This window comes from Leptosomus discolor, chromosome 4 (assembly GCF_034619465.1).
Source record: "Leptosomus discolor isolate bLepDis1 chromosome 4, bLepDis1.hap2, whole genome shotgun sequence".
In the NCBI taxonomy this organism is placed as follows: Eukaryota; Metazoa; Chordata; class Aves; order Leptosomiformes; family Leptosomidae; genus Leptosomus; species Leptosomus discolor.
In genome coordinates, this window is record NC_141394.1 from 36,366,864 (window position 1) to 36,511,042 (window position 144,179).

The 144,179-nt window shown below is 39.0% G+C and overlaps 3 protein-coding genes across 9 annotated transcripts; 1 reads left to right on the forward strand and 2 right to left on the reverse strand.

The window, feature by feature from the left end:
• Positions 1-1,548: 1,548 nt before the first annotated feature.
• On the reverse strand, positions 1,549-8,619 carry SPCS3 (signal peptidase complex subunit 3). The gene is made up of 5 exons (XM_086464362.1): positions 8,456-8,619; positions 5,944-6,017; positions 3,161-3,237; positions 2,161-2,276; positions 1,549-1,695 (listed from the first exon to the last, which is right to left on the reverse strand). Exons 1-5 carry the CDS (start codon positions 8,596-8,598, stop codon positions 1,563-1,565), a joined length of 543 nt encoding a protein of 180 aa, XP_086320488.1. The 5' UTR covers positions 8,599-8,619; the 3' UTR covers positions 1,549-1,562.
• A 12,605-nt stretch (positions 8,620-21,224) lies between these two features.
• On the forward strand, positions 21,225-49,292 carry ASB5 (ankyrin repeat and SOCS box containing 5). Of its 2 annotated transcripts, none has more exons than XM_086464236.1 (7): positions 21,225-21,420; positions 42,456-42,535; positions 43,636-43,743; positions 45,158-45,308; positions 45,444-45,578; positions 47,615-47,806; positions 49,137-49,292. In XM_086464236.1, the coding sequence occupies exons 1-7, from the start codon at positions 21,225-21,227 to the stop codon at positions 49,262-49,264; spliced, it is 990 nt and encodes a 329-aa protein (XP_086320362.1). In that variant the 3' UTR covers positions 49,265-49,292. The 2 variants fall into 2 exon arrangements, with proteins under 2 accessions (XP_086320362.1, XP_086320363.1); XM_086464237.1 differs by lacking the exon at positions 21,225-21,420 and adding an exon at positions 39,365-39,422.
• A 12,062-nt stretch (positions 49,293-61,354) lies between these two features.
• On the reverse strand, positions 61,355-108,783 carry WDR17 (WD repeat domain 17). Of its 6 annotated transcripts, none has more exons than XM_086463906.1 (30): positions 108,673-108,783; positions 98,868-98,996; positions 97,595-97,778; positions 95,610-95,840; positions 94,061-94,312; positions 93,223-93,345; positions 92,704-92,891; positions 91,261-91,429; positions 89,143-89,234; positions 87,903-87,985; positions 86,895-86,981; positions 86,017-86,181; positions 81,631-81,833; positions 81,346-81,495; positions 81,117-81,247; positions 79,178-79,303; positions 76,468-76,623; positions 76,130-76,194; positions 75,601-75,733; positions 73,994-74,082; positions 72,984-73,083; positions 71,709-71,848; positions 69,272-69,292; positions 68,369-68,480; positions 67,515-67,656; positions 67,324-67,426; positions 66,455-66,556; positions 63,514-63,609; positions 63,149-63,332; positions 61,355-61,474 (listed from the first exon to the last, which is right to left on the reverse strand). In XM_086463906.1, the coding sequence occupies exons 1-30, from the start codon at positions 108,781-108,783 to the stop codon at positions 61,355-61,357; spliced, it is 3,987 nt and encodes a 1,328-aa protein (XP_086320032.1). The 6 variants fall into 6 exon arrangements, with proteins under 6 accessions (XP_086320032.1, XP_086320033.1, XP_086320038.1 ...); XM_086463907.1 differs by having other exon boundaries at positions 68,369-68,501; positions 108,673-108,738; XM_086463912.1 differs by lacking the exon at positions 108,673-108,783 and adding an exon at positions 104,728-104,796.
• Positions 108,784-144,179: the final 35,396 nt, after the last annotated feature.

Consider the following 144,179-nt stretch of genomic DNA (forward strand, 5'->3'; position numbering starts at 1 on the left):
CAGTCACAGATAATTCAAATATTAAAAGATCCCTTTTCAAAAGCAAGCTGGCTTCCTCAAAAATCCACCAGCTCTCAGGTAAACTCACAACAGAGGAGGCTCTGCTCCAATCTTTTGTATCTCTTCTTTTGAAAGGTTTGACATCCTGCAATTCTCATCAGTTTTCCTATTATTTTTTCTCATTTGCAGTACTAAACCTCTCAGTTTTAATTTCAGACTACGTTTGCTCTTTTTGAAAGTCCCCAGCACATTCAGAACATTTGACAACTGGCAATAAATTAAATTCTACCAGAGTTTGAATATCTATGTGTACACTAAGAACTATGTCCAGAAGGTCACGGTAGCAAGTGTTTCTCCTTCTGGATACAGGATGAGCAAGAAACACTAGTTCGCCAGTATAAACCTTCATTACCACCAAGAGGCAATCCTGATACCCAGTTTCTTCTTTCTGCCTTCCCAAGTATGATGAGCATTTGCGGCTGCAGCTGAGTGAAGGGGGACACAAAAAGCAGGACGTGCAGGTGCAGAGAGGCCACTGCTTCGGCAGAGGTGCTGGCTGGAACTGCTACACGCGGCTGCTTACCTTTCCAGGTTGATGCAAACCAGGAAGACTTGCAGGTAGACTCACTTACAAGCTGGCAAAGCTGTGCAAATTCCTCCACATTCCCATGGGAAACCCTCTATTTCTTAAATGTTTTCCCAGAATGTTTTGGAGACCATCTGTCCTGTTCCTTGCTATGGAAAGGCCCCTCTAATATTAGTTGTCCCAGACCCTCCAGAACAACTGTGTTCACTCTTCCTGCTGAGCAGATCCAAATAAAAATCAAGTGGTTGCTCTGTAGACAGACTTTACCTAAAGCTTTTACTTTTCTTACTGACTTAACGCTTAATGCACTGAAAAGATTTCTTTTTATTCTTCTAGTTAGCTGCATTATAAGCAGTTATCAAAATGTTTTATTATACATAATTGCATGTGGGCTACATCAGTGGCACTCAAAATCAGATCTACAGGCTGACTGACAGGTAATGAACTATCAGATTTCAAAGTGGCTGCCGGCAGTCCTAGAAAGGCCCAAGCTTACCTTGCTGTAACACGCTAAGCATACACTTTGCAAAGTGCCATAAACCAGAACAGCCATTTCCTTCAGGAACTCACAGAATTGACTCCAGAAGTTGTAGTTGAGCTCTACACAGATTAAACAACTATCACAGTACCTCAAAAACCACAGTAAGACTATCTTCTGGTTTAAAAATGTTTATTTAAAAGAAAAGGAGATCTATACCCAGATGGCCAGGAGAAAAAGAAAAAAAAAAAAAAATGTTCCTCAGTTTCCCCCCCCCAAACCATTACTTTGCAATTTACCTTTCCATTAAGTTTCAGCTTCAACGTTGTACTTAAAAAAAAGCCCTGAACTTCCATTTCTTTTTCCTATGCTGTTAGACCTGAGGAATTTAAGTACCTTTCACTGAAGGGTTGCATGGGATGTGAGAAGAAACCGCAATAAAATTTATTCACAATATAGAAGTACAAAAATATCTTGCTTAGGATTCAGTATTATAATTTAATAACTTTTTGTTGTTTCATAGGTATCTGGGAAAGGTACAGACACATGTCCTGATCCTGTTACAAGAGGTAGAATGCCAGCATTTGGTACAACATTCCAGGAGAGAGTCAAAGTGACATTCCTGTTTCCCCTGCAAAAGCAACAAAGACTATCAGCACAAACACTCAAGTTAACCAATTTAATTAGTAATTATTAATAGCAAATAAATTAAGATAAAAACTTTTCCTGATCTAGAAACAATGGGCTTTATAATTTTATGTAGTTACTTCATGAAGTACTTTTTTCCACTTCATTTTTTACTTTACCTAACAGTTGAGTGCATCACAGTACCAATTCTACACAGACAAGAATACTGGAAACAGAAACCCAGAAGCCAATTGCTCATATTAGCAGCTCATCCTGTAGTCTAGAGAAGAAACAGGGTATCTTGTATCCAAGCTCATCTTCTAACAATCAAACTACAAAGATGCAATAGACTGGCAGAATATTGCTGTGGTACCTTAGCACAGCAATAAACACATATAAAAAATGTAAAGTATGCAAATAAATCAAGACACCATGAACAATAATAATAATTTAAAAAGGATTTACTTACTTAAGACCATTTCCATCATCAAAGAAAAAGTACTTTGACTTCATGTCTTTTAAGAACAGCCTTGGGTTATCACCTCTCAACATGATCTTGTCCCAAAGGACCACTTGGTTTAGAGCCTAAAAAGACAATTGCAATTATGTCAGCAAGGTACTTTACAAGATCAAATTCAGTCACCGGAATTTCATAGCATTATTCATCTAAAAACCCTGAAGTACATGCTTGCAATCCATAACTAATTTAACAAAGTAATGCTTTGCAGGGAGGAAAACTAGTACTTCTACACACTGAAATGTGGCACAGAATAAATGCAAACAACAAAGAACAACTCAATAAAACGCAAGAAAGCCATTTTAAAGAGTCATAAGCTTTCAAAGACTTACAAAGTATGATGGGTTTTCCTTTTGATTGGCAAAGGTAAGTCACTTTTAAAGTAGTATTCAGACCTTCACTTCAAAGAACGGACTTCAATTGAGCTATCATCACACTGCCTAGGTATTTAACGTTTTCCCAACTCGAATGGAAAAAAAATCTCTACTTGAATTTCAAGTGTAACCTGTGGTACCACCGATTTCTATTTTAAGCTACTGTGGTCATATTGCAAGGACATGGTGAAGGCCTGGGGTTTTTTTCTTAACTTGCAACACAAGCCTATCACCCTACCTCCCCCCTCCCCCTTGAAGTGTCGTAGTTATTGTTATTTAACTGCAGAATGTTAGCGAACGGTAAGATAGACAGAGCAAATAAGTGAAAAAAACTTGCTTAGTCCACTACAGTAAGTGAACAACAAAGCATGTGTTACTTTTCTCACACTCTGCTGGGCACATATCAAGTGAACTTCCCACCCTGCAGCTAAACTGTCAATAACAATGAAGGCCAGTAAAAACAGCCTAAGCTAGTAGGAAATGCTGGTGCCTTAACTCTTCCCAGCAGAACTTCAGAACGTTAAAAATAGCTGCAGTACAAAATGGGTAATTGCTTCAACTTTCTTTTTGATACTTACATTGTTTTTTGTTGAATATTCTGCAGACAAATATAGAAACAATTGTTTAACATTCCAGTCAAATATACTCTGCAGATGTATGCGAGTTAAGAAAAATACCACATTGTATTTACATAACCTTGTTTTATTTTTACTAGATCTAAATAGACTATAATTAGTGAGTTCTTACCTTTCAACACACCTCATCTTATCTCTAAATCAGAGCACCTCCAGAAGCTCCAACATGTATTTTAATCATATTAAAGCAACAGGTTTTTGCCTTTTTTATTTTACTATTTATGAAATATAGCAGTTATTTCCTCCAATGATTTAAGAGTTCAATATTTGACACTGCATGCTAGTAGCCATCATCTGCTGCTAGACAATCTATTATAAAACCTTAAACATAAGGCAAGGCAGAATTCTTCAGTAAATATCTTCAAAGTGATTATTTACACTACCAAAGAACCCTAGTATCCAACTGTGGATTGAAGTACAATAGCATTAAACAATAAAGAAATACAAAATTTGCGGAGTGTAGAGAGTTCAAAGAGCCTGCGATAACCATGTTAGAGAATTTAACTGATAGGAAGTACTTCATATCAGAGAGGACACAAGGAATTAGGAAATTCAGTTACCTACTTACTATAAAGTCAGTTTATTAGACTGGAATAAAACTCTACTCTGATTTCTGATCAATAATAAAGAACTGAAGACTGACATATGAGACTGTCAGTATAATAAAGCTGATATTCTGAATACTTGTCTGTTTATTTAGCAACAAAATGCACCGTGTGTGACTGCTAAGGAAAAGACCTTTTAACTAACAATAAAGACTGGCTGTAATCTTTTATTTCCCAATCCTCTTTTTATTCCATTTGCCACTACCTCAAAGAATAAATTAAACAGATTCCTCCAACAGCTTCAAAATCTGTTCTACCTTTTTCCAGTCATCCCAAGACTGAATCATGTTTTCAAGCCGCTAATTCAAAAGGCAAGTAAGGAATGAATTAAATAATTAACTGCTGCTGCTGCAAAAATAGCTGGAGCAATTTTACTTGAACATTTTTCATCATCTAACTCAGAAGATCTTCGTAGGATTTCTTAACACTTGCTAGTTAGCCACGAATTAAGTAAGCTAAAAAGAGTTTGTGAGAACTGTTCTCCTCCTCTTTCCTCTCCCTAGTTTCTTTTTCTGTCATTTTATTTAATTCTTCCTAGGACTAACAACTTGTTTCCGTTAGTTAAGAGAGCCCATGTATCAACATCTCTTTACAAATTTTGTCCAAAAAAACCTACCAGAAGATTGTACTTTACAACTCTACGCACTGCAAGGTTTATTTATGCCAGGCATGTAAGATTAAGTCAGATTTTTTATTAAAAAAAATTAAAACTACTGCTACTATTATAAGTCATTAAAACATGGAATCTTTATATCCACATGCTGCAGACTAATCCTTGTATGAGAACATTTCTTTTAGAGGTCCTGATAGGCCTTGCTCTACTCCCTTCCCCCCCCCCCCCCCCCCCATATACTGCATACAGTTCAGTTCCACTTTAGAACTTGAGTCTCTGGTTTTAATATGTATAAGCGTTTCAAAGGTAAAAGTCAGAAGTTCATCTCTCCTGCTTCCAGCTGATAAAAAAAAAAAATCCCTCTTATTCCTGTAGAGCACACACCTGCAAAAATCGGATTAACCTGTTGATCCAGTGTTCACACGCGTTCAAGATTTGCATTTTGTTTGGTTTGCTTACACAATGTAGCCTTCTCCAAACCAAAACACAGAGGTAATCAACCTCTTGCCTAACACCGTGACAAAAACCAGCAGATAGGGAAAAATCCCAGGAATCTCAGCCCAGCTGCAAAGCAATGCTTAATGTAATCACCTGAGGTAAATCATGCTGCCTCATATTTGGTACTGACTTCTGCAGAAAAACACACCTCTTTGTTTGTTTGGTTTTTATATCAAGACCCTAAATTTTAAGAATCATTCCCTTCTACTGTCAAAAAACCTACTCAAAACAAAACCAACCAAAACCACCTCCTGTACAACCTTCTTTCCCCAGTAAAAAAAAACAGACTAACAGGGAAGCAGAGAAATACAAAAGAAGTTGCAAAAATGTAACAGCGATGAGAAAGAGGCCAAAAAGTAATGTGATAAATTCTGTAGTACATTTGCTTCCCAATGAATTTCGTACTATTCAATGTCAAAGATTTGATAGTGTAACATCTAAGCAAGTAAAGGATTACAATGCCTTTTTATTTGTAAAGGAAGACAGTACTTGTACGCAACTATTACATGGCCAGAGCTTTGAAAGCCTCACAGCAAAACGAGTTTGAAAGGTACATCGGAGTTTCCAGACCCACTATGAAGTCAAAACAGTGTCTTATCGAAACCCTATAATTAATTCACACCTCAAACCACCAACACAAACTTCACTTAACAGTGATATCGTTAATAACGGTAAATACTGGCAATAATGTTAAACTGCACTTCCCATTATCAGATACAGTCCACTTCACTACAGAGCCTGATTTTAAAAACAGGCATTTAAAAAAAAAAAAAAAAGAGAAAACAATTTGCCCTGTGTCATCTACTAGAGACAGAACAGCTATTCCAAGTTCTATTTTACTGACCTAGCTATACAAAATACTACTTTTCACTGCTTTAAATTTATATTTTAAGACAAATTGCTAGTTTTCCTCAAGTCCTGAATATCTGAAGATTATAAGGTAACAAAAATAGATGTCAAGATGTTCTTATTTCAAAATGTTCGCAAACTGTTTTCTCCATTAAGGATATCTGCAGTGATGTCAAATGTGACGAATCCCAGATCGCTTCTTTCTCTAGGTCCAGTGAAGTCTTCCACATTTCTTCTAAGACCAAACAAAACATGAGATTAGCCTTTCTCATTATTTCTCTTTCATACATTATGTAAATTATTATTCTTATTACATATTTCCCTCATCCATTTTCTGTACTTTCTTTTAAATACTTTTGGCTAAAACATAATCAATATTACAAAACAAAATCTGTCTCCCAGAAATTACGGAGCCCCAGTTTTGAATGACAGGCCTTGCCACCACAGTAGTCTAAGTTATACAAACAGCCTATATATATTTTCCAGTTAACAAAAATCTGTACTTATCTGCACCTATACTGAACTACATTTCATTTTAGTAAAATAAGTGTTAGCCATCCCCAAATACATGAAGCTGCTTGGAGCACTGGCAGCACAGCTGTCTGCTGGCAACCATTTTCAATATTATTTCTCGCCTTTCCATTAAAAAAAGCCTGTAGTGCTCAGTCTCATACCAGACACTCCAACCATTCTGATAAAACAGAGTTTATGTTTGCAGTTCACTCAACTTACAAGACTGCTCACTGGAGGGTATTTAAGTAGCAGTATAAAGAAAATTCTTGTTTTCTATGTTATGGAAAACCCCATCATTTTGGAATACTTTATTACAAATTCACATTTGGAGTAATATCTGACATTGCCAACCTACTCCTCTTTGTGGAAGCTAAGTTTGGTAAATTAGTAAGTTTGTGAATACATATATGGAAGTACCTGCTGTGTCTCTGTTTTCCAGTTTCTTTTTCTAATGTGGTTTAGTGTGGCCATTAGCTATTAACCTTAATTCCTCATGTAACAAAAATTTTATGAATTATGAATTTCTTAGTTATAATTATTCTAGTTTGAAAATCGGTCCATTAAAATATCAGTTCATTAAAACTAAACTTAGCAATCTGAAAGACAAAAAAATGTTTACCAGCAGAAAAAACACTTTTGGAGACAGCATTTAAGAAAAACACCACCAAAACTTCCCAATTTAAGCCTTGCTATGAACTTCCATCCCTTTCCAAAAACCACCATCTTTTTAAGCAGCAACCCTTGTCAAGAACTTGACTTCATTTCTGAATCACCATCAATCTGGTGGAGTAATATGCCTTAAGCCTGAGGTGTGCAGAAATTCTCAGAAGTTCAAGAAAAGCAGCTAAGGTATACAGCCTCTCATTAATACCAGATCTGCGCATCACAGTAGGGACTGGAACGGCACTATAAATTCCATCCGAAGTAGGCATTAGTGTGGTACCTCATACACGTCAAGCTCACTGGAACATTCAAAAATATGCTTTTATGCTCATTTTACGCTGCTCACGATCCTCAATCTAGCACAAATATGGGCTTTATTTTCCAGAGATATTAAACCAATACAAAAGGCAATGCCAGCTCCCAGTCTTTATTTGCATTCACCTCCCCTTGCAAGCCCTGCTGCTAGCCATCCACATACCTTTGGGGGCTGGGGGGGAAGCGTCCAAAGCTCCACGAGCTGCTTTAGCTCACTAACTTGGCCAAAACCAAACCAAACAAACTCGCTAGTTGAGCTAAAACTGCTCAGCATCCTGTGAGCCCTGTTCGCCTGAACAGCTCTGGTAAAGGACCATGTGGCTAGAAGCAGCAGGAATACCTCCACTTTTTGGTGGCAGTAGCAGCTGCTCAACTGCTCATGAAACTACAGCCCTCCACATCATACACACTTGATAGAAGCTTCCTGTGACACAGCTTCCTTTTTTTAAAAAAAACACTGTAAAAAAAGGTTCCCGCGGCTCAAGTTTGCATCGGCATATTGTGTCGTGTGGGCAACGTGCTTTGATATGGCATTATGTGTTCTACACCTGGTGCCTTTCACAGAAAGATAAGCCATCCCGGCCGCTCCACTGTCACGGAGCTCGCAAAAAAAAAAGAAAGAAAAACAGGTTACCAGTGCAAAAAGCTAAGCAAACCACTAATCAAAAAAAAAAAGGTACTAGGGAGATAAACCCTGTGTTCATTCGGGTCCTTGCATCCCCACAACTGACAAAAGCAGTCCGCTCGACTCCCTCGTAAGTCACCAGCCGCCCCCTCACAGGGAACGCGAGCGCTGCTTGCCGGTCAGCCTGCCTAACGCCACGGCCCTCGGCCACCGGCCCCGCCGGGGACGGCCAACACCAAAACGCCCAAGGCGGGCGGCACCGCCCCAGCTGCCGCCCGGCCGGGCCGTGAGGCGGCGGAGCGCCGTCGTGGGGCTCCCTCATTGGCCCAGGCGGGGAGCGAGGGAGCGGGGAAGAGGCGGAGCCCTCGGCCGCCCCGGCCGCTGAAGGGCTCCGTGTCGGCGGGCCTCCGCGCCGTCCCCTCGCCCGCCCCGCAGGCGCTCCTCGGCGGGCAGCCGGGGAGGAGCCGCAGCACACGCACAAACCCTGCCCCTCCCCAGCGGGCAGCCGCCGCCGCCGCCGCTACTGCCACTCCCTTCCCTCTCCCGCCCGCACTCACAGCGTGACCCGGGACACGGCGATGCTGACGGGCACGCTCCGCTCCTTGAAGGCGGTGGTGATGAAGCAGCCGAAGGTGAGCGCCGCCATCACGCTCAAAGAGAAGGCGAAGAGCGAGTTGGCCCGGGACAGCACCGTGTTCATCTCCTCGCTCGGCCCGGCCGCCGCGCCGCACAGGCTCCCAGGCTCCGGCCGCTGCTGGGCGGGTAGGGGGCGGCTCCGGCGGGCCCGGCGGCGCGGCAGGAAGCGGGCGGCAGCGGCGGCTTCGCTGGGGCCGCGGTGGAAGGGGCGCGCGCGCGCGGCCGGTGGGGAGGGGCGCGGCCTCGCCGAGAGCCCGCCCAGCGAGGGCGGGGCCAGGCACCTCCCGCACCGCGCCTGCGCCCGCGGCGGGGACGGCCCCCTCCCGCTTCCGCCAGTCGTTGGGCGGCTGTGAGGCGTCGCTGGCGGCCGTGACGCGGCGGCGGTCATTGACAGCCCGGCGCCTGCCCGGCCGTTGCTCCGCCGCCCCCCGCGTCTGCTCCCACCGACTGGCCGTTGGGTCTGCCCCGCAGACTTCATTTCGGAGAGGGAAATGCGTTGTGCCCTGGGGGCTGCCGCGTATCGAGGGTGACCGGCTTTCATCAGAGAGCCTGCGCAGCGTAGCTGCGTCGCTGCGGTTTAAAGAAGGAAAAAACACCCGGAGACGAGCCGTGCCCACCCGGCCGTCCCTGTTCAGCTGCGGGCGGCTTGTTTCCCGTGTGCGCGCTGGCGGCCCCTGTATGTGTCCCGCGTACGGGGGTGTCCCCGGGGCTCGCCCGCAGCCGTGGCCCCTCAGGCAGCGCGGGGCGGGCGGCGCAGCCGTGGCGCCCGGGGGCGGCCCCCTCGGAGGGCTTCCTTGGGGCTGTGTGTTCTTGTCCTGCTTCCTTCGTAACTTTGGGGGGAAAAGAAGATTGTTAGTGTTGGGAGCGTTTTTTGTGAATGAATTGTTCACCACCTGCTATGTTTCGAAGACGTTTGTTTTTCAGAGGGAAGTTGTAGCTCACTTGGATTTTTGCGTTTGTATAATAAAAAGTAAACAACACTTGAGGTGAAGACTGGTTTCTTCGCTTGATGTCGCTGGTATTGTGCCTTGCCATCCACTCCCTTGTTTCCTATAGGATGTTCCTGCTTATTTCCATTTCCGCTTTGTTGCGTATGTACTCAGTATGTAAATAATCTTGTCTAGAAGCCTCCTTTAGTAGCTGGGCACGTCGTTGGAATTCCTGTTCGTTACCAGATGGCTCTGTGGTTCCTCACTGTTCACAAGATGAGGCAGTCTTTTACCTTACTTCTCCTGGTTGGGTGACATTTCACTTCAAATTGGTGTTAGCAAAGCTTAGCTTAGGTGGTGAGGTGGTTTGTGGCTCCTCTTCCTCGGCCACTACTTGGTGCTCATTCCTGCTCCCTGGACCTGCAATACTATGGGTCTGAGAACTGAGGGGAGAGAGGGAGCCTGCACAACGGGGGGTTTCCCCATGTTTCACTGTATTAACTACACCAGGCCTGATTAACACCGATTTCTCGGAGCGGACAACAGGTGTCAGCAGTGGCTCACTTATGTATAACTTTCTCTTCCCAGCCCTAAGATTTGAGTGCTGTAAGGGGAGTAGGAACAGGAGCTCAGATACAGGGGTCTAAAAAGGTGGAAGGCTTCATGGTGACTGAAGGAAGAGGGAGAAGGTGTGGGCTGTCAGGCCCTTCTGAAATACGTGTGTTCTGCAATAGCGGTGCTGTTTCTTTTCCTCCCTGTAACTGAGAGTCGGGTCTATGTTTCAAGGAAGAAAAAACCTTTGCAGGTAAAGGTAGGGAATAGAAGAGGAAAAAGATCGTATTAATGCTTTGTGTTTCCACCCAGCTTGAGTGTCTGTAGCACACCTCTGTTTAGCACTATTATTAAGTATAGAATGTGGAGGTACCTGTGGGGACATTCATTGCAGTTGGGAACCTCTGTTCCACTATGCTGTTGGTTTCTGAGTGTCTATGCGTTTACCATAATGAAATCAGTCACAGGCCCAAAGAGGATAGGCTCTTTAGGAATGTTCTGATGATAAACTTTTTGCCAGTTTGCATTTGTTAATTCTCAACCTTCCTGATATTCCAGAAAACTTCCAGAAACATAGAGTTTTCTTTTCTAAAGGGTTTTGTTGGGTTTTTATTGTTGTGTGTTTTGATTTGTTATTCAAAACATTAATTGTTGTGAGGTAGAGGTTTTTGATTTATGGTCTGGAATGTAGTGTTACTGAAACCTTAGATAACTGCTACTGAAAAGCAAGTACTTTTCCCCAAAATATTTGAAGACTTAGAAGCAGCAAGGAAGCTTTTACTGCAAACTGGGGAACCTAAACATTGTAGAAGTTGTGAAATCTTTGCTATAATCAAAAAGATAGTTCCAAATATGAACTCTATTATTTTCTTCGGTCTTCAAACAAAAGGCTCAATTTTCCTTTGCTCTTGCTTTTAGTTCTTTTAATTTAGAGTTTTTCATTAAACAGCTCTACTGTTGGGGAAAACAAGTCACTAAGTCAGAACTTGTAGGGGTGAAGTAATGAAATTTCCCAAAGCAGCAGTCAAGTATCTGAAGAAAACCAAAAGGTTTAACCAAATTCATGTTAGCATGTGTTTTTAAGACAAATTAATAAGTATGTCTGTTGCTCGTGTAGTTTTGGATTTATTTTAGTAGAACCCTTAAATAAATGTCAGCATGCCTGAGCAGTGGACTCGGGCTCAGATCAGTGGAGCACGTGAGGCATGGTAGTGCTCAGACTGGTTCTTACTTCAAGAAATTCCGTAATTTATCATTGCAAACTAGTTGAATGAAATGCAGAGATGGGATTTGGAGCAGGTCTGAAACGCAGAATTCTCCCTTCTCCCGTCCTTCCCCAGAATTAGCCTATCCGACTTTGGAATTGTGTTCTTACGCACTCTTTGATTTATTGATCATGTGTTCATTTTTTATACTGTTGGCACTTCAACAGGATTCATCCCAGCCAGCAGCTGATGATCATAGTAGTCTTCTGGGAAGGAGTAGCCTTCTTTGGTTGGTAGTTTCTGCTCTGATGTTGAAGTTAGTGAGCGATTCCTTTAATCATCTATAAACAAAATGGCAAGTGTTGACATTGACCGCCAACAGAGATTGCTATGAGTTCCTTGTTTTTCTGCTGAAGTCGGACTGGTTCTAATAGATTGGAGCTTTGACAGTGGCTGACAGTTTGGGGTGTATGGTTTGTGGATTCCAGGTGAAAGGGAGGTGCCAACTTGAGCCCAGGTGGTAGCACCTTCGGCCTTCTTGGGGCTTAAGTTTCTAGCTATTTTACAAGTAAAAGTTTAGATGCCACAGGCATCTGTGGCACCTAGCTGATTAGATGAGAACTGAGTAGATAACTTTTTTTGGCCTAGGGCCATGAATATACTTCCTAAATTTTACCATAAATATCTAAATCCTTCATTGAATTTGTCTTTTATTCATTATAGAAATGTTAACTCTTTAAGAGACAATAGCAACACACAGCCTCTTAGGCAGCCTGGGGTATGCAGATGAAGATTAAAATAGATGTGGCCATGTGCAGCTTGGGAAATTTATGTCTCTATTGCATTAGCCGCCCTTCAGTTAGCAGCTCTTCTGGGTGGGCTGTCCTTACAACTGGCGTGGAAAGGCTGTGGCTAAAAGAAGTAGTCTTTCTAGACTGCATTGAAGGGTTTTTGTTTCTAACCTTATTCTCACCTCCATTTTTCGGTTTTGGATCTAGAAAGTACGGGGAAGATAAGCGAAGAGAAGTTTTCACTTTCCTTGGTATTCTTATTGCTAGTCCTCCAGCAAGAAAATCTCAGGGAACTGTAAATTTCTGATATCTGAGTGAACTTGATATTTTATAACACTGTCTCATTTAGCAGCATAAGAATGCTGCATTGGAGATGGAACCAAATATTCTTGGCTCCCAAACCAACTCTAAGTATGTTTTGGAGCCCAACACAGTCCATTTTTGGCTCCTGGCCCCGTTCCAGGGTGTGTGAAGCCGAGTTAGGTAAAGTCCTTTCATACATCACTGATTCAGCTGAAGCTTTCACACTTCATTGTGCTTTGCATTCTGTGGCAAGAAGCCTGTGTGCTGCTGATCCACCTCCCTCTGATTTTACCTCATTCCCTAAGTCAGTCACAAGTTCTTCACCAGAGTATTTTTATGTCTCTTGTAAAAGCACCAAGCAGAGACTGTCATGCCTCGGCTTGAGGAAAAGAATGTTTTGCTAGCTCTGTCATGATGATATCACTTATCTGATACCAATTTTAGGGGATGGAAAAAACCTTTCTGCTATTAACACTGGCCATGGGAGTCAGCGTATAGTGACATACCCTTGGAGAACAGTCTTTTAACACTCATTCCTACCAAGTCATGAAATTGGCTTTGTAATTTTATTAATATCATTCATAGGCACCAAAATATACATTTCACAGGTGACAAATGAAGCCACTTTTACTTAGTCTAGAAGAAAACCTGGCAAAAGTTTGAGGAAAGGAGGTGTAAAGTTAAATGAAACAGACAATTTAATTTTTTTTTAGAAACAGGTTGTAATGAAAAAAAAAGTTAAATTATAAAAGAAAAATTAACTATGATGTAGAATAAAATTAAGAATTTTGAAAGGAATTCAGATTGGTGACAGCAGACATTTAGAACTCATATTTTGAGCAAAATTTTCCCTTCAGAATAATTGACAATTGTCTCATCTTGATGACATAATTTAAAGGTCTTACACATAAGTAAGTAAGAAATTACTATCCATCCAAAATAGTTTCTTAAGTCCAGGTAGTCTTAATTCAAACAGGTGAAGAGGTCCGTTGAAGTTTCAAAGTGGCAGAGAGGCCTTAGTTACAGGTGAAAATGTGGTCTTTTGAAAACTGAGTTGAAACAAAATTTCTGTGAAGTTCGTTTCTCGTGTACTAACTGTGTATGGGACGAAAACCAAATCTACACATCACAGCTCTTCTGGGATTTGTATGTTACCAATTTATTTATTTATCTGCTTATTTATTTAGAGACAGCTATTTAATACGAACGTGTGACATTTTTGCAGTTCATTAAATAAAAGATTAACTGTAAAAACTGCAAAAACACCAGGTTCAGTTACATGAATTTAGATTAGCAGGGTGGTTGCACTGCCTACTAAAGAAATGAGAAACAGCAAAGCTAGTTCTGTCAAGCTAGATCAAATATCAAAAGCAGAGTAGCGGTAGTACCACATGCCTAAGGAAGAGGGTGAGTTAGTCGCTGAATGAGGAAGCTATGAAATTCTATAGGCATGTGATCAGCGATGAGGACATTTGTTTGGACCCAAGAAAGGAACTATACAAAGGGAAAGAGGTGCAAAATGAGGAGACTCTTCAAAGTTTCACTAATACAGGTGTACCAGTACATTGAGCCATCAAAAATTATAGCTAAATAGCCTTACTAAGAGGCAGCTCATGTGCATTTTGACATTACTTTCCCCTCATGGTTTGCTACTAGTTTTTAACAGGAGGTTACTATCTCTGTAGCAGAGTGGGTGCTGGGGGGGTGAGGGGTTTTTTCAGTGTAAAGTCCAGCAGGTTAGTTTAAACTCATGAACAGTTTAAATTGCCAGATTTTGATCTGAAGTGTCTGAGTATCAATACATATTCCTTCATGTTGACTTCCCAGAAGGGAGAAAGAGGGGCAGGAGCCTTTAGCTGAGGAATGGAATGGGCAGCTGGAGGTGGTTAACTTTTTAAACTCCTGGGGGGCAAGATCTGCTAGAGTTTGTCTGTCAGCAGGCTGTGTGTGCCTGCTGTCTGACACGTTTCTGGTTTTAGTAATGTCTCCAAGAACACACGTGACTTATTTTGGAATCTTCTTCTATAATACTCTTAATAATTGGGTTGTGTTAGGTATTCAAAGAGGATCGCAACAAGTACTGTAGGACAAACTTATTATGTTTCTTAGGAGAACTCAGGTTGAATTTACTTGTAAGCAGGTCAGTTACACCTGCTTCCTTTCTGTATGGAACTTTACTGTCAGTGATTAGATGGGCTTGTTAAGCAGATCAAGCATGTTCGTGTGGTAATGTTGCAGATAGCAGGGATTGTTTGATATTAAGCTTGTAGCTGAAGTGTGATCTATCACCATGGTGAGAAGCAGCTGTCCAGTGGGTGTATAACAAAGTGATACAGCTTTAAAATTTCTGTGTATTCTTTCAAAGAACTGAGAAAGTTAAAAACCTGGATTTTCATAATCACTTAAATATCAGAGTTACTTTTTATGTTTTTAAATACATGTGATAGAGAGAATGTCCGTTATGTCTAGAGATGCTGATTGATATTTAAATCCTAGACCAGTAATTGTGTTCTCTGGAAATCCAGATATGCAAGTCTGTATGTTAGAAATATTTTCTAAGATAAGTGTAGTATTTTCAACAGACAGGAAAGATGAAACAGCTGAATAAAACCAATTGAAATTTGTTAAAAGTTAGCAGTAGAATAAGCAAACTTTCCATGATGTTACAAATGAAAGGTTACATCATTCATGGACCAGAAGAACTTGGTTTGTATAGAACCTAAACTGTATCAGAGCACTGATTTTAGTACAGTGGAGGAAAAAAAAAAAAGTTCAACTGTATCCACCCCAAGGTATGAATTTGGACTTTCTGGAGCAGTTTGAGAACTGATGGAAATAAAGTGCTACACCAAAATACTGAGAGAAACTATATATGTAACAAAACTTCTGTAAGATAAATTTTTGTGCATTAAAGCTTTTTGAACGAACTGGTATGTTTTCATAGTCTTATGAGAGAAGAGGAGTGGTGTCTAAATACATAGCTGTTCAGTAAAATGAGTGTCAAAAGTCAGAGCATGACTACTAAGAGGAGCAGAGACATGTTTTATGACACTGATTCTCTGTTATGTTGTGTTTTGAAAGAGACTTTTGGTTAAAGTCTTTAGTTTAAGGGTGATCAGGAGACTAGCATGAATTATGAGAACAGCAGAAATCTGAATGAAACGTAACTTTGGGTATCAGTTATAACATCACGCTGCATTGTTTGTGTAGATTCTGGATAGACATGGCATTAAGGTACTTCAGGAAGAAAGGAGATGTAGGCCTTTCATTTGTTTGTTTTACGATGTTGTGTTTGCTCCAGTTGGCAACACAACTCAGGTTTTTGTGCTGAGAATATGGCTTTGTCATGTGGTTAAGTGTCTAAAATTTTTAAGGACAGCAACAGGGTGCAGTGAAAAAGCAGTTCAGATCTGAACTGAGCTTGGTCTTTTCTGGGCCAAACTTTGTGTTTGCTCTTTTCTTTTCATTCCATCAGAACAGTAGCACAAAGTCTGTGCTTTGGCCATGTCTCCTCTTCAGATTTTGCAAAGGACGAGTAGCGTTTGGGTTGTGCTATTGGGCTTGAGTTCCTGTTTGGAAGAGGACTCAGCAGCTGTTTGATGTCTTCCAGTCATGCCAATTTCTGGATTTCTTGTAGCTATCAGATAAATATGATTCATTTGTTTTTCTGTGCATAAACATAGATGCATAATATCCTTAACTTATGAAGGCTATTACTGAAAAGGACATTTAATTTTTTTTTTTAAGATTGTTTTATGGTATGTCTGGGTTTTTTGTCTTACCTTCAATGTTAACTTATGTTAACATTTTGCATAACAACATATATGAGCAAATGAATTTGAAAATAATTTCTCTGTGTTTAGATTTATTCAGTTAAAATGCTTTGAATAGGAAATAATAGAAAAAATGAAAGAAACGACATAACATTAAATAACTTTAGATGAGTCAGATAAAAGTTTAAGTATTGAGGATTCGCCTCCCATACACCTATTAAAATACAAGTCAGCAGGTCACTAAGCAGGTAGTTTTTAATGCTGAATTAGACATTGCCTTTTTAGCAGCTCCGGCTTCTCAGCATTTTTGAATCCTTCATTAAGCATTGTATGCTTACATCAGAAACTGACACTAGAAATAGTGGCTTCTTGGTTGTGTTTTAAACTCTTTCTGTTTTGAGGTCATTGTTTTAGAAGTTGTTCCTGGTGGGTTGTCTATAATGTATAAAATATATCCTTCGAAGCACCTAAAGGTTTCCATTCCTCTGCCTCGCGCCCTATTTCATTAAATTATCTTCTGTTATATTTGTTATTAGCCAAGAGTTTCAAAACCAGGACGACTATCTTAACTTCTTATGTATTTTTAGCCAAATCTCTTATATGTGGAGAAAGACATGTGGGTGAAGTGTCATACAAATAATTCCTCATACTGTATTGCTTATCTCATCTTTAAAAAAACATTTTCACTTTCAGCCATTTAGATGCATCTCCAAAATACCAAAGAAAACTCTTAAGACTAACTATAACAGAATTTGCGCCATGAGTATAATTACTCTTCTACAGCCTGTATTAATTTAAGTGTTACTTTAAAAGATTTAATTAGAAGTAAATATATTTTCCAGAACTAAAGACACAGTATATGCTATAAAGATACAGTATTTCTAAAGGTTTTACAGTCTTTAGTATTAAAAAATGCCTTCAAAGACTAAAGATTCTATCAGTTGTGCCATTTTTCTTGTGTATCTTGCGTGCTGAAAATTAAGCACACCAGTCTTCTAATGCGTTGAGGAAAAATTGCCAGAGTAAAATTGAGTTTATTAATGTGGTTATGTAATTAATCATAGAAGAGAGGGGGGCATATTTTCTCTAAACGTTTCTCGCTTAGGTTTTGGGTAAATTGCACTAGATTTCAGAAATAGTTTGAATTAGCATAAACAGGTGCTGCTGCTGAATACTTTCTGCACTTGGGCACTACACAGTAAGTCATTAAAGGGCAGGCTACTTTGTCTGAGCACTGGAGTTTGACATTAACCACTGTTATAGTCATTATAAATAGTAATATTGCTATCTTGAATGTACTGGTTATGCTCTTTAGAAATGATAACTGGCTGAACTACATTGAAAGGGATTTTAAGACGATAAATTCCAGCATTTGAAGTTTTTTAAATGGTTTTAAAATTAAGATAGTTAATTGCCAGAAATGAGGAAAGCATACTGGAGAAAGGATTACATTGTTCTTGTTTTATTTGCTGGGAATGTGCTAGTGTGTCAAGCTAGGTAGGTCTCTTTCTCTCACAGTATTACTATGTTCTTAAAACAAAACAAAAATCCTAATATTGTCTATTTGCAGTGTAGTCTGGTGCCGTTTTCCTATGTGTTATTATAAAACCTTAAATGTTACAATAATTTTAAATACTATCCCTTTTGTAGCTGTTAAGTGAATGAACATTCAATATTTCATTTTATTTATGTTTGTTATCCAAGAATATCTGAGTGTTTTGTTAACAGCAGTGAAGTCATCTTCATAATGCTGCTCTTGAGTGGTCTTTTTAAACCTATTTTACAAGTGAGGAAATGAGGCAGAGAAATTTCATTCCCAAAAGTCAGAACTATACAGGAGATGTGAATGTCCAGATTAAGCCACTGTTCAAGTGTTTTGATATTTTTATAAGGTTGTGTATTTGTTACATATTGCTGATGTGTTTCTCTTTGGAAGCTCTCAGTATTCTGCACTGCTGCAAGACCAGACTCCCAATTGCTTCACGTTGCTGTGTAATAGAAAATTTGGAACACTTTATACCAGTGTTTTTACATTCTTTCATGGCATCACATTGACTGTCAAGTCCTTTTTTTATTTACTCACCCTTCTACTTTCTGATTTCTGTTACAGCATCCGGAGCTTTCTGTTCCTGGTTCCTCCAGTCTGCATGGGCTTGCTCTCAGCTATTTTGTGTTCAGGTCTCAGTATTCACATTGTTGATTCTTCCAGAATGCCGTGTGAGTGTTAACATCTGAACAGTTGTTCCGTTTTCATGACTGGGTGCCTGGTAGCATGGGCTTGCCAACAAGCTGTAATGGCAATTTCTGCAGAGCTTTAGTAGCCTTAGATTAGGATAAACTTTGTTGTTCTGTGCAGTTGGGAGAGGTTCCAGTTAAGCTGGCACATATGAGTTACAGAGCGTTAAAAAAGAAGAAATACTATTAGGAGAGTAATTTTGCCAGCTTCTTATGGGGATGTGTGAACTGAAATTCTCAAAGCCCATACTTTTTTTTTTTTTCATTTTTATGCAGTTTTTAGCTAAGTAGGGAAATTTTTGAGAGGACAGAAGACAAGCTTTGATACAGGAATAACCCTCCTGCTCAATTTTCATGTTGTTTCTACAAGCAGAAGTTTTACAGAGGGATTTCAGTGAGGATTTTTGAAAGATCACTTATGGCGTATTACATGCATCCACAGCCTTATTTTTGAAAAGGTTTCTGTTATTTTTGTTGACCTTTTACAGAAAAATTCAACATGAAGGAGACAACCTGGCAACTGAGAAATTTCTTTTCAGTGATTTATCTACTGCAGTTATAAGAAGCAGGAAACAGTATTGTAAGGGGAAGATTAACTCTGAGTGCTGCTGTTGACTCCAGCTGTTATTTATAGTAATAGCTATTTGGTATTTGTCTCTACAAAGAAAAACTATTTTGTTAATTAACAAAACGTGGGAGAAGTCCAGATGAGAAAGCACAGATACTGGATGGCACAATGTGGAGTCAGGAAAAAAAGGGGTCAGGTAAAACACTGTGAAGAAGAAAAAATGTTTTTCATGAGATAATTAAGATTCTTCCTTATTCAGCATGGTAAATTTGCAAAACAGGTACTTAAGATGGCTGGGGGATTCTGTGGACTAATCGAGTTAAACTTAATAATACTAGTAGAAATATGGAAGAAGTAAGAAATTCCAGTATTGGATGTGTTAGTGAGGAAAATACCATTTCTATTAATGATTGAAACAGAAATTGGCAGTGGTGGCTCAGAACATAATGCCTATTTATCCTTATGGAAAACATGACACCTCAATTCAGTGTCAGATAACAATGTGCCAAATATAAAAAGGGATTTTCATTTGGCATTTTAAGTACTCACTTCTGCTTCTAACTATGGTATGAGGAGAGCAGTTCCTATTCTGGCTGGATGAGAAAATGTCTATAAATGAAATTTAGGAGAAAATGTATATATTTTTTCACAGACTAATATAGTTTACAGTGTAAACTACTTTTTAATTGCCTTTTCTAGTTACTGCTTTGACTGTCATGTGGATTAAATTTTTTTCAAAGGAGAAGATTGAATGTCTGTTTCTCTCAAGATAATCACGATTCAGTTCCTGTCTATTAAAAATTTTGATATTTATTTCTAAGCACATTTCCTTTTGTGGTTGTCTTTTCTTCATTTATATAGGTTTATTTGAATGTTGTTTCCAGAAAACATTGTAGTTTCTTACCCCTGGAGCCACATGATAAGAGGTTCTTTATTTTTCCTCTTTCCTTTCAGAAATATGATTTTGTATCATGTCCTTAATGTCTGCTATGCTGTTCATTGAAGTCAGGGGGATCTGTGGATGCAGTAACATTTGGATCATACCCTCCATTCCTGATGGACAGCTGCCAACATTCTAAAATTTTTTTTTTTTTTTTTCTGACCATGGAACAAGAGAATCCAGGGTTGAATAGAAAGGGTGTTTCAGTTTAAGATTACTATGGGTAAAGTATTTTAAACTATAATTAAAGACACTATTTATTTTATTTAAAAGGAAATATAAAAGTTTAGAACAGGACCCTTTCCTATGCTGCTATGATTCTTTATTTTAGAGTTATAGCTTACTTAGGAATCTAGTTCTGTCCTGCAGCTCTTCAGTTTGTATCATGCTGTGACACCATTATTTACTCAGCAGTTACTCACACTAGTGGAACAATTTGTGTGTAAGTGCTGATGACTGTGACTAATAACTTTATGGTATATAAGCAAATTCATTCTTAAAAAATCTGAGGAATTTAGATTCCCCTTTCTAAAACTGGCCAAGAATTAAAGCCTGTCATGTCATAGGTTTAAAAGAATATGATGCAGCACAATGAAATGTGTGTCATAAGCATTAGAAATTTTCCATGTTGTGTATTTACTGTTGCATTTATTTAATTTTAATTACATTTTAATTAATTTAGTTTTAAATGCTCCCAGAACTTATTTATAAAAATATCTAGGAGTTTGATTCTTATAGTCTGTTCTGAATACTGTTTTTTGTAGAATGCTATAAGCCATGAATACTAGATATTTTTATTCAGCCTGAACAAAATAAGAAGAGACTGTCAAAGCTGGTATATATTAAATCTCTGTTTCTTTATTAATGTGTATTTCAGGTATATACTGATATGGTTCTAGTTTTGTAAAAAAAATAGCAATCTAACGTAAAATGGAGTAGCACGAAAGAGCAATTGTACTTGAGGAGGAGAGCTTATTTTAGCAAAAACTGATTACGTGATTTACCGGTTTTAGTACACGAAATTGTAGTTCTTAATGATAATACTTTTGACAGTGTATTTTTAAACATGTATTAAAAGGGTAAATAAAAGAATTAGAAATGTAGAATTTAGAACGAAACAGACCTTTTAAGTACAAGTACAATCCAGGGTCTTGGAGCCTGTGTCTGTTATATTCCGTCCCACTTGAATATCACCCAGCTAGCAGGAGTGGTAGTGAACTCAATACTATGTACAGTATAAATAATCATCATATTTTGAGCAGCAAGCATCATGACCAGCTGATATTTCTTTCCTCAGGACCAGTTGTTCCCGAGAGTGCGTGGCTGGAGCCATATGATCTTATCAACACATTTGAGAGCCCTACCCAAATTCTGAGAGAGATTTTGCTGCAGCAATGACTGTCATAGAAGAAAGTCGCCCTTTTGCCCAGCAGCTATCCAATGTCTACTTTACTATACTTTCCCTTTTTTGTTTTAAACTTTTTGTGAAGATCAGCCTTGCTATACTTAGTCATTTCTACATTGTGAAAGGAAACCGTAAGGAAGCAGCAAGGATAGCTGCTGAATTTTATGGAGTTCCTCAAGGACAAGGTATGTTTGTACTTACTATCTTATCACTACTGTTTGGGGTTTTTGTTGTTACTGTTGTTTCCCAGGTAATTATTTATCTGCTAGTCTCACTGATATTCTGTTAGTCAAATGATATGTGTGAGGTTTTTTTTACTGTAGTTCTTGCAGTGTTTTTTGAACAAAAATTATCTGAAGGAGTGTTGTTAGATTATTTAAGCTTTTTTTTTATTTAAGGTATTAAATTCAGCATAAAACTGAAATATTACATCCAATGTCCCGTTAGGAGAGAGGCTTATATTTAAGATGGATATATTTAAGATTGCCAAATACTTCCCAATCTAAGACGATTTTCCAAATTTCTTCTAAGGTTCCCCAGCTTACCCATTTGTGGTTGAAATTTTCAACTCTTGGCATGTGATTATTTTGCAACACTTTAGTGAAACTAGTCCAAATATTTCTGAGAATTATTTCTTGATAAAGTTAAAATTTTCTTACAAAAATTTATTTGAGAAGATATAGTCCTTCTGTACTTTGAATTAATTAGTGTCTTGGCACATTATCAGGAAGCTTCCTGTTTGTCATGGTGAGCTTTTGGGCATCTTTGTGGAAACCCATCAAATTTTATTGGGTTGAAAGCTCTTGTGAAAATTCCTTTTCCTGTTTGCTCAAGCAGAACTTTGGCAGAGCTGGGCACTACTGTTCCCCCAAGCTCATCTGGGGTGAACCAGTACCGTTTTCATTCAGTTCTTTTTCTGGGTCACAGAACACAGAAGACTCTCTCTTCTCAATTGTGGTATCCTAGTGTGTGACTGAGCCACGTTTTTGCTCAACTTGGGATCCCTGCTGCCTTGCTTGTCTTTGATTGTTGTCCCTTGTATTCTGGGATGACATGAAGTTTGAGTTAGGTGATGGCACAGGAAGACTTGTCTTGCCTCTCATTGCCTTCACCACTCATCCCTAGGTACCGTGAACAAGAAGAAATAGCCCAAGTTAATTGCAAAGGGGAAACTGTAGAAATGAGCCAGAAACAGTTTCAAACGTGAAGATCTTTTCAATCTTTAATGTTGGGACAAAAGTTAGACATTTTGTGTGTATTTAAATTTGCAAACCACGGAGGCTTACATGCTAAAACAGGAATTAGCTTACTTTGCAGAAGATTTACTTGAGGTAGATTTATATTATGTTTTCTCTGCACCATTTAGAGAGAAAGTTCTGAAACCCGGGGGTTTTTTGCCTGAGTGTGTTAATCTTTTTAACTGGTTATGTGACCACCGAGCAGAGGTAAGAGAGGAACTGTGGAAAGAGGAAGACTTTGCCTTGGCCGAGGAGGATTGCGTTATAACAGAGATCATTTAGGCAAACTGGATGCCCACAAATCCATGGACCCTGATGGGATGCACGCACGAGTGCTGAGGGAGCTGGCAGATGTTATTGCTAAGCCACTCTCCATCATCTTTGAAAGGTCATGGCAAAGAGGAGAGGTGCCTGAGGACTGGAGGAAAGCCAATGTCACTCCAGTCTTCAAAAAGGGCAAGAAGGAGGACCCAGGAAACTCCAGGCCAGTCAGCCTCACCTCCCTGGAAAGGTGATGGAGCAGCTCGTTCTGGATGTCATCTCAAAGCACATGGAGGAAAAGAAGGTTATCAGGAGTAGTCAGCATGAATTCACCATGGGGAAATCGTGCTTGACCAATCCGATAGTCTGTGATGTCATGACTGGCTGGGTAGATGAGGGGAGAGCAGTGGATGTTGTCTGCCTTGACTTCAGTAAGGCTTTTGACACTGTCTCCCATCACATACTCTTAGGTAAGCTTAGGAAGTGTGGGATAGATGAGTGGACAGTGAGTTGGATTGAGAACTGTCTGAAGAACAGAGCTCAGAGGGTTGTGATCAGCAGCACTGAGTCCAGTTGGAGGCCTGTATTCCTCAGGGGTCAGTGTCCAGTCTTATTCAATATATTCATCAATGACCTGGATGAAAGGACAGAGCGCACCCTCAGCAAGTTTGCTGATGACACAAAACTGGAAGGAGTGGCTGACACACCAGAAGGCTGCCATTCAGCAAGACCTGGACAGGCTGGAGAGTTGGGCAGAGAGGAACCTAATGAGGTTCAACAAGGGCAAGTGTAGGGTCCTGCACCTGGGGAGGTATAACCCCGTGCATCAGCACAGGTTAAGGATTGACTTGCTGGAGAGCAGCTCTGTGGAGAAGGACCTGGGAGTCCTGGTAGATTGCAAGCTAGCCATGAGCCAGCAATGTGCCCTTGTGGCCAAGAAGGCCAGTGATATCCTGGGGTGCATTAAGAAGAGTGTGGCCAGCAGGTCGAGGGAAGTTCTCCTCCCCCTCTGCTCTGCCCTGGTGAGGCCACGTCTGGAGCCCTGTGTCCAGTTCTGGGCTCCCCAGTTTGAGAGACAGGGAGCTACTGGAGAGAGTCCAGCAGAGGGCTACAAAGATGATGAGGGGTCTGGAGCATCTCTCTCATGAGGAAAGGCTGAGAGACCTGGTGCTCTTTAGCCTGGAGAAGAGAAGACTGAGAGGGGACCTTATCAACGCTTATAAATACCTAAAGGGTGCGTGTCAAGAGGATGGGGCCAGGCTCTTTTCAGTGGTGCCCAGTGACAGGACAAGGGGCAACGGGCACAAACTGGAGCACAGGAGGTTCCACCTGAACATGAGGAAAAACATCTTTACTCTGAAGGTGCCAGAGCACTGGAACAGGCTGCCCAGGGAGGTTGTGGAGTCTCCTTCCCTGGAGATACTCAAAACACACCTGGATGCAGTCCTGTGCAACCTGCTGTAGGTTAACCTGCTTTAGCAGGGGGTTGGACTAGATGACCTCCAGAGGTCCCTTCCAACGCCCACTGTACTGTGATTCAAGCTATGATTTGTGTGTCTGTGTGAGTATGTGTACAGATGTATGTATGTGTGTGGGAGTGTGTGTGTATATATGTGTATTCACTACAGTAGGATGGGAAGGACTGACTGTCTATCCCACTGACATGAAATACTTGCAGTGAATATGGTAGCCCTCACTTGAAATCATGAAGTTTTTGGCAAAAACCTGGCTAGCTCTAAGGCAGTTCATTCTGGGAAGACTGACACAGAATCTGAGCAAGGAATGATAAAAGACTGGGGAAAACTAGAGGGAAAGGAATAACATGCATCAGGTTGGGAAATAGTCTCTACAGTGTTACCTGTCACTGAATCCAGGAAGCTTTAGTTTCATCATTTGTCAAATGTGTGAACTATTATATCTAATTAAACGTACATTCAGTGTTCCAGTAACTGGTACATGCAAAAGATGAAAATCTATCACTCTTTCAGGTTACTGTTTTGTTCAGGTAGCAGAGGTTTATATTGATTTAAAGGCTCAAACATATGGTAGAGTTTCTGGTTTTCTGCTTGGTTCATCAAAAGAAAACAGTTAATGCAACTATTTTGTGCTTTTTATGACTCAGCACTAGTGCGTCTTAATTTTTCACTGCCCAACTCGCAGTGTTTGGGTCTGGATTTGAAACAGTCCTAAGCACGTGCTCAGCTAATGTTACATAATCTGCAAATTCAGCCATTTGTCATGATTAACAGGACCAGTCCTTGCTCTTTGGGATGCAAATAAGGCTTCTCAAAATTACTATTTCATCTTTTCTATACTTTGTTCTATGTTTGTAGAAGGGGGCATGATACTGTCTCAACTCACGCCATGTTGTGGGATTTGGTTTGTTTCTGTTTGTGAAATACAGTACAGAGATACATCAGTAGAGTTTATACAATACCATGTAACAAAATATCCTGTTCGAAGTAATGTCTAGATGTACAATAAGTAATGTAAAGCTACAGCTTGTAATATTAAATGATATAATTAAATACTGAGTATCTTCCTAATTAGAGATCCTGCTCTGTGGTTTTTATTAAGCAATAGAGAAGCCTCAGCAGAAAAGGGTAAACCCTAAACAGAAAATCAGCCTATCGTTGCCTAATTGAAGTTTATAGTGTTTCAAGAAGTACTTCTAATTAGAGAAAATGTTAGTTTTCATCTTCTAGTTTTAACTTGATTACATAATTTAAAATTCTGTTAGTGCTGGTATTTTCATTTTGCTTGTAATACCACAAAATTACTTTTTGCTGTTACAACGGCTTGACTAGGAGAGAGTGCTATAATTCTGAAGAAGAGAAGAGCCTTTGAATAAATAATGTGCTGCTAGGCACAGGCATTATTTCATGTTTACTGATTTGAGCTCTTGAGTTAAATAAGCCTTTCTTTTATGAAGCCTATGTGATTGAGGACCTTTTAGGTACTGAGCAGTGGTACTTGGTGGAACTCCTTTTATCAAACTGAAGGTATATAGGTTTGTACAGGAGTTGAGGCCCAGGGATCACACGTTTTATGTGCTAACTTTGTTTTGTGTCTTGTTCTTTGTTGAATACAAGGAAACGGCTTTACGTATGTCAACTGCCTACTGGGATCTTGTTGCTAGATATTAGTAGTGAAACAGGTCATACTTTGTTCTGTATTATTTCAGGAATGTTTTCTCTCCAGTATGGATAGTCACCAGTCAACTGTGTTAAATCTATCCTTTGGATCTCATACGTATGTGAACAGCTGGATAGGGATAGCATCCCAATAATTAATTAGAAGTTATTACATTGTGTATGTGGCTTTGAAATATAAGAACTAAATCAGTGTTCAGCATCAGCTAAGATCAGAAAAGTGTGTATAAAATCTCTACTAATTATAAGTCATGTTAATTTCTTTTATGAAGTCCAAGTAAAATCTTTTTTGTGTATAGCTGAAAGGCACCTTGAGAGGTAATTCGGATGCTCGAGGATCAAATACACATGGGTTGTCTGGGAAATGTTTGTTTAACCTATTTTTAAAATGCTTAGTGATTTCTGCAGTGTCTTTGTGCAACCAATTACAATTTTGCTATTATCATTACTAAAAGGCTTCCTACTGCCCCCAAGACCTACCTAAATCCTTATTTCTGCAAACTAAATACATAAAATATGATTAAGATGTTTATCAATTTTTCTCCATGTATGAAAAGTAATCAATTTAAAACTGTTACCATACATTTTCCTGCCTGTACTGTTTTTGTCCTTTTTGGACTAAAGAAAAGAGGATTTAACCTAGTCTGTCCCCCTAAGTCTTGTTTTCTAGATCTGGAATTACTGGAATTGCTCTCCTTTGGACTTCTGCCAGTTCATATACAGTTCATAGACATTTTTATTGATATCTAATTCCCCATGTTAAACAGAGCACTCCAGCTGAGACTTTATTCGTGCAACCAGTGGAACTAGTGGAACTATTAGCTGTATAAAAGTGGAACAGTTATGTCATATGTCATGTGCCATATATGTGATACCCTATGTAATACCTGCTGGGATGATGCTTTTTTTGGATGGGGAGGGGTGGTGGGTGGTGTGTGTATGGAGGGGATTTCTTTTTTTTTTTTTTCCTCTTTTTTTCTTTTTCCCCAACAGTAAAGTATTAAGGATACAGTCTGTAGCTTACTATAAACCCCATGTTAAAACTAAGTCCTGTACTATGCATTTGCTTTTTTCCCTCTGATTGTAATACTTTGTACTGGCCTTCAGCTAACATGCACTTGATGTCAGAAAATTTCTCCATTTTACTCAAGTCTGTTTTGCGTTGTTTCCCTCTGAGCAGTCACAGCACTTGCAGTTTAGTATCATCTACTGATTTTATAAAAATAAATAATAATATTTAATTTCAACAATATTAAAAAACTGAACAGCACCAAATGCTGGACAGAAGTCTGCAGTCTTTTGTATTTGTTTAAAGTGGATTAAAGACCCACATCTTAATAAACTATCAGAATTTAATTCTTTTTTCAGTGAAGTCAGTAGTATTACTACCATAAAAAGACTAAATTAAAAAGGGATTCTTTTTGTTATGAAGGTCCCATTTACTGGATTATTTTTAACTTTGACACTGATTTAATAAACACTCATATACGCATACTTGCCCCATTGAACTGAAAGGGACTGATTAGTTGTTTAGAGCTAACTGATTTTCCGTCAGTGACTATAGCTGTGTTGTAAATAGGTTATGGTGCTTAGCTTGTCTTTTTTATTGTTGTGTTGAAGTTAACATGTGTTTATTCATTACGCTAGAAAGTTTGCAAAAGTCGACATTTTATTAATGTTTTTCTTTATGGAAAAAGTCATAGCACACTTATGTTTATACCATGTTAAAATTCTGTGCCCTACAAAGTGACCTACAAAAATGAACTGAACTGCAAATTAACTTTGAGTATAATTAGTTCCTTAGCAGGCTATCTGCAGTGACAGTGATCTACACAGTAAGATTTCTTCTCTCACTGTATTTCCAGACCTGTGAAGAGTTAATAACTCAGCCTTTTGTACAGCTGTTGCTGGATACAAACTGGAGGATCAAAAGCAACATTTAGACTCTTCCTACTATACCAGCTAGCTGGTCTTATCATGAAAGTGCTCTGTATATACAAGCGCTGAGTTGGAGCTTCAGCTGAGTTTTATAGTTCAGTTGCTTTAGGATGAGGTAGTAGCGCTGTGGTATGAAGTGATTTCAAAGTGTGTGTATTAAATCTTAAGAGTTAATTCATTGTCAGGTATTTTGGATCTGTTAGATATAAACTCTACTGATAAATACTGGTAAGAGCTTGGTTTGTGTGGAAGAGTCCATACTTTGATAGTACAGATAACTATAGAAGTAGGTATAGTTCCCGTTCATAAACTTTTTATATGGCAAAAAGAGTCTATTTTATCAAAATTAAACCTGATACTCAGTAACTGTTGAAATGCTTCTAGCTGCAAGCAGAAGGTGATATAGAAGAACTTTCTTATGAAAGAATCATTTTGCAGAAGTTAATGTTGCGTAAACAACAAACAACTGGTCATGTACTTATACAGCTACCTGGTGTCTGATGCACAAGCTAAGTAGTTCTAACAAGATAAAATACTTTTCCTTTAATATCCTATTTTTTAATTCTGTCAACTTGCTTTGCAAAAATTTTCATAGAATATCACTTTATGCAAAACTATACTATTTTAAAGTAATATTTGAAAATTATTTGAGAGCAGAATTTGTGTTTGTAGTATTTGAGTATAGCTTCTCCAAATACATTGTACTGATTTAGCAGAACTGGAGATGTGAACATGCCCTGATTTCTTCTAAGATTTTTTTTAAAAAGTCCACTCTTGAATGAACATAGCAAGTTCTAAGCTACCCATCTTTGCTGTATCTGCCTTGGCCAGGCATAGTAGGAATGCTCAGTACACTAGTTATTCCTAGTTACCCTGAATTAAGCCATCCATGGGATTGTGGTAGTTCAAGATTGGAGTCTCCTTCTTCTTCCAGGATTATGAGTCTTGTAAATAGTATGAAGACTTCTGTTTCCTTCTTTTTCTTGGACATTGAGAACTGCTTGGGTGGACCCAAGAATCTGGCCCATTAATTACAACTCATAAATAAAAAATAATACCGTGTTTCACTGTTAGAGATCCACTGTTTGGAAAGTTTGAACTGTAGTGAGTGATTAGAGCAAAGTTTTCCTATTATTTTATTCTGACAAGTTGCAATTGATAATGTCACTCAGCGACAGTTGTTAGGTAGGGAAGATAGGCATGAGGCATTTTCTCAACTTGCATTCCACAGAGATCACAGTTCTATTAATAAAAGCCATATAAGACCTCTACTAGCTTCCTGGATACAATAGAGATTCATTTAGTAATGATAGGAATATTGTATGGCATACCTATTCACCATAGCACTTGGTGTAAGGCACCACATTTAGCATTTGTTTTTCATATGCACCATGTAAGCTAATGGTGTAAAAATGCTTAAGATAGTGTGAATGTTCTTTTTTGAAAGTTCAGAAAGGAGGGTTTTTTTGATGGAGCTTATCACCTTCTCGTACACGCTAAATAACTTTGCCTAGTATGACAAATAACTGCCAAAGAAGAGTCATACTTCAAAGCAAATCTTAAGAAGACACTTACTTAGAATGAAGCAAAAGACACTATGTATCAGCAAGATAACAGAACCATTCTCCTCTGAAGAACATAATCTACCTTAAAGAGATTTTGGTGAGAGTTATATGATGCAACTAGATTGACATGGCCAGAGCCTTGACCTATTTGCAGCAACAAAACCAAGCACATCTATTGGCAAGCATTGACTCTTCCCTCGTCTTAAAAAAAATCTCAGGCTACAGGAACTTCTGGTGAATATATCTGCTGGAGCCTGTTTGTGCAGTTGCTTCCCTGAAAGGTATGGAGATATCCTATCATGTGGATTCCTTTGTGGGGTTTTTTTGCTCCTATCTGTATTTGTATGTCAGGACCTCCTTGAGAATAACATTGCCACAAGCTGTATTTTATGGTCAGTATCCTTGAAATGTGTCTTTTCTGAAGATGGATCTTGATACTTAACTTGTCACCAGCCTAGGTCCTATTGGCTTGCTTGATGTGCACACTCTTAAATTAAATCACATGGATATCCCCCTCATAAATTGATTTCTTTGTTTTTCTGTATGAAATGAGTAGTAAACTTTTTAATTACCAACAAGTGCAAAATTAAACATTGTGACCTCTGAAGTAGCTTAAAACCTGGATTTTTAAAGGTGCATGGCAGTAAGACTGAAAGATAATCCTGGAGTATTCCGCCTGGAAGGCCTTAAAGACAGCTGTTGTTCAAGAAAAGCTGTCAGGAAACTCCAGTACTGGATTGGGGCAAGCTCAGACGTACCGTCTGCACTGGTCTTTTTTGCAGTGGTGGGACATAAGGCAACAGGGGAGGACCAAAATAGCTTAGCTCCCTGAAGGTGATGTTCCTTCCCTCAACCATAGACTTGTCATGGCCACGGTTCTGCTATTCACACTCCTCTCTTGTAGGGGATGTTCTCAAAGATTTGCAATGCAGGCAAGCAGTGAGTGAACTTCTGCCAGGCTCAGATGATGATGGCTTCGGGGGAATGCATTACGTGCCTAAGTACTGAGCTCTGTTCATGACTGCAGCAATGCTGGCTGGTTGGTCATAAATCCATTATGGCATGCTGCATCTGTTGCACTAGTGGATGTTACTCTTTGCTATGTCTTTCTGGCAGTAGATATGATCTCTGTGGCTGTTCTCTCATGGTAATTGGCTGAAGATGCGCTCTATGGTGCTCTATACCACTCCCATGCGGACTACTGGTCTCGTGCCTGGTGGTGTCTTCTCTGTCAATATCTGAAGCCCAGGCGTGCTTGATAACTGATTTGGCTAGATTAATCAGCGTGACTGCTGTGATTTGTTTTACTTTAGCCCCCATATTAGCAAATATTCTGTGTTACCACTGTGTGAAGAGGTCTGGCAGGTACACATTGCAAATCCACAAGCCAAGAAATGTAGTAAATGTATCATTGTTCCATATTTGACTTTGGGGAGGGGGCTGAGACAGAGCCTTTATCATGTCAGAATTTTAAATCTTTTCTCAACCTTTCATTCTGATTCCAAGGATACAAGGCCTAACAACTATAAAAATCTCAGGAGATGAGGTAGGATAATTACTAGCCATCCATGGTGTTGCTAACTTGATAATAATAATAATAATAATAATAATTTGGATTTCCAGGTAAGAGGAGGTGATGATACTGTATAAAGAGCAGGAGTGTGTATGTTTTTTAGTGCTTACAGTGGTATAGAAAAATGTCATTTTATACTTAAATAACTAGTGACCATTCAAGTATTGTCTGCATATCTGCTGGCATTTGTCAAGATGTGGAGGACAGAGGACTGTTTGGTGACACCTGGGTAATGCCTAAGCTTCTGGTTGATGGCTAGTGACTTATCATTGCATTGGCCATGAGGTGTGGCTTGGTGCAAGAATCTGGATTAAAAAAAAAAAAGTTGTTCCAGTCCTTTCCTTATCCTGGTACAAGAGCTTTATCACTGTACTTCTATGTTTCATTTAAATTCCTTGGCATTCAGCTGGCACTGCAGGATGCAACAGTGGCCACTGTGGCCTTTTAGGATGCTATGTTTTTGTCGGTAGCCACGTTTCTGTAATTATTTCTAAAACTTGCTTCATCTTGGCATCTCCTACAGGGAGGAATGTTCAAGATCTCTGCTGGTTCGTTTCTGGCAATGTCAAATGACAGGCAACTCTTGGGGTACTGGCACTGAGATCCAGGGAGCCTGTCTATCATTTCAGCTTCGTGGTTGTAGTCTGTGGATTGTATCAGCAGGAAGAGGCAGTTTCTAGCCGTGTTCCAGAATTTAGTGTGGCATGTTCTGTGCAGTCACTGTGACCCCATAATAATCCTGGTTGTAGAAGTAGAGTGAGTCTGAAAGTATGGAACAGCTTGGGAAGTGAGGTGGCTCATCAGTTGGCCAGCTTGAGGAGAGCTGTAGACAAAACACTGATCTGTGGCATTTGAAAATAGTGCAGTTTTTGTCCAATTTTTCTGAAGGTAAATTGTTGTTATTGGAATTTGGACTTACTGCATTGAGCTGCATCATGTGTTGAAAGGTGTGGGTTGTTTTTTTTTTTTATGTTGTTTTTAACACATTTTTTTATGTTGCATCTCTGTTGCCTTAAGAACAGTCTTCAAAATGGAATGAGTTCCCCATTGAAAGGGAGGAACAAAAATTTCTTCTCATTTTCATTCCTACCTGTTAAGAACTGCTGCCCCTGTAAACTCAGAGAAATGTTGAAACTGTACTGACATTTCTTTTTAAAAAATCTGAATAAAAAAAGATTGTGAAGAAAATCACTTGAATGTTTCCTTTAATAATTCTTCCCCTGGGTTACAAAAGATGAATAGAACTAATTATTAGTGAAATGCAACGTAGTGGTTTATTTAAAGCTTGTCTGCTAAACTGAGTCAGAATTCCAAACTCATCAGTAAAATCCTCCATTTTCCTTACTCTCAGATTGTGGTGTCTTGTCCCTTCCTCTGGCTGCGTTTTTTGCATGTAGCTGCATTGCTTCTGTGAGTAACTATAATCTAAATACTGTCCCTAATTGCTTGCGTGCCAAGGCAGGCAAAGTAGTGGCCTACTGTATTTTCTACGTAGCTGGGTATCTACTTGGATTTCTGTTACAGGTTTTCTGGTGGGTTTTAGAAGTGCTTGAATATCTTCTATAGGGAAAAATCTGAAGAACAGAATCTGAGTACCAAGCCTAAGTAGCTTCAAATATTTATAGTTTATTACCTAATGAAGTTGAGACATACTGATTTTTATTTTGTAGTTAATGTAACTGAGTGCATGGTTGGCTGGCTTGAGGAAGATCACATAGCAATTCCATGTCAGGAGGTGGAAGTGAAATAGTGAGTTCTTCAGCCTTACTCCACAGTTTTAACTGTATGTTCATCCCCTCTTTATATCAACATCTCAAGTATATTTTTAATAGATTACCAATTGATTTCTGATGTTGGTCTAGCTTTCAATTTGTTTGTTTGTTTGTTTACTTTTATTTATGTACTGTTTTAATAGCACTTTTTAATGGCTTTTGCCTGGAGGATGAATGGTTGTGCCTAGCAGAATTAGTGAAAAGTTGTTTCTAGAGTCCTGAATATGATAAGCTTTGTCTTCTTTAAAGCATACAAAAAAGATAGTACCTGGTTTTATACATTGCATTCTGATATCCTCCAGAGTATTCAAAGTAACGTAATAATAATGGGTGGCAAGTGCCTATGGAATAGAGATGCTTTTCCTAGTACTCTTGCCTTGAAGATGGCGGATTTTGGGGGTAGTCTAACTCCATTGGTAGCTCATTGCTTCCTGTGCAATTCCCTGGATGAGAGTGAGCAAGTGCTGCTGACTGCCTTGGGGGGCGGGGGGGGAGGTGTCTTCCTCTTTGAAGCCATGGTAGCTGTTTGTATATCTGCTGTTTGCCTTGCTCCTGAAGTCACACCTCTGAGAATAGTAAGAGAGAATGGGGGCTGGAATACCTGTGGAAAACAAGTTGTATGAACTGCTTCCAGTTTTGTACCAGTCCGCTAGCAGGACTCCACTTCATTCTCAGCTGACAACCTCACCCACAAAACTCCTACAAAAACATGTAGGTCTTGTCTTCCCAGCCCACTGTCAATCCCTGCCCTGCAGTGCCAGATGCTTTGCTTGATCCCGATCCTCACCACCTTCTCCTGAAAGTCCTGGGATTCCATTCCAAATGGAAAGGTAACGTAAAACTGAGATGAGCCTCAGAGCCGTGGCAAGTACAGAAATTGTCATCGGTTGTTTCTCACCTGGAGAACACAGCTGGTGTCTTCCTGACACAGACACATATATACACATCCTTAGTAAGGTTTCCTGTTAATTCCTCTTCCAGTATTTATTTACTTGAAGGAAACACTACAATTTAACAAGTAATTCTAATATTAAAGTGATATATATATATATAATGAGCCCTTTTGCAAAAGCTCTGTTCAAGGCTTAGTTGCAGAATCTGTTTGCTGAATGTGTAGAAGTGTGTATTCAATCTGTAAGGTATTCTGGTTCATTCAGCAAGATAAAAACTGAGAAGAACAGCTTTCTGAAAGCAGTATAATGTCTGGGAGAGCGTAGTTTTGTTCTGTCTCGTGAGAATAGCAGTAGCCCACTTGCTTCTGTTCTGTAAACAGTGTAGCACCATTCCAGCAGAGCAGTTCTCATGTGCTCTAATTTCAAGGTGAAATTTGCAGCTCCTCCCTCTTCTTCCCCTTACCCTACCTAACTATAATCTTGTCTCTGATTTTCTCTTAAAGAAAAACAAGAGTGATATAAAAAATGTCATTAAATACCTGTTCAGCATCTTGGGGATTGTTTTTTGTCGGGTACCTGAAGGGGGTGTACTAATGAAACCCAGTAATGTTAATTTCCTTCTAAAGAGTTTACAAATGGCTAGAGGATAGTGAGGAAATACGTGAAGGAAGTGGCAGGGAGGTAAAGGTGGCATCTTAACATGTTATTAGTACAGAGAAATCACTGTCCTCTTTTTCCATGCTGGAATTTTATCATGGATTGCTTCTCCCTGCGGATTTCTGTTGTATAGTATTAGCATGATACATAGTAACAACCAAAAAAATTCTACTGCTAGTCGGTCGCCCTTGTTTTTATTGTCATTTTAAAAAAAAGTATTGATCTGTTCTGCTTCTGACAAGACTACAGCCTTACTTTCATAATGGGATCAGACTTTCAAAATAACCAGTGAAATATTTTTATTTTTTTATTTTTTGATATTCAAACCACGATTTTATTTATTCAGGATGTAGTTTGTAGTTGACATCTGTAGGATACCTTATCCCCTATTTAAAAAAAAACACACCACCAACCCCCAAAACCAACCCACACCACAAAAACCCCCAGAAATACTTCATAGTTTCAGGGATTCTTCTGAATTCCAAATTCTCCCCTAACTGCAAGTTAGATATGAGTAAAACTTGATGCAGTAATAATTATTGTTTCTATTACTAAAAGAACTGCTGTGCTGATAAAACAGTTTTAGTTTTTCTGTTTTAGGTTGCTTGTTATTCAAGCAACAAAGCATTGAATACTTATGCTTTAAGAATCTGTTTCAGTTTTGGTTAAATGATTAAAAAATTAACGCCTTCTTTCCATTTAGATCATGTAAATAGTTAAGACTCATGCTGTAGCTAAGCTGATTCTTTCTCTGTTTTAAAAATAGAAAATGCTAGAGCAGTCCTTCCCTTCCCCCACCGTATACTCACTAGTCCAAGCTAGTAAATGTTACTGAATGGATTTCAGTGTTGTAGCCATTCTACAGTAAGTACAGCAAGATCCTTTGTGAAAAAGCGAAAGGAAGAAAAAAGGTAGTAGAAATCCATTTGTGGCTGTTCATCAGACCAGGGTACCTGCACCAATGACAGACAGCCTTTCCTCGAGAAACAAATAATGACAACAAACACTGCTGTTCAGAGGAGCCAGAATCTCCCCAAAAGACGCCTAGAAAGTATAGGGGAGTGTCCTGCGAAACGAAAAGCTAGCTGGGGTATTCTGACCAGCCAAGGTTAGTATAGCAGCCATTTCAGAAACTGTATGCTGAAATATGCTAAGATGACCCAATTTATGATGTTCTAGCTCTAAGCTTTTTTTTTGTTGTGTTTTTTTCTTTCCCTAGCTGTGATATAAATGCATGCTTGTTAGTGGCACTTTATAGTCTTGCATGAGTTAACACAAGGGTGTTGAAGCTATTTTTGTTCTTTCTGCACTCGTATCAGCTGATCGAAAATACCTTTTCTTGTTTATCTGCCCGATTTATTTTATGCAAGTGTTTAAGGCTTGGCTTACTCTGACTTTTGCTGTCCCTTCACAAGGTAACTGGATACTGAAGGCTAATTGTTTACAACGGGGAACCAAGGAGTGAAAGGAGGGGGAGGAGTAAATTTACAAGTTTATAGGTAGCTGAAATAGGAGGCAATGGAGGAACTACACGTGACAGAATTATTGTCCTGTGTTAAGATACTAAAGACAAAGATATAATTGTAAGGGTTTGCATTGAGAAGTGCTTAGGAGGTATTTAAGTTGTTGGACACTGGCCTTTTCAGCAATGAGGAACAAACTCTTATTATAAAAGAAGTGTTTAGGACTGCTACTGTCTGTGCCATATTTTCCTATTTTTTTTTGTAATACAAGTGTGTAAAAGGGAGCTTTGAGTAATTGTGAGAGTCCAATAGGAATTTTTAAAAGAGTGATCATAATTCCAATTAATATTGACCATATCATAAGGCTTAGAGGGGAAAAAAAAATAATTAGGTAATCAAATATTAAATTATTGATAATATGGTATCAAATTAAAAACTAGAGATGTTAAAATAGTCAAGGAAAGGAGGAGATAGGAAAGAGAGATTTGATATATTGTGCCTAAAAATGGTTATGAATTTAAAGTGTAAAATGTAGCTCTATGTTATAGGAATCAGTTATTCTTAAATATTTGTGCTGATTTCCAGTACTGCCAGTTGTAGAATTAAGCGACATTCAAGAATTTAAGCAATAATTACCACAGTTTCCCAAGTAACTGTTTGAATGCAATGATACTGTAAGGTTAAATTTATTCATCAGTTTTAATATGCGGTGTATCTTTTACCGTCATGTGGTTAATTGTTTGCGCTAAAATTTCCTGATCTTTAGTGACTTTTATTTATGAACATTTCAGCTAGTTAGGTCAGTGGTTCCCAAAAAATTAGGACATTCTCCCTCAGGCTGAAAAGAAATTCTACAAGTTATCGACGTTGGCATTAGCCACTCCTTGATATGGTTCAGGGTTAGGCTCTTTTGCCATTCTTACAAGGAAATAGCCATAGTTAGTCAAATTTTGAAATTTTCAAAATCACAGTGAAGTATCAAAAGTAAAATTTTCTGAAGAATCCAGCTACTCACAGCCTCTTTCTGATTGCCAAGCTGGGCATATATATTTATGGATGGACATCTTGAAGTACTGGGAGACTTCTGTTGCCATTGAGGCTTTTAGTTGTTGCAGTTCACTTGAATAGCAGGTATATATAATGACAAATCTGAAGGAGACTCCTTTCTTCCCTCTGTATTCCCATCCATGGAGGTATCCAAACCTGACTTTGTTCTTCAGGCACCCTGGCAGAGCAAAGGAAGAGAAAGTCGTACTGCAATGCAGTATGTAATTAAATATGCAGATAGGAAAATGGGCTAAAAGTGATGTGGGGGGTGGAATATGTCATGATAGGATCTGGCAGAAAAGTGAAAGGATAGAGTCAGGCTAGGAAAAGGTCTTCAGCCTACCGGCTTGAGGGTCCACAACCAGGCTATTCTACCAAAATCTCCTGGATGTGGCAACAGTCAGCACACTAGGCCCAGCTTTGCTGCCCAACTGAGTACTGCTTTTAAGGCTAAGGATTGGGCCAAGGGCTGCATTCACTCTCTGGCAGGCTGGGAAAATACTGAGAATTCTGAGCGCAACTTGGGGAAATAGTTTGCAGTCTGGATTAAGGCTGAGACTGCATTTGAGGAGCCAAATTATTCCAGGCAGAAGTCCTCCAGAGCCTGAACTCAGCTCAGAATGTCCATATGCCTTTTCTGTCACCTTGTAGTTAGGAGGGCCACTGAAAAACCCTTACTTTGTTGTAGTGACTTGTCCAAGGAAATAAGAATGGCCTAAGAGTACTGCCAGCTGTTCCATGTACTCAAATCAAATCTGATGTGGGTCTAATGGGTTTCTGAATTCAGAGGTTGATGTGACCTTACACCTTGTCACTCTAGCTATGGCACACAGTTTGCAAGCTACTTTCAGCTAGAAAAATACCCAGCCAGTTGTTGATCATTCAAGAAGATGGAAAAAACAAACTGTCCATGAGCAATGGGCAGGGGAGTTGTTGCTGTGCTTTCATGTGATGGGAGAAGGGGCCTGACACACTTCTTCCTGTGTGTGCAATGCCCAACACAGAGCCAGCAGGAGCAACTGCTGCTGCCGCTATCGTCATTACCATTGCCTTCACGCAGCATGGTGTTGCTTCTGTTGGGACCCAAGTGAGCAATGTTTGTATATTGCTGTTGTGGGTCTTCAGTACTTTTAATACAGTTTAGTGGCACATGTTTCTGTGTGAAAAGTATGTTAATTTGCAATGCCAAAGCACTCCAAATTTAGGAATTGTTAAAAGTAATGTTGCCTGTGCCGCACCGATTTGACCCTCTAATGCATTATAACCCAGTGTTTGACAACAGTCACATGCTGTACTTTTCCACAAAGCCCCTGCTTCCTTTGATGTGCAAGATGGATGATGTTCTGAGAATGTATTAGGTTTATTCTCAGAGAAAATACACCCTATGTTTTCCTGTGTATTGCAAAGGTTAGAAGGCATACAGTGAATGGGAGGAAAAAGGGGTTAATGTTTTAATGTCTCTAAAAGCAAATTCTATTCTTGTCTTTCCTGTGGTACCTGTGTGTTTTAAGACCAATAATCTAACCTAAAAGTTTCTTGACTGATCATGGTTATTATTATCTAAGGCTGAAATTTCAGAAGCTCAAAGCTCTCATAACAATAATTAAAGTATGCTTTCAGTGTACACTCTAATGCTCAAGTACTCTGGAAAAAATAAGCTATTAGACTGGTTTTATGATTTAAGCATTAAAACTCTATGTCTTTTGGTTCCTTAGTTATAAAATAGTACGAATGGATGACGTTATGAAAATAGATTCAACAAGGGTTTTGAAGTATTATTTTGTTATTGGGAGAATACCATGAAAAAGGCAGTATAAAATTAACAATGTCATAGTCAGTTTATAGCTTGGATAGCATGTCTTAAAGAGTGCAAGATCCTACTAAGTATGGAGAGACAAAATGATATGAATGCTAACTCATTCATTGACTACAACACTGGAATGGCAAAACTAATGTGTGGTCATGTAATGTGGGTGCATCATAAACAGAACTGTGTGGGAAAACAAATTTGGTTTGTATGACTTTCAAGAGTAGGAAATTGTTCAGAATATCTTCACTTTTTTTTTTTTCTGAGTGAGTGGTAAAATAACAGATGAACATTTGGCAGTGCTTCCCTTACAAATCTATGTACTAATGCTGATTTTTGAGGATATAAAACTATGTGTCTTATTGCGTGAGGTTAAAAAAGGAGGAGTTTGACCTGCAGTTCTTACTCAGCTCAAGGTTATCTTGATTTCACTGAGAGTTGTTTCTCTTTGTTGAAATTCCAGTTAATCTGTCTTGTAAGGCAAATGTACAGATACTGGCACTTTGAAAAGTTGTTATGTTAAAAAAAGAAATGTGAAAAATGTACAAAAAATGCCACGGTCCTTTAGCATAAGAAAAGAAACTGGCAACTTGTATATGCTTATATCTTCAAATCTGTGTTTACTGAAGGGTGAAAGTTCTTATTACAGTGAGCTGTGGATCTCCTTCCAAACATAGCTGGAGTGTATTAAAAACAGGCCAAACTAGCAAGAACAGGGTTGTTTTTTTTTTTTAAATTTCTTTTATTTTCCAGATTGAAAGAAATGAGTAGGATTTATAATTGCGATTGGCTGGAAGTGCCATGGGGAGATGGAGATTTAGGTATTGTATGATACTTTGTAATTTTTTTTAACTTTGCCTGTTAATACAGTGAATATATTTATTCTTTCTTGTAATGTTTACAACTCAATGTTGGCTGCTTTTCCTGGTAATCTATACACCAGAGAACTTGGAACTAACGTGGTTTCTAAATATAGTTGGAGATACTTTGTATTCAGCATCTGTCAGAGATGACATCAGTAGGGAATTAATGCATTAACAGTTTTGGAATAGACTATGTTTGCTAGTACCGCTGTTACAGACAACATCGAATGAAAAAATGTCGTCATTTATGTTCTTGCTAATGCTTTCTAAGTGAGACCTGGCAAGTTTGTAGACTAGCAGAAGGCAGCAATCTAGACAAAGAATTTATTTTAAGACACCTTTGATGTTTATTTATGATACGCTTTTGTTTTGAACATATTTTTGTCCCTGTAGTGATGAATTACTATGTTTATTGATAAATCAGTTAGAACGTGATTTTTTTTTTTTCCCAAACTTGGTTTGAACAAAATATTTCTGCAGCATTTTGCTTACAGATTTTATTTCTAGTAGAGCTGATACAACCATTTTATATTTAATGTATTTAGCAGAAACAGCTCACTGCTGGCTGTTTCTACATGAGGATGGGGATATAAGGTAGGTCTAGGTACAAAACAGAGCTCACTGATTTGATTCTCAAATGTCAAATGTCACTGGAGTAATGACATTAACAGACATTCTTCTGAGCAATCCAAGAGGGAAGAAGGTGAAGGGAAGAAAGGTGGAAAAAATGTTGCTTTCAGATCCTACCTGTGTCTTTGTTCTGTTTATACTTATACATGGCTAGAAAAATGTCCAAACTGTGAGTGTATTTAATGGACATAAAACCTTCATGACACTTAAAATTTTATTATATGTTTTTCTATATAATAATTGTCTTTTTTTTTTTCCTGTTAATTTAGGAGTAGGATAAACTGTCAAGAGAGAGAAGTCCTCATCTGTAGAGACAGGGGGACAAATTCAAAAGCAGCCTCTAAACACAGCTTTTAATTATTTTTGAGGAATTCCTTGCAGCTGACAACAGGAGAACTTAATAGATCTAACTCATTTGAATTAAAATGACTCAAGTGCTAGTTCAGATATTGCTACAGAAGAAGGAAAACTGGTCAAAATTCTCATAGTGATTGCACACATGTGACCTGCAATAGGGTAAATATATCTGAGCTTATTGCGAAGACAGAAAAAATACTGATGTTGTGTCAAAATCGGGTCACTTTAAGATTTCTGCGCTCGGTTAACGTACTGTAATACCCCTTAAAAATCCCAATCACTTTGTGTATGGGTTTTTTTTTTAGTTGCTATTCTGACTAGTAATAAGAACTGCAATATGCTACACTTAATAAACCTAAAGTAAAAAGTATAAGGAGTGAGGTATGTGTATGTACACATACAAGCACACACAGATGATCAGAGCTTAGCAGAAATAATTCTGAAAGAGTATTGGAAGCTGGATCTTGCCTATGGTCCATCTACTCCCGCAGGTGAAAGAGTACAAAGAGCTTCACAGATACTGGATACTCTGACATAGTAGAAATCTCCATGCATTTTTAAGATAAGGTTGACAAAGCTTTAATCTCATATTTTTTAACTTCTGTGATGAGCTTTATATAGTCTATCTCATATCTTTTTGACTATGCCCTGATTTCTTTTCAGGTTGAGCAGTTTTAATCTTTTCAGTCATTCTTCATGTGATTTGAGGGTGTTGTTTATTGTAACCAAAGTGTACTTTCTGAAGCAGGCGCTCAGACAGAAGGGGTGCAATAGGAAATAGAAACAGGGTCTATTTCTAGTGAGTAGTTACCTTAGAGCTTAGACTGATGATTGCCAGTGAATTGAGCAATAGCCTTCTCATTTGAAATTTGTTGCCTTGTCACTGAAATGCAGTAACCAGCTTTGCAGGCAGTCCTGGTCCATTGCAACAGACAAAGTCAAAGGCGTACGCGCTGGAGATTCATCTGCCATCAGTACCAATTCATCATACTTGGCTATTTCTCTCTTACGTTTCTTCAGGGATTTTTGGGTGCTTGATATAACTCACAGGAGTGATTGTATTAGGATTTTACAGTTCTTCTCACAGGAATTAATATCGATAATTCATAATATATTTTGGAGATTGTTATTCCCTATACAGTCTCTCAAAACTTGATTTGCACAATTCATACACTAAATTGGTATCGGCTGCCTGCAACCCTGTCTGGCTAGAAGGGATCTGTCTGTGGCCAGTCCTCTAGAGGAAAGGGAGGGTTCTTCATCAGGAGCCACGGGATGACTCTGGGACCTGGGTTGGGAGTTAAGAAGGGGTATGTGTGTGAAGGTGGGGTGATTGGTTGATTTCTTGGGGGTTTTTTAACCCTTACTTTATTAGGGGTGATAAATAAATGAAAATAAATTCCAGACATTTACATTAAGCATTTTTAGCCCTAATTGTATTACAATGAGAACTTAGACATAATATCATATTTCTACTACAGCATTTTTTCAGTGTGATGCTCACTATATTTCTCTCCTTGCACTCATGTAGTACCTGCAAATTAATCTCATCATATGTAAGGATTTCCATATTTATTTTCATATATATCAGCTTTTTCAGGACTTTTTCAGGCAGGTTTACATCTGGTTTAAGTTCAAATATCAATTTGTTGAAATTATAAATTTCTTTATGCCAGCTGCAAAAATGTTTGTTTTTTTAAAATGAACAATGCAAAAATAGAAGTGGAATATTGCAGTTGATGAATTTATTAAATTGAAATACTGACATCAATATATCAATGTTTTGTTCTCCCTACTGTGTAATAATTTTAGATGTTTACAGTTAATAATACAGCAGTTTTTATTGTCTAGAAACTGATAATTTGAAACAGCCTCTAAAGAGAAGAAAGTAATTTCATGGGACAGTTGACTTAATTCTGTGCGTGTTGTTTTCTGCTTTGCTTTATGCATTCTGAAATCATTCTAATTCATATGGTTTACTCAATAAGTGTTGTTATTATATAGGTTCTTGGGCAGATCGTTCACCTCTGCATGAGGCAGCCAGTCAAGGACGTCTTCTTTCTCTAAAGACTTTATTGTCACAGGTGAAGGCTGTTTTCTTAAAATTGCTTTCATTTTTAATGTTACTTAATTTCGCAGCAAAAATTATTAATGCAGATTTAGTGTGCTTTGCTTTTCTCACTTGAATTTTTCAGAGCAATACACATTTAGGAATTTTTTTGTATGATAAGATATAAGTTAATATTTACAATATTTCCTCTGCATGTTTTAAAACTTCCCCCCTAAAAAAATTTTTACCAAAGCTGTATCTAAATATGTATCAGTCTTCCCCTCTTGCATGGTATAAGTTCAATGTAGTTCCACTGCTTTATGCCATCAGGTAAATAGAGCTAGTCAGGAAAATACTTGTTGAGAGGAAGAATCACTGAAAGATTCTGGGTTCCGCATAGTTGTGATTTTAAAAAAATGTATTTCATTAATAGCAAAGAGAGAGACTTTAAATCACTAAATTTTAATATTACAGTATTGTCATATTAGCTACTATGCTATTGAAGAATACATTTGACAAAAGCCAATAGATGAAATTATTAGTTCTTAAGAATCAAACAATGTCTACTGTAGAAAATTTCAAGGGTTCGGTGATTTTATCAATCCAAGAAGTGTTTTTCTTGCTAAAATTCATGGCTTTAGGTATTTCAGACCTTAAGTCAGAGAATCATAGAATCACAGGACAGTTTAGGCTCAGGCCCTTTTTGAGTTTTAAAGATCACCAAGGCTGGAGATCCACCAACCTCTGGACCCCTATTCCAGGGTTTCACTGTTCCCACAGTGAATTTTTTTTGCCATATACCTAACCGGAATTCCCCATGTTCTGACTTGTGTCTGTTGCCTTTTGTTCTATTGCTGTGCATGTCAACAGTCTGTTTCCATCTTCTTTATGCCCTCTATATCCTGTTCCTTGTTCTGATTTTGAAAAAAAAGAAGAGCTGACAGCTTACTTTTAATCTGTTATATACAATGATTGATGAAGGAGTCTTTTTATGCTCACTGAAGATGTATTTATTGCAAGTAGAGTTTTAAGCCTATTTAGAGTATTGTAAACTATTCACTTGAACAGTAGTGTGAGGAAATAACTCTTAAAACCTTTTGTATGATCTTTGTATGTCATTTATGTCTTGTTTAGGGGTACAATGTAGACACACTAACAATTGACCAAGTAACTCCTCTTCATGAAGCCTGCCTGGGAGATCATGTAGGATGTGCAAGAATCCTTCTTGAAGCAGGAGCAAATGTAAGGGTTTTGGGATTTTTTGTATATGAAGTCCGATGCTAACCTTGGTTTAACTGAGAAGAATATATTCCTTGTTTTTTATATTTTTTAATCTTTATTTCCCTCTATTTGCTCTATTGGTTGCGTTGATATTTAATTACAATAAGCTGCCATCTGAACGCTAGCAAAGGGTAGTGGTGGGCAGACACTGAGACAGAGTACTGAATTACAGAGAATCTGCTAGCAGTATGTCACCAGCCTTATTTCTTCTCTGAAATTCATTACATTATTTCTCTTTTAAAATATGCAATGAGTCCCTTTACTGGTTTGCTCTTGGTTTTAGTGTCTTGCAGGAGACTGTTCATCTCCAGAACGTCTTTTGTCACATTGTACATGTGTGCTCTAGAGATTCTTTGGTCTGAGTACAAAAAATACTGGCTCTTTTCTGATACGGGCTGTCTATCTGTTATCACAAAACAAAAATGGGATTTTACAGACCACTTTCACTACAATCTCTGCTGACATGAGAGTTCAATTGCATAGTTTCCCAAATCTCTAATCTTTGTGATGGAAATATTTATTGTCCTTACAATTCAGTTTTGAGAACCATGTAAAGTATGTCTATGTTATTACAAACAAAGAAAAAAAGAAATACATAGGTGTTTAAAAAAAAAAAAAATAATTCCTCTCCACTTCAGCTAGCACAAGGATTCTAAAGATACAAAACTGTAAATAGTATAGGCAAAACTCTAAGAACAATTTTCATTTTCTTATCTGAATTTTTGAGTACTTTTAATTGTTTTGGTGGGTTTGGGGGGTTCATGGAAGAAGGTAGGCCAGAGTCCTGGAAGGAGCACTCTTCTAAGACCTGTGCTCCTTCCTTTAGTATTCTTACCCTTCACAAATTTTTCTAGTTTCTCTCCTTGTTCTCTCACACTGGGAATACACAGTTAACTAGTGAGGTGGAGAGGTTGGTCTCCATCCTGTGAAATGTCTCCAACTTGGAGGTTAAAACCACAGAAGAAAATGGCAAATAATTCTCACATTTAGTGAGGAGTTTGCATTCTTGACAGAGCTGCAGAGAGAAGGTCCCCATTATCCCATTACTACATGAAGTGTAGATTTTCTGTATAAATGAAACAAGCTAAGTGCCATGACTTTTGAAAATTATTTACTGCCCAGATGTTAATGTGTGCTTTTTACTATTTCAGGTGTGTTTTGGTTTATTCAACATAGTTCAACAAGAATAATAGTAAACTAATTTCAACTGAGGGGTGTGGTGAAAGGAAGATAATAGCACAGGAACTGATCAGTTATGCTACGTTATTCTAACCAGTAATTATTTTTTTTTTTGTATTTTAATGCAATTTCTAACTATATCCTGTTTACAAATTTACCTTTCTTTCAATTCTGAAATAGATTTTATATATTCTAGGTAAACGCTACAACAATTGATGGAGTGACACCTTTATTTAATGCGTGTTCGAGAGGCAGTGCGGCATGTGCTGAGCTCCTGTTAGAGTATGGTGCCAAAGCTCAGTGGGAGTCCTGTCTTCCGTCACCAACTCATGAAGCGGCCAGCAGAGGTAAGAAACTACCTGCTGAACAAACACAGAGCGGTTGACAAATACCTCAATAGTAGTGTTAAGAAACGTGTCCAGTTTTGTCTATGACACAGCTTACTGAAGTCAAGCAAACTCTGTCATGCTTTGTACTGACAGGTCACAGCGGATGTCTGGAGGTACTGATATCGTGGGGTATAGATGTTGACCAAGATCTTCCTCATTTAGGAACACCTCTGTATGTAGCATGTGTTTCACAGCAGATCCATTGTATTCGAAAGCTTCTTTATGCAGGTATGTCATGATTTAAATAAAAATACTACTAGTTTGTAAAATAAGTGTACTGTACTCACCTGTGAAGTGAGCTGTGCTCAGTCATGAAACTAGAAACCTTGCTTGCTGGGCTCTACTTCCAAGTTCATTCTGTGATGCATGATTTCTTACTGTAACTTTCTATGTCTTTCATTTTTTGTGGCATAGCAAGAGTATGAGGGAAAAAGGAAGCACGACCAATAAGAAGAAAAAATTTTAGCAGCTATTGCAGCTTTGTAGATGTTCATTTTCTGTAGGAAAAACAAAGGTAAAATGTCAGCTTTGGGAAAGGAATTTTATACAGTAATCACTGAGCTTTCAGCAGAACTTCTTTAGTAATGTAGTCCCACCCTTTTTGATTCTTCAGCATGTTCTGATCTTTTTACAAGGCATAGAGGCTGAGTTGCAGAGAGAAGAGGTAAGGTGAAAGGCATTTGATCCTAAATTTCACGGGTTTTATTTAATCAACGGGAAAGAGATGTTGGAGTCTCATTCTGTTTCAGGGACACAATTGGCATAGCTAAAGGATCGCTTGCTGTGTTTTAGGTAATGACACACAGGGCTTTTGTGTCCTGCAGCACAATGTATATATGAATAGTTACAGACTTGCCATCATTGCACCGGAATTGTTTTTCTCATTAATTGCAGGTTATTTAGAAATTAAGCAAAAAGTTAAATTGTTTCTTGTTATGTCAGTCTCTTTGTATGATTGACTATCCTATGTCATGATTTTTGTGTTTAAGAACTGCAGAAGTGTAACTAGCATATTTTTGGGTTCAAATACTACCATACATTAAAAACAGTAACAGAAGAGCAGGCATTTGTTGGTGCCCTGAAGTAGAAAAGAGTATGGAAGTTGAAAAAAATAAGTAACTGTGTCATTCTGATTTTTTTCATATTTTATCGGCTTATGAGAATGTATTAGAAGTTGAAAAGCAAATGGACAGTGAAATAGGCAAGAGAATGATACTGTGGAAGTATTCTCAGATTGTTAATACTGAGAACAGCGAGTTATTCAGGCTTCAAATCTAATTGCTAGGCCTGTGGTATTATTAGATTCTTTTACTCAAATGGGAATTAAAAAGGCAAAAATTGTTGATTTGGGGAGAAAAGTTGGTACGGAAGCCAATTTTTGGTCTCGCAAGATCAGTAAAGCTCTCTTAAGAAGTCTGGGGTTTTCTTCTGCTATAATAATGCAGAAAACTGTTGGGGCAAACCCAGTTTTAGGGAGACTAATAGCTTACCTATAGGGGAAATTCTTCCATACTAGATAGTTTTGTTTAACTCTTGAATGGATATTTTTTTCCTAAATATGAATGCATTATTGCAAATTAATTTAGTCTATTTTAATTTAAAATAAATTCACAATTCCTTATTAATACAAAAGTGTAATAATTAGAATTCTGTGGATTGGGAGAATTAATGGCTTGGGTTTTTTCCCTGTAAGCTTTCTTGACTGCGTACCTCACCTTAATTAAAATTAAGTCCTTTATAAAAAAATCCTTGATAAAGGTTGGATGGGATGGGAAAGGTATTTCAAACCCTTTGCCAGCTTCAACACACGAAAAAACATGAAGTGTCCAAGTTAGATTCCTCCTTGAGTTGATGTACTTACAAAAATATAAATACTGAAATTCAGTTTAGTGGTTCTTTTTAAAGACTTAAATAAGGAATATGTAGTACAAATTTTCTTAAACATGTACAAAATGGTTAAGGCAACAATGATGCTCACATGACCTAATTTGATTTGTCTTCTTTTTATAAGGTATTTTCCTTTAAATACTAGTTGTGCTTAGGTAATAAAACCTAGGATAAGTGCATGGGTTCAAAAAAAAAAACCAAGCCACTGATATGATTAGCTATAGTGCTATGCAATAGAATTCATAAACTGGCTAAATTCACTGTGGCATTCTAGGACAGTGGGTCTTTTTGTTTGTTTGTTTTGTAACATTGTCTTTACTCAATGGCAATTTTAATTAATCTCTTCTTACGTTTCTTTGTGTGCATCTACCCACCAGGTGCCAATGTGCAGAAAGGAAAGCATTTGGAAACTCCACTCCATGCTGCTGCCCAGCATTCTAGTACAGAGATCGTAAACTTACTCCTTGAATTTGGGGCAGACATAAATGCCAAAAATACAGATTTTGAGAGGCCTGTTGACTTAGCTGCTCCAAGCAGTTTAGTGGAGAGACTGCTGCTCCTCCATGAAGGTAAGTTTTACATGTGTGGTTTTGCAACTGTAACTTGTATTCTTAAAAAACAAAAGCACAGCCCACCTCCCAAAAAAACCCCAACAACCCACGTTATAGAAGCTAATGTTGTGCTTTATGAAATGAATATATTAACATTCAGGTAAATTCCTTTCTAACTATAGAAATACCCAGTAGCATTTAGTCTCAGGCCAGAGCCTGTTGACCAAGCAGCATCAGAATTTAGACAAGCTGAAAAAGTATCATCATATGTTTATTGGGTGTTTACACAATTGCACGTTAAAGCTACATTTTTATTGGCTGTTACAGACCTTGTTAAAAAGAAACAGAATATTTACATTTCAGATTAAAAACATATTTAGTTTTGGCCATCTGTCCCAATATTTTTAAAAATACGTTTTAAAGGACTCAAAAAGCACTTTGTTTCGATTGTAGGCAAAAAGTATCATAAGTTTCATTTTCTAAGTTTTCTTTACTTGATTACAAGTACCTGAGAAATTGGCAGTCAACACTTAAAAGAGTTTCTTAAAACTCTTAAAGGTCTGTTGCCTTACAGAGAGAGAGAATATCCCAAAGGGAACGGGATTTGTTCAGACTGACCTATGTACAGCATAAAAATAAGCCACAAGACTAAGGTGGGAAATAAGCAGAGGAAGTGTTGCAGTAACTGTGGGCAGTTCTTTAGGGGTGACCTGACAAGTAGCATTGTTTAAAGCTTTCCTCCAGAAAACATGTCTACAGTCTGAATGCTGTTTAAAAACCCTCTAAAAACAGTTGGTTACCACAAAATTACCAAGGCTAGTAGGATTTTTTTTGCCCAGAGAAGTGTTATTTTGAGGGAGTGGGGGGTGTAGAGGGACAAAGGCATTATCATGACCTAGTGAGACCGCTAAACGTGGTCCAGGATCTTGGAGTATTTTGCCTGCTTATTCTTGTCACAGTGATACATTGGTAGTGCAGCTTGTAGTGCCATAGCATGTATTTCACCTGTTCTATAAATTTAAAAAAAAAAACAACAAACAAAACAAAACCACAGTTTTTATGGTTGTTGACATCAGATATTTTCTGGGAGCAGGTTTTTAATTCAAAAGCACAAAATATTTGCTGACCTGACCTTGCTTTTTTGAGTATTTCCCTGGTTATTAATAAGGTTTCAGCAACCCCAGTCTTTATCGTTGAGGGCAAAAAGGCAATGAAAGGAAAGGACAAATTTGCAAAATATGAACTTTTTTTTTTTTTTTAAGAAATCCCATTATTGTGCGAGAATGTTGTAAAACAAAGTACTGGCTTTTATAGTTGTATAATTAAACTCCTTTCTTTTTGGTTGCAGCCACACCATCTTCTCTTTGTCAGCTCTGCCGACTATGTATCCGAAATTACATAGGAAGGGCTAGACTGCATCTTGTCCCACAACTCCAGTTGCCAACAATACTGAAGAATTTCTTACAGTATAGATAACATAGTAATTAACCTTTGGAAACTTGAATAACAAGTACTTTCTCTTCTTTCTGTTTATTGTACATTTTGTCTAAAGAACTGCTGGGCGGAAAAAAAGCCTTTTGCATATTACTTAAAAAAATATATATGTCTTTGACACCTGGTGTTGGTATATAATAATAATTGGGAGCCATTCAGCAACTGGTACCAAGGTGCTAATAAGGCTGAATTGAATAAGTGTGCTGATACTCTGGGAAATGATTGTGTAGCTTTAGCTTAACACTTACTAAATAGCTTTAGTGCTGTTAATTTTAATTGTGTTTATACTTTTAAAATCTGTTTGACACACCTGAACCACAAAGAATTTCATCATTATTATTTGTTAAGCTTGTCCATTTGGAGCCATTATTTTATGTGTTTTTAAATTTCTGTCGTTTGTCCACGTAAAAATACTTGGTGATAGGTGCACTATATACATTGATAAAAATAAAACAAATAGATGTCAATTTTTCTTCTTTTTCTTTGTATAGATAATTCATTAATGGCAGTGAGAAACTTCTTTTATTCTTCCTCGCTGCCTGTGCTGTGAATTGTAATTATGCAGCTGTGAACATAATCACAATTTTTTCAGCCATGGGCAGTTTATAGGTTCCCTGCTTATTAGTACAGTTAGTAACTTGAAAAATTCCAGAGGAATATTTCTCGAAAGCCTTAATGCTGAGATACTTTCGATCTCCCTTTGTAAAATGGAATTATCTGGGCTCTTTCCTTAGCTTTTCAAAACAATGCTGTGTCACAACTCATAGGCATATTAAATAGTTATTTGCCTCAGAGAAAGGCATGTATTATTGTGTAGTGTCCGTGAGGTTTATGAAGGCATATCGTGGAGATCTGGATACTGAATCTTCAGCCTCAAGTTCAGGAGGTGAATGCAAAGCTCCAGAAATACATCAGTTCCCTGTATCAGGACGGGTATCCTTCTGAAAAGGACATTATTTCAGGACATTATTTCTATTGCTGACTAGTTTATAAACAATTACCCAACTCCAAAAATCATGTTGCAGAATCCCAGAATGCTCTAGCAAGCATTTCTATGAAAGGCTGAGATTTTCTTGTTCAGCTCTCTAACCAGAGAAGGAATGCTGACACCTCCATGAGACATTAGAAAGCCCAGACGATTTCTGCCTCGCTCATGCGCTTGCATGGTGGCGCTTGCCAGCCATATCAAAAAAGGCGATCTGACTACTTCATGAAAATACAGTGCTCCTTCTCGCAGTCTCTTCATTTGGCCTGCCTTTGAGAACAGATTGCTTCCTCAGTGACTGATACTCAATTCCTGCAAACCAACGCATGAGACACCTGAAATATTACCACTTGCCCTTGGTGATTCACCCCCTTCCATTCCTTTTCAGTGACTCCTTTCAGTTCTGCGTTCCTACTGGAAAGATGCTAAGTGAGGAACTAACTATAGAGGAAGTTTTCACAAAGAAGAATGCTTATTCAGTTGCTAAATTATGTCCACCTAATAAAAATGTAGCTGTTGAATGACACTTGCCCTTGGTAAAAGTAATCTTAATCTGCTTCTGCTCCTTGCAAAAACTCCGGTGAGGGCCTCTTCTGGAGTCCCTGTAAAGGAAAGTCAGATGCAAGTAAGAGGAACTGCTTAGGAGTGTTAAATGTACATACTCTGTCATGGAGCAAGTTCAGTCATTCTGGTTTTCATCCAGAAACTAGTAATTTGTGGGTCTATGTACAAGACCATTACTCTGTATTACTTTGAGAAGCAAGGAAGTGCCAAGCCAGTCATGGCACTTTTGAACTTTTCTGGGTAGAACAAGATCATTTAGACCCTCACTACAGGTGTGCATGGTGCTTCTCAAGTTTGACTCAGGAAAAGTGTCATTAAAAAGTCTCTCTCATGTTCTATACAGTAAGATTAGTTTTCAGCAAGCATGGCTATTCTGAAAAACACCTGTTTGAAACAAAACTAGATGTTAGACGTTTTACTGGGAGTCACATCAGAGTCTAAGCTAAGTCTCTTAGCAAATGTGTGTTCATGCTGTCATGGCATTTGCAATGTCTGTTCCCACCATTCCCACTGATCCTTGCCGTCATCCAAAAAGCAAACAAGACCATCGTAAGAGTTTACAGGCATTTGGTACTACTTTCTCTGGTAGACTAGCCAGAAGAGTGATCCAGAACTAGCTTGCAGTAATATTATGACTTCAATCTCAGGCAATAGGCAGCTCTCAACACAATCTTTAATCTTTTTCTACCAGATAATTATATTAAAATAGAGTCACATTGTCAAGCTGAGCCAAGTTGGGGCATTGCTTCTGTTACCATGTTACAGGAACAAACAAAATAGGGAGTGCATGTTGTTGCCCTGGCAGAGTGATGTACTGGAACGGGTCTGTGACAAATCAGACCATGCTAATGCCACATACCAAAAATACACAGTAATGAAATACCTGACATTAGTGTTTGGTAAAATTCTTTCCAAAAAATGATCCCTCGTTTAGCCAGAAATGAAGGAAGACAGGTTTGTTATTGTGCTCGTTCTATGGGGGCCCCATTATAATGGGTCTCTGATGGGTTGATTTCTTCGTATGAAATAAATGCTAAGTAATGTATTAAAATATTAAGAACGAGGATCTGAAACAAACATTGAACCATGTGAGAGCACTCTTAAAGACTGCTACTGCACACCCAGGTTTAGACGGAGCCTCCTTTACTGGCAGAAGTATCTCTTACTATGTGAATTATTATTATACCAGCAGAAAGTATCATAAGGCATTTTCGGGGGGCGGGGGGGGGGGGGCGGAAGTAGTGTAATATCTCAGTTCTGCAAAGAAATCCAGCTGTGAAGCCCTGCAGGCGGGCTGGAACAGCACTCCGGAGACACACGGGCGATACCCCACGGGCGGTCGCGGAGGGCGTACGGCGCACAAGGGCTCCTCCGCGCTGCCCGCCCGCAGCCCTGCCCGCCCGGCCGGCCCAACGCGGGGCGGGGCGGGGCCAGCCCCTTCGCCAGCGAGGCCCATTGCTCCGCTATGGCCGTGGCTCCGCGCCGCCCTGTCTTCACCGCGGCTCCGCTGGCTGCAGAGCCTCGGCCTCTCCCTCTGCCCCAGGCAGTGCCGCAGGAGCACCGGGCCGGGGAGCGGGGACGGGAGCCGGTGCCAGCGCCAGCGCCCCCTTGTGCGGCCTCGGCAGGGACGTCCCTGGCGGGTACCCGGTGGGGAGATCCCGTCGCGCCGCCGCCCGCCGACACCCGTCCCACGGGCAGGCAGGCAGCTCGCCGCCCGCCAAGCTCGGCGACAAGGCCCGGCCCCGGCGGCGGGGGGGCTGCGCGCGGAGCGACCGTTAGGGCGGCCGTTGGGGCGGGGGGTGCCGGCGTCAGCTCTGGCGTTCTGAGTTCCCGCCTCAAGAGAACGAGGTGGGGGAAGCGCCAATGCCCAGGGTAAGCGGTTGCTTTCGGCAATATTGGGCTTGTTTTTGTATTTGTACACACGCTGGTTGCCGGGGGGTCGTGTCTGGGATCTCACCGAGAGACCGCCGAGCCTCGTACAGCCCGGTGGCTCTCGTCCGCTGCTGCTGTTCCGCCTGGACACCAGTGGCACAGCCAGGAGCCGTCTGGGGAGCCTCGGAAAGGTTACAGAGCCCTGGGAGCGGCGGTAAGGGGCTCTGGAGCACAGGGAGATTATTCATCAGTCCCCCTGGTCAAAGGAAAGGGGTTTGAAAGGGCCAGCCGAATCTGGCAAATCAACAGTTGATTATGGGACTGGTACCACAGCCAAGGGTTTGGCTACTTAGACCGTAGGACTCACTTTGAGAAAATGGGTCTGCTGGGGGCTGATGGGCTCCATCTGTCAGAGAAAGGGAAAAGCATCTTTGGTCATAGGCTTGCCAAGATGGCGAAGAGGGCTTGAAACTAAAGCTGCCAGAGGAGAGGAGCCTCAATCCATCCCACTCCACATCCAGTCTGATACCAGTGCCAGCAATAGATGCCCGAGCCTGGAGAGAGATCATGGGTCAGCAGGAGTGCACCTGAAGAGCAGCACAAAGGAATTCCACCCTGATATCTGTTGGAGGGAAAACAGTGGGGCACAAGCAACCCAGGAGGTTCCTGGAATGCATTGATGGTAACTTCCTCCTCCAAGTGACAGAGGAGACAACGAGCAGAGGGGCTATGCTGGACCTTGTTCTCACCAACAAGGAGGGACTGGTGAGGAATGTGAAGCTCAAGGGCAGCCTTGGCTGCAGTGACTGTGAAATGGTGGAGTTCAAGATCCTTAGGGCAGCAAGGAGGGCACACAGCAAGCTCGCTGCCCTAGACTTCAGGAGAGCAGACTTTGGTTTCTTCAGGGATCTGCTTGGTAGAGTGCCATGGGATACAGCCCTGGAGGGAAGAGGGGCCCGGGAAAGCTGGTTAATATTCAAGGCTCACCTCTTCCAAGCTTGGGAGAGATGCATCCCGACAAAGAGGAAGTCAGGCAAAAATGCCAGGAGGCCTGCATGGATGAACGAGGGGCTCCTGGACAAACTTAGAAGAAGGCAGCCTACGGAGGGTGGAAGCAAGGACAGACAGCCTGGGAGGAATACAGAGAAATTGTCCAAACAGCCAGGGATCAGGTTAGGAAAGCTATTGAAGATGGTTGTTTATTGGTTTCCCTGTTTTCAAAATAAAAGCAATTATAGAACTGTAAAAACTAAATAACTAATATTGAGCGATTTTGAAATGTAATCAATTTCTGAACCCTTTTTTTTTTCCCTTCAGAATTAAAAGACTTCAGGACAAGGAGGGTGAATTTACTGACTGCTATCATCAGGCACGGTTACCCATGGTCACCAGATCAACAGGTTCAAAGGCTATTAGGAGCAACATCAGGCTAACAGAAATAATGATGGAAGATGGAACCTGGTGTTAATATAAATAGACAGAAGGCTAATGCCACCAATATCCACGTGAGAATGAGAATGCAAGAGAGGGAGGAGAATCTACATGATTTTTTTTTGTTGTGGTTTTTATTTTCTTAAAAAAGCAGAAGAGCAGGACCAGAGCTTGTGACAGTCATATTTTAGCACAAATACAGTGCGCTAAGTGTCAGAATGATGGCCAAATGCAGCGAGCAGCAGGCCTCCGTTTGCCTTTGTCTTGCTTGCCTGAACATGGTTGGGGAGTACCATTAGAACCAAACAGGTGAGAACGTGAGTTGGGTCATACATACAGTCTTCTGAAATTTTCCCGGTGTTTCGTGGTCGTTGATGACTGCTGTGTGGCTACATCCAGCATTCTTTGGGTAGTCTATCAGTGTTACACTACTGGAGTAAAATTTAAATTTAATAAATAGCACTTCTACCATTAACATGTTATTGATGATAAGTATTTCTGTCTGCTACTCCTTTTTACTGAAAGAAGCTGCTGAGTTCGTTAGCTCTTCTTGGCTGAATCATTATACTTATGAGTAGCAATACTATAACTTGTAACTGATATTCTTTGAAGAAATAAATGGCTCTGGGTTCAAGGACACAGCAGTGGATGTTGTATAATGTCCTTGTAGTCAAATTACCCAGACATGGAGCGGGTAAGTGGCTGATGAGGTGGATGGAAAATTGGCTGGACTGTGATGTTCAAAGGGTTGTAGATGATGTCCAGCTGATGGCTGCTTACAAGTGATTTGCCTTAGGGATCACTTCTTGGGCCACTATTGTTTAATGTCATTATTCATGACCTGGGACAATGGGATGGCAGACACGCATAGCTAATAGGGGAGTGACTGACATGCTGGAGGTCCCTCCAGGTTCAGAGGGACTTCAAGAGGCTGGAGAAATGGGGTGACAGGACACAACACTCCGCAAAGACAAAGTCCAGCACTGGGGATGGAGTAACCCATGCACTGCTACAGGCTGCAGCCAGTTGATTAGACAGGACCTTTGCAGAAAAGGACGTGTCGGTTCCTGATGGACAGCAAGCTGAGCAGCGCCCCTGCAGCAGTGGGGGCAGCAGCATCTTGGGCTGTGTTAGTTAGTAAGGATGTAGTGTGCCAGTGCTTTTGGAAGCCATTCGGATCCTCTTTACAGCACCTGTGAGACTGCACCTGGAGCACTGCCCTTGGTGTTGGACCACCCAGTACAAAACATATATGGAGCGATTCCAGCAAGGGCCACCAAGGTGGTCAGTGGGTTGACGTACAAGGGGTAACTGAGAGGACTGGGTTTGTTCAGCCTTAAGAAGAGCAGGTGAAGTGATAATGCAGGAGCTAATTATTTCCTTCATCTGCTAATTAGGTTAATTTAAGTCATGTGGATAATAAGCGTTAGGAATTGGATCAGTGATATTATCAGATGGTCTTCAAGATTGAATTTATAATCTGTTCATTTTAATGTTGTTCATTACTTCTCTCTTCTGTAAGACAAACTATACGACCTTTAAAAAAAAAACCCCAATACTCCTGTATCAATCCAATCTTGCAAATGTTTGTATATGTATCGGCCTTATTGCAATCAGTTCAGATATTTTGAGATCTAAAGAGATCATTAGCCTGTCTAGTTTGACCTCCTCTGTCCTTCCAGCCACTGCATTTCATTTGAATTTTCTTACATTCAACTTCCCAACCAGTGTATTAACTAAAGTGCATTTTGGTGTGGGTTTTTTATTTTTTTTTTGGAAGACACTCTGTCTCCATTAAAAGACATGACAGCCTTGTCAATGATGTTTCATAAATGAGACTCAGTTCTTTGGTTTGCTTAATTTTGGAGCCCTTTTCTGCACTCCTGTCAGTTCTCAGAGTCCTCAAAATGCTGGCACCAACTTGGAACCTAACATTCCCATACAAGTCTCTTCTGTGCCACAGGCCAAGTTAAAAAAATCTCTCCTCTTTTTTTAATGACGTACCATGTGTTGCAGGTACTGGGACTGTACAAGTTCTTCCAGCTTCTTGGTATCAGTGGTAGTTACAGAAGTAAATGAAGCATATGCAAACAGAATTTAGACATTGAACTTCAGGTCAGTCAGTCTTTTAGCTGCATCTTTAAAATTTAAAAGAGAGTAAAGTATACTGATTGACACACATCAAACGAAAAATTTGTCCTGGCTCATCAGAAAGATGTGTATGAACACAGTTTCTCAGAGGTAGAATGACTTAATGATTTTACTCTTCAAATAGTCAAAGTTGTTCAAATTCAGAATGTGTGGTCTCAAGACATACTGTGTAATCTCTCAACATTCTATTTCATGCTTAAAAATAAATGATGATCTTATACATGTTATGCCCCCCAAATAGTGAAGCCATCTCATTGTATTTTTTTTTTTAACACAGGCAAAATGTTCAATTTAAAAAGAAGATACCATGCACTTTTACCGTACAACCTGTGTAATGTTTCCCCTTCTCTTTAGAGGGTTTGTTTCATGTGGTTTTTTTGATGTAGTGTTCATTTTACACAGGTTCCAAGATCATCTGGGTGTCAGTCAAGTGGGGGAAGGGTAGTAACTGCAGATAAACTAGAAAACTGAGCAACTAACTGCTCAGACGCTTGACGTATTGCTGAAATGAACAACTGGTGATTTTTGCTTTGAACGGTGGTTTAACGTTAAACCAAGTTTGGGACAACGTGCAGTTCACCATCTTTGTTGCTCCACATCCTCTGAGAACGTAGCTCATATCCCAAAGGAAAAACTGTTTGCCACATGTAAGTTTGTTTCTCACTTCACGTAAGTCTTCGTTTTAATCTTTTCAGATTGTAACATTGTCTCGTTTTGGTTTCCTTTTGCTATAAAGGCAACAAAGAGATTTTGTGTTTAAAATTTGAAGACACCAGATACAGTTTCTCAGAAAACAGGAAGTTTGTAGGGGGTTGTCAGTATTTGTTATTTTTAACATAAAATTGTTTGATCTTTTCCCTAGCATGTGGTCTAGAAATTATTCTAATATTCAGAAGTGCTTCTATTACCTTCTTCAGAGCATTGATTTATTCTGGATACTTTCACCATTCTGAAATAATTTTCCTCCCTCGAGTCATGTAATGGAGATCTTCATTTCGTTAATGAATAGTGTGATTGGGCAGGTGCTCCAGTCCTCACTAAAGCAATAATTCCCACAGCACTGACAGACATCTTGACTGTGTAGGGGTCTGTAGAATGTGGTGCAGGAAAAGTGGGACAGGAGTAGTCGGCTCTGTAGCAAGTCGGGGTCCTGTTGGCAGGTGTGCTGCTGAACCAGGCGGTGGCCCTACCCACGTAGACGCCAGCGTGTTTGGCTGGTTGGGATGCTGGTAGCAACAGTCCCAAACTGATCAGTCACGTCCATTTTCAGGTTCTTTTAATGTATTTTTCCCTTTTCCCACCAACAATAGTCTACATCGGTTCAAATAAACGTTCCCTCAGAAGATGGTAGTGCTTTGGCTTTATGTATATATAGGGCTAAAATGGTGCTTTTGTAAGGAAACACGAGGCCCTCTTTCACTGTTTAACTATAAACTGTACACTAAATTTAAAGTAAAAGGTGATTAAAACAGCATTGTCACTTTTAAATTACGGAGTTTTAATAGTTTGAATCTTCAAAGCCACTGTTTCTTTTAATATAGTTTTTCCAATTCCCCCCCCCGCCATCTAGATTTCTCAGAAACAAGAGGCAAAACATTTTAAAGAGAATCAGGTGAAACAAACTGATGGATCCTGTTATGACAGGTGCTTGGTACCTCCCAGGAGACCACTGAAAGGACTACCCAGAGAGGGGAACTTTGAAACACAAACCCCATTCTGAGTACAGTAGCATGGACGTAATATTGGCATAATGTTGATTGTTGGCATAATCAACAAGAAGAAATTTAAGTTTACTGTCTGTGAGGTAACCATTCTCTTTGAAGCAAATAAATTGAAAACCTCTTTGAAATCATCATATTCTAAAATACAGCTTTTATTATTATTTCTTAATTTCTGCAGCACTGTAATTTACTTGTTTTTTTTTTAACATTGCCTTGCTTCCTTTTCAGCTTCATTTCTTCCTAGAGCTGGTTTACTATTTTATCAGTGAATTTTTCTGACAAAACATTAGAAGCCAAAAGGTATAACTGTTGCATGTGAAATACTCACTAAATCTGAAAGTGTAGTTCATATCTTCATATCTTGAGCTATTGTGCAAATGCATGCTGGTCTTCAAAACTGCTTTTCTAAATCTATTCCCCACCCCGTGTTTTTAGCAATTTTTATCTAGAGCAAAGATGATCCAGGATTTCATTTCCTTCCCACATAAATGTGTAATCTTCAAGTTTTAAAAAACCCTAATGCCTATTCTGAAAAGGGTATCTAGACTCAGTAGTTTAGTTTTGTTTTCTGTGTAAAGAATGAAGGGAGTTTCTTGCATTAGGGTCATGTTAAATTGTTGTAATTCTGGATTTAAAGGATTTTACCCAATGAAGAAATTCAACAACATAGATTTAACGTGTCATATCTCATGTTAAAGGCAGTCTTTGCAATGGGAAGAGATTATAGCATGATACATTTTTTGTATTGTTTTGGAACCCACATAGGAAAGTCTCACATGTGCCTGCAGTCTGTGAAGCTTTTAAACATGTCAGTAATGTTGGTCAGATTCTTTCAGTAAGACAATGAATTTGATTTTGTATGGATAAAGTGATGTTAAACTTAACTGAGATTTAATAGCAATTGGAAAACACTAGCTGTATAGCCTGATAAATGTCTTCAAACAGAAATATGACTTTTACAGAAGAGTCAAACAATCATTTGAAGACAAAGGATCCTTTAATATTAAGGGGAAATAATCTGTATTTGGCTAGCTGTGCCAGACAATGAAGTCACACATTAGCAAACAATCTGAAATTATTTTTTAAAATGATGAATCTATAGTTTGACAGTTGTAACCACAGTTCTAGCAGCAGACACAATTACAACCTTTTTTGTGTGTTCCCTCACTCACCACATGTGGCACAACCACCTTAAGGAAAATGCAACCTCATTTTATTCACAATGACTGTTACCTGATGGTTTCCTGATATAAAAAGCGCCCTTTGACTTAATTCTTGTATTTCAGCAATGAAAGAGTTCTTAACCCTCACTCTCTAATTTAAAGAGGGAATAGATTTGTCCAAGATTCTATGTTAAGGCAAAATTTATGTGCAACAAATCGATGCAGTTACACTACATACTGTAAGATATTTGAACTGTGAAATACCGGGCAAAATCCTTAGGACACAGCAAAAGATTTTAAATTCACGAGAGCGGTAGTTGAGTCAATCCTTCAGATGCCAGTCATCAGGCATGGGGCTGCATGCTCAGTTCTTACCTTTGCTCCCCAAGTCTGTATTAATAACTTTTACATACAACGTTGTACAATTTATTTGCTAAAGGATAGCTAGTCTTTCACTTGACAGAAGCAACACATCAGATACTGACTGCTGGGAAATTCTTTCAAAAACTATTAATTTTTATTTCTGAAATCCAGCTCTCATTCCCCAGGCTCCACAGGGTTAAACAAAGGAAACATTTTCAAACAAAATCTGCAAACCATAAAACATTCTGGTCCAGCATCCAAGTATGCACAGAAATGGTTTTATACAGGTTACAAAACAGCTGATCTTTTTCGTTTCCCCCCCAATATATTCTTACACCGGAAACCCTGTAATAATACTCTAGAACTTCAACAGAATTATATTTTAACTTTTTAAAGAGGGAAAAAAAAGAAGGGAATTTTTAATTTCTAATCTCCACCCCACCTTTCCAGTATGGTGGCACTGTTATTTCTAGTTAAGTGAGGGCATTGCTTGCCTTTATATTGAAGGTTTCGTTCAATAGGGTCTTCTAAAAGAGACCTTGTGTTATTTCCAGTTTTACAACAGTTTCTCTAAAATAGTTCTGCCAATTTTTAATTGCAACTTCTATACATTTTCTGTAACTATAAGGATTTTAAAGTTGATTTTAAAGCAGCAGAAAAAAATGTAACAACAGATAAAGCAGATTTCTGCTTGTGTGCCATCGATTAAGCTAATAAAGAGTATTATAACCAAGGCATCTTTTCTACAAGTGAGTAATTTGGATTACAAGAATTATTAATAAGAGTAATTATTAATAAGAATAAGATTTTCCTTATTATTAAATTCCACACTATACCCAGCTTTATAATTTAATATTCTTAGTATTCTATTGCCATACTTTTCTTTCCATTTCAGCACAGCTTTAGTAAATAAAAATATATGCTCAGATATTTACTTCTGGTCTGTCATACTATATGTATATTTAAAACTAATACAAAATGTAAAAATAAAACAAGTATTTTCAATGTACATAACTTATTTAAATAATTTCAATACATTTGCTGTTTGCTCCTTATAAACCCTTTGTTTAAAAAAAAAAAAATTATAAATACATTTTAGCTTCCAGTGAAAGTATAAGGGGGGCAGTTGCCAAAGATGAAATTATTATTAGAAAATATAATTTTACAATCTAGATATTCAAACCTATCTAAACAAAACATTAGTAAACATCTTCATACTTCTATTAAAGCACAATAACTCATGGCTGAAAAAAATAATCTAAGCACATTTTAAATTTTACTTTTGCTATAGAATCCTGTGTGTAACAATTAGTTAAAATTAAAAAGGGGGACACAATGTGTGAAACAGCCACAGGATTCCAGTCACTCTACAAACAGGTTGCAGTGGCTATCAATAAAGTCATTCTATTATTATGTATTTGAAAGTGTGTTTATGGATTTCACAGTTTGTTATCAATATTTCGATAACGTGCAGATAGTTGCTTACTCCCTTTACAAGGCATCTGTTTACACAGAGTTGACTGAAATATGTCTCTATTGTCTGACAACACTACCTTTATTTAAAAAAAGACATGGCTGTCTATGAAGTTAGGACTTTATTTTTTTTCTTTGGATTCTCAAATAACTCTTTCTTTGGATTATCAACAAACATTTGTATAGAAATCCTTCTCTTGTTCTCATTTTACAATTTTCAAAGTCCAAGTAATTGCCCTTCAGAAAGGGTCAACTGCCATCTTTCTGTCCTTTGACAATCAAAGTTAAATCAGTATTAACCCCTCGAGTGTTATTTTAAGCACTACAAAGTACAGAGGAAAACATCTCATCAAAATGGGTTAAGTCGTATTCCTGTTCCTAGTGGTGAAAAAGGATTCACTTTCGCCCACATCAAAGCATCATTCAGTGAAATAGCAGATTTTCCATCTTCAAGGAAGAACACTGGACCCTGTACAGCAAAAATGTTTGGGGAGGGAAAGAAAAAGAAAGTATTGTGTGAAGGCTACCATAACAGAAAGCATATTTTGCTTTATCTGAGAAGAACGCGAAACCTTGATTTACAGCTATCATCTACATTCATATAAAAATTGTATCCCACCAACTTAGAGCTTTGATAATACTTAGACATTATAAATTGAGTGAACTTGCTATGTTCCAAAATCTGAAGACCTTAAATTTTTAGTGTGATTTTTAATAACTGTGGTATTTTATATATGTTTGCCAATTATTGCACCGTTAAATTCAGCCTAAACTAGAAACTGAGGTAACAAGATTTTTTCCTTCAAAATACTGTACATATTTCATTGTGTCTGTCATTATCTGTGCTGATCTGTGTTCCCCCCTCTACAAAAAAAAACAATATAATGCCTCCATGAATTATTTGAAAACATGGAGTCTACATGCAGTCTATAGAATAATTTCAAATGTTTACTAGGAAAAGCACAAAATACTAATTCATCTGATGGAAGAAGACCTATTGCTAATCTCTTCATTTGACAAAACATAGTTTCAAAGCTGCAATTCAATTTATGTGCCACCTTAAAGAGTTAAGCTCTCTGAACTCGCTACTTAAAACTTGTAAACCCATGGAATTAGGCTACTATACCTTAGTATTAACTGATTTGTGAGCTGATCTAAAGCAATGACTCCTAACGTTCACTAATCCAGAAATAAGGACATAGTAGATGACAAGCTGGTGACGCTGTATTTGATGTTCTTGAATGGATTATTACAATGGCAGCTTTACATGGCCATTAGCAACTGTTGAGAGTGCAGCCATAGCCAGAGACCATTGGTCTAACGTGGAAGTCTTGACGGCAAGTTTTTCTAGACTTGATGGTGTGCAGCTGTGAATTTTGTTTACCTCAAAACTCCTGCTAGCATTTCGCAATCTCCAATTTCTGATGCAAAACGACCCCTCTTAATCCCCAAACAACCCTGTTACTCTTTGGGCTGGCATCTTGCGCTGGACAGAGGAAAGAGACTCGCCCTCATCTAAGAGAGTAAATTCACACTGAGGCACTGTCTGGAGACAGAGCCTAGAAGAAGTGTTTTCAGGCTCTGTCAATTTCCCCTTTATGGAAATAACAACATATACCAAAGAGGTGTTATAAGGGCTAATATGTTTTGACCATAAAACTCTACATCAGTGATGCATAAATATATTTGAATATTTAATCTTCTAATATCTGGCTTTAATTAATCAGAAATACAAGTTTTATAGTATGCATTTCAATAACAATAAATACTAACAGAATAATGTTAGCATATGGTTGAAGAGAAATAATTTCCCGCTTTTTATTCAAGCTGTGGTGAGGTGGTGAGGCAATAAGATACATGCACTTTAGCCAGAACATCTGACAAAGGAAATCTGTCCCATGGAAATTATAAAGTTTTGGATTGGGAAACTGGGCAATTATTTGATTGGACAGTGCTTCTTTATATAGTTTTCCTTATTTATACAGCAGACGTCAGCGCTTGTCCTCTTTTAACTTCTGCTACTGTGACAACAGGGAAAACATTTTTCCTCCCAAGTGATGGGAGGGACCTTAGATTTATGGCAACACCACAACTTGTCAATGCTATCACTGAGAAAGAACACCTCAGCTCCCTGAAACCGTACCTGTATCCTTAGCCCTGTCAAACAAGAGATGTGAACATCCGAATGACTAGGAAGGTTTGATCCAGTGACATTGTCCGGCCCGACCATTCCTTTCAGGGGCTCCTCCTGTATTCGTGATACAAGCACTGAATACACCGTTCTCTGTGACTCAGATGGTGGGGTGCATGGACATTCATCAGTAGGCCTGTCAACAAAAGACACTTTTTTTACAACTATACATCTTAATTTGTGTTAGAAATTAAGAGCCACGAAGTACTCATTTCATTCATATTCAGATTTTACAAAGGAAATTAATACTGCATTTACAGCCAGACAGTTCAACATTAATTGTCTAATTCACAGTAATTTCATATTTTTCCACCTACTTGTTTAATTGAGTACAAGCTCTCCACGCATCTAGTTCCTCAGAAAGCCGTTCAATTTTCAAAGGTACAGACACTTCCCGTCTTTTTAAAAGCTGACTGAAAAGGAATGCAAATAATTAAAATCCAAATTAATTCTAACAATGAGTATTTTCTTAAAAGAAAAACAAGATAGACAGTAGTAATATAAAACTTTTTTTGATCGGATATAGAAATAACTTTATGGAAATAAATTGATCCTTCACAATAATCACTATATTAAACCTTAGAAATATTAAATTACTGGATATAAAAGTATACCTTTTCATTTAAGTTTGATTTTAATTATCCCTACTTACACCTTCTTATTTAAGCTTGTCTTTAATTAGTTCTTCTCTTTTTCTTTGAGGCCATTCTATATTTCAAGGCTATATGCACTCATTTCTTAATAATGACAACTTTGCTAAAATTAATGACCCATTTTGCCTATATATAGAAGATATGACAAAAACACAGTTAGAGTAACACGGATCAGAACATACTCTGGGACAGCCTTGTTTTACCAGATTACTTTGCAGAGACCAGTTTCAGAACACTTGCAGTAGACGCATTTTCTATTTATCAAAATATAATATGAGAGACAGCTATTACCTGACCTAATTAAGCAAACTTCCATTTGTGTTGGGATGCCTTAAAAATGTCCAGCTGAAGCATGTAAGTGTCCAGTTTTAGATGGGCTGGAATCTAAAAATCTATGAATTCTGAAAATATTGGGCAATCTGAGAAAAAAAAAATTAGAGCAGTATGGTTCTGTGGTTCTTTAAATCCCAGGAAAACTTAAAGCTTGACAGCCAAAGTATCACAAACTGAGTCTCAAAGACAGCTTGTCACTAGTCTATTAATTTCAGTCTCAGAATAGCCCTTCTGTAAAAGTTTATATTTCGTTTTGCTGCTTTCCATATGTAAGTCTGGTGGCTCAGAAAAGAAAAGGAAGAAAGAAACAAATAGTCCTTTTTCCTTTTCCCTATCCTCTCCCTAAGTTTCAGAGATGAGGATGGCTAAGAGGAAAGACGTGCTATTGAGACATCTGATGGAGAGGAGTTGAAAAAGAGGGGCAAACACACAGTTCTAAGACATGTTGAATGTAATTATCCTTGGTAGGCAGTTCTGATAAAATATCAGGAGGTGTAGGTAAGCTCACAATTCTAGTAGGGTGTGAAAGGACTGGACAACATAGATGCAACATTTATTCTTGACGAAGAGATAAATGAGATGAAATTGTTAGGAAAACCACAGTGGTTAGTTAGAGCAGCTAGTTAAGCAGTAACAGCTAGAACAATGCCAAGACAGCTTGCACTATGAAATCAGTGACATCTTGGAGCTGGCCTTGCTACCCAGCAAGTCAGCTGACAAAGCCAAAAGAATTTGACAGTCCCAAATTGTGAAGGAGAAATGGAAATTAGCTGGATAGCAGTGTCATTACTGAACCAGACAGGAAGACTAAACAATCGTGGTTATATTCTGAGGAAGGAATACTGAAGTATTGTATGTAAGCCTATTTTATTTACCAGATAAGATAAAGATTATTGATCTTAATCAGTCTCCTTTCAAGTCCAAGTGGGATCAAGTGGGTTGGGCCAAGCTGGCTTGGGCTGGGTCAAGCCAAGTCTGGTCAAGTCAAGTGGGCTGGGTGAAGTCAAGCCAAGTTTGGCAAAGTCAGGTCAGGTCACGTGAAGTGGGTGAGGTCAAGTCAAGCCAATTGAGTCAGGCTGAGCTGGTTCAAGTCAGTCAAGTCTAGTCAGGTGGGCCTAGTCAGGTCAGGTCAAGCCAGGTGACTGGTTGGGGTTGAGCTGGGCCAAGTGGGCAGGACCAGACCAGGTCAGATCAAGTGGGTCAGGTCAAGTGTATTAATGCCTGGGAACATTAGCTCACTGAGTAACAGAAGGTCAAGCCAGGTTTCTTGGTGGGAATCAAGCTAGTGCCCAGCCACAAACTCTAAATTCAAAGCTTGTCCTTGTTGCTACTGAGCAAGTCTGGGCAACAGAGTTATCAGCAGGAGCAGGGAGGTGATCATTCCCCTGCACTTGGCTTTGGTGAGGCCGCACCTCAAGTACTGTGTCCAGTTTTGGGCCCCTCTCTACAAGAAGGACATTGAGGTGCTGGAGAGGGTACAGAGGCGGGCTACCAAGCTAGTAAAGGATTTGGAGCATGTCTTGTATGAGGAACAGCTGAGGGTTCTGGGGCTGTTTAGCCTGGAGAAGAGATGGCTGAGGGGAGACTTTATTGCTCTCTACAGCTACCTGAAAGGAGGTTGTAGTGAGGTGGGGGTCGGTCTGCGTTCCCTAGTTACAAACGATAGAACAAGGGGCAATGGCCTCAAGCTGCACCAGGGGAGGTTCAGGCTGGATATTAGGAAGAATTTATTTCCCAGCCAGCCCAGGGAGGTGGTGGAGTCACCATCCCTGGAGGTGTTAAAAGACGGGTAGATGTTGCACTTAGGGACATGGTTTAGTGGTGTTGGTAGAGCTAGGACAAAGGTTGGACTTGATGATCTTGAAGGTCTCTTCCAACCAAAACTGTTCTATGATTCTATAAAAGGTCTACAAATAGATACAAAATTAGAACTGTTACTGTCAACATATAAACATGCATGGAGGTAATGCTGAATACTCATCTACTTCTAAAAATTGCCTTCCTTACAGAACTAAGAGTTTGACAGAAATCCCGGATTCACAACTTGTTGTACTACCTCAGAAACTTCTATGTGTATAAAGCATAAAGAAAATAAAGAAGGTTCTACACGCAGGCATGCCTATACCCTTATAACTTTATAGCAGAACTGGGAACTCAGATTTCTTTTTTTTTTTTATTTTGGGGGGGGGGGGAGGGGCAAATGGGGACAATGTATGGCATACATCATAACAGGGACTGAGATTTCTCAGTGTTACTGAAAACATAGTCTTACCTTGTATACTCATAAAGTGCAGGTACAATGCTATTGTACTGTCTTCTGATAGCAAGTAAAGCACCAATGTAACCACACAAAATCAGCAACTCATTTCGAAATCTATAAATGGACAAGTATTAATCATGAAAAGTAATAAATATTTGCAGAAACATTAAACAAACTCATATTCAAATTATAATTTTAAAACCTAATTTATCCATCCATCTTTTGTGGAGAATATCTGCTGATTATGCTTACTTTCTGCGAGATGTAATTGTTAAAAGAGCTTTATATCTGCTTTATATTGATCTCAATTATAATTGCCCCACATATTAGTGTGGACTTCAGTTGCGCCAGGTTTCCCCACAGGCCAAATATAAGAGTTAAGCTTTTTGCTCCTTTTCTTCAGACATACACCTGTGCAGGCACTCAGGCCTAACATCAACTATCTGTCATAAAGGTAAACCACAGATACTCAACTATTTTAGAGTTAATTCTGAGAGTGACAGCTCAAATTTCCTTAACGCTTTGACATAAAAACCTGTATTATGTGTGATACCACTGCTCTTTTCCTTCAGGTAACTGAAACCAGAGCTGATCAAAGAGAGATTCTTCAAGTAAGACCAACATTGACTCACCCATTGTAAATGCCCCACAGAGAAAGCAGCAGTCAAATATCTTTTTTCTTCTTGCTAAACCTTGAAAATTTAGGAAAACTCCACATTCTCTTCTCCAGATCGGAAACTAGCCTGCTTGCTGAAATTTTTTTGTACCCCTCTTCTGGTAAACAAAACCTGATACTAACAGTGTGCACTTATATTTTTTTTAATTCCAAAAGTTTCCTTTAATGAAAATTACACTTCTATAAGTAAGGAAAATATACTCACTCACTACATTTATGCAACACTAATCGTTCAGTGCGTATGTAACTTAGAAGATCAAGATATGGACAGACTGAATCTAAAGTCCAATCTGAGCCACAAAGTTGTTCTGTTGAAAAATAGAAACAAAAATGTCTCAAGAGGCAAGCTATACAAATGACTTATGCTTTAAAAGGTTTCTTCATCCAAGTACCTACCTTTCACATATTGAATGCCAATAGGGAGAGCCTTTTCAGGTTCTGTGCTTAACAGATAGTACTTTATAGTTTCGAATACATCCCCATCTGCCTGAATTGTCTCTGCCAACCGCATACATTCTTCTACATCAGGAAGATTGCACTGGAAAATAAAGATTTTGCCAAAGAATTATTGTAACGTTCAAACAATTCTCTGACACACAGAAATACTGAAGTTTGTACATAACAATAAGATCAAGCTCTCTCTCAAAGAAGAGTCATTGTTTGAAGGACATACCCGCATATAATGCACATTAAGAAAGCCACCTAGACCAAAGAACAGTGCAGGAGGAGAAGGTTCTGCAACTTTAATTTAAGCAGTACCAGCTTCCATTGCTAATGTTCTTGTGAACATTTTACAATGAGTTGAACCTTAAGGGAGTTAGTGGCGCAGACCCTTCTGCTACTGAAGAGGAAAGGGGGGATTTAAGGAGATTACAGACATAAGGTGTAAAACAATTCAGGACAGTACAGAAAGCTGATCTGCCAGGACATGATTAGGCTGCCCTTCAGTGATGAGGAGGTTATAAATCATACTGACAGGTAATTCTGAAGATCATGAGCTGCTTCAGGAAGTAACCTGTGTCATGGAAAGACTACACACAGAGCAGAATTAAAGAACTAAAGTTCTTCTTGTGCAATACTGAAAATAAAGTCAATGAAGACTAAAAGAGCAAAAAAAGATATGTAACATACAAGACTGTTAGTGACAAATTCATCCTGCAGATTTATTTGGCCTTAAATTTTCTGAAATTAGTAAACAAATAAATACATAACCTCTTGTTAGCATTCAGGTAAATTGTTTTTCATTGTACCTTTTCATGCAGGTCATTTATTTCTGCTACGCATCCAGGATAAAGAGCACATAGTTTTACTAACTGCAGTTTATTATCAGGAATCATCATAAGAAGATCAGCTGCTAAATCCCTGCACAAACAAAAGATGACATACAGTTACTCTTGATGGTTTGTAATAGGAGAAAACTCTGTTTTCTCTTTTACATTCCTTTTACAAAGAAGAGTTTACCGAAAAAATTACTATTTCCAGGGAAGAGCAGAAGCAACCTCAGTCTCTAAGACTACTTTGGTACAATAAATGAGGCTTAATCTACTAATCTTTTTGGGGAAGTCATGTGTTAATTTTCTGCTGCTTTAGTTCATTTGATTAAACAGCTGTGCAACCGTAAAGCATCAGAAGCACCTCAAAGTGAGATGGAACGATACGTGCGCAGGAATGGGAAGGGAGAGTAGGACCTATCCAATTTGAAAGTAGGAAGGATGTTCATGTGTCTCTGTGTCATGAAACCATCCTCAAAATTCCAGGCTTCTAGAGCTCCATGACATCAGCATAAAGCATCTCTCAGCCATCCAGAATGGCCAGTGCTTCTGTGACATTACAAAAGAGAGATTATACAAGAAAATAATGTGATACCTATTTTCATCTTTCTGAAAGGACAACTCTGTTTTACCAAACTGACGTTTTTGAAATATTCCTAACTTTTGACCATTTGTTACCCCCTCCTCAGTGCCACAAGCAGCTAGAGGGAACAGCTTAAAAATCTTCGAGTAAGCTACTGCCCAATATTTGCAACTGTTTTCTACCCCACTTTCAGGTATCGATCACAATTAAAAAACCAGAACACTTAGTTTAAGCTTACTTTTAGCATTAGTAAAGTCACACACTTTTCAAATCTCTCTTTCTATAAACAAGTAAAATACCTGTATCCAAGTGATGGAAAGCTAAAAGGAAGACATTGAGACAGTAATGAACAAAACTGGGTTTTGTATCCTTTACAGAGGAAAAATCTAATAGAAAATAATTGAACTATGACAGCAAATCTAAGTGTTAGGTTAACTGTCTTTAACAAAAAAATAGCTTTCCAATGCCTTTTGACAACACAAAGGAGCTAATGCCAAAAGATTTTTGGAAAATCTGTTATACTATTACTGTACAAAAGCCACTTTTCCAAGTTACAGAAAAGCTCTTTCAGAATATGGGAAATTTCACAAGTTCTTAAACTATTTTCAAGATCAGTTACTCACATGTACACATCTTCATAGGCAATTTAAACATTTTATTAAAGTGATTAGAAATTGCTCAGCGAAAAAAAAAAGTGAAATCAAATGTTTATTTAAAAAAAAATCCAAAGAAGACCTCATATAATGGCCTGCAAGTTGTGTTACCTGAAACGTTTTTTCAAGAATCAAACTGAAAACGCTGTCAGTATAAAGAACAAAATCAGGTGGCTGAGTTTGCATTTGCAGAATTCAGTATCTCAAGTAAAAATCTAGCCTTCTGAATAGCAGAGGGTTGCTTTTAACAGTACTTGGGTGCTAAACACAAATAAAATGAAAATGGTGTTCTTAAACACACACTTTTCCCAAGGCTGTAGATTTGGAAAGATGTGGAAGGGCATGAATGTTTAGTTTTGACTTTTTTGTTTTGATTTTATATTTTAGAGCACTTCTAAAAAACCAACCAAACAAAAAAACCCAACCAAAACCCAAAAAACATTCCACCAATAACTGATTTCATTATTAACCCATCAAGGTCCTTTCGGTATTCCTTGAGGTGTTGGCAATTAAGTATGTCTCTACAATGAGATGTTTCCAATTGATGGATATCCCTAAGCACAACAACCAGCAAAACCAAAAAAAGGGAGCCCTCTTCTGATATCAGATGCCCTTGAACTCCAGCTTCCCCATACATGACCTCACACATGCAGCGGACCAAGGGGTATTATGGTATGCCAGTATTTCTTTATTACAAAATATGAGGAGCTTCAGGAATCTCTGATCTTTTCCTACAGAACAGAAAATATTTTGTACTGGCTGCAAATCAGAATCCAGGATTGCAGGGTGTAGCTGTAATAGGTGTTCAGTACAGCAGCATATGAAACCCACTGACAAATCCAGATGTATATTTGGGCAATATGCAGTACACCAATTGACAATTTTATCACGTATACCCACGTAACTTCAGTATCCACATGCCATAAGTTTGCAGAAGTTTATGTCATTACACATAGATGCCATACTATTACAAGTACTTGTTACAGCACTGAGATCACTACAAGCTTTTGTTACAGAACTGGAAAAAATACACACTTTTTTTGACTCCATGTCCAGTGCTCCCTATCAGAGGCTACATAAAAATCACTCTTCACAATGAAGGCAGGGAGATCAGATCAGAGACTTTAAAAGCTGCAGATGGAGTTGCCAAAACAACCCTGTTAGAACTGGTGCAATGCAGACATGCTAAATCATTGCAAAACCAAAGCAGCAAGTCATCCATTCCTTATTTTATATTTTTGTACAATGCTTCATTGTCTAAGGCAGGCTAAACTCTCTGTAGAGAGGAGTTACACTATGTTTCGTTCAGGCTACCTCCAAATACTTAAGCAAATACCAACTGTAGCAGAAAAACTGATGCTTAATTGTAATAATCTGTTTAAGCACACGTTTCCTACAAAATGTGACTTCTTAAACACCTGTACAGCTGCTAAATATACCTTGGGAAGACTTTCTGCTTTTCGCTGGTAGAAAAGAACCAGACCAAAGGAAAACTACTACAAGGAGGAAAAGAAAACTTAGCTGAGATAAAGTTTCCCCTACACGCAACAGAGAAATTACTTACTCCTGCAGAACTAAATAGTAAACCTGTTTCATCCTTAAATCTTGTCAGATTTCTTGTATTCCCAATACCAATATAAAATAATTCCCCAATCTCTTAGGTTTTTATATTTTTCAAGCAAGTACTTAAAAATCTCTTCACAGATCCTACTTAAGCTTCTGTTCCTTTAAAATACAATTCTAGCCTTACTCTGTTTGAAGCAGTCATTTTTACTCAGTACAGACTAGGACTTACTATGCTACCTATTGCCCAAGTACCTAGGGGTTTTTTCAGTGGGTTTCATACCCTGTTCGAAAATGACTCTTTGCTCATTTACAAAGCATCCATAATATATTTTGAGATTAAAGAACATTTGCATGCCCTGTACTGCAAAGGTCCGCTATCGCAATTCTTATTCAGTCAGAAATTCTTATTCTAGCTACCCATGGCTTGGAGTCTACAAAAGTTTCATGTTGAAACACCTTTATCATTTTTTTTGGGGGGGGGTGGGGGGGAATCTTCTTTGGATTAAGAAATTCTTACCATGTTGTTACTGTCATACATTTTCTTGCTAGTAATTCTAGAGCATAATGTGTTGCTTGTGCTGCACTTTCTCCTAAGACAGTACCCACACTGATTGCCAACTCCAGTTCGTTTCCACGAATCAGGTTTGCCATCGCAAGCTTGCTCAATGAAAAAATTACATCATTAAGGGACACAAGCATTTCTGGGGATTCACCACGTTGAGCATATGACATTCATTTATGAGACTGCTTTTTACAGAAGGACAAAATATGCATTAATTAAACTAACTTTATATATAATTTGGGTCTCTTGAACGAGTAAATAATTGTGCACCACGTGTTAATCAGTGTTTAAATAACCAAATAGATCTCCTTTAGCAGAACCTCCCTTTAGTCAACCAAAGAGATTACATAAATATCATACCGAAAAAGCATGATAGCAATTCCTTCTAGCCTCAAGTAAGGGCACTAGCTTTCAGAGGACGTATTTCCCCTCTCTTTTGATGAAAGGACACCCAAACAAACCAGGGAAGCCTCTCCTGTTCTTACACAGTCCGGGCAACTGATTTGCTGATATGAGTTGCTGATAGGCATAGCAGAATAGTAAACAGCAAGAGACTACACAACAACTTGAAACATGTCTATTTTGAAATACAAGCATTAACTGATTATTGCTTTCTCTCTGAACAGCTCATTAAGATGGAATTTTACTCATTTGAGGGGATAGAGGAGGAAGAACATGTTGAGTGAGAAACAAAAAGAAACAGTTTGTAAAACCACAAGCAAAATGAAAAATCTAGTAAAATGTTTCCTACATGTCAGCCCTATTTCAAAAGGAGGGGTAGGGCTTTTTTCCTATTTACTTCATCATCTAGTCTGCAATTCTTCAAGGCAGAGATTGCAAGCTTGCATCTTTTGTAGCACAATGAAGTTCCAGTTCTGAATGGGTCTTTTGAGTCACCATCAACAGTAATACTTATGTGTATATGTAAGGTACTTAGGTACCTTATATTTTCTAACATAACAAGATACCCTGTATATGAAAATACAATTAAATAGTAACATACTACTTCCTGTGCATGAGCGAAATCTTGAATTTAATAGAAGCAGGGGAGATTTGCTAACTTCAATACTGTAAGGATCAAACTATAAATATATACAAAGCAAGTATCAAGTATAGGTAATACATTTTAGAATGTGGTACATACATTTTAAAAATCAGTTAAGATGTGGAGATGTAAAAGGTAAGTCAATGTTGGCCTTTCCATAGTCAAAGAGAAAAAAAAGAAATTACCTCTATGTTTTCCACAGCCAGATGGCAACATGCTGCAAGCACTGCATGGCCATCCTGGAAATACCATTCTGCCAGTTCATTACTGACCTTGTGCAGAAGCCTGCAAGAACAAAATATAAATCTTGCAAGGCCACTTTAAGGTTGGAGTTCTCTGGCTTTTAATTTATGTACAAGTCACAATATTTGCTTCTGTACCCTAAAATTTCTGTATTTGACTTACAAGTAATGACACCACTAGCTTTCAAAATGCAATCAGTCTGAGCTTCATCCACCATTTATGTTGGTGCATATTCAGGTGGGTCCGTCTCCCAAAATCTACATCAGTATGAAAATGCCTCTTCAGATTGACAGAAGAAAAAAAATCAGATAGATGGATATTCATTCTGTACCTGTGAACTCTGCATAAATATATCTCTAATTGCTCAAAAATTGCACATGTAATCAAGTGACCACACAGCCTCCAAGCTGCTTTTGTTACTACACATATAAGATGATAACACAATTTAGGTTTTTGAGCACTGTTCTAAACAAGGAGAGATGCATGGTTTCTTTTACGGGCACATACGATGAAAATATGGCCATTCGTGTACATTGTCAGAAACCTCACTGATGATAAACAGCAAAGCTTCAAGAGCAGAAGATGCATAAAATAGGGTCTCACAGATACTTGTTAATGCTCAACCTTACACTACTTACCAAAAGTTCTAATTTAATATGCTACATATTGAAACATATTTAAGTCCATAGGAACGCACTTTAAGTATCAAGCAGATGAAAAGGATATTTATAATTACAATACCTACATATGAACAACCCATTCGGTGCCAGAAGGAGGCATTATTCAGTGTAGCATCAGTCAGTAATTCTATCAACTGAGTTCTAGAAGATGTCATACTTCGTTGTCAAATTCTACATTGCTGATGCCAATTAAACAACTAAGGTTTATCTCCTTTGGTAACTTTATGTTCTGCACTAAAATGAGACTTTGGATATAAACTAGAACAGCTTACTCGTTATAATCATCTGTATTGTTTCCACCAGAATCTGAAGATCCACTTGTGGAGAGTGGTGATGTCTGTATATTTCCCTCACAAGCTGCCTAGAAATGAAAAATAAAAGGATTAATTAATTCACCAATCAAACAGAACAGGAAATGTGATTTTTCAACAACAACAAAAATAAACTAAGATTTATAAAAATCCCTCTAAAGCCCAGTTATAACAAAGAAAATGTTTAAACCAATGAACGTATTCATAGCTAAATCTTGGCCTAGTTTTATCCATCCACGAGAAATTCTACAGCAGCAGTAAGAGACCTCTTCCTTCCTATGCATTTGGTACAGGATTTTTCCAGCATTTGAATACACTTAAAATGGACAGTGGGGCTACAACCTTGATTTTTACACTCTAAGGAGCAAGTCGCTGTGAGTGAAGGATGAACTCCACAGATACTCCTCAGCTGGTATACCAGCAAATCTGGAAAGGTTTGGAAAGGTTTATATAGTGGCACAAGCTGAATCTTTTTTGTGTCTGGTAATACATTATTTCTTACATTAAATGACAAGAGATCAACATGGTTTAAAAGGAAATTCTTTCATGTCCTTTAAGGTGTAGCTGGGATAACAACATCAAAACTCAGGTCTCAGGTAAAAGGGAAGGTAAGTCCTGGTGTTTTATTGCTTAATATTACCTAATTAAACCCTTGAGACAAAGACTATTCTATGAATTGTCAACCTCTGCAATATCTCTCTTGCAAGAAAAATGAGAACTTTCTAAAGCTTTAAGGTGCTTTAAGGTTCAAACATTTTAACTTGTTAAATTTAAGCATACCTCAGAGTTCCATTCTGTGCACTATTCAGCTACTGTTAGAAGAACAACAGCATACAGATAGACAATTTCTAAGGGTCAAATTCATATGCATTGTTGAAGTTCTTATCTCTGAGGCAATGGAACGTTCAAGGACAGGTAGGCATGAGAGAATGAACCAGGGACAAATCTCGACAGTTTATTTAACAAACTATATTAAGTATGCAAAAATTACTCAAAAAGAACAAAGGAATAGCAAGAAAGAGTGAAACAAAGTATCAGTTCTCACCTGTTTTCTGCACCCTTTGTGTTTACATTAGGAAGCAGAAGGAACATACGTGCTTTTGGTAATCTCTTGTACTGTTTCTTGCATTAATTTGAAAGTCTGATTTCCCATTTTGATTACTACTGCAACCAAGCAGTTTCACCCAAAGATTCTATAGGAAGTAGTATAAGCAAGACCTCAGGAGAAATACAGGAGAAATCCTACATGTCTTTGACGTTAAGAGCAATACTTACTGCTGACAATCAAGTTAGTTTTCTACTTCAACCAAAACCGAATACATCAGTATTCATTATGGGAATCTGATTGTAATTTAGAAGAATCAGGCTTAAAATTTGTGAACACGAGATACCTTTTTATGATTTCTGCATAAAAACTGGTCAATACAATATGAAAGTAAAGAGTAGGGTATCATTACTTAGCTGTTTTGCAGAAGTGAACAGAGCTAGCCTTTTAAGTATGCTTGTCATCTGCCCAGTTAGAAACAAATAGCTAAATACATCTCCCACACTGTTATATGTAATAGTACCTGTGCAACAAGAAGAGCCTCTTTAAGCTGACCTCTTGAAGTAAAGAAAGAAACTAGTTTCTTCACATCTCCAATAGCTATACAGTATGGGATGACATCATCATTTTCTTCCTGAATTAACTGATCAGCTCTCCTAATTAAACAAATGAATAAATAAATAAGAAAGATCTACATATATAATTGATCACTAAACTGATCTCTATGATATAGGCGTTAGATGAAGCCATATAATGTTCACTGAAACCCATCTGCCTTTCCAGAGCTCAGAAGACTTGCAAACAGTGGATACTGCACTAAGAAGTTTCCAGTTAAAAGCTGCAATTTATGCTCAACCTTGAGTCCTGTTTGCAAAGTCTATGTTGAAATCCTCAACAGTTCCATCCCAAAGGTTACTGAACAAAAAGTAACATCACCAGAATGCTGTAACAAAAGCCAAGTACAACTGATAATTAGCACCCAACCTTCCTACTTGTCCATGCCCTCTTATGGACAGAAGCTATAATTCAGCATCATATTTTTATTACCTTACCTTTCCATTAATTTCCTCCAATATTTCATTGATACACCAGGTGCAACTGAAAGAGCTTTGTCCCACTAGAAGAAAACAGCAATACATTTATCTTGATCATTTTATTTTGAGAAACAGCTGTATTTTTAACTAGTTTCATGTTTCTTCCATTAAAAATAAATTTGTCAAGAGGTTAAATAAGGAATGAGCTATGCATTAGACTGCATATGTTAAAAATAATATAATTGTAGCAAGATTGCTCTTTTCTGGACTTGTAACCCACTCTGTTGCTACCCCATTTTTGCTAGGGTAGCTGGTTTTCAGAAACCTTGTTCTTCTATAATGTTCTGAAATTTTACCTCTCCAAGTTCTACCATTAGTTCACAATATCGCTGAACTTGTCCTAATCTTAAATGTATTTCTGCAGCTTCTTTAAGCCTCTCCTCTTTGCTTGGTGCACCAATACCACCTCCAAACTTGGACATTTTTACTGTTGTCAGTTCTTGTGCCTTGGACTGAGAGGAAAAAAAGATAAAAAAAGTTTAAAAAAGAAAGTACAGTCTTCTGTGATGAAAACAAGTTTTCTTAAGAATGAACAAGCATCAAACATTACAATGGAATATAAAGGCTATCATTTAAGAAAAAAGTCCTCTTGAGAAAAAGCTAATTGGAAGAGATTACAATGAGATTACAGTGAACTAATTAGAAGAGCTTACAATGAGATTACAGTGAACTATTTATATTCTTAAAGTAACTGTGTTGGTGTTTTGTTGCACATGTACATTTTCCTCAATTATCTTCCTTTAATCTTTTATATATTTTTTTAATTCTCAAACATTTTCTCATATGTCACAGTAATTCACCCAGATATCCACCATAAAAATCTTGATATTTTTGAAATTAAAAAAAATAATTGTGAACATAACTGACACAGAGCTGGAAATTGTACTTATCACCATTATACTAATGTCTACATAAAGGAAGAATGAAGACAGTAGGCTCAACCTGTGTCCTGATCTGTCATATGCCATTAACCTTATGACCAATAAATAATTTCTATTCCAAGCACCGCAATTTTTATATTAGTTGAAGAGGTAAGACTAAATTTCTCCATCCGTGACAGTTTGAGAAACAAGCTGCCACAGGAACACATTTAACATTAAAAAAAATAACAGCAAAAGGAGCTTCACATTTCAAGAATTCTCAGTTTATCATCAATGCACATGAGACGGTGTTTGACTATTCATGGCTTTACAATACCATATATGGTGGATGAAGAACAAATTTCGAACATTCTTCACCAAAGCAAGCTGCAATGTAGACCAATGGGAGCTGCTGAGAAAGGCAAAGGATCTCTTTTTTTAACTATGTTAGTTTTTTTACTTAGCATCTCTATCTTTTTTATTTTTCAGTGCTGAAATCTCCAATGTATCCTCTCTGTTTGCTAGAAAAACAAAACGCACACTGCTCTAAGTCCCTACTTCATCCTGAAATGTCTAAGTGCTGCAATGCCATTATCCAGTTTCCTAAGGAAAACACAGTATTAGCAGCCGTACACAAGCAGCCAGTCCCACCCTACCCCTACTTTCTCTTAAAGCTCTCAAGCAAGATTCTGAGTCAGCAAAAAGGGGATAAAATCAGAGAATCACAGAACATTAGGGGTTGGAAGGGGCCTCAAAAGATCATCTAGTCCAACCCCCCTGCCAGAGCAGGACCACCTAGAGTAGATCACACCGGAACGCGCCCAGGTGGGTTTTGAGTATCTCCAGAGGAGGAGACTCCACAACCTCTCTGGGCAGCCTGTTCCAATGCTCTGTCACACTCAGTGAAAAAGTTTTTCATGATGTTAATGTGGAACCTCCTGTGCTTCAGCTTGCACCCATTGCCCCTTGTCCTATTGTTGGCTATCACCGAGAAGAGCCCGGCTCCATCCTCCTGACACTCGTCCTTTACGTATTTATAAACATTAATGAGGTCTTGTAATGAATGTGACCACTTAAACCAGATCCACAGAATGACCAGCAAGTACTGTAGTTACTCTAGGTCACTCAAGTTACAAATGCATGAAATCATGTTGCAGGGATAAACAGTGACTCAAGAATTAATGTCGTTTCCTCAGGCTAACAGGCTGAGAAGACACACAGCTTCATAGTATTAGCAGAGCAGCTGCTACGATTACCGTTAACATCACCAATAAAAAACTTCCATCACTTAAAGAGTCAGAAAGTATGTAGGACACTCTTAAAGAGCCTGTGATTTTGCAAAAGAGACAGCCTGCAACAGCAAACTACTCGTGATACCTGGCAGGTATTTAGGCCTGGGAGTGGCACATGGGGAGTTATGCATCTCCTGATCCCCAACAATAGACAATCTTTCCTCTATTTCCCACCCAGTCATTACAGTATGAGATTCTTTAGTATCCCTGGGTCCCTGACAGAACCATGTATGCCCATATTCTGCACAAATTGTACGTCTGGTTGCATATTCATATATGCAGCTGCTAATAAATGTATGGCCTAGTACTTGAATTTCACATTCACATCTGCGTCATTCTTCAGCTGCGTATCTGTATCAATGACAGGTTCTTGTTTCTCCACTCCTTCTTCCAGACAGCTACAGAGCATATTTCGCTCTCCTCCACTTTCAGACATGAATTCCCCTGTCACTGCATCTGAACGTAACCACAAACTTCATGTTTATACAACCAAGTAATTTGACTTTACTGAATATAAAAGTACAATATATATAATAGCAAAGACAAACTCACTTCATAGCTCAAGCTGTAGTGATGCCTGCTTTGCAATTTTGTGTCATTATTTTGAAAACTGCTTTTCTAGTGAATAACCGTAACCCAGCATTTTAATACTGACTATGCATGAATTCACACAGACTTAGTTAGATGCTATTGTTCTAACAGACTCATACTGCACAGAGAACTGATACTGCACAAATATTTTTAGGCATGAAATAATTTGTGACCCTTTTGTAAAGCATTAAATGTTATTTTTAAGGAGTGAAATACCATGTGGATTAACAACTACTTTCACATGCCGTTTATGCTTCACTTACCATTCTAAATCTAATGAGATGTTTCATATGCATAATTCCTTTGCAGTAGTTTTGTGGAAGCAAACTGTCGTCCTGTCCTTTTATCACAGCAACCAAATCCCATAAATTTTTGCTGCCTCCTGGAGGCTAAAATTGTTAGTGAAGAAAAGAGTTCTATTACAGTGATGATCAAGAGAGAAACTTGAACTTATAAAGACACTGGAAAACATTTGTCAGTCAATTCCAGGAAATACAATTTCAGACCATTTCAATATTAGAAGCTTTACTATGAAGACATGGATTAGTTCACAATACAACTCCTTCAGTCTTCTTGAAGGCTCTGAACATACCACAACATCCACGAACATTCAGTATTTGGTTACGTGCGGACATAGTTGAGGGCTCGCCGTTAAAGAGTTTTCCCTTTTGCTCCCAAAGAACTACAAGTTATCTGGTGGCTACTGCTGGCATAAAACAACATTCAGCTGCTGGGATGCAGGAGCTGCCCCAGTACTGGTTTACCAGTTTCTGTAAAGCAAGGTCTAGGTCAGGTTAAAAAAACAACTTCAAGGCTTGACTGACACAATCTGGTTTACTATTTTAATATTACGTCTTAAAATAGACACATATGGTATAGCTGTATATGCACAAAATCTTGCAGGCCATCAAGGCAAATTTTAAAAAATAAATTTTAAGCATTTTTATTGGTCTAACACTTGACTCAATCCTTCTGTAGAACTAAGACAATGGTTTAACATTAAATGAGGTCTAGAAGACAATGAGTAATTAAAAACTTAAAAAAAAAATTAAAAATCATTAAACCTTTGACCTGAAGGAGCTTTTCTAATAATAACAACAGGATCACAAATTTCTAAGTCAAATTATTTCTGAGCTGGTAAAAAGCAGAAGATCCTACTAGAAAAAAAAAGAGACTATTCCCCTCTTTTTTCAATCCCTTAAAACTCTTACTTGACTCCCCATATTTTAAGCACAATACTGTTTTCTGGACTCAAAAAGCACTGAACACAGCTGAACAGCTGTTCAAAAGAAATTTTGGTTTTTGGAAAATTCTAATATTCTTAAACAGTTTCACTCTCAAATCAACACGGGACATCAAAATTTATAACTTCTATAAAACAAGGAATTCCATTAAAATATATTTGTTAAAACAACCTGGAAATGTCAATATTTGTAATTGAGAAAGATTTGTTCAGCATTTCTAAATCATACGCTTAAATATAGATAGAAATCAAAACAAATATTTTGGATGAACAAGGTCTTTGTAGATCATGTATTGACTTAAATTACAACAGTGCTTGAAACAAGCTATAGTTCCAGGTCTTTTTTGTCTTGTTCTACACCTCAGGTTCAGCTCCTCTGCAGGTAAGCACTCACAGGGACCCAGTAGTTTATGTTTTTAACTCGATCGCACAGAAAGGCTGCAGTGATTTATAGGAAATATCACTATGCAATGGAGCAAAGTCAACAGATGGATGGATACTGGGGCATGGGTCTTCCAGATCTACAGCTCCTAGAAAGTAATACAGCAGTTTTGGCACAGCCACTCGGGCAGTTCAAAACTTATCTGTAATGAGGGTGGATTAAAATTAAGAACCTTTGATGGATTAAAATTAAAAACTCCAATGCAGTTTCATAAAATGCATCTTTTTATTCTTTTCAATAGAAAATTCTTGTCACATCAAACCTTTCCTATGGAAAATTAAATTATCCCACCCACTTCACTTCGTGAAAAATCAGTGTTCACAACTGACAAACAATTCAGTCCTGGACATTTTTACATGCAGAACTGTTAATTCATTTCTGCATATTTTCTGAGCTCCCTTTAAGAAAGGGAGAAAAAAAAAATGGTAGAGAAGAAAGAAATTTCAGTTTTGGAGACTGACTTCAGAAAAGAAAGTCATGCACACTGACAACATCCTTACGTTTGCAGAATACTTACTGAAAAACATTCTGAAAACCACCTTAGTTTTTTTCCTCGAGGATTTCCTGTCAATTTTTCCACTTCTTGTTTAATATCCCTGGAAACTTTACCACACAGCAATGGAGGAACACCAGATTCCACAGCACGATCTAACACACACAAAGATTTATATATGAAAATTAAAAAAAAAAAAAGTACTATAGTAACATACAGAAAACTAAACCAACAGTACATACAATTTACTTACCTGTATTACCGATAATCTCATCCCAACATCTATCTGTCAGGATATTTATTTGTAGAGGGTTTATAAGAGGTGTCAATGACCAGAGTCTCACAGTGGAGTCACGAGAGCAAGATGCCATAGTAAATGGACGACTAGGATGACATGTTAATCCTAGTAGAGAGGGCATTTAAAAATGTAGTCAAATAAGTTTATCTAAGAATCAGTTGGATTAAATTATTTTATATATTTTAAAACATTTTAAAATGCATTTCAATATAGAAATAAAACAAAATTTTAAAATATTACCATATACATCTGCACCATGATCATAAACTGTGTCCAAACATGTTCCATCTCTGGTGTCCCAGACTCGAATTGTATAGTCCCAACTGCCGGATATCAGAAGGTAAGGAATTTCAGGATTCCACATCAGTCCCCGTACTGGAGCTGTATGTCCACTAAGAACATTTATACAAGCATCCTGTGTATAATCCCATATTCGAACAGTACTGAAATAGGATAAGAGACATATGTCCATCAAATCACCTACTAAAATATGATTATGTCTCTACTTCAGCAATAGTCTAAGTTTCAAATTTATCAGAATATTTATTTGCAATATGTTTACAGAAGTTGTAATAGGAGAGGTTGGAGCCAATGCCCTTTGTGTTTAGGATGGGGTACAAGACACACCAAAGACAGTTCACCAGAGTAAGAAACTATTCCATCCACCGTATAGTCTTTCACAATCTCACATGCACCATTATCTTACATGTCAGTAAGAGAAAGTAAGATTGGCCATACACCTGCATGTGTAATAAATTTGTCTGTTAGGACAACCCACCTCACTGTCCACCCATCTATCCCACACTTCCTAACCTTACCTATGAGAATGTGATGGGAGACAGTGTTAAAAGCCTTGCTGAAGTCAAGGCAGACAACATCCACTGCTCTCTCCTCGTCTACCCAGCCAGTCATGCCATCACAGAAGGCTATCAGACTGGTCAGGCATGATTTCCCCTTAGTGAATCCACGCTGACTACTCCTGCTAATCATCTTTTCCTCCATGTGCTTTGAGATAACAGCCAGAACGAGCTGTTCCATCACCCTCCCAGGGATGGAGGTGAGACTGACTAGCTGTAGTTTTCCAGGTCCTCCTTCTTGCCCTTCTTGAAGACTGGAGTTACATTTGCTATCCTCCAGTCCTCAGGCACCTCTCCTGTCTTCTACAACCTTCCAAAGACAATGGAGAGTGGCTTTGCAATGGCATCCACCAGCTCCCTCAGCACTTGTGCATGCATCCCATCAGGGCCCATGGATTTGTGAGTGTCTAGTTTACCTAAAAGATCCCTAACCCAATCCTCCTCGACCAAGGACTAAGCCTCCCTTCTTCTGACTCCTTCTTCTACTGCTCTAGGTTAATCTGCTTTGGCAGGGGAATTGGACCAGATGATCTCCAGGGGTCCCTTCCAACTCCTACCATTCTGTAATTCTGTGACTCTCAAGGGGAAATAATGAAAAAAAAAACAAAGCAAAACTGTAAGATCTATCTTTCCTATGGCTTTAACAGACCCAGAAAACTACAGATCTGCTAGTCTAACCTCAGTTCCTGGAAAAATTATGAAGATCATACTGGGTACTACTGAAAGGCACTTAAAGAATAACGCAATCATTAGGCACAGGCACAGTCAACCTGGGTTCACAAAGGCAAGGTCCTGTTCAACTAATTTGATATTCTTCTATGATAAGGTCACCCACCCAGTGGATGAAGGGAAGTGGTGGATATAGTTTTTCTGGATTTTAGTAAGGCTTTTGATAGTGTCCCTCACAGCATCCTTCTGGGAAAGTTCTTCAGTGGTGGGATAAGCAGGTTCATGGTGCACTGGGTGAAGAACTGGCAGAAGGGCAGGGCTCAAAGTGTAGTAGCAAATAGGTCTACATCTGGCTGGTGACTGGTCACCAGTGGCGTTCCTCAGGGTTCAATTCTAGGGCCAGTTCTGTTCAATATATTTATCAACGATCCGGACACAGGAGTTGAATGCACTATTAGCAAGTTTGTCAATGATACCAAACTGGGAGGTGCTGTTGACTTTCTTGAGGGACAACAGGCCTTGCAGAGGGATCTAGATAGATTGGAGTATTGGGCTACAATTAATGGGATGAAATTTAACAAGTCCAAATGCTGGATTCTGCATCTGGGATGAAGCAATGCCACACACAAGTATAAGCTAGGAGAGGAGTGGCTGTAGAGCAGCCCTGCAGAAAGGGATCTGGGGGTGCTGGTCAACAGCAGGCTCAGTGTGAGTCAGCAGTGTGCCCTGGCAGCCCAGAGGGCAAACCCCATCCTGGGGTGCACCAAACACAGCAGAACCAGCTGGTCAAAGGAGCTGATTATCTCACTGTATTCAGCGCTGGTGCGGCCTCACCTCGAGTCCTGTGTGCAGTTCTGGGAACCACAGATTAAGAAGGGTGTGAAGGTCCTTGAATGCGTCCAGAGGAGGGCAACAAGGCTGGTGAAAGGGCTGGAAGGCATGTCCTGTGAGGAGCGGCTGAGGACTTTGGGCTTATCTAGTTTGGAGAAAAGGAGGCTGAGGGGGTGACTTCATTGCTCTCTACAGCTTCCTGAGGAGGGGAAGTGGAGAGGGAGGTGCTGAGCTTTTCTCGTTGGGATCTAGTGGGAATGATTCAAAGCTGCAGCAAGGGAGGTTCAGACTGGACATTAGGAAGCATTTCTTCGCCAAGAGGGTGGTCAACCACTGGAACAGGCTTCCTAGAGAGGTGGTCGATGCCCCAAGCCCGTCAGTGTTTAAGAGACATTTGGACAATGCCCTTAGCAACATGCTTTAACTTTTGGCCAGCCCTGAAGTGGTCAGTCAGTTGGACTAGATGATCATTGTAGGTCCCTTCCAACTGAAATATTCTATTTTATGCTATTCTAGTTCATTAAAGAACTCCAAGAGAACTACGTGTCCCACAAAGTAGTGATTATCACATTATAGAGGAACAAACCGCTTTATGTTTTAGGCACTGTTTCCCTAAAATGCAACATTGTTTGAAAACCTCCAAACACTGGTTGGCAGTCGTTGCAATGTGCCTCTTGAAGGCAAGACATACAGGTTTTTGAGGTCAAAGAAGTTGACACAACACAAAATGTGTCAATTTGCTATGACAAACAGACTGTCAGCAGTTTTTCTTTTTTGTTGCATGTCTCCTCTCCTCTCCTCTGAGCGTGGCATTTGTCACATGGCAGAAGTGGACACCACACTATCTTAAATTGTGAAACTCCCACGACAATTACACAAGTAACGAGGAAGAAATCATACCAGCTTTCTCACTATTTTTTAATTCCCTTTTAATCAAGTAAGTTTCCAACATTTCCTTCTATTTTCAATAGTTGTTATTAGCTGGGTACAGCTAATTGAGCAGACTACAGAATTAGGAAGTTAAAGGTTCAGTTTCTTGAAAAGATCATTGTAATTCTGGATAAATTTTATTAAATTATCAAATATGTTACCAACACTCACTCGTAGCAGCAAAGCCACCTATTACAGTTTCTCCAGTGCTGCAAGGGGGCCATTTGATAGACCTTGCATCACAAAACAGAATCCAGAAGTTAGAAGGCCATTTTCTATATTTACATACGTATTGTCCTACAGCAAGATGTGCTCATGTGTGACTTGCATACTGTTCCTATGTACTGTATAAGCCTAGGTGCTAAACAGATAATCTGAAATAGTTCTGAGTTTGTCTATGAACAGGAGTATTACCAAGTACAATAAACTCAAAAGACTGCCTACTTTCTGTGTTACCTGGGACTAAGTTATTCAGTGACTCCCTTCCCTCAAAGTGAAAGTGTAACTGTATTCTGGAAATCCCCCTGTAATCAAGTCTTATTACATAGCCATGCTTGGTAATAAAGTCATAATATCTCAAAATAACACTGTGACAGAATTTTGGATTTAATACTTCTTGCTCATATGAAATAGAGAGGACTGACATGACAGAAGTTTGTTATCAAGTTGGTTTCTTTCATGAACTATTACACTATGAACTAACAGATTTTGCTGCAAGCATAGACATCTAACGAATGATATCAGGGAAAGCAATGGAAGTCAATACTCCAAACTTGTGATCCTTCACAAAAACGTTTTGTATATTCTGCAGGGAAGTGGCTTACAATCATAGAAAAATCCTTCCTCCTGCTTACATCCTCCCTCCCTTGAAGGAGATGTGCTCTCCCTCAAAAAACGTCATCAAAACCAACAAAACAGAAGTACCAAGCACTTACTAAAAATCTCCACAGATTCTACTTAATTATACTTTTGAAAGACATCAAACAAGAGCAGGTCTTGCACCCATATCTTTAGACATATTGTAAGCATGTGGTGTCCCCCTTGTATCATTCCTGGGAGTAACAGGTATCAGCCACTGATTCTGATTCTACGCTTGGGAAAGCATTTTGGAAGTTGCATTGCTACAGCAGTTGTGACAATTTAGATAGTGATCCTGTTGCCCAAACACTATATTAAGCTAACCGCAAAGATATCCCTGAATCTGAACAAGGCAGAGATGTAGACTACTGTATTATTTACAGTTTTCAAAGGTGCCAGCACTAGCACAACTAAAGATCTTAAGTTTCTCTAATAGCTCTGCTTGAGGTTTTAAGTTTTCTAATAGTTCAGAAATACACACCCATCATCAGAGCCACTGCAGAGGATTCCTTCTCTCAGAGGAGACCACCGTACATGAAACACCTTTGCAGTATGCCCTGTAAAAACTTTCAGTGGCTGATCAGAGCTGGTTGCCAAGTAGTAAACACGAACATTTTTATCCTCACAACCAGTAGCTATCATGTCCCTGCAAAATAAAAAAAGTAAAATCATCAGTCACAGGGATCATCAAAAGCACTTTTTTTTTTTCGTTTAAAAATAAATATGACATGTATCTTGAAATTTACTTTAAAACCCAGCATACTTCTGCTTCTTCTTGGTCTCTTTGTAATGTAATTATTGATTACTGAATTAAATATACTAAATCAGAAAAAACCCTGATAAAGATCCATTAGTTGCAATAGGGAATAGTATTTGCACTACAGTCTGACCAAGCACCCAATACACAACTATTAATAGACTGAATTACTGTATAATTGTTTTTTGACAAAAAGATCTCATGTTGTTATTAGCAATTAGCTGAAAAATTAACATATATCACAGTGTATTTAGTTGCCTGCTGTATCTTCAGCTTAGTAGTCATTAAAAGGAAGCCAATCGAAACCCCTCTTTCCTGGTACTCAATGTCTACTTTTTTTTTTCCTCAGTCAGAGAATTTTTTTTCCTCTCTTATTGGTATGAAAAGACCCTCTTTTGAAAGAGAAGCAAGTTCATGCTGGGCAATGAAATACACTACTGTGAATATAAAGCTGCTACAGATAAATCCTACTATGGAACAGAAACAATTTCAGTGCTCTAATATCACAGTATATGTCACATCCTAAATAATTTTGTGTTACTTTACTGGTAATCAATTTAAATAGTAAATATCATCAATTCTTTCAGTTAATTTTTACTTACTTGTTGTTTTGACTCCAATCACAGCCAAACACTGCAGCTGGATGTTTGTACTTGTGAAGAACCTTGCCATCAATGGTTCGAATAATACTGAAACCAATTACAATGTAATATTATGAGGAAAAAAACCATTCTCAGTAGGCTATTCAAAAGTCAAGTTTGAATCTGTGCAAATAAGCCAGATAGCAAAAAAAGTATGCAGAAAAAATATGAGAAATCTTTATTCCTACAGCCCCTCAATCACAAGGCTAACTATGTATTTCCCAACAAAATATTTTAATTGGACTTCAAAGTCCATGTTCCTTCAGAAGGGCTATAAAGATGTCCACTGTGGTACTACCCTCCCTGAAAGGATCCTCATAGCCCAAAATCTGAGTTGTAGCTATGGCTTTAGGGTACAAATAGATTTTTAGGGATTTTTAAAAAAATAATTAAATAATTGATTGTTTTCTGAAATTCATGCTTGTTATGTTTGAGCTGAAATAACGTGGGTAGAAAGGGAAAAGAATGAACAAGGATTAAAAAAATGTACTGAAACACAATACATGCAAAATTGTTCTCAATGGGCATTTGCAAGATGCAAGTTTTTACAGGTAAGCTATTACACTGCTGTAAGAGTACAACTGCAATTACTTTGTTCTAAAATAGTGATTTCTAGTCCTTGAGATAATAAACTTAAAAAAAAAATTAAAAAATTGAGACAAGTAAAGTGGGATGGCTTTTGAAATGTGTCCTCTGTATCTACCGATAAGAAACCTAGAAGAATATTCTTGGCTAACTAAAAATCAATATTCAGTTTCACTATCAGAGTATCTGATATAATGCAAACATTTCCTTTATTTTTTTCTTAAAATCATGAAAAATATATCCTAATAAGTACAGGAGATTAATATAATCCAAGTTTTGTCCAGTAAGAAAAATTTTATAATTAATCACTAATAGTACTGTCAAACTGTTTAGTGACTTGAGAAGTGCATTTAGCAATTATTTTTTTCTTCCAATAACACTCACCAAAATCCATCACTGCTGCAGGTTGCTATTCTTTTGGAATCTTTATGACTCCAGGCAATGCAGAAGATTCCATTCTTTCCATGCTTCAAAAAATGCAAAATACCTATCAATAAGAAATAATTCACCCCTTTTTCTCTCATCTATTGACTCATCTTTTTTTATTCTGTTCTCCTATGGGCTTCAGGCCTTTCCTCCCAGTAAAGTGTACTGTACAAAACCCCATTATAATGAGTCCCCAATATAGCTGGGATATTTGAGAATTCAATTCCAAAAAACTGGGACTGAGGAGAGAGACAGTAAAGCTGCCACACTCCAGGATCCAAGAGACAAAGCTGGGTCAAGTTAAAGAATGAGTATAACTATATAAACCTGAAGCTTGAATAAAGGTTAGCTACTTGTTGGAATGACGAAGTTAGTGGGCATAAATAATTGCGGTACGTGAAAACTTAAGTGGAACATGTATCAGGACGAGAGTTTGAGAAAAGATGTTTAGTAGCACAAGCGCAAATCTTCTGAGCTTTCAAACGCAGGAACTCCCGAGTGTATGTATGTGTATTTGTCTCCTGCCCACCCCTCCACCCCCCCGTCTCTATCTTCTTAAAGAGAATCCTTTGTGCTCTGATGCAGATGCCACATTATGTCTGTATGATCTGAAGATGACAGCTCTATACTTAGAATACACAAAATAGTGTAGAATAATACAACACAGTATTAAATAGCTCCTCCTGCCAATTAAGCTACTGCTTCAGGACTTGCAAACGCCTGTGTAGATTTCACGTAATTCAAGGCAAGATTCTAAATAAGGCGTACTGTTTAGCGTGCTGCAAAATGGAGCTTTATTGTCTAGACTTCAGGGACTGAATTTTTTTTCTGGGCCTTACAGTTGAAAACACAGAACATCTTTTTACATTTTGATATCCAGTTTAAAGTCTGTACGTCCGTATACATTTACACTTTTAAGAAGGAATCAGTAATGCTTTTGCTGTGTATCAGGACCAATTTTAAGACAATGGAGACCATCGGGTGCTTCATCTTTCTTATGTCACAAACCAGTCTGAGGAAGTACAAATACTTCTGCCTCAGAGATAAGCTAGCACCCACATAACTATTTATATAGATGTTTATATTATAGCACCTTTTAAAAACATATGAACTTTGACCCATCTTTATTTATTGACACTAGAGGGAACGACTAACTTACATTTCACATAGACAAAAAAAAGAAGCAATCTCCTCTTACCTCACTGAATCTGGTTATCATTTTGCCTTTTGGGACATCCCAGATGAAGCCACCATTTCTGGATGTTGCACCTGCTATGCAGTTCAGATCTCCTTTAGAGAAAGAAATTTGTAAGATCTCACAATAAATATAAGATCACAATATTGTTTGACTAATGTGTTTCTACTTTAAATTCAAGAACAGTAATATAAACAGAGGACACCAATAGCAAATAAACAAGAGTTTTTAGTAGTTTAAGGCCAGCGTTTGATACTAAGTCACAAACATCAATTTCAACAAAAGCCCGGCCTGCTTTTCTACTTTCCTGTTTTGAGGAAAGGACAAAATAAAAGTTGTATTGTTGTAAAAAGTATTCTCAATGCCTGCTGAAAGTTAAGTTGACAAGAAAATAACGTCCATGATGCGTATGACTCAAACTTTATACAATCTTAGTGTTTCAAGCTTAAAGTGGTAGCAACTACAGCATTTTCTTTTAAAGTTCCCTGTGTACTAAGACAAATCAGGAAGAATGTGACAGAACTTCTAACACTACTTTGTTTTCTTATCTTTGCCACTGCAGCATCTAGGCCCATCAAGAACGTACCTGAATCTGTAACCATACTCTACAAGGTGCAAAATCTGAATATACAACTCCATGGTAAGAACCTGAAAACTGCATTCAGGCCTAATCCAAAAGCCACCAAATTCTCCTCACCACAGTGACCCTCTATCCCAATATAGCTATACTTTTCATAAATAGCTATATGGCACATTTATATAAAACTTTTGACTGTTATTTTATACCAGACTTCACAGGTGGAAAAGGCAATCTATGTAGGGGGAGTCTAGAAAGGTATATATATAAAATGGAAAGAGATACAGATAGAATTACAGAGGAAAAAAAAAAAAGAAAAGAAAAGAAAAAAGAGTCATCGCTATGTTCAAAGGTCTTTTGAGATCAAATAAAACGGTAGCATGCATTGGCTTATATATTAGGAATAAAGTACAAAGTGGGGAGGAACTCTTTAGGAGTAAGAGATGTGAAAGAAGCAGGAGAGGTTCTGTCTGGGATGGACAGGAACTTTTGGACAGGATGGTAAGGAACTGAAGTTGAAGCACGTTCTTCCAATTAGCTTAAATTTACCTTTTTGTAAAAAAAAAAAAAAAAAAAAAAAAATCAGGATACAACACTAGAAAAGCACCCCCCCAGTGCACAAACTATTCTCTCAATATGAGACACTACTACAAACTGAATTCTGAATTTAAATTTCAAAATAAAATAACACACAAGTAAACATCATATTTCATATTGCCATAATTTCCATATAGCAAGACAGATTATCCGTGAAGAGGAACAAGGTGCAAAACTTTCTGAAATTAAAAAAGTGCAAATTCATTTCACATATGCACACTACATTAAGCTTCCCATCACAGTATTTTTTCCTGTCAGCTATTATTTCTTAGAGTTTAAAAGCATAGGAGAGAAAGGTAGTGAGTTGAATTATTTAGACCTTTTAAAAAAATGCATCTTCTGCCCAAAAAATGAAAGTGCAACAAGAAAGCCTAGCCATCATCAACTACTGACATTAGTAACTATTAGACATGTACTCCCAGGTTCACCTAAATGGGCTGCAGAACAGCTTTAAGAAGAAAATTTCCCACTGACTTCAGTGACTTCTCTGAGAAACAGAAGATGCTTTGCAGGAAAGATACTCCCTATGCTAATAAAGTAAAAGCAGAGCTCTTCAGTGATTAGAATCCTACACAAAGAAGGAAGAGAAAGAACTGAACATGTATGTTCCACTTTTTCAGCACAAAATAGAATCTGAATTCCTTTAACTAGCTGCTTCCCATGCAAAGAAAGCCTTTTAATCATCTGCATAATGTAATGCTAGAAAGGTTCTGGAGATTTTCCTCACTCCATTCTGACTCAGTATGAAATACTGAGATCATTCCTCACAAGGGTAAGCCTCAACAAGGTCTGAAGCACTGAATTCTACAGGTTTCACAGATAATACTTCAGTTATGTTTAAACTCACTAAGATGTCCTTCCACCTAAAACTAATACTTTTATAATACAAATTCTGCTGGTCAATGCTAATTCAAAGAACATTTAGAGCTAAAGCAAAATATTCTTACCTGGAGCCCAAGAAAGGGAATAAATAACCCCCTCATTACCAGGAGATGTGTAAACCGCTGTTAAAGTATTTATGTCCCAAACTTTTATTGTGCCATCAAATGAAGCTGTAGCAAGAAGATCAGGGTTATCAGGTTTGAATTTGCAATCAAAGATGGTCTCAACATGTCCCTTAAATGAAACAAATATTTAATCCATTTTTATTACAGTTGATTTTTTTCCAGAAGTCCAACTCTAGATCAAACTCTACAATATATTGTATTATAACCTGTCAGGTCAATTATGAGTTCCAAAAAAACCTCTGTGTTATGGCACATCAGTCAAAATTAAAAGGCATAAAATATCTTGGACTCTTAACACTCCTCCTTTTCACAGATCATTATTAAATATACAAAAATTCTGCCCTGAAACAACAGGGCAATGCAATACCAGGGACTTGTTAGCTTTTTTTGTTGGAACAGAGTTGCTATAAAACAGAATTAAAAAAAAATAAGCTAAAAAAAAACCCCAAGAAAAATTGATTTTTAAAACCGGAAATAATTGTGCCCTTTAGATAAAAAGTATCTGACTGAAAAAATAAAGCTTTGTATGTTGATCATGTTCTACAGGTTTTCTAGTATTCCCTTGAGTTTTCTATGTCTCTAAATACGGTCTATGCTCTGTTCCAGTTTAAACTTCAATCCATTAGAAAATTCACATGTCAATTGGCTGTTTTCTAGGACCTGCATTTTTAGAATCTCACTTGACACGTACATGAGAAACAGATAATATGTAAGAATTTTTTAAGACTTAGTTGCTTTACAGGACCAAAACCATTAAAAATGGAAAACCGACACAAACCAGCAGCCTCTATTCAAACACATATGGGAGTACAGCTGAAAAACATTCAAGTTTTTCCAATGAAAATGGAACGGGGAAAGAGGAAAAGAGAAGAATCTTCAAGAATAACCACAAGCACAGTGAGGAAGAGGCTCACCCAATATGTGACAAACCCAGTTTTGAATTTCTGCTTCAAAGAAGATTTAATAATTCAGTCTTTGTCATTTTAAACTGAGTGACTTCACCATCTGAGTTGCACACATTTTTCTCTCTGATTTGACTAGAACTTCTATTCTGGATTATAGAAAACCCTCCAGAAAATATTTCTGAGAAGGCCATCAAATTAAAATGTCAGTTAAAAAAAAAAAACAAAACAAAACTCAAGCCCTTAAATGTTTATTTCTGGATGAAAACAAACTGCCAGAATACTTCCAACAGGATTCAGTCTTTGCAATAAAGAACTTTCAATTTAAGAACTGTCATTTTGTTTCTTAGAAATTTAGACTCTTTTTAATGATAGAAACTATTCCACAGTGCTGTGAAGACTTCATTCTCCATTTATTGCTGTTAGAAGAAAGTGTATAAGCCAAATAAACACTCATTCCAAAGACAGAGATGAAACGTACCAAATCTCTAAGGAAATCCCACTTTTTGGCTCCCATGTCATAAAGCCCCACTCCACCATCCATGAAGCAACAGACAGCATGACCAGGAGGAAGAGAAAATGCTTGGTTTTGGGTTAAAGTTGGAGGAGGAACAGCCTCACTTGTTGAGGATGTATGGTGATTTTTAGTAGGATATTGTGATGAACATGCTTAACAAAATAAAGCAAAAGACAGAAACAGACAAGATTATTTTTTACTTTTTCATTTAATAATAATTAACAATTATAAACAGTAAAATGCTTTGTATTCCAATGAGATTAAAAACAAAAGAAATGGAGAATTATTGTATGAAGTATGGCCTACTAAAGAAGGACCTTATAAAGCGCTTCATCCTTTACATGTTTGTCTAGTCCACTGGCACCAGAGGGTTCTCTGTTTAATTAAGAACTACAGAGAGCAACTCAGATGTAACAAGATTCACAAACAAGATTTTCTTAACTTGCAGCCATTGCAATGAATAACAATCAAAATTACACTTACACTTTTTCTTTGGAGGAGAACTTAGCACGTGCAAACCATGGAAACCAGTTTTCTTCAATTTAAAATTATCTATAGGTGTTGTACGTGAAACATTCCAAAAGCGTAATACACCAACCTGAGAATCTGAGATTTAAAAAAAAAACCCATACAAAATCATTTATTTTTTATTATCCTCTTTTTACTGTACACAGAGGTATGCAGTTTAAGGACTGATTTAAGTAAAAATACAACAATGAATTAAACTTAGAATTCTAAGAAGAATTCTATAGGCAGGCACTGTCATCACTGTGGAAATACCACTGTTAACAACAATAATTATTAACATTAGTTATTTAAACTTCAGTAGACAAACTCTATGGAACCTCTCCTGTTACAAAATATTCTCACAGTCTCACTTTCCTTATCCATCAGTTCAACCTGAGCAGTAATGTCTATGGTATAGAAAAGAGTCAGGAAATAAGATTCTTTTACTTTTTTAGTCATTCTGAAAATAGAGAAGGAAAAGCAGGGGATCGAGAAGTGACATCCACTAGTACAATGCATTTTTATTCCTATTCCCAAAGTAACTCTCATACTTGTTACTAAAGTGTGCATGAGGAAAATACTGTTTTAGTGTAAAAAATAGTTTAAAGTCACTTGCTTATGTACCCAACAAACACAAAACAAGTAAAAACTGCTCAGTGTAGTTTTGTTCTTTTGTACAGTTTTATATCTTTTGACAATGCATATATGCTTTTATTTGTAGAAATGTTAAGAAAGCTCAAACTTGAAGCATCAATTTTGAAGACTCAGTCCTATATTTATTACCTTTGGATAAATCAGGAAAGAAAAGCCTTACCTCCAGTTATAAACATTCCAGGTGCACTGGAAACCCAGGCTAAACACTGAACAGATGCTGCTGCACTGGGAAAATTAAAAGTTGTGATACAGGACAGAGATTCAGAATCAACTAGTCGAATACCATTATGTAAATTAGCAACAAGAAGGTAGTCAGTTGACAAAGGGTCCCACTCCAGCGCTGTAACTGGATCCTCTTCATCTGTTCCTTCAAGGGACTCTGGTCTTAAGACATGTTTCTGATTTTTAGAACCTTTAAGGGCACAAGAAAACAGATTATTTCAAAGTGAAATCAAGTATAACCTTTCAATAGTTACAACATTTGCAAACATAATTTTTCTCTCTCCCTGAAATTTTTAGTAGCCTGCTCTACTGTCTGCACCACTGAAATTAATGAAGCTGGGTTTGCAGTATTTGACTTAAAGTAGTTCTGGCTCCATCAGATCAAACTTTCTTTTTACTACAGCAGAAAATAGAAACAGCTGTCAGATTTATTAACATAATTTTATACTAAAGAATACTATGTTAAATCGTATACATTGTCCTCACAATTTCTGTGAGTAAAGGCCTGCAGCACAGTCAAAAGCAGAAGTCATTTGAGTATAAGTACACCTGCATACCACAGCAAATACAGGCAAAATAACAGCAGTATGAACTAGAAAAAAAAATGTGGCAGTCAAAACAGTGTTTATGAACAACTGCCTTTAGATTTTTTTTTTTTCTTCCTCAAAACTTTGTGTGCAATCATGAAGCATTCCTAGATTTTGAAGCCAGAACAGGCCATTAAATATCTAATTTGACACCTGCATAACAGGAGACATTTCACCTGATGATCCATACTATTCAGAACCACAATAAAAAAGTAGTCAGAAAAAAATTTAAATAGTCCACCTAATACAGAAAACTAAGTATGAAAGAGAGTTAAATTTTAGCTTCAAATGAGCTAACAACAACAACCACACCTTCATTAGCAGAGTACTGGACTATTTATGAAGTATGCACAAATGTGCTCGGTGAATTTCAGACAGAGAGAAATAAATATTTTCCCATATAGTCTTCAACAGAACACAATCATGAAGATAATATGAAGTGTGACATGAGATTCTACCTACAAAAGCGCAGAGGAGTCCAGAATATGAAGCAGAGGACTCTAGCACAAATGCAAGCAATGGAAGAGACCAAGCAAAAGATTCAAGTGAGTCCAATCAGAAGAACAAACTTGCTGGGAAATAAAGTTCAGCAGAAGACCATGGCTGTTATCATTCCCTAAGAAACCAGTTTACTGTACTTGTCAAAAACTACAATGTTATCTTGGTCAGAAAAGGGAGAAGATACAAAGAAAATGCTCTGCACTCTAGCTAAAAAAACGTATTTTTGTGATATGTGAGGAGTAGGAATACTATGTACTAAGAACAAGTTTTATATATGTACACGTATTATAAAACCTAAATGAAAAACGTGCAGAATTACATGCATATACAGAGACAAAAGATAGATAGATAGATAGATAGATGTATATTAAAAAAATATCTTACAGTATCAGTTTTTACCTGGCTGGAAAATACATAGGCTTCCATCAGTATGTCCAAACACTACTTTTCCTTTTTTCTTTGGATGCCATCTAAACAGACTGATATCTGACAAGAAACTATGTGCATCTCTATGCACAGTTACTCCGCTGTCAGGTCCTGAGATAGTCCAAATGAACAATGGACCTCTGTGGGACACAAATGCAACCGCATCACCTGCATTCCAGCACCAGCTAAGTGACGCAGGAATTCCTGAAACATACAGGTAAGCCTTGTAAGAACCAGCATATGAAATTCAGTGTATTACTGCTTGACCCAGTATCAGTAATTGCCTTGAAATCTGTAGAAATAATTATTCTACATAAGAATGATTAGATTGAAATTTAGATAACTGTGTGAACATCTTATGGTGTAAAAGTAAACCACACATATCCATAGGCAAGAGGTAGAAATTTCCCAAATTATTTGAATAATACTTTGATGGGCTGTATTATATATTTAATTAGTGCCAAAGACAATTACATATATGAACGAGGATAAGCCTGATCCTGTAAACAATACTTTCATTCATTCACAATTCCATTGACCATTGTGGTTTACTGTAAGCTATTTGCTACTAAGCCGGTAAAATACTGAAAACTTCAAAATGTCTATTTTTGTAAAAAACAATGAAACTTAATTTAGAGCTAAATATAACAGAGGCAGGTATCTGTCACAAAATTGGAAAGCCAGCTCTGTAATCAAAGGGAAGCTTCATAGCTTCCTTCTGGATATATGACAGTTTTCATGCAGCTGCCTAACACCTAACTGCAGGCATTCCAGTTTAAGGATTTTGACCTTACTGTCTCCAACTCTCATTGTCCTCATAACTTAGTAACATATGAAGGAATACATGACAGTAAGAGAAACTCCTCAAGCTGAAAACTCAAAACTGTTTGTATTTAGACATTTTAATACGGCAGTGTCAAAGAGAGTAAATGCAGCATTAACAGGAGGTTTAAACATATTATCCTAAAAGTAAATTAGCTTTTAAAAAGTTTAAAATAATAATAACACTTCTTTCATATGTAAACATTGGCTGAAGTAGTTTTTTAAACAAGTAATGTATTGAAAAACAAGTATGAGTTGCCATATTAATGCATAAAGTTGATTAAATGCTCCTTTTAGGTCAGATGAAATCAGTGTGGGTTTTTCCCTGCCTATTCCTTTTACAGGATATGCAAGATGTACAAGACTTTCAGAGATATCCTAAGTGCTCTGGAAAGAACAGAGTAAAGGTTCCCAAAATGTCTTAGAAGATTCTGAAATACTGACTGTTCTTGGGTTGCACCTGTTTTCCAAGAATGTAAGTGTAGGAATCAAGGACACCTGCAGAGGCTAACTGTAAGAACAGAAATGCGGGTACTGATTTTGACTGAAGGGAAGAAATCAGAACCGGGCAGGGAAAAGTGACAGACACAGACTTTTAACCCCCTAGACTTCTATTACAATCTCCAAATCAGTAGTTTCAAGTCCTGAGAGAAGATGCAGGGTATTTAGGTATTAGGGTATTTAAACAAAATCTGTTTTTCAAATTCACTGAAAATTTATACTTGAACCTGTTGAAGGCTATGTTTTATTTGCTTTCACGTCTGTAAAGTTATCATGAAAACACACAAGGTTTAAAACTTTATTATTTATCCTTTTATACAGCGACGGAAAACAATGGGGGTTTTCCTACTCAACAAGAAATCAACAGCAAAGTAAATTCTTGAATTGGTCAAGTACTTTAGTAAAAAGAATAACCTCTTTCTTTACCAATTACTATATGATTCAGAGCAACTTACTCAAACACATCATCATTATTTTCTAAAATGAACTGCAACAAAGCTGACAATAATATTGTGTTATGCAACTGTTAAACCTCTGGCCTACCAACTGCCTAGAGTTTACTCTATATCAAGTATTTCTGATACCTGTGGATGAAAAAGCTGTATGGATCAAATAGATCTCCATGTCTGAAATACCTTTTGTATTGTCCAGCTTGGCCACAACTTTCTGTTCAGTCACATTCCAAATAATCACTAAACTATCTGCACTGGCACTTGCAAACATGTCAGGATTGTGAGGACACCAAGATATGGCTGTGATTGTCTTCTTATGCTCAGACATAATTGCCCGGAGCTTGAATTCATTGTATTGGTGATCCAGCTAAATAAAAAGTAAAATTCATTTTAGAAATACATATTGTGTAAACTCACTTGAAGTACTGTTAGGTTGGAGAATAGTTCATATAACAGTATTAAGACTTACAGATGAATTTATAGTGGATTTAACAACTGTCAGTACCTGACATCTCCATAAATTAAATTCTCATACATTTGAGTTGGACAGAAAAGTTGTCAAATATTCAATCTGCCCAACCAGTATTAACATAGTCTATCCTCTTGTCACTTATAAACTATTTTATTCCAGTAATAACTGCACTCAAACACAATCCTAAAATGCTTTATTTATAAGCATGGTAACAAACATTCAGTAATTTACAAGTGGTTAAATGGGGCAGAATATAAAAATGAGTTTGAAATCCTTCTCATTTCTTAAATCACTTAGTAAAAATAATAATAAAAAAAAAATCAAATACCAAAACTTGACATCATATATTTTGTTTATTTAATCCTACTAGCATATAACTCATGAAATTAAAATAAGTGCATCTTTTATTTCCTGACATATTTCTCAGTCTGAAAATTTCGCATGTTACAGCATTTCTATTTTTTTTTGGTTGTTGATGTATAGTAACTGTGAACTTCAGAAGACCACGGTGCTGAGCAGTTCAGAAAAGAAGAAAGTAATGACTTGTTCCAAAGCAAAGCAAGGTAGGCCACTGCATCCAAAACTTTGCACTGTGGATGAAACTACTTCAAAAGATTACTTTTACACTACAGGTTGAAATGAGACTGTGGAACTGCTTCATTTCTCTCTGAGAACCTGCTCTTCTATCACTGCATTTCATTCATCTCAAGTGTTAGCTGGATTGAGAGCCTGTCTTTTAGGAATAATACTTGACACATACAACTTCAAATATAAAGTTTACATCAATCTTTTGCACTACCTGTAACAAGGAGAAAAATAATTTGGAAGGGGTATCTTAAATGGAAGATTGAGCTTTACATAGACATCTTCTCAGCAGCAGTCACACGTCCAAAAGCATTGTAGAAACATTTATTGAAGGTGTTCAAACTGAGACAGACAACAATGTAAAAATGTAACTAGTCTGTTAAACAAAAATAATCTTACCTGATAAATATAAATAGCAAGGGTAGCACAGTAGGCAAATCTGTCCCCACTGGCAGCACATACATCCTTATTCCATGGCTGACATCCAGCAGCTAAAAGTCCCACTTGTTTAACCTGTGACATTTTTGCCTTTAAAACAGAAATTCATTAGACTACAATAATACACCAAAACGACAGAATGTTACAGAACAGAATAATACATGTTTGCTCCCATAAATAATGTATACACATGTACCTTAAAAGTATACCTAGCCTTTATGTTTTAACAACAACATCTTGTGTTTATGAGGTACAAAGGAATGCATCGAAAATAAAGGCAAGCAGATGTTCAGAGGTTTCAGTGCTACACAAGAAAGGGATTTTAATAGCATTCACAGGCATCTATTTTGGAGAAAAAAAACGGGGGGGGGGGGGGCAGGGCAGCACATGAAAACTTGAAAATGAGTTCTTGATTTGTACTAGCTGAAGCTGTTTTTCATTTACTTTCACTTTCTTCTGCAGTCTGGTTCAACACTTTCAATATTACAGTGTAATGACCTCTCTGCTCTCTTCTACCCTTCATCCCTCACAAAGACAGCTGCACAAAATAAACCATATGCTAATACTTTTGTTTTAAGTAAGTTATGCAACATGTCTAAAAAGGTCTTCAAACCACTTGCATAGAACAACTGTGCATTACTTACTATCATCATCATTCTTTTTGGAGAACCTTTCTAAATTTTCTTAATATTACTGTTTAACAAAAAAAGTTGAAGTAAACTGTGGAAAATAAAAAGCAAAGCTTAATATAACATTACTGTATTACTGTATAGCAAACTATGCTTTCACTGTCCAAAACAAGCCTCAAACTACCAGCTCTGATTAGAATGAGGCAACAACTGACTTTAACCTAAAAACACAAGAAATGCTTTGCTAGGCCAGACCAATTATCCACCTAGCCCACTACGACTCATTTACATACTCTACTATGACCAAGAGTGCACACATTTGCAAAGGCATTGTTCAAACTTAACTCGTAGGTAGGTTGTACAAGATGACCTTCAGTGGTTCCTTCCAAACTCAACTGTTCTACGATTTAAGAAAACATAAGCCTTGCAGCATTTATTCAGAGCAGATAAGTGGGGAAGGCCATCAGTTTTTACAGAATCTCTTAATTCTCTTAGAAACTGGCCTTCGTGTGATACAAACCTCCCAGGTTCAAGCCAACTGTCAACTGATGCAATGCCTGCTCCATCAGTCTGCAGAAATAACTGCAGCTTTACCATCTGTGTTGGGTTTGTGTCTGGTGGGTTTTTGGTAGCAGGGGAGGGGGTTACAGAGGTAGTTCTAATAAGAAACTTCTTGAAGCTCTCCCGGCTCAAATTCTGACCCGCCCCTGGCCAAGGCCAGGCCAACCATCACCTCTGCAAATAAACACATTTAAGAGGGGAAAAACCTGTTGTGCAAGGTTTTGTTTACGAGGTTTTGTTTGTGAGTGGAGAACAGGAGTGGGATGTGAGAGAAACAGCCCTGTGGACACCCAGGTCAGTGAGGAATGAGAGGGGGGTGAAAGAGCTAAAGCCTGACAATCCCTGACTAAGGCCTCACCGTCATCTGTTTAGTTTCCCTTGGTCTTTGTTTTCCTGAGTTTTTCTTCCCCCACAAGGATGGTTTTAGCTATTTGCTGAGCAAAGTTGGTAACTAGATAACATCTTGTCTGACATCAAGGAGACAAAGCTATCTACACATGCCAGATGTCAAGGAAAAGCCCAGCAAACATCTACACAACTGCTCCCTACAAGGGAAGGTTGCATCAGAAAAGGGGCCCTCGCTTGTGCTCAAGAAGGAGCAGGAAGACTATGAGCGACCACTGGAGGATGAAAAGACCCTAACCCTAAATTTACTGCGCATGCTTGGACTATATAAATGAATTCCGGGAACTCATCACCATAAGACTGCCCTTCTCAAGAAATCTGAAGAACAGGTATGACTTTTATGTATATGAATTGATGTGTTTTGCTAGCCCGTTGGAGCACTCAGTGGAACATCCCCAGTGCTGCAATAAAGAATGCCTCCTTAATAACACCCTGTTCTTATTGAGTTTTTATCTCGGAATCCTTACCCGGCTACACCTAGCCTCCCACATTGGTGAGGAACGTTAGAAAGCAAGGGGGGTTGGAAGCTCTGAATTTTGTATCAGGGAGCTGTGCCAGTGCAGACTCCCCTGTGGCCCATGGTGGGGCAGCAGGCTGAGCCCCTGCAGTCCCTGGAGCCCAGCGGTGGCCCAGAGGTTGCCCTGCAGCCCGCAGAGGGCCCTGGCCCAGAGGAGCAGGGACCGGGCCCGGAGCAGCCGTGGCTCCGAGGCAGCCGGCGCTGGAGCCGCCCGTCGGTGGGAGGGCGGCAGCCCCGGGAGGGACCCGCGCTGGGGCAGGGGAGGGCTGCGAGGGCCCCTCTCCCTGAGGAGGAAGGAGCAGCAGAGACATCCTGTGACGAACAGGGTCAAAGAGCGGAGACTATAAGCTTTAAAGACAAGGAGAGTTATGCTCAATTTACCAAGTGTTCAGTACGTTTTCAAGCCCCACAAAGGAAAGGGAATTAAAAAAAAGGAGTCTTAAAATGCAATTACGTATTTTGAGGGAGCAACTGTTGATTAAGTGCAATGGTTGGTTACACAATGCATTGCTGTGTAGGAGCAGCCTTAGGAGAGAGATGTCTGCAGATCACTCTTCCCCTACTCGATTATCAACTGTATGGAGAGGGAAAGAGTTTCCTGAATGACAACAGTATTAAGGTGACTATAGAAAAAACTTCATGCAGGTATGGTAACAGTGATCTATAGTACCCAAGAGTATCTATCAGTCAATATTGACAAAAAGCTGATTATATAAGTATTAAAAAAAATTCATTTTAATGCATATATACAAGGGATGAAAATGAAGTTGAATGGTCAATTTTACCTTCCATTTTTCTTATCTGCTTGGGGTATCTACTTGGCAGATAAATAGTAATGAATAAATGGAAGGAGCAACTTCCATGAGATCGTAAGTCTCTCTCACTTCAGAAAGTGTGAAAGAAAAAAATAGTAATTGAGAGAGACTTACTTTGGGTGCTTCTTTAGCAGAAGATCAGGATCAGATTGAATGTTTGGGACTGATCATCTGAACTGTAGTTATAGTGGTTAAAGGTTCTGACTGAGTTCTAAATACCTAAAGAAAATCAAACACCCATGTTTAACCTCTGAAAATTTTGGTAAAGGAGACTGTACAACAACAGAACAGAAACATACAGGGAAAACAAGTTACAAAATACAGCTCTGCTGCAGACTAGCTCTTTGGTTATTAGACTTCCTTTCTGTCTCTGCCAACAATATCAATTCTTCTGACTTCTGCAGAGAGGACAGTTCTATAAATTGCCTCACCTTGCAGTTCATTTGCAATCCATGTCATGCTGTAAATGACATGAGTCCCACAGAAAGAAATTTATCTTATTATTTAAAGAATCATCATCATCATCACAAAGTGACAAAAAATAGACTCCATATTTCTGATTTTGTCATTTAGTGTTCTTTTACTGCTTAGTAAAATTACAAATTCCAGAGGTCCCTTGCATGCAATTGAAGCAGCAATCACATATATTCAGATATATTTGGATCTGGGGCATTCAGAACTGCAACACACACTTTTTCCAGTCACAATGAAAAAATAACTGGCACTGTTAACGACCACATTTTCTGAAATTAGTCACCCAGTTGATTACATAACAATTGACTAAAATGCAGAATAGTACCTGGAACTAGAACTCATGATTTGTGCTCTTGAATCCAGGGAAAATTATGGGTAAAACACTAGGTGTGCCAGCAAACCGATAAGGAACATTAAAAAAGCCACGGTGAAGTGTAAGATAATTAGATGTACAACATTGTATTATCATAGGTTTAGTTTGTAGGTTTACTGCATGTAAGATTGATTAAAAGTTAACATCTCTTTAGACACTAAGAGTTCACAAATATTTATTACATAGTAATAACACAGTTGTCTCATTTTGTTCCTGAGAGGTTCCTGATTTGATGAAGTTTAATCTGTAAGAAAATATTACCTTAAATCTTGTTTAATTTGCAGTTTGATTACAAGTAAAATTAATTGTAATGTTAAGATCTCTTACAGATGCTAAAACAGCATTCCATAAATGTTTCTTTCAAAGTAACAACAGATTTGTCTTGCAGGGTTCTGCAGTAATTTGTATAAAAAAAAAACCCTCCTATTAAATATATTCAGTAGAACTTCCTTTTTGCCTTGATATGACAGAGAGAAGTTATTCCTGACTACATGAAATCTAGTCTATAGGAAATTACTATTCTAAGCGGCTGGCTGAGAATAAGGAGGATTCCAAGCCTAAGTGCTGAAATCCAGAACAAAAATTAAAGAAGTCCTCTACACTGGTATTACAGTTACCATGCTCACACAAAAGACCAGCGCTTTGGATCTGGAGATGGTTCCACAACTAGTGCTACTACTTCCCTGTTTTCCTGGCAGATGATAACAATGAAGAGGCTTTTATGTATTTTTTTCCATGTCATCAGGACACCTGCATAGTTTAGGATATTTTAATAGTTTCCAAATATGTAAGTCACTGATTAGAATTCAGGCTAGATTAATCATGACCAAATATCATTGTCGGCAAATGGCTATAAAAGTATTTCAGCTTAGTTCTAAATGTATGTCTGTAAGCATTACTGGATATGTCACATTAAGTACCATATTTGAAACAGAAGAATACATTTGTCTTCTCTTTTTTCTGTATTTACATGAAAGACAAAAGGTAACTAATTTTTTTTTTTGAGGAAATTCATCAATAGAAGCCTCATTCAGAATTTTAATTTAAAACAATATTTTTTTATAATGTACTGTTTTTCTTAGTCTGATATTCAAATGAAAATGTCTCCTAAGTAAGATCAACATTTAGATGAAAAATGCAGCTTTTAGATATATCATTATTTCACTGAGTTAATAATTCATGCTTAAGAAGCATTATTAAACTGATTCTTCATATAGATTTTTCCTATTTAAGTATATGTAAAAAAAATTACATATGTAAAATATTCTGAGCTGTATCATAAAAAGGAATTTGCACTTTATTTACTAATATTTGCTGGTTTAAACTTGTTAATATTTCCTGATCCTTGCAATGAGTTATATACTGTTTTACAAAAAAATATTGCAATTAGGAAGAAACATTTGCTTTGAAATTCAGTACAATAGTCTCTAGAAGAAATCACAATTGTGTGGCATACTGACTGTTCTGTTGTAAGTATCATGCATTAAAGCAGCTTCCTGCAGATCTTTTCAGACATTACACATTTCTGTTGAGCATACTTACAGTACAAGGGAGAAAGCAACATTCATCAGAACAGCCTGAGTAAAATGGCAGAAAACTAGAAATGCAGTATAACTGAATACATATATATGTATGGTTTCACACATGTTGCATTTTTATATAATGGAGATTTTTCATACTTTGTAAAAAAAGCCTTTTATTGCAAATTAAGGGATGTACAAGTAATTATATTGGACTGTTTAAGTATACACTGAAAACAACTATGCATGCAAAAAACGTATACCACACTGGGAAAGCTATCAAAGGATGCCCACAGTTTCCAAGGAGATGAAGGGAAGAGGGACGACAACAAAACCCTTTCTTTTCAATTGGCATGAGCAGCAACATTCTAAGCCCTTTCTTGTTGCTAAATATAGAAAAAAAAACCCATTAAACTGAAATTTTGTATATCATAGAGTTAATATTATTTTAAATTAACTGAATGGACTAGATACATAGACATGGCTATATATCAATAACTTAAAGATAAATGCCTAATAATCCCTACCTTAGCATAGGTATCATTTTTTGTAAATCACTTAAGAATTTCCACGTTCATTCCAATACCTTGTTGTTCCCAAAAATGCAAAATCTTGCTCTGGTTGTAGAATGAAATCACTTTACTTGACAGATGAAGGAACTAAACCTTGATGTTCACAGAATAATGCAGTTACTAAAGGATGCAGGACAAAGATTGAGCATTGTGTCGCACCACACACACAAAACGGCAGTGTCAGTAGCCTGGCAACTGCAGCTCTTTAACAGGCACCATTTTAATTTTAACTTAACTCCTTTTTCTGTGCTTCAGCTACTCCACGTATTTCATTACTCGTTGTATTTCCTGATTGTACTACAACAATATTTACAGAATAATAATAGCTCTTTAAATCCATTACTTAGCATCCTTTAATTATCAAGCGGTGTGTTTGCATGTTATAAGTATTCATAAATGTATAACCACCAAGCACAACCAATAACATCTGCTTACATTGTTAGTGATGGTGGTCCATATGGTGTATGACCCGTCTAAAGGAGTACATGTGCAATATGGCATGCATACACAAGTAAATACACAGTAGCCTTATGTTCATCAATATTCTTCTGTGTATGCAAACCCCTAGTTTCTGAACAGCTATATGCAGTAAAGGCATAGTGTTCCTCTGCTTCTGTTCATTCTATTGTCACTATCTTCCAATTAAGTTTGTTTTCTTCTGTGGAAAGCTTTCTGTCACTCCTGTATGTTTGACATATAAAACTGTTATATTTTGTCCAGACTACTGTCCCCAGGTACCAGTATTTTTGTCAACATGTCAATGATAATGTAATAATTAAAGGTCATCTTTAGTGATATAAATGTGATGTCTCCATAAAGACAAGAGTATATTTACCCATCTTTGTGGCTAAATCCATTGTAGATGAAAATGCGACCTGTGAACCCTACCCAATGGGACCAGTTTGAAGCACCAGATAATGGACAATGAATTTATCTTGTTAAAAACATGAAGGTCTTCAAACCTACCAAGTAATCTCTGTGTGTCTGCAAGACACAGCAGAAACCAACCTCTTCCTGACTGCGCCTGCCTCAACAGCACCAAGTATCATGTAAGAACAGAAGCATCATTAGTACTAGCCTTCTTCCAATGGGTCTGGAAAACACCAAGCACATTATATCCATGTAAAGAAATTAAATTCTGTTTATTATGTCCAGACCCATGAAATAAAGCATAACTGGAAATATTGTGGTACCTAGCAGCTTAAAAGCCAACAGACAAATTAAATTTACTAAGACTAAACAGAGCTATGAAATTTCCAAAAACTCTAACGTTTCTGGAAGGAGCATCTAAGAAGTTAGTACATCTTCTAAATTCTATTCTATGTTATCTATCCATTACATTTAAATGTATTTATATCTTATTACTTTATGAATCGTCGGAATCTCAAAAGTAAAAGTAAGCACATCAGAAAATGAGAAGAAATCTAATACTATGAAAACTTTGACAATATGCATATTATCAAAGATCAGCTGTCATAGATTTTAATAGATCCATAGGGAAAAAGTTTGAAACAAAGCAATAGATGGCAGTGCCATATTTCAGTTATAATTTCTTATGAACCAGATATCTCAATATCAGTTGAACTACTACTCCCTTTAAACAGGAGTACCGCAAAATGCTAAAGAATTTTCAGCTCTTGATGTGGACAATCAAATTGCAGTTACTAATGTAGGTCTCAGTGTTACTGAGATTGTACACACGCTACTTCAAGCAACTGCTTCTGGGCAAAAGGTGAGCAAAGACTGACTATATTAATCATGACAGTCACAATGTAGAATAAAGTAGAATAATTACGTAGGTTTGTGCATGCATTGCTTTAAACAAAGTTAAGCTCTTCATACTTCCCAAGAGAATTTAACCTAGGTAGTCTACTGCCCGTTAAAGTGTCAGGTTGGTTGCTCATTTACCATTGAGCAGTATAGACATAAAGTTTGTATGCTTCTCGGTGAGAATCAGAAAAGTTTTTTCTACTTTTATACATAATTCATGGCATACAGACCATCTGTGGCTCCTGGAGAATCAGAGGCAAGAAAAGAGTGCCTTGGGCAAGCCTTAGAATTTCAGCAAGATTCTTCAAAAACACCAGAAGCCTTGGCTAGACTCTTGCAACCAGGATTTGCAGATGGCATTTCCTAACTTATGATCACCTACCAAGTGCATTCAGTTATCCAGACGCTGACTAGGAAAAGAACACTTATTTAAAAGATCATTTGAAACGAACAAGTGTTCTACTAGTGTTCACAGACATCTTGAACATCCACAATAAACTCAGAGCCAAATTATTAATAGAATTGATTTAACGACAGTATCTCTGGCTTCTCAAGGGAAGAAGATGTGGACCTCTTGCTGAAGTTTGGAAAAAGTCTGGATTTCAAATCACAGCCTAGACTGTATTTTGCAGAAACAAACACTTATTTGAAATTAAAAACAAATATATTAATCCAAGATAGATAACCTGCCTAGAAAAACCAAGGCAAACAATTTAGCATTAAAAATCGTAAATTGAGGTAGGTCTTACAAAGGAGTGGTTCTGGCTGTCTTGCCTACGCTACTTGTACAGTTTGACTAGAATATCCTTTATTGTGCAACTTTAACAAGATAATAGAAAGAGCAATGCTAGGGTTTGAAACAGAGCATGAAGAAATGCTGGTATTTCTAATGATACACCACCAGCAATGTTGAACTACACAGCTAATCAATCAGAGACATCATAGCTAGCAGGGGTAACAAAACGGTCATCTATAGAGTACTGGTTAGTCACATGGTACCAGAAATCTAGTTTTCAGATACTGTATGTAATACAAAGAAATATATAGACAACCATGCCTGATCTCAGTATAAAACATCTAAGATCCTCCATAAGAATTTTGTTCTGATCTTCCAACCCAGAGCTACCACAGCCTGCAGAAGATTGCTTTTCTGCTGGCAAATTGCCAAGTCACTTGCAATTGCAGATGAAGTTACCTCTTGATACATCTCATACCCGAATCCCTGATGAGCAGCTATTATTAAAAGGCAACTCCACATCTGAAACATTCATATCATGAGTGACATGTAAAATGAGAACAGTGGAAAATTAAAATGTCCTAGTTTTTAATACTTATGAGCATACAACTAGCATTACCAAGTAATACACAATAATACAATTAAAGCAGCTGCTGACCCTTATGTTTCAGTAGAATCTCTTCCATTCTGATTGATTAGCTGAGAATATAGTATCAAAACAAGAAATACAAATTACAGAAATATATGGTTACATAAAGGAGCTTGATACAGTGAAAGAATTGTGATTTATATTCACTTCCCACCATAAAGCTGTGAAAGCAGTAGTAGATCAAGCTTGCCCAAGGCATGCAGCAAATAAACATTAAAAAAATCCAAGATATCCTGCAAATGTTGCTATAGTAACAACTCCTCCTCCCTGGAAAAATGTTAACAAAACCACACAGATATCCAAGGTACAAGTTGGAAATGACCCTAGATGAATTTAATTATCTCCCAAATATTTTTGTTTTACTTAGTTACTGCTTATAATTATTTTAGTTTACTCCATGCACAGTATATTAACTCCTCCTAATACAACAAAATTAAATGTTTGATTTCTATCTCATTACATATTAAAGAATTACTACTCATTATATTATGCAACCTAAAAAATGCAAGTAGGTGGTTACTAAACTTCCAACATCTTTTATCCAGCTAGCAACACTATTTTTTCAAAAAACTCATTTTAGATGAGCTTATCTATGATTCAAGACCTCGTTAAAACTACTAAAAATCCCTTCTTAGCACCACTATGGGAATATTACTTTTGGTACTAGTAATATAACAAACAGCAGCTTGAAGAAGAAAAATATAAAGGAAGTAAAAGAGAAAATATTAATTTAAACAATTCTTACTCGTTGTTGTCCTTCATACCAATCATCTTCATCAAACCAGTGGGAAATACAAGTCATCCAAGCCATGACAGAAGGCACAGTTGAAATAAAAAATACAAAACCTGAATACATGTAAGTACAATGAGTCTTGTGCTAAAATTTACTTAACACAACAACAAGCTACCCAAAGATCAGATCTGAACTCTATGATTCTACATTAATAGGCTTTACATTCATAAATACGTAATTTGAAATATTTTTAGCAGCAATTTAAATGCCATATGTATTGGATTCTGAACTGGAAAACATAAATCAACACTAAAAAAATTATTAGATTATATAGTATTTTAAATTAAAGCAGATTAGTGCTTCAAGCTCGATTTTACAGTGCTTCCGAGCTCTGAAAATGAGGTGCTGTTTAAGTCATTTGTCTCCTAAAAAATTTTTCCTTTTTTTCAAATGTACTGTCTGTAAGAAGCATAGTTCAGTGCACAAAAGCTTGTATTGAAATGTAAAATACCTTCAGAATCATGGGGAGTGATATGTTTTGGTTATGTAGGGAGTAGTTTCAACTGGCACAGTAGGAGGGGCAATGACTATCACAAGTGCCGAACATCTTATGTTTAACATTTTTTTTTAAAAGTGGAAAAAAGAAAGAAAAAAAGATCTGCATCTCTGTTGTTCACCGCCAGCAGAGCCTGAAGGGCTCAGCTATAGCCATCAGTACTAGCTGGGCAATTTAAAAAGCTTAATTTTCACTAATTCATTGGAATGCATCTGCTTCTTTTCTCTCCCTCGGTAGAGTTTCACGGATCTGACTATTTATTCTTTCTGCAGCTAGTTATCCTTTCGTGGTATGCTCCCAAGTTTCACATCAGATTTCACAGTGCATTATACCAATGAAAACAAGAGGTAAAAAGAGGAATAAAAGCTGTATTGCTCATGCCACAATTCAGTACTGCAGCAGCACACTTCATCAGCTGTGCTGTTTAGGAGACATTACCATACAAATCTTCTGACTGCATGGTTGCAGCAACTACTAAATCCTCAACAAGAGATTATGGAGACCCAAAAAACCCCCAATTTCTTAAGAAATCTAGAACCCAGACAACCTCTGCCTTTCTGTACTGGATTAACAAACTCTTTCCCAAAATTCGTAATATAATAAATGCAAAAGCTAGACTGTGAAGTCAATTGTTCAATCAAGAAATAAACAAAGCAAAGTAGGAAAAGAACAGCTGGAAGTACCAGATATTAACCTGGAGTTAGTGGTCAACATTACTTACCATTTCCAAAGAGCAATTCAGTGTCATTCCAGCCCTATTCTCGCACATGTAGTTTCCATTACGGCTATTGTATAAGCAAGCTACATTCTCAGATACACAGCAGGGAAATAAAGAAAGCCGTAATACTTTTGCTTTCTAACCCCTACTAGAAACGATGACATCCAAGGGGAAAAAAAAAAAACAAACCACAAACACAAAAATAATAAAAATTTAAATCAAGACACCCATTATATTTATGGGAAGTAGCATTCCCAGATTAGCAGATTTTTTTGTGGTTATACAGTCCTCCAGATAAATGGATACATATGCAAGAACATACAGAGGAACTTCCCACCATACTGCTGAAATGTTTCAGTTACTTGCCCTTTGAGACTTCGGCTCAAACATAAACAATGTAAAATGCACAGAATCACATGGTCTCGTAAACTACATGGAAAACACAGGAGTAATTCAGACACCTCTATTCATATGGCTGAAGAAATGCCTGACCATATCCATGGTCTGCGACTAAATGATAAAAATGTTACTGAACAAAAACATTACAATTTGCTAAACAAATCATATCCATATTATTACCCCAAAATGATGTTTTCAAATAAATTAATACTAGCACATTTAGGAAAGCCTTTGCTTTCAGGCTGCTCTGTCTCTTTATAAGGGCACATGGCACCATTCAGAATCTTGAGCAAAGTTATTACATGTAGTTCAACAGTAACAATTTTTTTTTGTTTTACACCTATAGCTATTCCAAAATGTATGCGAACTGAATTTTCTAATCTCAACACCAATGTAGTGTTAGAACAATGAGTCTCTCAAGAGAGATTAACACAGTGTTCACATTTAGTTTCAGGGTCATTGGGGAAGCATGGGCTAAATGAGTATGGATACTGCATTATCCTTTCAATAAACTGGTGGTATCTTCAGCTCAAAGGTACAGACACAATTAAAATCTTCACAGGATAGCGGATGGGAACTTAAATGGCTAAAAATGATCTGTTACAACTACCTGTAAATATAGTAAAAAGCTTTGTGCTAAATTATACTTGAAAAATAGAGACAAGCAAGACTGGTAGCTGCAAATGCATGATGGACCCATTATATTTGTTTGCCTATTCCACCACTCATCTCCAACTCCTGGAAAAACAACTGGCATATATATATACTACAGGTATAATAATACTCCAGTGGAGGTTGAATGATACTCCATGTACTAAATATGACAATAAAAGTATGAAAGATCTCAAAGTATTCCAAGACTTACATTTTGTAATTAAGGTTAATCTTATTAAATGTTTTATAAGTAACTCAGTATGCACTTAACCTGAAGTCCAGCTGGGACACCTAGTTAAGTGTTCTCTACTTTTAAGGACAACAAAAATGTACTATGATGTCAAAGTCAAAAACCGGAATTTTTATTCAAGCATTGAATGTTAATAAGGAATGTTAGTAGATCAGACCAGAAGAGACATCTTTAAGGCGTATACAGCCTTACAATAGATTGCCCAGTAAATGCAGTTGCAATATTCCACAGGGAATAAAAAGATAAAACAGATCCTATTCATTTCATGCAGAAACAGTTGTTTAATTCTTGAGCTGACACAAGGAAATGGAATGAAGCTGCGTCAGAGGACGTTCAAGTTGGACATTTGGAAAAAGTTCTTGACTGAGAGGGTGATTGGTCAGTGGCACAGGCTCCCCTGGGAAGTGGCCACAGCACCAAGCCTGTCAGAGTTCAAGGACTGTCTGGACGACACTCTTAGTCATATGGTTTAGTTTAGGTAGTCCTGCGAGGAGCAGGGAGTTGGACTCGATCCTTATGGCTCCCCTCCAGCTTAAGATAGTCTGTCGTTCTATGATCAAGCCTATGCTGCAGGCATTTCACAATTCTCCCCTTGGAACTCTTATTTCAGCAAGTGATAGAATCATTTTACACTTTTCAGGGTCAGGACTTAACTCCTAGAGAAAATGATTCTGGTAAAGTAATCTTAGAAACTAAAGTTGTTACACATATGTAATAACTACTATGTAAATATATGATACAACATGAACAATATTATCAATGTATGTTACAATTTAAAAAGGTCTGTTACTATTTAGCATTCACAAACATTAACTTCACATCATTTGATGTGGAAATTTCAATAGCTATCAATGCTGTAATATAAGACTTCTAGAGAAATATATACAATTACAAGAATGTACATTAGAGAAACCCAAGACATAGAATCATAGATTCATTCAGGTTGGAAAAGACCTTTGAGATCATCAAGTCCAACCATCAACCCTACTCTACCAAGTACACCCCTAAGCCATATCTCCAAGCACCACATCTAAATGACCTTTAAACACATGAAGGGATGGTGACTCAACCACCTCCCTGGGCAGCCTATTCCAATGCCTGACAACCCTTTCAGTGAAAAAAATTTCCTAATGTCTAGCCTACACCTACCCTAGTGCAGCTTGAGTCCATTCCTTCTTGTTCTATCATTAATTACTTGTGAGAAGAGACCAGCACCTACCTCTCTACGATGCCCTCTCAGGTAGTTGTGGAGAGCAATAAGGTCTCCCCTCCTTTTCTTAAGACTAAATAGCCCCAGTTCCCTCAGCCGCTCTTCATAAGACTTATTCTCTAGGCCTTTCACATATTCAAGTGCATTGTCCAGACTGTCCACAGTCCTCATCAAGTCCCACTGTCACACTGAGGTTGTTTCTCAGGGCTATGAACGAGCCAGCATGCTCAGGAGAAGGCCAACTTCAACAACTCCATAGAGGCAGCTGGACAACACAAGACCACAGACTCTGTTCTCTCCCCTTCACATAACTGTGAAGCCTTTACTCTTTATCCCTCAGTCTGGACTCTGAGGAAGACTTTCCATGAGTCTTATCTGCCCGCAGTAAGACTAACAGGGAGCAGCATGAGTAGGCTACTTCTTCACAAAGTATGGAAGCCAGGAGCCAAAGGTGACTGCAAAGTAGGCAGGGGGCATGACCTCGCTGATGACAGGCACAGTCCTTCAGTACTCAAGAACAGAACAGGTTCAGTGATGGTAACCAGGTTCAGCTGATAGTTCAGTGATCCCCAGACAAATTCACACCAAAACAAATCTGAGATCAAGACAGGAATTCAGCAAGTCAAGGTCAGTAGCAGCAAGGCATTAAGGCCAGGCACAGCATGGCTATGGCATAGTTCAGGCAAAGTCCAAGGCAAGGGCCTGAGCTTCAAAGCAGCTCTAGAGCCATGGGGCAGAAGGTGGATGGATGGAGGCCCCAGACAAGGTTTCTCATAGCTCTTTCTCCTGACTTCACTGTTTTCACAGTCTGACCCAAGGTCACACAGCTGCGCTGCGGCAGAGCTTGCCTTGAACACAGACAGTTAAACCCCTGGCACGGGGAAGGAAAGAAGGTAAAGGTGGAGATTGCAGTGCAAGAGTCCTAGGCTGGTCAGACCAATTAGATCCTGTGCATTGGTGGAATGGGAGATGCAAAAGAACAGTACTCTTGATGCCATATCATTATCAGGTGAGAGTCTTGCAAGCTCATGAGAGGTCACTACACTGGCATTCTGATCTGCAAAGAGTCTCCGTTTGAATGCCTATGGCAAATTTTATCTTCTCACAGTCTAGTACTCAGTGGTGGGAAGCAGCTGTTGCTAGCAGTATTACCTTTGAGAATCTAACAACATTCAACGAGTCATGGGTTCTGAAAACCTCCTCTGCTCACTGAGTCTCTGCTGTCCTGCATCCCAACAGTGTAATGAAAACCTGTATCTTGTCACCATGACAGGATAAGACAGGAAACATTCTTCTAGAAGACTATTTTTCAGGTTTTTCCTGTACTGCTCTGTTTGATAAACTTCACAACCCCAAGTGAGTTCAAGTGGGGAGGACAGACAGAAGTGGAACAAAAGATGGTTCATAAGGTACACTGTGGAGATGGGGAGTGACAGGGGAACTCAAGAGTATACCAACAGCTGCCTGGATGCATATTGAGCCAAGCCGGACAGCTGAGGCTGTATAAATGGCAGAGACACTGGATCCCACAGTTGCGAGCTCTGAAACCATGAGTTACAGGGATTCAAAGCAGCTTGCTGATGCAGGAGGAAGAGTACAAACTAGGCAAATGAAGGAGACGGATGGAGTACATAGTTTATTAGCCTGATGGGTCATAGAGGAGGTAATGTAGTTTATATAAGGCATTTCCACTGATACATACAACCAAGTCCTATGAGAGCTGTAATGCATGTAGCCAGCACAGTTCTGGGATCTGCTATCATAAACAGCTATGAGCCGCTGCAGAATATAGTGACTGGGCAAATAAGTCTGGGAATCCTTCACACAGGGTGTTGATACTAGGGGAAAAAAGGTCTATATGCTAAACATTTAAAATTTTTTTTTTTTTTCAGCTTTACAGGTTGGTAACATATATAGTTTCAGAGATAGAGATTGCAGAGGACATTTCTACTCAACTTTATGAGCGTCATCTGTGAAGGATAACAGAAATTGTACATACTCACATTTGAATAACACTGTCTGAAGTGACAATGGATCAATCCAGGCACCAATAGAAGGTTCTTCAATCAAATTATTCTCAAAAATGTTCAATATTGAACAGTTCAATGTGATTTCAGAATCAGAAATTTCTAGTTTCAAGTAGGAAAGGATTTCATTCCAAATGAAGACTTACTTTATTGACAATGACAATCTTCAATTACATTAACTGTGGACATTAGGCAGGACAGGAAACCCAAATGCTATGAAATTTCCTCTAAGATATGGTCCAACAGGAGTAAGATAGTGATTGGGTTTTGCCAACTACTTTTAATGATTCTGCCTTATATAATAAGGAAGGATGTGCAATTTGAGAATAGTGACAGTTAGTGGAGGTTACCACCTCTAGTACCACAGATAAAACAGCTGAATACTTGGCCCCAAAATTTGATTGACTAGGCATAAAAAAAAACCCAACAAAACCCTAAAACAGTCAGAAAGATAAAATGGAAGTGATGTTGTAAATTGTGATGCTTTAGGATATGTGTGTTGATGTGTGGTTGAAGTTCAGCACTACAAAGGTCAAGAATTACAAAAAACAAACAAACAAAAAAATCAATGTTTATCTTCTATTTGTATTTGATATGAAAGTTGATCTTAATTCTGGACACTCGGGTGCAGGTATCATTTTATTAGAGTAAGCTACCACCTTGTTCTTTACAAAGGCATGACCTTAAAAGAGTCTGAAAGGATATGCTGAAGAGTATAGTGGTCTCAATCTCTACACATTAAAACATATACCCAAATGTAACATGTAGTTTTCCCAGAAAACAAAGGATAAAAGATTACATCTGAAAATAATGATCTATATGCCACTGGAATGAACAAACTGATGTTATTCTCTCATGTTATCTGGCAACATCTGAGGTCACAGCAATGTATTTCAGTTATGAAGAAAGATCTCCAAGAACAGAAGAGAGTTAAGAAACCTCTCTATCTTGATGTTTCACTTTTGTGACAAAATTTGCTATTATTTAATAATCTGTAGTTGACATACTGTGCCAAATCAACCATGCACTTATTTTTCCGAATACATTTCTAACCACTGTTTATGTTTCTGCTTAAATCTTACATAGTGAAATATTTGTCTGTATTACTTCTTTAAAAAGTCAGGTTTCATGTATTCTTGCCATAAATCACCAGCATTAAGTATGTTTCAAAATTAAGAATGATTTTCAATTAATTGACTATATTTACACCTCATAGAAATTAGTATTTTAGTAAGCTTGTCTCTAGACTCACTGTACCCAATTCTATGACAAAATTCATTCTGTCACAGACTCACAGCACCGTGGGGGTTGGAAGGGACCTCTGGATATCATCTAGTCCAACCCCGCTGCTAAAGCAGGTTAACCCACAGCAGGTTGCCCAGGACTGCATCCAGGTGGGTTCTGACTATCTCCAGGGAAGGAGACTCCACAACCTCCCTGGGCAGCCTGTGCCAGTGCTCTGTCACTCTCAGAGTAAAGAAGTTTTTCCTCATGTTCAGGTGGAACTTCCTGTGCTCTAGTTTGCGCCCATTGCCCCTTGTCCTGCACTGGGTACCACTCAAAAGAGCCTGGCCCCATCCTCTTGATACCTGCCCTTTAGGTATTTGTAAGTGTTGATAAGGTCCCCTCTCAGTCTTCTCTTCTCCAGGTTAAAGAGCCCCAGGTCTCTCAGCCTTTCCTTACAAGAGAGATGCTCCAGTCCCCTAACAATCTTTGTAGCCCTTGGCTGGACTCTCTCCAGTAGTTCCCTGTCTCTCTTGAACTGAGGAGCCCAGAACTGGACACAGGACTCCAGATGTGGCCTCACCAAGGCAGAGCAGAGGGGGAGGAGAAGCTCCCTCGACCTGCTGGCCACACTCTTCTTAATGCACCCCAGGACGCCATGGGCCTTCTTGGCCACAAGGGAACATCACTGGCTCATGGCTAACTTGCTGTCCACCAGGACTCCCAGGTCCTTCGCAGAGCTGCTCTCCAGCAGGTCAACCCCTAACGTGTACTGGTGCATGGGGTTATTTCTCCTGTCAATCCATGTAGACATTATTTCATAGTATGTCCCATCACAGCTCTAAAAATTAGCTACCAAATTACTATATACTAAAGATTAACTTGTTACAACTTTGCATTTTCTCTTCTGACATATTTTGAAACCACAAAATTCATTACAGGAATTAATGTCTTCATAACAAAAAACACACAACAAAAAACCCAAGGGTAAAATACTTTAAAAATTCCTTAAATTATAAGAGTATAAAATTCATTACTTTCATAATTTGCATAGCATTATGTAAATTAATTACATCAACATCTATAGTAAAGAAGCCAGTTAAAAAGCCTCAGGTTTTATTTATTAATTAGTGCTTTAAGAACCTTCACATCAAAAATATGAAGCATGTAATGATCCCAAATATCCTAAAATAAATCCTAAAATACAATGTTTACAGTAAGGCTGTGCAATAAGCAATCACATGACACAGGAAACCTGTGTCTCGGTGATCTTACGTCATACAAGCTCAGTTAAGAATTAGACTTCACCTACTCCTTCCAAGCTACTAATTGCACAAACATAATCAGGGCTCTAAATGGTTGTCCTTTTTACTGTTCCCCCTCATTTGCTCTTTCCCAACAAGCTGTATGGATTTATGAGGACAACATGACATACAGGAAAGCCAGGCCACCTCACAGTGATTAGAATAAGCTGTTAGTAACAGCTGTGCAACACCATCATCATCACCAGATCTGCACTGGGATAAGACTTTAGAACAACCTTCCCATAAGAGTACAAGGACGAAAAGACAGCTACTTTTAAGATTGAGCTTTATCAGTTTATGGAGATTAGGCTCTAGCTGCCAACAATAGCAGTGGATTGGACTCAATCACGTATCTTCCTAAGGCTGTTCCATAATTGGATCTTGAAAAATCAATTCAGTGCAACTTTATAGTCTTTTTTTCTTTTCAAGAAAAGAAAATATAAATGATCATGTTTATATACACAGCACCACTGTTATTATGGCCTAGCTGATGCTTCCATTCAAATTCTGTGAAGAATACAGATCACATTTAAGAAAAGGTAAAATTAAAATTTCTGATTTTCAAATTCTTTGGTCAATGAAAAGGGCACACAGCATATGTATGGAGAAAAATTATAACCTTATTCACAAAGCTATGTCTATACTTAAATGCTTGTCTCTATTTCATAATCACTACACATTTAAAATTTGAATTTACTCAAAGCTGAAGTTCCCCAGTTTCTGTAAAAAAAAAAAAAAAAAAAAAAAAAAAGCTTTTCAGTCTGTCAGCAAATAATTAATATGGTAAGAAAGATTTGGAAGCACTTTTTATATCATGCTTATTGGATTTATCTATGTCTAGCTAAGTCACTCCATTCTAACATGCTCATCAGAAACATGTTAATTACAGTAAGTTTAGATTGTAATAGTGCAAATCCCTGTCTGGCATGATAATGAACACGTTTTAAAGTAAGTATTTTAATAACCATCACTTTTAAAACTGTATTTAGCTGATTTGCATGTTAAGATAACTACTTTTTATTTAGTTTATATTTAGTCTCCCACTACAGGTATTTACAGACAATAGGTAACAACTAGAAAAGGACGTTAAGAGAATGAAAACAGTAGTATTAATAGTGCTCTCAGATCTTGATTCGTCTGTGTGAAAAAAAATAATCAACTCTAGCATTAAAAAACCCAAATGATACTTTAACCAGACTGAAAAAGAAAATACAGAAGGTCAAAACCAAAGAGACTAGGGTTCACACTATCAATAAACTAAATAATTTGTGTCTCATTAAGAAAGAGGCTACTGAGTAAGAGGCAAAAGCACGTTGTCTAATGGCACAAGTAAATGCCAACAATTATATCCAAGACAGAAACAAAATGGGAGATCTTAAAATCTATAAATCGAAGGCACGGAATAAAGTCTATCACCCACACCGCACACCACTCCCCCCCCCCCCCCCCCCCCGAAAAAAAAAAAAACAACAAAAAACAAACCACAAACACTGCAATTAGAGGTGATTGGTTTCAAGAGACCGTGAAATTGAGTGCAAACTACACAACTATAGTACAACAAGCAGAATGGAATCAGTCAAAAGCAGAGAGAGGGAAAAAAACCCTTACAAAATCAGTCAAACATTGGATGAGATAAACCATGGGAAAAGTACGAGCCATCAATGGGATGTGGCCACGAGAAGAAGTAGTACAATGTGTTAGGAAAGCTATTTTTGACACAGAAGAAACCTTAACACCATGATACCAAGCACTCAGGTGCTACGTTTCGTTAGCATATTCAAGAGAGATGGATTTAAGCATTTAAATACAGTGTTTTAAAAAATGATGGAAGGAGGAGGTAACTACCAGAGATGTAGAAGTGTGATTTAAATCAAGATACCATACAGGCTAAGCAGCTGGGTTCAAATTGGCCACATAGGCATCAAATTAGATAAAGGTTCCTGTATCTGAACCAAACTTTTAGTCAGCAGAAGCATTAAGAAAAAAAAACTTAGTTAAGTAGGGAAAATGCAGTATTAACTTCACCAATATAAGAGCTATAATATACAGCCAAAGAAAAAAAAAAAGATGACTTTAATACTTTTCCACTCCAACAACTGCTTCTAAGAGCATCTCCCATCATTAAATAGGAAATTAGACACTGGACACTAAATAGAAAGATTTATCACTGATGAAGATTTTAGAAATTACTATTATTAATTTGTCTGCATACACATGGCTTCCATATAACTAACGAAGTAGCACAAGTAAAAAGTCTAAGGAGGAAACTTAGCAGAGACAACAGTGCAATTGAGGCCATCACCATAAATGAAAACACCACCACATGACAGAAAGAACTGGAAGAGATGAGTCCTGCACTTGAGACTGCCTTGAGAGCTAGTATATGATATTGCTAACAGCATTAAAAAAGTCAGCAAAACTGTACAAGCCTTCACTGCTAACCTAGAAAATCCCACACATAGCAGCAAAACCAAATTCTCCAATCTGTGCGAGGATAAGGAATAATGGCTCCAACGGGTTCAGCCTAGGTGCACTTATTATAGGACTTATATGGGGGAAAGAATATCGCACAAAACTTCCGTCCTTCTCCAGTGCCCAGAGTACAGCTCAGCTGCTACCATAAATAACTGCTAGCCTGAACGACATTATGTCACTGAATTGGCTATACCTTACAGGTGAACTCTCAATTTTTACAGTCACCGTGTCTCCATATGGGTTACAACAACTAGCCAAAGGTGACTACAGTATTAACTGAGCTTTTGAACAGTTCTGATATGCAAAACATAAATAACACAAAGTTAGCTTGACTGATTTGTGCAAGGTGCTTGTTCTCTAACGGTAACCTTAAAAATGTATCAGTAACCTATACAGTTGCACCTTTAATCAGGAAAGGAATGTCACAACCTAAGCGAATTTCCCCTATTTTAGGGCTTCAAAAAATTAGGAAGCAGAAAGGTTAGAAACTTGAACTTAACTTAAAAAAATGGGAAATATGCCTTACCATGAATAACTTAAGCAAAATAACATTTTGCTGGTTTGAAGAACATCTGATTCTTTACTATCTGTGTTTATTGTTAGAATTCTTCCCCTAAACGCTCTAACGAATACCAGGAAACTGTGTAACGTCACAGCAAAATTTTTAAGTGAGGCATAAAACCAAAAAGCTGTACACTAACATGGAACAGATTTAAACTCTAGAATTAGTTTATCCATTGGACACAATGGACTTCTCAGCCCACGGTTTTTGAAAGACTGACTGCGTGGTCATCAAAAAGATATTCTTGAAACAACGAGTTTTGGGGCTGGCAAAGGAAACTTCCAAGTATTCGTGTTCTATAACATGCAGTTGTTAAGCCAATTATTAAGAACGCTATGGCCTTTATTGATTTTAAAAATCCAGGATTACATTCTTTCCTACAGCATTCCAAGTACTTAAAGCTCTCACTCAGACTTCGATTTCATGCCTGTCATTTTCAAGCCTTCCAAAAGAGTTTCTCAAATTGTCACATAACCATTTCTAAGCAGCATCTCTTAAGATATCTGAGGAATTTATTTAACAGAAAAATCTTCAAATACCTATTTCTTCATTTGCAGAGACTGCTGTCTTGAACTTGTTTTCACAAGCTTCGCTTGTTTAGCCTGTAGTTTACTTGAATAATTTTTTTAAATTCCCTAAGCTTGTTTTTGCTCCCTCCCTCCAGCACTTGTCCCAGCTGGGAAAAGCATTTGAAGTATAAACAAGCCCAAAGCTCTCCCTCCCTATGGAGGGCAAGCGTTTCCTACGCAGTTCGCTTCTTCTAGAGCTTGCTGCCGCTGCCTTTACTCGATTTTAAGTTTATGTTTCCACACCAGCACGCTTGTACGGAGATACGCATGCAGTAGAAAAGTCCCAAAACCCAACGACACCGTCAGCCCACGCCTGGGTACTTCAGGCAACCGCCCAAAGCCCACGAAACTTCCCAGGGCAGCCCCGTCCCCAGGCCGCAGGTGGGCGCAGGGCGGCGCGGCGGAGCGCCACAGAATCGCCGCCCGTGGGACAACCGGGCCGGCACTGGCCTCAATGACCGCCGTGCCGTACCGCGCACACCCCTGGCCTGGCCTGGCCTGGCCCGGCCCGACCCGACCCGACCCGACCGCCGAACTCGGGGCCCACTCCCCAGCGGTGGCCCCGACCCCCACCGCCAGCCCTCACCTGTCCTCCCGCAGCGCCGCCGCCGCCGCACAGGGGGAAACCAACCCCGTCTGCCGGGCAACCCGGCGGGCCCGCCCTCGCCGCGCGCTCATTGGAGAGAGGCGCCGGCGGGCGGAAGCGGGCACCAGGTTACTTAGCAACGGGGCGGCGAGCGCCGGCCCTGCCTGAGAGCCCGCGGGCGGGGGCTGCTCCGGGGTGCCGGGGGAGCTGCGGCGGGGGAGACACCAGCGGCGGCTCGGCCTGACCTGGGAGAGATGGAGGGGGCGAACTCCGGCCCCAGCCCCGCTCGTTCGTGCGAGCGAGCCGCCTTCGCGTTACCGTGAGGTGGTCAGACACGAGTGTCAGGAGGGAAGGGCAGGTTTTACCCGCCCCGAGGATCTGCGGGGAGTGCTGGCCTCATACCGCCGGACGGCGCTATGGTTAAGCCAAGCACTTCAAGAGGACGTGAATTTTGAGCCATGTAGCCATACCTCCGCCTCGTTTGTAGAGACCATTGCTCCATGCTGAGGGATTGAGATGCAGGCCACCTGCTACACACTGACTAACCCGGTCATGTACGAGTCGCAAAACACATTCCACAGGAACCAACTCCACCGACCTGGAGTCACCAGTTACTTATGTTGGCTTTTAATCCACAAACATCCTCTTGTTTTTCTCGTCTACTTTTTCCCTCCTCCAGTTGTTCATGCAGCATGGGACTTGTTTACAGAACTATTTTTCCTTGAATTATTTATCAGACAGAACAATTTCCTGGTTCAACTCACTACATCACCATTGTTTGGTTTGTGTCAATGCAATGCAAATAGTGGGGAGGTAGCCCATGAATTGTGGAACTACAAAGATCGTTCTTGATTTCTGTCACTAAAGCTAACTCAACCTTCTGTAGGTGGTATCAATGCATGCTCAAATAAGAAAAAAAAAAATATTGTCTTACTTTGTTCTCTGGACAAAAAGAATTTATTGCTTGAGGAAATCTGTCATAGATCATAATTCCTGACCTTGCCAATAGATTCTTCTTTAGCAGAAGGAACTGAGATGGGGTGGATAGTGTATCACTTCATATGTGAGTTACTGGGTGAGAAGTCGACAGCTCCAACATCACCTTCAAGCGATTATTTTTGCTGAATTTGCTCCTTCCTCAGAAGCCTATGCTAAGTTTTCACCTATATGATGATCTTGAAAACTGTAACATTCCTATTTGGTCATACCAGAAGTCCCAAGCACTATGTTCCATATTCAACAACAGTCAGTACAAGAAGTAGGCGCAGAGAAAGTCATATAGCCTTTCCTACTTTACATTATGCCTTTTGACAATCATGAATTAGGGACTTTGTGTTGAAAAAGGTCCCACAAACACTATATTCCGTCTCCAACAAAAGCTTCTAGCAGAGGTAGGTGCAAAGAATATCAGGAAAAACAACATATTCTTTCCCTCTTGATATTCTATCTTTTGGCAATTATAAACTATGAGATTCTTGTACTAAATGTTACATTCAGGTCATGGATATGTACCCCTGGCATTTCTCTATCCCCCTAAACTTTTCATCTCCAAAACATCTCACCACACTGAACTTTATTTTTAAAGTCCTGCAGAAAAGCATCTGCATTCGTTACTTTTAAATCATCCATCTGGTAATTCATGTGCTCCCTTTTTAATGACAGGCAGCAAATAACAACGTTATATTCAATTTCTGTGTGTCATTCATGCTTTCATAGTTCTTTTCAGCCGTCCCTTTTACAGGATGAAGAGATCTAGCCTATTTTGCCTCTTAGATAAGACCTAATCTATAAATTCAAATGACCATCCTTGTTGCCTTTGTCTTTTCTAGTTCTACTTCATTCTTTTGAGACAGGATGACAGAAACTGCCTAAAGATTATTCCTGGAAAAGCGATGGTCTGTGGGTCATAGGACAGGTTCATAGGATCATAAGATACTATAGATAAGTATTAGCTGGGAGGAGTGGCTGACACATGCTGTGCTGCCATTCAGGGAGACCTGGACAGGCTGGAGAGCTGGGCAGAGAGGAACCTAATGAGGCAAGTGTAGGGTCCTGCCCCTGGAGAGGTATAACCCCGTGTGCAGTACAGGTTGGGGGTCGACCTGCTGGAGAGCAGCTCTGCGGAGAGGGACCTGGGAGTTTTGGTGGATAACAGGATGACCATGAGCCAGCAATGTGCCCTTGTGGCCAAGAAGGCCAGTGGTATCCTGGGGTGCATTAAGAAGAGTGTGGCCAGCAAGCCAAGGGAGGTTCTCCTCCCCCTCTACTCTGCCCTGGTGAGGCCACATCTGGAGTGCTGTGTCCAGTTCTGGGCCTCCTAGTTCAAGAGGGACAGGGAACTACTGGAGAAAGTCCAGCAGAGGGCTACAAAGATGATTAGGGGCTGGAGCATCTCTCCTACAAGGACAGGCTGACACCTGGGTTTATTATCCTGGAGAAGACTGAGAGGGAACCTTATCAATGCTTATAAATACCTAAAGGACGGGTGTCAAGAGGATGAGGCCAAGCTCTTTTGAGTGGTGCCCAGTGACAGGACAAGGGGCAATGGGCACAAACTGGAGCACAGGAAGTTCCACCTGAACATGAGGAAAAACTTCTTTACTCTGAGAGTGACAGAGCACTGGCACAGGCTGCCCAGGGAGGTTGTGGAGTCTCCTTCCCTGGAGATATTCAAAACCCACCTGGACACGTTCCTGTGTGACCTGCTCTAGGCTAATCTGCTTTGGCAGGGGAGTTGGACCAGATGATCTCCAGAGGTCCCTTCCAACTCCTACCATTCTGTGATTCTGTGATTCTGTGATAGTACAAGAGGATGATTGAGATTAGAAGGGGCCTTCTGAGACAATCTAGTCAAACCTCCTCTTCAAATCAGGGTGAGCTATGAGGTCAGACCAGGATGCTCATGGCTTGATCTTGGTGGTCCTCTGCTGAATTTACTCCATTTCATTGATGCCTTTCTTACGCTGGGGGCCCAAAACTGGATGCAGTATTACAGATGTGGTCTAAGAAGTGCTGAGTAGAGGAAAAAAAAAAGTTAAATATGTAAAACAGAAAAATGTTTTAATACTTCCTCTTTCACATGTTAAGGATAGAAACCTTTTATTTAAATAGGACTACTCACATCTGAGTGCATAACGTTGTAATTTTCTGGGGATTCTGAGATTATATTTAGCACTGCAATCTCTATTATGCTGTGTTTTATTTTAGTTAGTCAGAAGAGTAACACAATTTTTACTAACTACTGGGAGTCTCGATTAATCTAGGCTTACATAACTCCCGTATGCAAGGTGTCTAGCTCTACCACACTACTAAGAACAAATCCTACTTCTTTTAACTTCTCTGTGACTTTCAGCTCAAGAAATGTGAGTACCATGGTGAGATGTGCTAGTTTACTGCCATCCATGTCCATCATACACAGTATTATCTAGAGCATTAGTTATAGTTACCAGTGCCGTAGGTTTTTAAAGAATTGTTTCTTGTCCTTTCTCAGTTGCTGAAAGCTAAACTGGTCTGTTCAGCTAGTTGTTTCTTTTTCTTACCAGAGTTCTGCATTTTCTCCTGCACTCGTGTTATTAACGCAGGATACTTTTATCCCAACTATGAATAATACAATAAACCAAGTAGAAATAGAACTTTAAATTGGGTCAAAAATGGAGTTTTGATTTCCATCATATGTAGAATCAATGAGTATCTAGAATTTTGCTAACTTTCATTTTATTGCTATGATGTGACTGACCTCTGGTGGGTGTCAGCAAATATGATTTTATTTTAATTTCTCACTAAGAACATTTTTTTCCACCGGTGATCCTATAATACTATTAGCCTGCTGCCTGGCAGGGATCGTATGCTTTTCTACCTCATGTTGACTGTCAAATTACATCTAGCAAAGGACTTCATGTAGGACTCAGGCTGACAATTATTTTTCTCCATTTGTGCTGAGAAGTGCTTACTGAAAGGAGTCAAAAGAAGAAAATACTTGAAAACAATTTCATTCATTACACTTACTTCATGCACTTGTTTTATTAGATGCATACAGTCTCTGCTGTGGCTAAAATCAGTAGCTTTTAATAAGCTATTTTAAGTGGAGGAACTGCCACCTTGGCAGTGCTGTTGATGTTGTCCTTTGGTAGTTACAGCATTAGGATTGCCTAGAACTCATTTCAGGAAATGGAGTATCTATCACAGAGTCCAACTTTCACAAATGAGATCAGACCAAATTAGAAAGTCCCACTTTCCCTTAGTGACTTGTAGGTTTTGAACACAGAGGTTCTGCAGACCTGAGGGTCTACAGAAGGTGGGACTCTTCCTGGCTGATGACTACCGGTATTTTCAAAAAGCAGCACTTTTTTTGTGACACGGGATGCTCACTAATCTGAACTGGCTGTCAGGCAGACTCTAGTTACAAAACCTAGCACTGGCGTGAGATTCACTTTGAGACTGCATCACTTACATTGAAGCACTGGACCAATATGTACAAAAAATGCCATTACCGTTAATTTTTCACAGGAGTCCCACAAGATCTTGCACAGTCTGTCACAGAGTAGCACAGTTTGGTAGAGACTAGATATTTAGGGTAAAATGAATTGTTTGCTGGAATCTATTGACTGTATTGATTAGATCATTATTGACTATAACGGGAATTTTAAAACACCTACATTTAAGCCACCTGAATCCCCCCCTGATATTTACTGGGAACAGATTTTCAGCCTAGGTAATGCCACCCTCCTGCAGTGATCCTGATCTTAAGACCATTGCGTACTGCAGAGCTACTGGCCCAGATAACACTGAACTTGAGAAAGCACAGGCCTTTGCTGTGCTGTGCTGTGCTGTGCTGTGCTGTGCTGTGCTGCACATCTCGCCTGGCTGTCAGGCCTGTGCTGTGCTGTGCTTGTCCCATGGCTGTGGGATGAATTCAGCCAGCTCATTCTAACAGAGGGGGCTGCAAGGCTGCTCCCGCTTGGTACCTGCATGGCCTTGCCTTTATCCAAAAGTGCAGCAAGAAGTTCTCCTGTGAATATCCTTCTGGTTTAACAGTAGAAATGATGAATAGAGTTATTTTTTTGTAAGAAACTCCTATATGACCAACATGGGGTAACCTTTTCTACAGGCAGGGTCTGCACAGTGTGCTGCATGCTGATCAGAGGTCCATTTGATGCCCTGCTACTTTGGGCTCCCAGCATCTAAAGGGAGGCAAAATTATCTGTACTATTCTCACTTTCTTCATATTATTAGCTATAATAAAGAGCATTTTAAATGATACTTTACTGAGTGCCTTTCTAACTGGAATTATAATGGACCAGCATCTCCTGTTGCAAAACACTCCCCTTTCTGTTTTGGGTGTTTTTTGGTTTTTTTTTTCTTTTTTCAGAAATACTGGTGGGATTTCTAGCCTATTGCAAAAAACTAACTTTAGAGGCATATCAACACTAGTTAAAACAAATAATTTGGAATTTAGATTTAGTTTGCTTCTTCAGGTATTGTACAGCTCCAGTTGGCTTGGCAGAATTCCTTCAAGGCAGAAAAAGCAAGGAGCTGGCAAATGTAATTATGTGTTACTCATTTTATTATAGACCAGAATAGATAAATTTTCTAGACCACTATAGCGGTTTGCTGAGAGCATTATGCTCTTGCACATCTGTATAGGAACGAGCTCTTACAAACAGGTCTTTTTGTTAAAGGCAGTACATACTAATGTCATGATATGTGCCCAGGTCATAGAGCAGTAACTCATGTCCATGTATGGGTCTCTACAACCAAGGCCTACAATTAAACTATTGAGATTCTGCTTGCAATCGTTATCTCCTTATTACAATGTCTTCTGCAGTGGTCCACCACAGCATCTTGCATAATTAAATATCAAATGCAAAAACCTAAGATGATAAACCCAAGAACTAACATTTCTAACTCTCCTGGATGTTACAAAACATGTACTCAATGGACCTATTAATTTAAAAGTACATTGTATTCTCCCTCTTGCTTGCTTTCTTCTTCTGCTCCACAGCCTCTCCCAGAGACATAAGGAGAAAGAGAGGTGGGTATAAACTATACTATCATTCAATTTCACTAACAACACCTCTTATATGACAGGTAGCAATCATATTTTCTCTCAAATGGTTTATCTCACACACTTCTAATTAAACTTGAAGCAATTATTCTCATCTTACATTTAGCATTACATTAAATCCCGCGAAATAGGTTTCTTTCTTTTCTTCTGAATATCTTGGCACTAATTTGAACTAGTAAATAAAGATATAATAAAAACCTTTATGTTGAGTCAGAAGCTGTGTGTTATGAGTTGCTCATGTTTAATAATGACTCATTTTTTTTTAGTTTTAGGTAATTGCAGAAACCAGGAATAATTTCAGGTCTTTAATGATAGACAGCTTTTCTACTCATTTTCAGTAACTCTATGCTAGTAGAAAGGGAGAAGATTGTATCGCATTATATATCTACTACAACTATTCTGTTTTGGTTTAAATTTATCCTTACTCATGCTGCAAGCTCTTAAAACTTACAATGAATTTTGGTAACCCCAACCTGGGGTTGCAAGAAAACAAGTCCTGAGATGCCATGGAAGAGGATGAGATACCAGAGGCCAGGACGAGGTGTAGTGATGCTCTGTGAGACGAAGCGAGTCCCAGCAGTGGTGTAAATGGCTGGAGGGGAGAGAGAAATTATGGGGGGTGGACTTCTGGGGACAAACTCCTCCATGTGCCTCCAAGGGCAAAGCCTTTTCTGTGGCGGGCAGGAGCAGGGCCAGCTGTGCCTGTATAGACCATCACCCTGGCTCCCCTCAGGGTGCTGTGCGAGGCCATGGCTGGCATAGGAGTGGGATGGTGTTTGCTCCAAACTAGTGCCAGGCTCGGGAAAAAAGATCTGACCATTACCAAAACCACTACAGAGGCACCTATATGTGTTCAAAATCTTACTTTAAACATGCACTCACTTGTGCAAGGTGGTTTCTGAGTGCTTCTTTATGCGTGTTTGTAAAGGCTGAACCTGCACATGTTTTAATATCAGGAAGTGAGAAACACATTAGCACAGGGTGTCCATCAGTCCCCATCTCCAGCAGTAAGATGTCACAGCACTGCTAAGGCCCAGGTCTGCCAGCTTCGAGACACAAAGACCAAAATCACATCACCTCTTTGCCTAGGAAAATCTTTCTGTCATGCTCAAACAGCTGTGGCTGAGTCCAGGTGCAGTGGGACTGGGCGAGTCCAAATACAGTGCCGTGTCCAGCGCCGATGGGTGTGCTGGCCATGTAAACCCCTGGGGCGTGCAGTGGGATGGGGACATGCAGTGGGGCTGCGTGCTGCAGGCAGGGGCCATGCAATGGTGTTGCATGCTGCCACAACAGAGTGTGTGGCATGTGTGTGGATAGACCACACCACTTTGGGAGGAGACCGGAAATTGCCTGGAGTCAGGGCTTCACGTTCGTGCCGGAACTTAGGTTTTGAGGTAGACATGTTCACTGTTGGAGCATTAGATTGTAGAGCTACAGTCTGATCTATTCCCCTGTGGATCTGTGAAATCATCTCTTTACTGCTCTTACCAAGTCCTCCATGAACTTTTGTCCTCTCCTCCTGTTTTGCCTGCTTTTTACTTCCTTCATTCCCTTGTCCGCATCTTTTATCCTTGAGCAGCCTTTCAGGGACCAGGTGCATAGGTAATTATTTGCTTCTAGCCCTCTTCCTTTACTGTGCTTTTCTCAGTGTTTAAATCTACCTTATTGTAGCCTCTCCTTGGCAGGAGTTCTCTCTGCTTTTCTTTCACCTTCTCCTATCATTATGTCTTGATTATAAGTTAAAAGCTGACTGCTGCTTTTAAGTAAGGGTTGGTAATTTAGTCAATACTTAGTAACATGATTTTAGGCTGTGACAGTTCTGTTGAAAAACTGAAAAAAGTTCACACACTCATCTTAACTGTAGTAAGATGTTATGAGTGTTAATCCTTCATATGCAGAGAATGGAAAATTAAAGAACAGTTGCACTTAATTCACACTTCTTTCTGTCTTCTTCCCTGCTCCTATCCACCCCTCGGTGCCACTCAAACCCTTCAGTTTTCATTGAATAAAATAGGATATCATATTTCTTGTCAGGTGCTTTCATGCCGGTATAATTTCTTCATGCTTGCTTACTCATCTGAGGAGTAGATGGAGGCTAAATCAGTGGTTTACAGGAAAGCAACGTAGTGGATGTAACTGGAATGGGAGCAAATTCAGAACTGAGAGCTTGTTGTTTTCAAATTTGGAAAATTATGGCATCTACATAAAATAAAGGGTAGTGTAACTATTTTTATAGAAGCAATGCATTTAAAAAAACTGCCTTTTAAAGAACTTTAGTAGTTAAAGAACCAGTGGTAATGAATTCTGCCTTTCCTTATATCAAGCAAAAGTTTTGTCACAAATTTCAGTGGGGCCAAGATTTTCTTGGACATAATTGAAACAGAGATAAAGTCAGTTTTGAAGGCACTGTCACTATTCAGAATTTACTGAAACATCAAACATACTGTTAGGAAAGTACAGCAGAACTACTGTGGTAGATAAATGCATTGTACCATTTTGACTTAAAAATGTTGGAAACAACTGTCCATTTTTGAGCACTAATTAATGAACTCTACTTTTGACAACTGCTGCAGTGGCTCAGATTTATAATGAACTAGAGAAATATGTCTGGTGGTAGCACTGGTTTGATCTGTCATATGTTATATCTTAATCAAAGTGGAGGAAGGAAAAGGCAAAGTTTATTCAGAACTTGTTTGACACAAGCTGTATTGTATATGTATATTTCTTATCTTTTGAATGGTTTCAGTTGTGTATAAGCATATCCTATGTTGGTGTATAGTAAACCTAGAGGAATTGCTAATAGGTTGATTTTGAGCATTATATAGCTATATTAATTTCCTTTATATAGTCATCATAAGTTCTTGGGGTTTTTAGGTGCAGTGCTAAACTACTGAAGAGTGTGATTCTAAATTTCTCAAGTAAAAGGCAAGAAAGAAATATATGATGACAGTTCAGGCTGACACATTAATCATCAGTGTTAAAGATCCTCTTTTAACTTCCCACTAGCTCTTATAAAAAATCTGAAACCTTCAAAAGCATAGGAAGCGTAGCTTCCTTCTTTTATTTAAAACTTTTTCATGAGAAGAGAGAAGATGTCTGCTTCTAGACAAATACGACAAATGTACCTTAGCTGCCTGCCCAGATAAGAACCAGGCAGCCAATCACCTCAAGGGTGTGTATGGCTACCGTGGATCCTCTTGCATTTCTCCAGGGAAACCTGCGTGCTTTATTACTTCTCTGAAATGCCTATACACCAGCACACATAGCATGAGGAATAAACAGGAAGAACTAGAGATCTGCGTGTGGCTGCAGGGCCATGATCTCATTGCAGTCACAGAGGCACATATGACATGACTGGAATGCTGTCATGGATGGCTACGTACTTTTTGGGAAAGACAGGCCAGCAAGGCGAGGTGGTGGAGTTGCTCTTTGTGTGAGAGAGGAACTGGAATGTATCAAGCTCTGCCTAGGGGTGGACAAAGAAAGAGTTGAGAGCATATGGGTAAGAATTAAAGGGCAGGCTAATGTGGGTGACACTGTTGTGGGTGTTTACTACAGGCCACCTGACCAGGAAGAGGAAGTCAATGAGGCCTTCTACTGAAAAGTAGCCTCACATTCACAGGCCCTGTTTCTCATGAGGGACTTCAACCACCCTGATATTTGCTGGAAAGGCAACACAGCTAGGCACCCATGGTCTGGAGGTTCCTGCACAGGATTGATGATAACTTTTTGACACAGGTGGCGGAGCAGCCAAAAAGGAGAGGTGCGCTGCTGGACCTTGTGCTAAAAAACAAAGAAGGATTGGTTGACAGCCTTGTCTGCAGTGACCATGAGATGGTGGAGTTCAGGATCCTGCATGGAAGAAGCAGGGCAATAAGTAGGAATACTACCCTGGACGTCAGGAGATCTAACTTTGGCCTCTTCAAAGACCTACTTGGAAGGATCCCATGGGATAGGGCTCTAGAAAGTGTGTGTGGGGGGTGTCCAAGAGAGCTGGTTAGTATTCAGGCCCACTTCCTCCAAGCTCAAGATTGGTGCATCCCTATGAGTAAGAAATCAAGCAAAGGAGGCAGCAGACCTGCATGGATGCGCAAGGAACTTGCGGAAAATCTCAACTGGAAGAAGGAAATTTGCAGAATGTGGAAAAAGGGACTGGCCACTTGGGAGGAATATAGGAACATCATCAGAGGATGCAGGGATGCAATAAGGAAGGCTAAGGCCCACTTGGAGTTAAATCTGGCAAGGGATGTCAAGGACAAGAAGAGCTTTTTCAAATACATCAGTAGTGAAAGGAAGACTAGGGAAAATGTGGCCCTGCTGCTGAACAATGTGGGTACCCTGGTGACAGAGAATACAGAGAATGCAGAGTAACTGAATGCCTTCTTTGCTTCAGTCTTTGCTGCTAAGGCCAGCCCTCAGGAATCTCAGACCCTGAAGGTAAGAAAGAAAGTCTGGAGAAAGGCAGACTTTCCCTTGGTCAAGGATGTTTGTGTTAGAGATCATTTAAAAAAACTGGGCACTCACAAATCCATGGGCCCTGACGGGATGCACCCACAAGTGCTGAGGGAGCTGGCAGATGTTATTGCTAAGCCGCACTCCATCGTTTTTGAAAGGTCATGGTAAACAGGAGAGGTGCCTGAGGACTCCCAGTGGGCTGGAGAATAGCAAATGTGACACCCGTCTACAAGAAAGGCAGAAGGAGGATCTGGGAAACAACAGACCTGTCAGTCTGACCTTGGTGCCATGGAAGGTCATGAAGCAGATCATCTTGAGTGCCATCACAAGTAATTTACAGAAAAACCAGGTGATCAGGCCCAGTCAGCATGAGTTTATGAAAGGAAAGTCCTCCTTAACGAACCTGATCTCCTTCTATGACAAGATGACCTGCCTGATGGATGAGGGAAAGGCTGTGGATATTCTTTACCTTGACCTCCATAAAGCCTTCAACACTGTTTCCCACAGAATTCTAGTGAAGAAACTGGCTGCTCTTGGCTTGGACGAGCATACACTCTGCTGGGTAAAACACTGGCTGAACGGCTGAGCCCAGAGCACGGTGCTCAGTGGAGTTAAATCCAGATGGTGGCTGGTCACAAGTGGTGTTCCACAGCGGTCAGTACTAGGGCCGCTTCTGTTTAACATATTTATCAATGATCTCGACGAAGGGATAGAATGCCCCTTTAGTAAGTTTGCAGATGACACCAAGTTTGGTGGGAGTGTTGATCTGCTTGAGGGTAGGGAGGCTTTACAGAGGGACTTCGACAGGCTGGATCGATGGGCCAAGGCCAACTGTATGAGCTTCAACAAGGCCAAGTGCCGGGTCCTGCACTCGGGCCACAACAACCCCATGCAATGCTTCAGGCTTGGGGAGGAGTGGTTGGAAAGCTGCCTGGCAGAAAAGGACCTGGGGGTACTGATTGACAAGCGGCTGAACATAAGCCAGCAATGTGCCCAGGTGGCCAAAAAAAGCCAATGGCCTCCAGGCTTGTATTAGGAATAGTGTGGCCAGTAGGAGTAGGGAGGTGATTGTCCCCCTGTACTCAGCATTGGTGAGGCCACACCTCGAGTACCATGTTCAGTTTTGGGCACCTCAATATAAGAAAGACATTGCGGTGGTGGAGAGAGTGCAGAGAAGGGCAACAAAGCTGGTGAAAGGACTAGAGAATAAGTCTTATGAAGAGCGGCTGAGGGAACTGGGGCTATTTAGTCTTAAGAAAAGGCTGAGAGGAGACCTTATTGCTCTCTACAACTACCTGAGAGGGCATTGTAGAGAGGTAGGTGCTGGTCTCTTCTCACAAATAATTAATGATAGAACAAGAGGGAACGGACTCAAGCTGCACCAGGGCAGGTATAGGCTAGATATTAGGAAAATTTTTTCACTGAAAGGGTTGTCAGGCATTGGAATAGGGTGCCTAGGGACATGGTTGAGTCATCATCCTTTCATGTGTTTAAAAGTCATTTAGACGTGGTGCTTGGAGATATGGTTTAGGGGTGTACTTGGTAGAGTAGGGTTGATGGTTGGACTTGATGATCTCAAAGGTCTTTTCCAGCCTGAATGATTCTATGATTCTATGACTGGAGGAAAGCTAATGTCACTCCAGTCTTCAAAAAGGGCAAGAAGGAGGACCCAGGAAACTCCAGGCTAGTCAGTCTCACCTCCATCCCTGGAAAGGTGATGGAGCAGCTCATTCTGGATGTCATCTCAAAGCACATGGAGGAAAAGAAGGTTATCAGGAGTAGTCAGCATGGATTCACCATGGGGAAATCATGCTTGACCAATCTGATAGTCTTCTGTGATGTCATGACTGGCTGGGTAGATGAGGGGAGAGCAGTGGATGTTGTCTGCCTTGACTTCAGCAAGGCTTTTGACACTCTTCCATCACATCCTCAGGTAAGCTCAGGAAGTGTGAGTTAGATGAGTGGACAGTGAGTTGGATTGAGAACTGGCTGAAGAACAGAGCTCAGAGAGTTGTGATTAGTGGTGCTGAGTCCAGCTGGAGGCCTGTAGCTAGAGGTGTCCCCCAGGGGTCAGTACTGGGTCCTGTCTTGTTCAACATATTCATCAATGACCCGGATGAAGGGACAGAGCGCACCCTCAGCAGTTTGCTGATGGCACAAAACTGGGAGGAGTGGCTCATACACCAGAGGGCTGTGCTGCCATTCAGCGAGACCTGGACAGGCTGGAATGCTGGGCAGAGAGGAACTTAATGAGGTTCAGTAAGGGCAAGTGTAGGGTCCTGCACCTGGGGAAGTATAACCCCGTGCACCAGCACAGGTTAAGGATTGGCCTGCTGGAGAGCAGCTCTGCAGAGAGGGACCTGAGAGTTTTAGTGAATAACAGGATGACCATGAGACAGCAATGTGCCCTTGTGGCCAAGACGACCAACGGCATCCTGGGTTGCATTAAGAAGAGTGTGGCCAGCAGGTCAAGGGAGGTTCTGAGGTTCTCCTCCCACTCTACTCTGCCCTGGTGAGGCCACATCTGGAGTGCTGTGTCCAGTTCTGGGCTCCTCAGTTCAAGAGAGACTGGAAAGTACTGGAGAGAGTTCAGCAGAGGGCTACAGAGATAATGAGAGGACTGGAGCATCTCTCTCGTGAGGAAAGGCTGAGAGACACGGGGCTCTTTAGCCTGGAGAAGAGAAGACTGAGAGGGGACCTCATCAATGCTTGTAAATACCTAAAGGGCGGGGGTCAAGAGGATGGGGCCAGGCTCTTTTCAGTGGTGCCCAGTGACAGGACAAGGGGCAATGGGCACAAACTGGAGCACAGGAGGTTCCACCTGAACATGAGGAAAAACTCCTTTACTCTGAAGGTGCCAGAGCACTGGAACAGGCTGCCCAGGGAGGTTGTGGAGTCTCCTTCCCTGGAGATATTCAAAACTCGCCTGGATGCAATCCTGTGCAACCTGCTGTAGGTGAACCTGCTTTAGCAGGGGGGTTGACTAGATGATCTCTAGAGGTCTCCCTTCTAACCCCCACCGTGCTGTGATTCTGTGAAATGTTGCTTTTGTCTGAAATATTTTATTTAATTGAGGAAACAAAAATCAACTGATCGTAGAGCTTATATATCTTGTCTTTCTTAATTATATCTACAACATCAGTCTCATTCATTCATTAGTAGAAATGAAAATGACAGTTCATGTATTACTGGGAATAGACTGAGTTTTAAAAACATTTTGTTCGTGATACTGTGGTGGGTTGACCCTGACTGGACGCCAGGTGCCCACCAAAGCCGCTCTATCACTCCCCTCCTCAGATGGACAGGGGAGAGGAAATATAACGAAAGGCCCATGGGTCAAGATAAGGACAGGGAGATCACTCAGCAAGTACTGTCACAGGCAAAACAGACTTGACTTGGGGAAATTAATTTAATTTATTACCAATCAAATTAAAGAAGGGTCATGAGAAATAAACCCAAATCTTAAAAGCACCTTCCCCCCAGCCCGGCCTTCTTTCCGGGCTCAACTTTACTCCCGATTTCTCTACCTCCTCCCCCTGAGCAGCGCATGGGAATGAGGGTTGCAGTCAGTTCATCACATGTTGTCTCTGCTGCTTCTTCATGCTCAGGGGAGGACTCCTCACACTCTTCCCCTGCTCTAGGGTGGGAGCCCTCCCATGGGAGACAGTCCTCCACAAACTTCTCTAACACGAGTCCTTCCCAGGGGCTACAGTTCTTCATGAACTGCTCCAGTGTGGGTCCCTTCCATGGGGTGCAGTCCCTCAGGAACAGACTGTTCTAGCGTGGGTCCCCCATGAGTTCACAAGTCCTGTCAGCAAACCTGCTCCAGCATGGGCTCCTCTTTCTGTGGGTCCACAGGTCCTGGCAGGAGCCTGCTCCAGCACAGACTTCCCATGGGGTCACAGCCCCCTTCGGGCATTGACCTGCTCCAGCGTGGGGACCTCCACAGCGTGTAGGCAGATGTCTGCTCCACTATGGGCCTCCATGAGCTGCAGAGGCACAGCCTGCCTCACCATGGTCTTTACCATGGGCTGCAGGGGAGTCTCTGCTCCAGCACCTGCAGCACCTCCTCCCCCTCCTTCTTCACTCACCTTGGTGTCTGCAGAGTTGTTGCTCTCACATATTCTTGCTCCTTTCTCTGGCTGCAAATTGCTCCTGAACAGTAACGTTTTTCCCCTTCTTAAGTACGTTATTCCAGAGGCGCTACCGCTGATGGGCTCGGCCTTGGCCAGCAGCGGGTCCATCTTGGAGCCATCTGGCATTGCCCCTATCGGACATAGGGGAAGCTTCCAGCAGCTTCGCACAGGAGGCATCCCTGCAATCCCCCTGCTACAAAAACCTTGCCATGCAAACACATTACAGATACCAATTACAGTTAATTGGCATTAGATCTTAATTAGTTCATGGATTTAGTATTATGCAAAGAATACAAATTTCTTTCGGTCTCCATGTGATTCTTTATGCATGAAGCATGAGTTTTCATTTTACTCCTTTTGAGCTGCTCATTTATATTGCGCTTTGTAACTTCATCGTCTATATGTATTTCAGTTTCGAGTAATCATTCCTAATATAGCTTCAAGTAAAATTATTTTGCAAAGAACAATGACCAAACTAGAAAATAAAATATAAACTGAATTTTTCTTAATGACTTGGAAAACCAAAACTCAGACAGATGTGAATGTTTCAAATATAGAGCTACTTTTAATATAAAATGGGGGGTGGGAGGGAAAAAATTGCTATCAACTTCCTCTCCTAACTAGAACATGGAGAACTAATCTTTGTCTCTCTTGCCCCTGGGAAAGCCGCAGATGTGATTGTCCCAACTATAGGCCTGTGGATACTCATCCTGGTCTAACCGCTTCTGGAAATAAATGGAAGCAAAACTGAACATGTGTGCAATTATTAAGCATCATTTAGTGTCTTAATAGTGAGTTTTAGAGTTAATACACATTTATTATCTTTGAAAAATACATTATTTCATAATTTCATAAAATGATCAGTATGCTAATTTGTAATAATAACTACACTAGAAATTCTGCTAGCATCAGATGAGGTTTATATCGATGTTTCAGAGCCAGTAGTTGATAGTGTATAACTGTCTTGGTTCGAAAGACAAGTGTCTGCTGAGGAAGGCAGGAGCCTCCCTTGAAATGGAAAATGCAACCCCCTTCCCTCCAAATTATTATAATTTTGAAATTAACGGGCCTTCAGGCAAAGATATGGGGAATAGGAATAACAGTTCTTTACTAATATATATATATATATATATATAACACAAGGCAGGGAAAAACAAACAACCCACTGGTTTACACTGACAGAGTCAGAAACACAACCTGCCACCCTGTTAGGGTGGCAGTAGCAGTCCGATAAGATGCTGGCTGCAGTCCTCCTGAAGCGATGGGTGTAGTTCTGTTGAAGCAGCGATCAGGTAAAAGAGTCTGGTCTTCCTCCGAAGGTCCAGTGGTAGGCAGGTAGCTCTTGTCCTCTGGAACTCCAGTGGGGGGAAAAACTCCTCTGGGAATCCAGTGGAAGAAGGCTGCTAGCGTGTTCGAGATCTCAGTTTTTATTTAGCATGGAATGCTTGGCTCCTTCCCCCCGGGCGGAGCATCTCACAATGGGATGGGGAGTCGTGAGGCAGTTCCTTGATGGGCCATTAACAGGAGATAGTCCAGGAGCGAGTTATCGATGGGTCAGGCGATAAGCCATTGTTGTGCCCATTAACAGGAGATAGTCCAGAGGGGGGAGGCAGGGAGCACCGCCCCACCTGGTCTCAACAGCTCCTGAAGATGGTAATAGAATACTTTTTTTTCTTTTTCCTTTTTTTTTTTTTTTTTTTTTTTGGGGGGGGGGGTGGCACATTTTACACTGTAACCTAGGACAATAACTGTTGTAGTTAAAAACTCTTTGGTAGCATTAAGAATTTGTCTGGGGGCCAGCAAGCTTTTCAGTTTTTGTTGTTCTTGGGCTTTCATGCTGCCAAGGGTGTTAATAGATGAAGTGATCTTGGGCAGTGAATTCTCATCAGATGCCTTCCAACTAGACGCCCCATTGTATAAAATGTAAGTTTTTAATTCTCTTTTGCACTGACAAAAGCAAGTGTCTGTTTTTGCTGAAATGCATGAAATGAACATTTCTGATAGGAAAATAGCCCCTTAAAATAAACCAGTTTCCTATGGAAACACTGTCTTATTTTCTCACTGGTGGAATTCGTATTGTAAAATCTTGATAGCTTACTTGGAATGTTTAAAGAATAACACCTACCTATTGCTGCCATTTAGTAAAAAAAAAAAAAAAAATTAATTTGGCGTTAGCTAGTGTCATACGTTTCGGGGGGAGCTGATCAGTTTTTGGCCTAGTGATCCTAGTCAATAATTTAATCTTCCAGTGGATGCTAATTCTTCATATTATTTATCCTCTTAAATATGTTAGTGCAACAATGGAAATCTGCTATTATGACTGATTAGGTAACATATGTGTTTCAGAAGAAGGCTGAGAGTAGTTTCCTGCAGCCTGTAGTACCTAGATTTGAATTTACCTGGTGTGCTGTAAACAGATTGCTAATCCTTACAGTTGGCGGTCTAATAGCTCTGAAGGTGTGTTTTATATCCTGTGGCCGGGTCTTCCTCAAATTATTGATGTGTTTAAAAAATCACGGTGATCTGCCTAGATTCTGGAATTTTTAAGCAAGAAAATGTATTTATGTAAATACAAGAAAAGACTCCCAAAGGCAACAACAGGATTTATTTTTTTAAAAATCAGTTGCTGATTATTCATAAAATAGAATGCAACACTGAAAAAGGGTCAAAACTAATTTTTTTTTGGTCTTGTTAAATACAATTATTAAAGAATGACATACATGTGCTTGATCATATGTTCTCTCTATACCCATTACATGAGTAATGTACTCTTCAACAAAATAACTAATTTTATCTTTCATAATGCTGAACTTTTCATAATCCAGTGTCAGTGGATACTCCATTACGTTCAACAGAAGCCAAATCTAGTACTTACTCTGTACCAGATGATTTATTAACTCTGAGACCATTTTAATGTCCCCTTTGCTGTGTAACTGAAGCTTAAGAGGCAAGTTAGGGCAACATTCTAATTTTCCTATTTCTCTTGGGGATATTTTTCAATTCCTTGATCTTCTTTTTTAATTTATATCTTTCTCTCTTTTACTCTCCCCCCTCCCCCTTTTCCCCCGTTTTGTTTTTTTTTTTTTTCCTTTCTTATTCTGTGTTATTTTTACCTGTAGCTCTGGAAAAAGATAAGCCAAGTGAGTTTCCCTCTCTGACTGCAAACCTCGCAGTTTTCAGAACACTGGTTTCCCAGTAACAGGCTCAAAGCTTTCGCCTTGTTGCTGAGAGATCTCATCTCCTGACCTTACAAGCTCTGCTTGTTGAGGCTGCTGTTTTCATTCAACATTCAACAAAGCAGGGTTGGCTTTGTGGATGGAGATGTGCTCTTTCAGGAGATTTGACTGGGCAATCTTGGAGATTAGCATAAAAGATGCTGATTTTGACTTGGTGTTTGCAGAGGAAATCAGCGCACCAATGAGAATTGTGGGCTGCTTTTGGAGGTTTTGTTTGTTTATTTGTTTTCTGCTGTTTTGTTAAATTTATTTTTTTAATTTTTTTATAAGCTGCTTATGTTACCTTCATGGCAGGATGATGTGGTTTTCTGAGCTATGGTACTAGGTCCGCCAAACCACAGGAGAGTGGTACTATTGCTGACTGCATGATCACCTCTGTGCCTCATTCAGGCTTGTTTGTTTATTGCACAACATAGAGGTAATTCACATTCGGACTGCAGTGTACGCTAGTGACAGCTACCATTTGGCACTGCGGAATACCAGGAGTTGATGGCTCTCCAACGGGGAGTGCTTCTTTAAAGATTTCTTTACTATTTTGTGATGTAGCATAAAAATGAATAATAACAACATTTATCAGAGCAGCTATTTCAAAGCTGTGCAAAAAAAAAAAAAAAAAAAAAAAAAAAAAAAGAGCAGGGTGAAAATCTGTTGAAATACTTGTTCTTTACGCAAGTTCGTAGATGGAACTGCTTCGACGCCGTGGCCGCTGCGCAAAGCCGGGGTCAAAGCCCATCCCGTCCTGTACCTTCAGGGCGCTGAGGCCCCCCCCCCCCAGGTGAGCTCGGAGCGCTGCCGCGGAGCCCTGCGCTGCGCATCGCCCGTCCCGCCGCCGGGCAGAGCCGCGAGGCCGCGCGGGTAACGGGTGGGTGACAAGTTCCCCCTGCCCGGCGAGAGCCCTTCGGAGCCACTCGTGACTAACACAAACCTCCCGTATTTCCTCTGCAACGGCTGACGTCATATTTGAAGCGCTCACCCACAGCGCCCCCCGCCCCGCTCGCCCCGGCGCTCGGGCCGCCTGTCCTGCGGCCCAGCAGGGGGCGCTGCGTCTCCGCCGGCGGGGGGGGGTGGGTGGGGCGGGCGGGGCGCGGTTCTGTGGGCGGGGCCAGGCCCGGCCCGGCCTTGCTGTGCCCTGGGGGCTGCAGCGCCTCCGCTGGGCGTTCCGGGCCGGCGGCACACAGCCGTGAGCCAGAGAGCCTTTAAAAACAGGGGAACAGAATGAAGGAGAGAACATGATCTGGAATAATTTCGCCTCTTGGCATCCTGCTTTTTCTTTACCATCTAACTCTGCCCTTCCCTTCCCAGTAGCCTGCCGTAGTTACCCCTGTTCTGTGTAAAAAAAAGCAACGACTCTGTCATCTGTCTTTAGAGTGAGTGGAAGTCCCTTTGAGGAGGGGAGTGAAGCTGAATTGATCGCGTTTCTCTCCCGGCAGGACGTGCCGAGGGCGGGTGCATCGCCCTGGCTGCGGGTGGGGAGCTGGAGGGAGAGCTGAGGTCCGGTGGGGAGCACGTCATGGGGAGGGCACAGAAGATGGCCCAGGGCCTCATCTTCGACAGCAACTTCTTGAAGTCAAAATTGTCGATCTTGATTCAAGTCACTGTCCCATCATAACACTAGCCACTTTTTTCTGCTTGGTTAGGGTTGGTTTGGTTCATGGAGGAGTGCAGCTTGCATTGAAGCCAATGCCTACCAAGGCGGTGCTAGGTGAGTAAGGGCAATGTAAAGCAAGAACCAGGAAGGCATGTGAGAGTTGGGAGCACTGTGCTGGCTGGTCTTGTTTTAGGGAACTCTACCTCAGCAAAAACAGTCTCTTTCTCAGCATCTCTGAAGAGAAAAGCAATTGTACCCAAGCCTTTTTAAATAGCCTTTCTGATAGGTCTTCATTAATTGCAACAGGGTGAGTTAAACTTCAAGGGGTTATTATTAAAACATGGATAGACTCGGCTCATATCCTTTCTCAAAAACTGGGGAAACTAAATCCAATCACATGGGCACTATATGCATAATCTTATCTCTGCTTAGAGGCAGCAAACCCACTTTGGGGTGAGGAGAGGGAGGAGAAGGGAGAAGTTTGGGGACAGCAGAGCAAAAAGATCATATCATATCACTTTCACTGCTTATCACTTCTACCCTTCTTCCAGTTTGGCTCCAATACAAGTTTCTAATGCTCTACCGCTTAACACAGTGTAGACTTACAGGTAGCGATCTTCAAAGGATTTGAATGAAAGGAATGATCCTGAAAGACATGTTCTGTCCATTTGTTGTTTTTACAACTTGGTCTGTATTAACTTCTGTTTTTCAAGAGGGGAAAAAAGGTCTGGAGGGATTGATGTAAAAATATGTGCCATGGAAGTGAGATTCTCTATATAGCTTTCTGCCCTCTTCAGAAGATTTTGCTAGTCTTTATCCAGAACTTGTTTTACCAGGTCTGCAAACTGAAGCATTGTGCTAAGGTGCCTGCTGACCTGCGGTACAGCTTGGTTATCAAAATACTCCAGATATTGTGAAATGAGATATTGTCTCTTGGTAGACCTCATCAAGGTCCTTACTATGTCCTTCTGTTTAGCTTCTCTTCTTTCCCAGCAAGTCCTTTGAAGCACCTCAGATTCTCAGTCCCTCTGAAAACCTCAAGGAGGGACTGCTTTTTTCCCTTGGTCTTCAGGTCATCACACTTACACACAGATACAGGCTTAGGAAGTCTTTACAGTATCATGCTTGGCATAAAAATGTAGGGAAATGTAGAGAATTTTTATTGTAGGGACTTCAGCTGTAATACAGCGTGAGGTTGTGATGCAGACTGTGATCTGGTAATCAACCTGGGTAAAAATACAAACACTTGATAAATGAGTGCGGATTGCTTGTAATGTTACAACATCATTTTCCAATCAAGGTATTGCTGATTTCAGTTTGTTTTGGAAATGCTGTGTTGTAAGCTGGAGCTTGTAAACTGTAGTCTGGGATCTTACTGAGGAATAGCTCATATATCTGCACATGGAAACAGTGCAAAATTTCTGCCCCTGTCAGAGCCCTCAAACTCCACTCTTTTAAAGAAAATAATATGTAATAGTACACACCATAATGGCTCTTCCTCTTCTGAAATCCTTTCCTTGTAACGAAGGAAAAGCAGATGTGTTACTGATGTTTTATCTGGGCTTTTTCTAGTTTCAGGTGCAATCTCCTTGTATTGTATTCTCTGCTCCTCAAACTAAAATCTTATGAACTGATTTCTTTCAAGTAGATCTGTTTGTGCCACTGCCAGCCAGCATGCACTGAAAGTTGCAAAATGCCAGTATGTACTCTGTATTTATTTCATAAAAATAGATCCAAAAATGTAAAAGTAATTTGTGTAGTGCTTTTAACTTGAATGTAGTTCCATTAATTGATGTTTGTTTCTATTGTCAATCATCATGTTCTGCATATCGAATGATAATCCCATGTAGGAACATTAGTTTTTAATTGCCACATATATAATATTACTTTTCCTTTAGTAATTTGTTTATACATAAAGCTGTTTAGTTAAAAAGAGAATCATGGTAAGGGTGATACAAATCTTCCTGGTGATACTGGCTATTGTGGCCCAGGACTGGCTGCAGGTAAATAGTAATAACTGAAGGTAGGTGCTGGTGGCATCGCATGAACTTACCTGGGTTATTGCCAAGAGAAATATTTATTTAGTCCTGGTAGGTGATTGTTTGCATGCAGTAATCAATTTTCTGTTAAAGCAAATAAAATATACTGCTAGTAGCAAGTGGGAGGAGTGTGTTGGAGAAGGCTGGTTCCAAAATGTTGCTTGTGAAATATACAACATTTTGGAGATCACTGGAAAGAGAAATGCTCTTGAGTGTGCCAAAAAAGCTCTTTTTGTGATTTCTTCTTGAGTAATTATGACTTTCAGTGAGAATCCTATTGCTAATAGTGAAACCGGTCAGGGTATTGCCAGATACACTTTGATACTGTATGAGAAAGCTAGTGCAATCATTGCAGTTATTAGCATGGGGAAAGAGAGGAATAGCCTAAATGAAGGAAGGAACTATACTGGTGTGGGAAAAAATAGTGAATATTTTGCTATTGACTTGTGTGTTTAGGACTTCTCATTTCACAGGTATCCTAGCTAGACATGATTTCTTTATCCTGGATACTAATTGATTTTACCAAAGGTTTTTTGTTTCTTTTTCTCCCCAAAACCACTTAAATTCCTTGGCAACATCCCTGTACTCTGAGAGGTAAAATTTTTCAACTTACTTCTAAAACTCTAATCATTCCAATAGCACAGTAAAGATATTAATTGGAGTTTTTTCCTCATCTTTCAGTGCAAAAGTTGCCTAGGTTGTGAGAAGAGGACATGGCTGATCAGCATGATTTTATAGCTATGGAGTTTTACATTCTTTTCTCTTTCAGTTGCAAGAATACAGTTGCAAAACCAAACCCAAACCCAGTTTTGTGTTTGTAACCTTCTTTTTTTCCAAAGTTGGGAAGAAATTATTACCTACCTCTACTGATGAAGGTGTGACGTCAAATGCAGAAAAAAATGTTGAATGTAGTCACTGTGTAGGTCACAGATTTTGAATTTAAAGATGAATATAATGAGAGTTTTCCTTACTCAAGTGGTGCTGGTATGAATGTTGATGAGGTCCTGTCAAAATCTCTGGTTCTACTAGGTTTCCTTCCTTTAGCACAGAGATACAGAACTGTTAGCTCCTTTGAAGCAGAGCAGATACAATAGTAGGAAACAGTTTTTGAAGCAAAGCTCCCAGGCAGAAGTAGCAGGACAAAAAAACCCCAACAAAACAACAAGTCTGTACCCTTCAAAGTGTTGCTCTGCATGTTTTGTTTTATGAATATTTGCACTGGTGATGTGAGGCAGCAGAAGGAGTAGCTAAGGGAGGCACTTAACTGAGAATGATAAAATTGAACTTTCTGGACCAAATGCTTTCTTGAAAAGAGACTTGGAAGTGTAAGATTTATCTGCTTTTGTATTGTTTATTTTGGCAGTCAGAAAAAAAGATTTTAATTTGTTCTATATGATTTTTTCATTTCAAAATATGATCCCAGTCAACAATGAAATCTTTTCTGACCATGTCAATGTCAGATCTTTC

Excerpts from the sequence above, each read along its gene's own strand:
- SPCS3 (XM_086464362.1), bottom strand. The coding sequence starts at position 8,598 with ATGAACACGGTGCTGTCCCGGGCCAACTCGCTCTTCGCCTTCTCTTTG. Across the intron at positions 6,018-8,455 it reads GCCGTGTCCCGGGTCACGCT|AAGAAATGTGGAAGACTTCA; the intron begins GTGAGTGCGGGC and ends GTTTGGTCTTAG. Across the intron at positions 1,696-2,160 it reads GATGATGGAAATGGTCTTAA|GGGAAACAGGAATGTCACTT; the intron begins GTAAGTAAATCC and ends TTGCTTTTGCAG.
- ASB5 (XM_086464236.1), top strand. The coding sequence starts at position 21,225 with ATGACTGTCATAGAAGAAAGTCGCCCTTTTGCCCAGCAGCTATCCAAT. Across the intron at positions 43,744-45,157 it reads TTCTTGAAGCAGGAGCAAAT|GTAAACGCTACAACAATTGA; the intron begins GTAAGGGTTTTG and ends TATATATTCTAG. Across the intron at positions 45,579-47,614 it reads TCGAAAGCTTCTTTATGCAG|GTGCCAATGTGCAGAAAGGA; the intron begins GTATGTCATGAT and ends TCTACCCACCAG.
- WDR17 (XM_086463906.1), bottom strand. The coding sequence starts at position 108,783 with ATGTATTCAGGTTTTGTATTTTTTATTTCAACTGTGCCTTCTGTCATG. Across the intron at positions 86,982-87,902 it reads TGCAGCAGTGATGGATTTTG|TATTATTCGAACCATTGATG; the intron begins GTGAGTGTTATT and ends AATTGGTTTCAG. Across the intron at positions 73,084-73,993 it reads AATACAGATGATTATAACGA|GCTTCTGCACAAGGTCAGTA; the intron begins GTAAGCTGTTCT and ends TTGTTCTTGCAG.